This window comes from Candoia aspera, chromosome 8 (genome assembly GCF_035149785.1).
Source record: "Candoia aspera isolate rCanAsp1 chromosome 8, rCanAsp1.hap2, whole genome shotgun sequence".
Taxonomy (NCBI): domain Eukaryota; kingdom Metazoa; phylum Chordata; class Lepidosauria; order Squamata; family Boidae; genus Candoia; species Candoia aspera.
Genome location: NC_086160.1, coordinates 42079602 through 42223780, shown reverse-complemented (window position 1 = coordinate 42223780; position 144179 = coordinate 42079602). Strand labels below are relative to the sequence as shown.

Genomic DNA, 144179 nt, shown 5'->3' with positions numbered 1-144179 from the left:
TCCTTGCTGATAAAATATTGTACAATATGATTTTCGAAGATCATTCCTTGCTAACAATGAAACCGATTCCTCCAGCTGTCTGTGAGCCATGTCCTTTACCAAGTCTTACTGTGCTTCCATCTTTCCAGATTGCTTCTCTTTCCTCTGTCGCATTTCACAAAAGCCAAGGATGTCACACCTCAATTTGGCTTTTTCTTCCATGAGATGGTTTAAATGATCATCTCTCACTAATGTTTGACAGTTGTAGGTACATAGCAAAAGGGCCATGGTCAACTGGGATGGTGGCCAGCCTCCCGAGATTCTTACCAGCCTCTGGTTGATCGAGCTCTGCACCACCATCTTAGCATGGTTCAAGGGACCTGAGGGGAATTGAGGCCCATTTTCATGAGTTGTTTTAGCCACAGATTTGAGTAATCCACTGGCTAGGCTGTCAGTGACCTGTGTTCCTCCTCAGCTTAGCTAGCCATGACCTAAAGGGTAAACCCTTTGGCCAACAGCCTGACACCTTCACAGCTTGGTAGAACTTGCTGGAGAATACATTCCACCATACTTCACCATCAGACAGGGTCCCTGCTGCACCACTATGAGGTGATGAGGTAGGACTTCGCAGCAGCCAGATTAGAACACGAAGTGGAATAAATGATGCCATCGCTGAATATCAAAAACTAAAGCTATGCTGGACAGGACATGTTGCACACATGTTGGATGGCTATTGGACAACAGCAGTTGCTTAATGGTATCCAAGAGAAGTAAAAAGACCTATCAGCTGAACTCCAAAGAGATTGGAAGATGCAATAGTCAAGGACTTTGGCCAAACCTGGAGAAGAAAAGCCAGGATTTGAGATGAATGGAAAGCCAGTTGCGACCAGCAGGACTCTGTCCGGCGACAGTCTGGTCAATCAAGGTGATCAAGGTGGCATATAATACTCCTTCCTCCTCCTATTTTCCCCACAACAACAACCCTGTGAGGTGAGCTGGGTTGAGAGAGTGTGACTGGCTCAAGGTCACCCAGCTGGTTTTCATGCCTAAGGCAGGACTAGAACTCCCAGTCTCCTGGTTTCTAACCCATTGCCTTAACCACTAAACCAAACTGGCTTAGTGAATAATGATTAATTGCAGTAGAAGACTGCATGGCACAAAAAGCATTATTTGCCCAGTGACACCTTTCTTGATGTCTATTAGACTCCCTTTTCCACCATACAATAATTTTAGTGTCTTTTAAAAATACATACATAAATAGGAATATGGTATACTGCTAGCCTGTAACATCATCTTTATATGCCTCTGAGTCTCACAGAATTCTTAGAAAATATGGTCAGGGCATTGTGGTCAGATTGGAAGTGGGCTCACCAGCATGCATGCACACACACACAAAGTAAATATATTTTTTCTATATAAGTTTCACCAAAGATTTTTCACCCTAAAGGTAGTCTTGCTGCCCCAAAATAACCATTAGACTGCAGCCACTCTAAATTCATATATCACTTGGTTTGTATATTGTTTTATATAGTAAAATAGTTCTGTAAAGATTAAAAAAACATGCCAAATTGAATGATTTTTACAGATTTTTAGAAAAAAATGCATATCCTGCAATTATTTTCAACATGATTATTTTAATATAATTAAATTTTTAATTAATATTTAATTAATTAATTAATTTTTATTAATTTTTACCATAATGATTATGGAATTGATTCGATAGGATTGAAAGACCTTTGTGAGTAATTTTATTGAATTTTCTATGGCTGTGAACCTACCCAAACTACCCTACCCTACTCTGCCTGTGGAAAAAGTTTGCATTCAGGAAAGTTGTGACTGGAATTGATTTAGTGTATATAAACACAGAGATTAATACCCAAATATGCACACCATAATATAATATTCTTTTTTGATATCTACATAGTTCTAGAATAAAGGAACTAGCTCCAGATATATGTAATATGGGTTCATAGACCCATTTAACTACAATCTTCAGATGTAGGCCTTATGAAATAGAGAATCAAAGCTGAATTTCAGATAACTAGCTTTCTGAAAGATCGCACAATGCTTTCACTCTGAATTGATTGATTGACTGTTGATCGATTGCCCTGGACCAACCATTCTCCAGGAATCTTGTAATGGGGCAGGGATGGTTCCAGCATCATTTCCTGGGCTAAGCAAATGGGATGGGATAGTTCTACCTGAAGGGTTAATCCCTGAGATATCTGAAAACCGATATATACATTACAGGGCTTAATAGCTTAAAATCAGAATGTTCAATTGAACATGTTCAGAAGTGTATAAAAGACAGTGCAGTGCCCACAGGACTTGTGTTAAGTGGCAGTGGCAGTTCTTACGCGTAGATGAGTTGCTCCATTTTGCATTAATTGAAGGTTCTGAGTCACCTTTATAAAGCAGCCTCATGAAAAATGCATTTCAGTAGTCTAATTTCAAGGTAATGAGGGCAAGAGTTCTTGAATTTGGAGGAAAGCTTTGGATATTTTAAAGAGGTCACCTAATTTCCCACCCTTCCAAACTGAAATTACAGTGGAATATTTTAAATATTGCTACAATTAGAAAATGGCATTTGGAACTATCCTGCAGCAACCACAATTATTCCTTCTCACTTTCTGTATGTGATCATTTATTATCTGTACTAACCTGAATCTTTATAAATGGTTCAGAAGTTATTCATTGTAACTTTCTTTTGGCAGAATGGTATTTTTGGAAATGAAAGGACAAAAAACAAAAGAAAGCTCTCAGTAGCAGGAAAACCTTTCTGATATGCACAGAAGCACATCACTGCAAACAGTCACATTTCAACAACTTCACAAATTACATCTGAGAATGTGTTAAACTTAAGGACTTTACTGTTTAGCTGTAATCTTTCTTCAATTTGTAAGAGACAGAAACCAGTTTGTGTTGAAAGATCAAGATGTTTGGATAAATATAAACAGAGTTGTTGATGGTCACCGCATTAGTTGGCTTTAAAAGGGAAAATATTTTATTGGACAAATCATGGGAGATATGCCTATATAACTAGTGTGGATGGCTGTGTATTATTTCCAGAATCAGAGACAGAATGTCTCTGAATACCAGTACTTGGGAAAGGACAGTGGCTGAACTTATTGTCCTGGCATTCTGCTTCTGGCCTTTTTTTAAAGTAACTATTTACTCATCCTGGGATTTATATTAGATTACCCCAGCAGAGCTCAGTCTTAAATTCCTACACTATTCTGCTCACTAGAAGAACTACTGATATACTAAAATCAAGCGCGTTATGATAGCAATTATTCTATTTGCTAGAAACTCTGTACCTGACTTTTGCAGGGAAAAATTCCTAAATTTATTTCTACTAGTTCTCCTTCAGTTCCATGAAACAGAATTAGTTTTTAAGCAGGATATGGTTTTCTTGAATTTAATTAAAAGCTAGCCAAGGCTATGTGTGAATGTCCTATCTGTGTTATACAATCATTCAGACCAACAGTCTGCATCTTCCTTGCCTTCTACAATTCCATGAAATCTTAAGAGAAGCTATTATTAGTGAATTCTTGCAATCTGGATTTTTCAGACAAGAAAGTGTTGGTAGCCAAGTTGTATAATTCAGAGCAGCAATGTAAGCTTTTATCACTTATAAGATCTCAAATAGACTGAAGAACTTTGACAAATTTAAATACATGTTCAAGCAGAGAATAAAATAAGAGTCTAGTTCATATAAGAAGGGAGAAAATATTATAAATTGCAAAAACCAGAATTTCAATTTTCACATAGAATTACTCTGTACAGGAAATTGGAACATTTTTGGGTGCAAATGTAACATGACTCAAGCTACTTGAACCATTGCACTATTTCTTGATCAGAGCACATGGCATGAACAACACAAAACTTTGATTCCTATTATTTGTTTTTAAGAATAAAAGTAACAGCACAGCAAATGATACTACTCAAACTGTTTCAGGTCTTTTGAGGCCTTTGAATGGTGACTTAGCTTGCTGCCTTCCATTTAAAGTCTTTTTTCCCTTCAGACAGTATAGTATAATTCTCATGTGACAAAGATTAGTTATTATGAACAGCACATGTGCATGTCAATAAAATGCTGCATACAAGGATCCCCAATGTAATTAGATGCACAATCCTATCAAACCTTCATGTTCCAGTGTCTTTTCCAGTGTATTAATAGTTTAGAAGGGAGAAAATAGTACAAAATGGGGAAAAAAACTTATATAGGAATATATTTTCTACTTCTGAAAAAATATTTTTAAATGTTATTGTTGGATCAAGAATGCAGGCAAGAAAAAAGCAAAGGAACAATAAAGAATGCTGTGATTTGGATTGTTTCTGGTTCCTTTTAATTTTCCCTCTAGCCCAATTTGAGAAGAAATTCATTTGGTTCAAGAGATAATAAACATACTGCATAGATTTATAGTCAAAAGAAACTCCACAGTAACTAGGAAAAGGAATTTCCTCTTGCTCACTGAAAGGATGGATTGTAAAGGTCAGGGCAAAATAATACTTCTCTCCCACCTTTGCTGTGAGAACGTTTTGTGTGGCAAAGACTAAGACAAAGAAGTAGGCATCCACACTCATAGTTTTAGATGTATATCTCAACTGATGAATGCAGCAATAGGTATTTACTTCTGTAAATAGGATGAATTTAGCAATAGGTATTTAATTCCATAATTTCAAGAAATATTGCCTTTAAAAGTTCCTATAATACCAGAACACACTGTGCAATAAATCAGAACTGGAGAAGTTTATTACACCCTTCATAATGAGGTGCCTATGAAATGTGGAATGGCACTTGTGGATGATCTCAAGTCCTCTCCTTGTCCAGAGAAGTATTATGAAGAGCCAGTCTACTCAGAGGCTCTTCATTTCACTGTCGTCATCGGCTCTGCTTTTAGCAGAGTCATTTTCAGTTAGCCATTTCTTCCCCACAAATGGTTGACAGTCCTAGTACTGAGACATTCTGCTGTGCCCACAGTTACATTCATTATGAAACAATTATGTCTGTATGTATGAATATTATCTACCCACATCAGGAGACCTAAATTTATTACACAGCTACTTGAGCTACAAGTAGCTCTATTCACTTTAATATTAACAGTTTCAATGTGGTATACACAAGTTAAAAACACAATTTTGTACCCTATTGTACCATAATTGTGGACATGATATGAAAGCAAAAATTATATGTGGCATTGGAATTAATAGAAAGCTATCCTGTTTTAAGCCCAATTCAATGTTCCAGTACTTATTATTGAGGCCCTTACAATCCCAATATGTGAAGGAATGTTTCTACTGAAACCAATCTGCCGGTGTCTTGAGATATATATAGAAGCATAAATTAAATACTGTAATACCTATTGTTAGAAATAAAATCCTGAAACCAAGTACCATGGGGTGCCAATTAGAAAACACTAATATTTGGGGAACATTTCAAATATGAGCATAGAAGGATAATGGGAACAAATTGGTTTCACCTTTAATTTATTTCCATTGCAATCAATATGTAAACAATTCCAAAAACCATCCAAGTATAAAGCACTGTATAAAAATTATCAGAAAATATACTGGGAAGATATTACCAGATGTTCCACCAATTCCTTGTAATTCTATCATTCTCATGAAGGGAAAGATCTGACCACAAAGAAGTGACAACTGCATTGCATTACTAATATATCAGTATGCCTAGAAATATACAGATCTGTATTATTTTCTACTTTTGTTTAGATGAAGAGAAGAGAACAAGGATTTTTGCCAATTTTTCCCCCTTACGACTCATTTTCTTAGGCTTCAGTACAGCCACAGATTAGATAAGGTATCTCATGATCTATAATCTTGTCCAGTTTCCAAAATGCTCTAAAGAGTAATGATGAAATTCACAGAAATACTTTTGTTTCCATCCTATTAACAAGGAAAATCAGGAAAGAATTCCACCTAATTGTCTGTAGCACGTTTGATTAAACCCTTTGCTGAATGATGGGAGTCAGCTTCTGAGGTCCATCTGAGGAGATTTCAAAACCTCAATGCCCAGACTGATAGTTGCTTTACTTTAGCAGCCAGATCTCAATAATTGTTCTGCTTCCTAGGCCAATTTAAAATGGTTGGTGAAGAACTTATGTGGGCATGCAGAAGTTTTACAAGCCCTGTGTGGAAATGGGGCATTAGGTTTATTTGGAAACAAGTTTAAGGTTAATCATTTTTGAAACAAAATATGTGAGGGCAAGTTAAGAGACAAGGGAATTCTAAAGTCTAGGTTAAAGGAAATTGAAGCACTGATGAGAATTTCAGGAGAAATTAAATAATCACAACTGTCTCTGCAGCCAGAGGTTATGATGTACAGTGAAGTAGACATGAGAAATGTAATATTTCTACTATGTTCCAGACAGAACAGCTGTTTTTTTACTTTCTTTATAATGCTGTTACATTGTCCTTGATTTGGCATGCAGTAAATGCAGATATAATACAGCAGCCAGCTTTCTATTTCATAATTATGTTTAGTAAAACTTATTTTTATGTTGAAAATAAATCTTATACTGTGCCTGATAACAAAAAGTCATAGCATACTCCTCTGGGACAATATCCATCCAGAGTAACAGTTATGTGTCATACATTTTAGTGGCATATTTTGAGTTACATGGCAGGGAGGGAAGGAGGGAAAGAAATTGTCCTAATATGGATTTTTCCATTAGAGACTAAAGGAGTTCTCTATGCTTTTTACAAGTGTCCATGCTTTGCTGAAAAGAATTCTTTCTTGTTAGCCCAACTAATCGAAACTATTGTTCTGATTTATTTTATCTCTTGAATATCGTTTCCCCTTCTCAACAAAGTTCTCCTCAATGTGACCTTGACAGAATCTTCATGGCCAATCAGTCCACAACACCTCTGTGCAAATTATCCACAACAATTGCCAATTAGGAATAGGTGCCGCAGTGGTTTAACGTGGGCTTCTATACAACAACTCCTCAAATGACCTTCTCCAAGTGCATTTCTTCTTTTGACCACAGAACAGCTATTACATACTAACACTCACTGAATGGACTAAGCTGAAGTGACAGGAAAGTGAGGAGGTAGTGACATATTGGAAGACAATTCTCTTGTATGTGCCAGAATAAATTAAGCAGCCATTCCAGTTTCAATATGCAAACAAACACAACAAAAACAACTAATTAGTACTTGGTGTTTGATATGTATATAGTCAACAAATGCATTGATTTCAAACATAAAATATATTTTGCTATAATTAATATAGTCAATTAATAGAAAGTAGCACTGCCATCCCTAAAATTTCATTTAGAATAGAAGACAAGCATATATTTTCTTAAGGATAAAAGAATATATGTTTTATTCACAGAGTATAACATTTGTTAACCAGATTTAATTAAAATGCATTTTGAAATTTGAGATAAAAAAATACTGTCAGACTTCAATCTGTTCCTTCATTACACAAAAATTACTTCTATTTCTACCTCCATCGTATCCTCACATAGGTTTGTACATTCACACAGTACACAATTTTCTGTTTACATGCATTTATATCTTCTCTTTTAAACTATAATTATTATTATTTGCATAATAATACATCTATCTGGAATAGTTAGACTAGATATTAATCACTACTGCAGTGCATGTAGTAAGTAGTTTGACAACACCTTAACTTGCAGTTGGGTATTAATTTTCATACCACTGAAAACTGATATCTTATCCATGTCATCTCATAAAAAGGAAGAGGAAAATCACTGTGGCAGCATTAATATTCATTACATGAAACTGGTACCAACTATACATAAAGTGTCTCAGTACAAAATACAGTTGTACTCTAACCTTATATCTATGCACAATTGCATGACAAAATAAATCTCAATTACCTGCTTAGTGGTTCCCATAAGTAAACATATGCATAGATGCAAGATGTTTGTCTCACATTAACAGAGTATTTATATAGCTATCCTGATTCTGTATTGAATCAGACAATTATCTTGATGTTATGACAAAGTATATAGTAGTCTTTTTCTGTACATGTGAATCTTCTGACCACATATTGTTGCCCTGTTCAATCAATTGTAGTCCTACTGAAGTCATAATGCAAAACTCTGCCAAAATCTGTAACAAGACTGTACTTGTTCAGAAATACCATTGAATAATATTCCATGTCAACTGGACTAACTAAACAAGTTTATTATTTTAATTATAACCAAAGAATAGAGCAAGCAGCCTTTGGTGGCACAAATAATAATAAAAGACTCCTTGCGTAACCTTTCTAAAATACACTGGAAGTAGAAACAACACACTATGCTATCCATTTGCCATTAGATTAAATTTGAATTCCCAGAGCCTTTGAGTAGGATTACTTCATTAATGCTAATGAGGCAATTGTTTGGTATTATTTTCACTGAGCTACAGAGGCACTATACAAAGCAAAAGCAACGATGTAATAGCAATATTTTGACAGATTAATATTTGGCAGTCCAGGGAGATACATAGTTTCATAGAAATGAATAAAAATCATTTGGCTTATACTACTGAGGAGTCATACGTCAGACTCAGCTCATCCTTTAGTGAATTAGGTCATTAAGTGCTATTGTGTCAGGCTTGGCCACCAGCTTTATGGACAAATGCCAGCCATCTTGACCTGATCTTGGTGATGAATTTTATTTTTTCCAAGGGCATTTCAGTGGCCTTCTTGGTCCTATCCATGCATCTTATTTGTTGCCTTTTCCTTCTACTGCCTTCGCATTTGCCAAGCATAGTAATTTTTCTAATTCACCATCCACTTGCATCACATATCAAAAATATAAGGCTTTGCTTGTTGATTATCACCTCAAAGGAGCAGTCAATTTTATTTGGTTGAGGACCAATTGATTCATCTTGAAGTTCCTCTTCAAATCTTTAATCTGAACATTTTTCTCTTTCTTTCTTAATGTCCAGCTTTTAAACCAGATATTACCATTGGAAAAACCATAGTTTTAACTATTCTGATCTCTGTTGTCATAGAAATATTCCTATCCTTCTTGATTTTATCTATATTAGTCACTGCCTTCCTCTCTAGAATTAATTTGTTCTTTACTTCTTCTGCAAATTTATCTATTCTTGAGCCTAAGAAAAATGCATTTTGAATGTATATTTCTAGTTGCTGGGATGAGGACAATAATATGTTCACTTTCAAGATAATCTCAAGATTAGAGATCTTAGCTTGCATAGAACAACATCAGCATGCTTGGGGGACACTGAGCTTTGGTTGTGCTTGTGGCATACTGGCCATAAGGTCCTATCTTTATCATTAGCTGGGAATCATTCATGCGACGTAGGTATGACCAAATCTGGTAATCTGGTCTTTATTTCTCTATATTACTAAAAAGCATTATGTGAACAATTTAGAAGATTGTTACTTAAGGAGCTACTTAGGAGCAGGGAGACCCAGGTTCTAGTTCTTCCTTGGGCCAATCACTCCATCTCAGCCTGAATCAGCATCAGGCTGTCTGACAAGCCAGTTGATAAACAAAACCCCTGCACAGCACGTACTGATAGTTTCAGTATAAGAACTAGATGTGTGCAGTGCAAAAACAAATAGACTCTGCAAACCTGTGGGACAAAAGTCAGATAAAAGCAGCAACCAAGCTGTGTTGTATGTGACTTCAACAAAAAGGAAAAGCATGCAATAGATCTGAATGAAGGTGGTATGATCTTATGGAGTGGAGTTCATGAATGCATACAAAGAAGTGAAGGTGTAGGCTCAATTATGAATGAAAGGTCTGTTTGTTTCAAATACATGATTTAAACATAAACCATTCATACACATATAAGCATTATATACAATATATATACTGTATATACTGTATATACTGTATATACTGTATATACTGTATATACTATACACACACACACAGAGTGTATGTGTTCTGTATGTTAGAATGAATGAATGAAAATCTGAAAGCATGACTGATTTGACTTTTATAACAAAGGATTAAGAAAATTAGTGATGAGAGGTTCTCAAAGTCATTTCAACAATTTCTTGGTAATGTCAAGATTGGATGTTGGGAAAAAATTGTCATGGCAAAAAGAAAAGAAGTAAAATAATTTCAAATGACACAAAATTGGATGGGATGACTAATAACCTAGAAGATAAAAACAAATTTCAAAATCATTTGGAGAAATGAACTATAAAACAACAGAATGAAATTTAGCAGAGATAAATGCAAAATTATTTACCTGGGGATCAAAAATCAAGCAAGAAGAGAATACCTACTTTTGTAATAATACTTATGAAAAAAAAATGACAGTATGATAATTGATGGCAAACAGAATATAAGCCAGTAGTCTAATGTAGCTGCAAAAGAAGTTAAATGTAATTTTAAGCTGCTTCTGCAGAAGTATATTTTCCAAATAATGGGAAGTAATTGTCCCATTTTATTCTGCTTTGATTGAATCCCAGCCTTGAGAACCATATCCAGTTCTGGGCATCATGCTTTAAGAAGAATTAATATAACCTGAAACAGGTTCAGAGAAAGGGTGAGGATCAGAGGATAAGTTCAGGGGATGATCAGAATACTAGAAGCTAAGTCCTAGGAAGGGCATGAAGAAGATATTTTTAGGTGTAGGGATTAGGTATGATAATCTAAAGGATATACCAGAAAGGATATCACATAGAAGGCTAAAGAACTCTTATGTCTCATCACAGTGTGCAGGACATACAATAATGGCTTTAAGTTACAGGAAGCAGATTCCAATTAAATGTTAGAAGGAACTTCTGAACAGTAAGAATAGTTTAACAGTGAAACATTTACTCAGAAAGATGGGGAGTCCCATTTGTTGGAGTCAAGCAGAGGTGAGGCAGCCATCTGTCTGGGATACTTTAATTTGAATTCCTCTTTTGAACAGGGTGGTAAATGGCCCAGTCTAACTTTATAATTTATGATCTACCTGCAGCTTCTAATAGTTCAGTGTGTAATCTCATCTGCACCTGGTGCTTTTCTACTTGACAGATGCTCTACCAATGGCAGATGGTCTACCATCTGATCCCAGTACCATTTCTAGTGAGATCAGTTCCTGAATACATTCTCTTCAACAAATGCTTCTGCCATTCTACAATTCCATTTCTAAAGGGGTTTGGTATAATCTTTTAATTTCATTTGCTTATTCCAGATTTCTTCCATAATTACTCCTCATAATATATGACTATATCTACCTTAGCTGTAAATTTTCCTACTACTGCTCTATTTTTCTTAAAACCACATTTTTTGTGTTATTATCTTCCATCTATTGTCATTCTTGATTGACATATCTTTATTTCTTGCCTGACACTGAAAGTCTGCATTTAGTTATTGTATGGCTTTCTTGTGGCCCAAGATATTCATCTTCCATCTTTCCTTGGCTATCGTGAGAGCTTGTTCAAGATCTCTTAGGATCTTTTCCTCTTTGAATGGTGGGAATTTGTTTTCTGCTTCAGTTTTCACAATGCCTCTTATTTCTTCTGATAGTTCCTGAGGTTCTTTTTTACATAAATTAACTGTAATGAATGTATTTTTTATGTTGAATTTATATTTTCACTGTGTATGCCAACTCACAGCTTGCTGAAACACGTATTTGCAGTTGGTGTTCTTTGGAGTATTGAACTAGAAATTGCAGTTATTCAATACTGCCAAAATGTTATCAGTGTATTAAAATAATTTATACTTGGAATCCACAAGTACAATAATATCCAGGATTTCTTGATACAAATTGTTAATGGTTCAAGAATTAACTCAAAAAGCAACAGAGAAAATGGACAACCCTGACAGGTACCACAGAACAACCCAAATTAACCAAGTTGTTGTCACTCTTGCTGTTGGTGGCAAATAATAAATTGCAGTCCATTTAATAAAAGAAGGCAAGATTTCATATCTACCCTTAACTTACTTTATAAAATTGATCTGAACCACATCAAAAGCTTTTTCAGCATCTAGAGACATTAATACAGCAGAATGCCATCTATCTTGAAGTATATCCAAAATATCTATTAATAAACATAAATTATCCTATGCTTGTCTGTTTTTAATAAATCCAGACTAAAATGGATGAATTATGTATAATATCACTCTCTGCAACTGCCTAAACAAAATAGTTAATATCTTACTGTCTATAAAGGCAGTTACCAGGTTTAAATGATATATTATAGACTTCTAATAATATTGGGACCAACAATCTATAAACCTACAAATTTATATGGTGGCCCACAGTCATGTATTTGAGATGGGCAGCCAGATAAATCAATTAAATTGATTTATAAATAAATATTTATACCTTTCAACAAGAAAGTCATCTGGGCTAGGAGCTTTCCCATTTCTCATCGAGTGAATTGTGTCTAATATCTCTTGAGGCTTCAAAGATGCTTCCAAAATACCCATCCTGAAATAATGGTTGAATATCAAGCACTCAAAAAATTACTTACTTTCTGCTGATATACAAATTGTATAATTTGTTATAGAATTGGAAAAAAATATATTATCAGTGATTCTCAGCCCACCATTTGTTAAAATTTCAGAGATAATATTTTGTTTCACTTGTTTTAAATCACGTGCTAGTAATTTACCAGCTTTTTCAACAGATTCCCAATATTTTAATTCTAATTTCTTCAAAGGAAATTCAACTTGGTGACCATAAAAGTTACTCATCTCCAATTTCCCTGACTTAAATATATTATATGTCTGCATAGTGGGCTTCCTTGCATATGCCAGTAAATATTATTTAACCAAATTTTCCATATGTTTGTAGCTAAGATTTCTGTTTTTCTTTATTGCAAAGGCATAAACAATAATATACCCACATATACAAAACTTACATACATCCTATAACATTTACAGCAATCTGTAAAATGGTAGTCTTAATTAAATTCAAAGAGTTATGTTTGTTGTTTAAATAATCAGAAAAAAAATTATCATCCCATGTCAAATATGTGTTTAAATATCACCTACCATTAACTTACTGAACATCTTTGAAATGAAATGTTAATGTAAGTGAAGTATGATCTGAAAGCATGATAGGGTTAATTCTTGAATATAAAGTATCCAATAAAGAGCAGGATATAATCAGAAAATAATTTCTGTAAACATAAGACATAAAAGTATGCTCCCACTTCCAATTCATTGGGCAGAAAATCAGTAGCAAACTTGGAAAGATAAGGGAGAACCTTTGAAGCCAGAAAATGGCAGACTGTTTTTATATAATGTATATTATATAAAATATATACAGTATATGTGTACGTATAAGTATACATATGATATACATATAATATATATATATATGTATAGAGTACATATAAATATACAAATGACAATGAACAATGTGCTGAATAAGCATACAGCTTAGCAGTCAATGTGCACATATTATTCTGGTACTAAATGTAATGTATGGATGGACATAGAGTCAGCTCATTCTTATCACAGCTTTCACTGTTGTTGTGCTGACTACTCTTGCATATATTTCATCAGAGTCACTTCATGTGAGATGGGCAGTCATATACATTTAACAAATAAATTAATAAATAAAATGTTAACCTTGTACGATTGGATTTTATGTAAATTTTGAAAAATACATTTAGAAGATTTTAGTTGATGATATCAACTAGTAAATGTGTTGTGGTGGGGTAACTGATTCCTCTATGATTCCTTTACTCTCTAAAGAGTAAAGACTTTAGGAGTAAGTTGAGATATCTTGATTTATGTACTGTTTGCAGATAGCTACTTTTGATATTGTCCTTTGAGTTGATTTGGGGTTTTAGAATATTGTGTAACTTATTAATTCTTTTAATTAATTTTGGAAAGGGGAGGGCATTTTGCTGGCTGGCTGGCTGGATTTAATACCTATGCAGTAATGCTTGTAGCTGGGATACCTGAGGAACCATATCTATCTCTATTTAATTAGGTGAGCATTCTTGTGTTGGGACAAAAAATTAAAAAAGAGATACATTTTTTTTCCAAAAAGAGAACTCATTATAAATCTTTATGTTTCATTCCACAAGAAGCCTTACTAGCAATTCCAACCTAAAACACCATGTCTAATAAATTTAGTTATAGTTATGCAATGCACAGTGCTTCTGCAGTTGTTAGGAAGGCTCAGTTTTTATCAGATTACTTAGTTGAGTACCTATTTTAAACATTTTAAGCATTTAAGCAACCATTATGGAAACATGGTTAAATCTGACAGTACTGTAACTGCATCACTTGCTACTAGAGTTTATCAATTATTACAATCCCCTAGGCTAACAGATTGTGGAGAAGTGTGCCTTTGATTTTAAACTAGGTCTGCAAAATTTGTCCTCTGGGGCTTCTCCTTTAGCAAGATTCATCTGAATCCCTGATTACTGAATTAATGTTTTATTAAGTTCTCTTCACAGTCATCTACTGGGCACTAATAATCAGTTTGCTGAGGAATTTACCTTTTTGTTATCAACATTAACTTCGACCTGTGCTCTTGGGAGATTTGAACATCTCAGATAAATCTTCTCTTTTTGCTGAAGTATATTCCTTATTGTATTCTCATGACTTAGCAGTATTAGAGACTGCTTATACTTATTACCAGTGCAATATTCTAGATGTAGTCTGGGCTAAGGATGTGCCTGTGATCTTAGTGACATTTTCACAAAACTCAGTATGACCTTTTATTGTTAATTTCGCTATTCATGGTAAACTAAGTCCTTCTACAACTTCTCAGAATGTTAATATCAGGCCAGTTCAGAAGATGTCCATGACAGCATTCCAACAATTTCTTTGGTACTTTTTTTTAACAGTTCAAATTTTTATGCACCAGAATCACTGAAGGTATAGACAATAGTTTATGGTTCATCAGTCTAAACAATATTAACTATGTTAGCCTCAATAGTAGAAAAAAGAACTCTTAGTAGAAATCTCCATCCTTAATTAACTCCAGTGTTATGCAAAATTCATATTCAAGTTCAAGATTTTAGGAAACAGTCTTCCAGTTATATGTGAGAATTATTGTAACATTTCCTCTCAGAGTAGTCTAGTCTATTGGAGTAGGAAAAACAATGTTACTATAAATAATTAGAACCCATGATGACATGATGTGGTGTATCCCTGAGGATCTGGAGGAAACATCCTGAGGAATAGTCTTTGCCTGATGACAGTGGAAGACTCCAGTAAGGTCCTGCATTGTGATTGACTAGACCAGCAGGAAGATTAAATCTTCAATCACTGGGACTCCAAGGCCAGCAAAGGCTACTTTTGTACTGTAAAGAATCCAGGAGATGGCCTTGAGGGAAATATGCAAAAACTTTTTATAGGCAAAGGGGGCTGAAACATTACTTAAATACTGGGAAAGAAGATAATATTTGGAAGAGATTTGGGCAGGCTCACTGGGATATAAGAGAGAGGGGAAGTAGAGCACAATCTCATTTGCCAGTTTTTGTTGTTAATAAAGTATACTTCTCGCCTTCCTCTGAAATCTGTTTCCTCATCTGGTCTATCCTGAAGGGCTGACGGGTACCTCTTATTTGAAAATGATACTGTATAAATGATTCCAAACCAGAATAGACAAGTTCTACCCATCCCTTTGGAGGACTGGAAATTTTCCTTTAAATCAGGTCACTGCATTCTCTCTGACACACCCTCTTTTCTTTCTCTCTTGCATAAATACAAACCCACACCTACCCAGAAAATTTCTGGGTTGTTATTTGTAAGCCACCTTTAACAACAAACATATTGATGGGGCTGTCAGCTGTGTTTTCAACAAATTTTGTTAAGCTGCAAATCAAAAGGCTTGCAATAGGATTTTCAACATATATGGCAGTAACTGAAAAAGTAAGCATGATTGTGTCCGACATTTTCTTATGGAGATTAAAATTCAGAATTCTTAAGCCATCACTGTTTAGACACAGAGGTATTTACATCAACATTGCCACCGGCAGATTCTCACATACAACTACATAAGCCACACTGAGTTTACTTTATATAGTTTCTCCAGTGGGATAACATCACAAGACGTAAACAACTACAGGAGATTTTTGTGAAGATCCCAGGGGGCAAAGTTGTCATATAATATTACTGGAATGTTCTTTGTTATTAAATATGCAGTACAGAGCAGTGCATATCTTCTAAAGTGGCAGACACTGAAAATAATTGTTCCAGGTTTCTGATTTTTAACACTGAGCAACAACACCTTCAAATTCTGAAAAAGTTGCCATGTTGTAAAAATATACAAAATACAGAAGAAAAATTTTCTTGATGTTGTTGAAAAGGACATATGGTACTCATGCTAATTGTTCTTCCTACTGCAAAGATTAGGAAGCAATGGCTCTCCAGGTCTTTTTGTACCACAGGTTCAAGCAGCTCCAGTCAACATGGCCAATGAGGAATACAATATTTGGAGGGCTACAGGTTCCCTGCTCCACGTCTATGGGTAGTTCTTTGGGCAATATCATTGATTTTAAGGATTAAATGAGGTATTGCCAAATTTTCATGAACTTTAGATGGAAAAACTGTATTTTGAGAAACAAACACATACATCTAGACAAAGAAATGGGAAAGTCAGAGCAGTTTCACCTTATGAGTAGACCATTCTTCAAATATAGGTAGGTTAGCATGATGCCTCTTCAAATCCTGCTATGCTTCCTCATCATGGTTGGGGGGTGAGGGGTGGTGAGGGTGTTCCTGGGAGGGATGAGCAAAGAATTCCAGATGTATATGCCAAGACTATACACTCCCAGCAGGATCACCCAATATATGAAGATCATCCCAGCTGCCCAGCTAAAGCAAGCAGATACCTACATTGAATAGTAGTGATAGAAAGATGCTAAAGGCAGATGATCAGATCAGTGGCAATGACAAAGGCATCATTTTGTACTGCATAGGAGAAGACACTAGTAAACCTTTCCTGTATTTTGCTTTTAAAATTGGATAGTTTTCATAGATAGACAAGATAAAGTGATTGACATAGCACTAGATAACGGACCACTCAGATCAGATGGCACTCAACATGCTACTAATGGTATTTATGATGTGGCTAAATTAAAATCTTTGGGATGTATAGTTGCTAGGTGGCCATGCAGGAAAAGTAAATCCAAACCTGCAAAAACAGAATTACAGTGGGAATATGGAATGCAAAAAGCATGACCATGGAAAAGCTCAACACAGTCAAAAATGAAATGAGTCAACTACATATTAATACCTTAGACATAAGAAAACTAAAAGGGATTAGAACTGAATACTTTCAGCCATAAGATCATACTCTTTACTACTTAGGATATGAAAAACAAAGAAAAATTGTGTTACTTTCATATTTAGGAAGCATATAGCAAAGATGGTATTTGTTACAATTAGTGATTGAATAATATCAATTAGACCTTTAATATGACGATTATCAAATTTATGCTTCAACCACTGATACAGAAGAACAGGAAGCTGACAAGTTTTATGGTCAATTTCAATCTGTAATTGCTAACATAATATTTTTTTTCTTTAAATTTTAATTTTGTTAATTAAATATTTTACACACAGTAGTAAAAGCAAATACAAATTAAATTCAGAAAAAGAAAAAAGAGAAAGAGAAGAAGAAGTGCAAAGAAAGAAAAAGAAGTTGAATATGAAAAGAAGCTGTTAAAGACCAAGACACAGAAGAAACCAAATGGATGTCAGAACAAATAGTGGAAAATACCAGAAAGAGAAGCCAAAAAACAAAAACAAAGATTTTAGGAAGAAACTTAACAAAGAATTTCAGAGAGTTCTTAGAAGACAAAGAAAAAGAAGGAGCATTGAATGACATTCCTAAAGAAATCAAGAATGGAAACAGACACAGAAAAACAAAGGAAGTCTTCCAAAAGATTTCCAAACTCAGAAGGAGGTTCCAACCTCTAGTAGATGCCAATAGACATATCAAAGAAAGATGGAAAGAGTACTGAAATTCTGAACAATAAATTTCAACATCCAAGGTTATATTCCCTATTTACAAGAACCTGTAGTACTAGATGATAGTTAGATAAACATGCCAGTCATTACCAAGTCAGAAGTTTACAGAATATCTGTAGATATCTATAGAAATATAACAAGCAACAGAAGAATCAGTTCTAACCAAACTATGCCAGAAAATATGTAGAATAATACAGAGGCCAAGGGATTGGAAGAGGTTAGTCTACATACCAATACCAAAAAAGGAGACTTTACAATGTATGCAAACTATTATACAATATCCTTAATCTCAGATAGTGGCAAAATAATGCTCAAGTTCATCCAATGCAGATTAGAGATGTACATGGAAAGAGAGATGCCAGATGTTCACACTAAGTTTAGAAAAGGCTGGGGAACCAGAGACATTATTACTGATGCATGCTGGATAACTGAGCAAGCCAAAGAGTACAAACAAGAAGTCAATGTGTGCTTCATTGATTAGATAAAGCCTTAGTGTCAACCATATCAAGCTTTGGAATGTGCTTAAAAATGGGAATCCCAGAACATCCCCATTGTCCTTATGAGAAATATACTTTAAATAGAGGTCAAGAAGCCACTGTCCAAATAAAACAAGACAAAACAAATACATCCAGGTAGGCAAAAGAGCGAGACAAGACTAGATTCTTACTCAACTTATATGCCTAATATAGTATTGGAAGGTGAGTATGGTTTTAAAACTGGAAGAAGAAACATCAATGATCTTTGCTATGCTGATGACACTACTCTGGTAGCTGAATAAAAATTATCTGGAAGCCCAGTAAGGAAAGTCAAAGAGCACATTTTTAAAAAATGGAACTAAGATTAAATATAAATAAAATCAAGCTAATGAGAACAGGTACAGCAACCAGTCTTAGAATTAACAATGGAGATATTGAAGTGGTGCATAGTTTATGCCTTTAGTATTGACTATCAACACTAAAGGAATCAGCATTGAAAAGATATGTCATAGACTAGCCCTTGGTAGGGTAGCAATGAAGGCTTTTGAAAAGATATTCAGATATGTGACATATCTATACCTACAGAGATCAGAATGATTCAGGAAATGGTTTTCCCTGTGACACTCTATGGAAGTGAATGCTGGACTTTGAAGAAGTAGAATAGAAGGAGTATTGATGCTTTTAAACTTTGGTGTTAGAGAAGACTCCTAAGAATACCTTGGATAGCCTAGAAAGCAAACAAATGGATCCAGAGTTCTTATTCACAACATACTGTAAATGAGCAGGCTCTGATTATCATACTTTGGGCATATAATGCAATAACGCATAAAAGTGAGGGACAACTTCCCTCACTATTGTCTGAATCAAAGTATTATTCTGTTATAGCAGCAAATGTGTGCTTGAGAAATTCATAAATCACTGGATTGATTAAAGTCCCATTCTACATGAAATTAGGAACCTATGTTCCTTAGAGGCTCAAGGGTATTTATTATATACATACACACACATACATGTATGCATAAAAGGACCATATAAGATATCATACAGAAAAACAGCCTTTCCTATAGGAACCTTTGTTAAATTTGAGGTTCAATCAATCTAAGGAGATTCATAGATGATGCCCTATATTGTCTAAGTCTTCTAATTTAACATTTGAGTAGCCTGCTTTAACTATCACAGTTACCAGGATACTATAATTACTTCTGTGCTATAAGTCTGTAGTATTTAAAAAGTACCAACAGCCATTCAGAATGTATCCTATTTGAACAATAGATGAGCAGAGATATGTCAGTCAATCAGAGCTTTGCTATTAGCTAGTAACTGTGATGAAAGCAAAACTCACTTCTTCTGCAGTGATACTTACTGTTTGCATGTTAGCGTTTCTTCTTTGCAAAAACCCTTGCCACAATATGGTGTGACTACACTAGAGTGGGAGTGCAGAGCAGTTCATTCTACAAGTGGATGTGATTTCTCATCTGAAACACCATATGGAGCAAACACTTTATATTTTCCAAATCACAGTATTTGTCCAAACTAGGCAGTTTTGTTGCAGTTTCTAGCCATGTTCTGCTGTTGGATTTACTATTAACTCTCTCATTTAATCAACCCCACCACTCATGCCTAACACATCAAACAAATTTATAAGGCCTATGAGTCCCTTCACTTCATTTTTACAACTATGAAATGTCTTTACCTCTTCACTTTAATCTTGGGAGCTGTTGTAGTGAAATAGTGTCCACATGAAAAACTGGCAAATTATTGCATCAGAAGAAACACTTGAAACCAAGTTTTAAAAGAAGAAAATAAATTGGGAAGCTATTTGGTCTTTTAACAAATACAACAATGCAATTTGGTCTTGTAATAAAACAGCTGAGGTAGGACATGTTCTTTGGAAAAGATCTTACTTCAGTCTCCCTTCCACTCCACCCCACCACCCTGAGCCAAAAGTAACTTGTAAAGAGGGACAGACTGAGCAAATCTGGTATCTTGTGCAAGAACTACATCCATCTTTTCAGGTGGTACTTGAAGCTGTCACTGTGGATACCACGAGATAAGCCTTTTCAGCCCAAATGTTCCATTCCTTACCCCGTGCCCTTTGATGCAGCTATCTTTCATATAAATCTGCAGCTGTAACTTTTGTCTATGAAAATTGTGTAGCTCTTCCAAGCTGAACTGAACAGGTGATCAGCCAGAGATTTCAGGTCTGAGGATTCCAAGAAGGATCAAAGGAAAGTGAATGGAACCTTGCCAGAGATTAATTATTAATTCCAGGATCTCAATTGCTGGCTCAGTGGTAGAAGAGCACTGCTGAATGATGCAGTTATGAAATATACAAGAGAACCCCATGCATCCAGCCATTGCTGTACATTCTTCTGTGAGAAACTGTGGGAGAAGAGTGGCCACTTCTTCAAACCCATTCCCAAGGAAACACATAATCAAAAACAGAGAACATCTAGCATGTGGAAACATAACTTTATACATACAGTATATACAGCTTTGGGAAGAGAAATGCATCAGTCTCATCATAATGGTTAAGAATATGATCCAGTATCTATCTTATATATTTGCTTCAATAAACTTTTTGTTCTTTCTTACAGTAGTGTTAAATGGGAATCAACATGGACAACTATCTTTTGGTTACACCCAAATATACTAAAATGATGTTGCTTTATAGCACAACAGAAATATGAACAAAATATTTTTGTCATTGTGCCTTATATAGTATTCTCTTACTACTGCACTATCTCTGTTGCTGACCTAAAGTTTCAGAAACTGTGGTAACAGCAATGCCCAAACTTAAGCTAACCCCATTGTGAAATCACTTCAAGGAAGGAAGAACACTTTGGGAATTTCTCACAAACCTATGTTACAGTTCACCTTCCCCAAACCTACATCTTGTGTGGATCCTAACCCTTTCCATGGCCATTGTTTATCATTCTGGGACTTGACCAGACATCTGGAAGGTGCCCAAGTTGGGGGAGACTGCTATCCTGAACATCTTACTGTGGCTCATATAGGTTGTTTACAAAGACTAGTCTTAAGGGGTAATACTGAATTGGCTGTCATACAGTAGCAAGTGTTGGAGATGTTGCTCCAAAAAGATTGACCCTTTACATCCATTACCCTATTAATGATGTGGTGCTTTAGGAGCTAAGACAGCAACAAAAGGACTCCTTTGTTCTTTTCTTTGTCTTCGTTCTGTTTTCCCCTAGTCAGAAGACTGGTATTCTTAGGCTGTCTTCTTTAATTGGCTTCTTACAGGAAATCCTTCCATCCTTCTTTTCCTTCCCTGAACTATGAAGGACAGAAAATTCAGAGATGCAAGCTTTCTGTTGGAACATGCAACTTTCTTAATAAACTTTACTTATCCCTTTGGACCCTAAACATCGGTCTCTAGATACCTTTAATGAGTTTAATTCTATTCACATATGTATGCTCTGCTAAATGCAGATTCTAGTGAATAAACTAAAGGATTCCAAGGGTTACTTCAAAATAGGAAGATTGAATGAAGTGAAGTGTGCCTCCCTTTTGATCAAGAAATTCTGTCTGTTCAAAGACCTGAAATATAACCTACCCTTTCATTTTGGAATGGTTGATCCACAACATCTGCAAAATATAAGCAACAAAATAACCTGGACTGGGAAATATTTCTGAGCTAAGAACATCCTGCTGTTAATTGCTCACATAAGAAGAATAAACCAGTAGTGCAGTAATTGAATTTTTATGGAAATAAACAGGTGGCAGATTTACTATAATTGTGGGAGATAGCAGGGGGCAAACAGCTGTAGCCATATTAACCTGTTTAATTGAATAGTCTCTGCATTTCCAACACAAATAAATAAATAAACACCATGACACTACATGGTGATCTGTGTGCCAAATCAAAAAAGCTACAATCGTCCTTGTATGCCAATGTGCTGAATAAGATAAAGCACTGTGCCAGGTTCCGGCTTGTTGACATGTTTTTTAATTATGCTGCAGGAAGCTGCAGAAACAAAAGTTGAAATCCAACAGAAGAGACACAAAACATTATGTTACTTAGATGCAGGAGGCAAATGGCAAGCCTCCCTGCAAATTCAAGGTTTTGCTAATGGAAAATCTCACTGCAGCTTTAGCATTGCAGCTTTAGAATGAATATTTTTGCATCATGCTACCCCCAAGTGGAGCAGTATAGTCAAGACAACTGCAATGAATGTTTTGCACTACAGCTTTTAATATTTTAGTAACCAGTCAGTTTTTCAATTGTAGTTGATCACATACCTATCCGGCTAGAAGAATGTCTCTTATCAAATAAGTCATTTCTCTCTCACTGCTGAAACAGAAAGAAAGTGTGTGTGGTTTTTTTTCCTTGTAAGAATAATATGCACCTGGGTTACAATCTTTGCCAATCTTGGGTTTTTCCATACTATATGCATGGATAAAAAAGGTTAAAAGTTCAACTTTGCCCAGCCTAGGATAAAGTATAGTTTTGTGCAGGGGAAATCCTATATGTACTAACCACTCTTTATGAGGCTTTCTAAATAAACTGAAACCCTGATTGGACAGAGTTCTGTCTCAAGTAAAAAACGTATGCCTACAGAACTTGCTTGGATATAGCCTCATGGATTGAAAGTCATGGCCATGGAACAACAGTCCTTGGGTTTACATGTGTATTAATGCATTCTTCCCCAATATTATAGCTATACATCCAGACAAAGCTCTCCAGTCTTCTGTTTGTTCATTCATTTATTCATTCATCCATTTGGAAGTCTGTGATGCATAGAGAACCTCTGCAATTAAAGGAGACTGGGAGGATAAAGAAGAGTGAACAACAGACTCTTCACCAGAGTTTATGTGCAGATAAAAAAAGGGAATGATTGGTTATCAGGAAAAGCAGGAGGTGCTTGGAAATTGGTTCCTAAATAGTATTGGTGGTAGTAGCAGTGGCCGTGGTAGAGGCGTAACACTGACAAATATTGGAGGCTGGGTAGATTGACAGAACTGAGGGAAGTGAAACCTGAAAACACTACCTTGAACCACTAACTCTACCATCCTTTACAAGTCCTAATCCCCCTGCTGGAAAACTAGTAAGCTCTACATTTGGCAACCACTGCCTTACACCCACTACCACAGTATAAGCCACCTGAGGAAGCTGATGTTTAAAGACCGCTGATCAATATATTGAATGAATTCATTAAACTACCCATAAGCCCTGCTGAAACCATAACGCACATTCAGACTCATTAATGAATTCCAGATCTGCAATGTCTGTTGCCAGGCATATTTTAACTTTTAGTTATCAAGGCTGGAGATGAAAAAGATAGGGCTGTACAATCCCAAAGAAATTGCTGTCAACCAACTATATAATGGCTGAGTTAAAAGGGAGTTTATTAATCCTCTGATTTGCTACCTGCCTGGAACTTAATACATAGTTAGGCAGCTCTGTTTTGGACTATAAATAAGTTTCTTCATACTAGTTCTAATTAGGTTAAGCTGATCCTCTGAAGATTTATTTAGTGCTGTTGAGACGCCAGAATTATATCCATGCATATCCTTTTCTGGGAAATGTTCTATTTGACCAAGATAATATATGGTATTAATTTCATTTATGGGTGAATGGTATTGTGAAGATATAACACATATTGTCAGAACTGATTAATAAGGATTTGCCACATTTTTATTGTGAACCGCCCAGAGTCCCCCGTATGAGGCAGATGGGCAGTGATAAAAAAAATGATAAATAAATAAATAAATTCAAGAAATCTAAAAAATAAAGAGATGGGAGAAGGAAAAAATGCATAATATTTACAAAACTGCTTTTATTTCATTCAGGCCGAGCCCAAATATGTGGCATTGTGGGCAGTTCAACACAGGTTTTTACTCATCCTGCAGGACAAGCAATTCTAATCAAACATATTCAATACCTCTGCAAAACTCTGGTCCCAATTTAAAGTTCTAGGGTTTTACCACACAGCAAATGGTACTATTATGCCATGGTGGAGGTTAGCGGGGGCACAATGGCACCCATCTCTCTTTTAACTGGTAAGAGGTTTTTGTTTATTGCTGTTGTTTGGCAGGGAGAATTTTGTAGCTAAGTGAGGATGAATAAAAAGGAAGAAGCTGCCCTGGGTTTTGAGAAGATAAGTGGTAGGTAAACTGGTGAATCAATGATTCAGTAAAGGGGTATGTCAGGGTATGTCTGAATAACACAGTGAAGGTGTAAGTTCGTGTTCAGACCTGTAATGGATAGAAACAATCTTGATCACTCTAAAAGATTACCTTTATTGGAATCTGAATAGGGAGAGAGTGTCCCTACCAGTCTTTTTAGTCCTCTTGGGGACATTCAATACCATTGATTATGATATCATTCATCTAAAAGGGACAGGAGCTGGATGCAGTTGTATGGTAGATCCACTCCTACTTAAGTGGGAAATTTCATTCTATAGTTGTGGGGGAAGAGTAATCAAGTCTTTGGTTGCTCCACTGTGGAGTGCCTCAGGGCTTGCTCCTTCCCCATAGTTATTTAATATCTATATGAAACTGTAGGGACAGATCATCTGTCAGTCTGGGGTGAAGTGTCATCAATATTAAATGGTACTCAATTATACATCACAATCCCAGGTTGGGCTTGAGATGCTGTGGAAATCCTGAACTGAACCAAGCTCAGACTAAACCTAAGCAATATAAAGGTAGGTGCTGTTCATCTGTAAATATCTTGTTCATTCAGTAATATTGGTCCTGGTGGTTGCACTTGATAGGGTCGTGCTCTCCCTAAGAGGTTGTCTATGACCTGGGGTCTTCCGGGAACTTCAATTCCTGCTCAAGCAGCAGATGAAGGCTATGACCATGGGGTGCTCCATCCAGCTTTCTCTGATGTGCCATTATGGCCTTACCTAGATCACAAAATCTTGACAATGGTCTTCATTCCCTGATCCCTCACAACTGAATTACTGCTCTGTGGGGGAATATCTTTGAAGATAATTCAGAAGCTGAAACGGATCCAGTATATAGTAGACAGACTACTGGCTAGGGAAACTCACAATTTGTAATGTTATGTGGGAATGACCTTGGGAGACAGTAGTAAGAGCCACAGACTAGACAACCAGCATGAAAAGGGTATCTCAGCTCACAGAAGTAGTGGGAAGCCTTTCACAAGGGACTCTCCCTAGTTTTACAGAGAGTAAAAGGAAAGGAGGGAAGGAATACTTTCAGACTTGCAAGATTCTGTTAATGTAACCTTACAGTAAAGATAGAGTTAGTATTCATAGTTGCACTTCTTGTCTGGACTTTCTTGAAGGGTTGCTGGCTACCAGTAGGCTTGAGGTTGCTGGTTACCAGTAGGCTTCCAGACCCAATCCAAAGTGCTGATAATGAGGTTGCTGGTTACCAGTAGGCTTCCAGACCCAATCCAAAGTGCTGATAATGACCTATAAAGCCTGTACTGCATGATACCTGGGTATATCAAGAACTCCCTCACCAAATATTATTCTGCCTGTCTGATCCAAATAGCTGTGGAGGGTCTGCTGAGGGTCCTGTGCCCACAAGAAAGAAAAGGGGTGTGTGGCCACAAGGAATAACTCTTCTATGGTAACTCCCAAACTGTAGTATGTTTTACCCCTGGAAGTATGCATGGTTCCAGCCCTTCTGGAAAGTTGGAAGGCCCTCAAAACCATTCTTTCTCAATGGGCCTTCAGCCAATAATGAGTTGTAGTGCACAATTATCCAGTTATTATTGTTGTAATTTGATTTATTTATTGAATTATTGGAGTTTCTCTGTACACTATCCAGAGTCTATATTGATTGCAAAAGTATATAAATACTGTTAAACAAACAAACAAAGCTGCAGCAAAACCAAAGGGAAATCTAATCTTTGCTGCTGCTAGCAGAAATACCATTGTAGAGAGGGAAGGAAGAAGAGCATTGGTGACAGCTATCAACAGTTCTGTGTTTAACTTAGAATATGATCAGACATAAGTACACCTAGTCAAAGTTTTTGGGCTGGGTGAGTAGACTGTAGAAACAGGGCCTCTTGAGCACTGACTAGGCAACACAAGGATCCCCCAAGAGAGGCCATGGATAGGCAGGATAGGAAGAGATGTCACTCAAATTGGACTCATGTGCTATTCCTGGAAGCTTTGGGAACACTGGAGAAGTGCTATGATTGAAAGGCAAAAAAAAGCCATGGCAGGTAATGCCCAGAAATACCCCATAGAGTATACCAAATGGTGCCATCACCCCTGATTAATAATAACAATAGAAAGCATAGTCACACAAAATAAAAAGCATAGTTGACAGAAGCAGTGGAAAATCTGTAATGTACTTTTTTGGGCAAAACCAGCAACACCAGCTAAGAGAACCCAGTTCTCTTTCCTGCCTTAAATAGGTCTTCTAATATGGAGAGTACTTAACTTGTTTTTTAAACATGGGACTACCACTCTTTTAAGAACCAGTTTGGTGTGGTGGTTAAGGCATCAGGCTAGAAACTGGGAGACCATGAGTTTTAGTCCCACCTTAGGCACAAAGTCAGCTGGGTGACCTTGGCCCAGTCACTTTCTCTCAGATCTAGGAAGGAGGCAATGACAAACCACTTCTGAAAAACCTTGCCAAGAAAACTGCAGGGACTTGTCCAGGCTGTCTCTGAGAATCAGACACGATTGAACAGATTAAAAAACAACAACACTGTTTTGGAAGACCACTAAAGAGATGTTAAAAACAGTGGTCTTTCTGAAGAACACTAAAACTATCTATATAAAGAGTTCATATAATGCCTGAAGGGCACTTTGTTCATTACATAGTCAGATGTCCTATGGCCAGTGGAAGTGGGTAGATCCAGCCGCTGGTCATGTTATCACGAGCATTTACCCTGTCATGGAATATTCATAGTGCATGCTTGGTGAAAAGGAAAAAAAACCTTTAAAACCAGAACAGCTAAAGAAAAGTCTAAGACTCCTTCATGATGACCTGGGGATAAGATGGAGACTGTGCCATTAGGGCATTTAAAAAACTGTTCTCAGGATGTCTTCATAGCGCAGTTAGATATGAGAATGAGTTCTATAGTATATAACAATTATCCAAGGGAAAAGCAAAGGTCTATTATCCCAAATTATACTCAAGAACCAGGAATGGGTCAAACCAGATTATACCAATACCAGTCTACTCTTGGAACTTTGATCCAGCTGTCAAAATTGTTGGGTTATTTTTGCATAGTCGTCATCATAATATAAGAAATTATCAATAAGACATTCCTGTGTAAGCATTGTTCACAGAAGGGATATACTATTAGAAGTTAAATTAGAAATGACAACTACCAGAGAAAAAGTTACATTTATTCCAGACTTTGGTTCCCAGATCCAAGTTTCATAAAATACAAGAAACCAAATTCGAAAAATAAAAAGGTAATTAAAAGATATGAGCTCTGGAGGAGAAGAAAGAAAATAATAGTAGAATGTTCTATATAAATAATTAGTAATAATGTCATTAGAAAATATGAGTGGGACATACAGTAGTATTAGAAGCCTTGATGTGCTTCTGGTTGAAATCTAGTACTCATAAGATCACCTCATAAAATTTGATTTTCTGCACCAAAAGTATTTAGAAGAAAGCCTCTTGATGAACATGTTGGTACTATAAAAATAGCAAGAGTATGTCATTACTAATTGCTAGAGAACATGTAAGAGGGTGCTCTTGTCAGTTTTCCATAGTAATGGGTTGACTACAGTGAGAACATAATGCTGGACAAGATTGCTTTTTGATCTACACCCACTCTTCATTTAGCAGTTGCATTCTGTTCTGTTGAACAAAATGGTCACTAAGTGAACATGTGACTGAGAGACAGAAAGATCACTGGCTGTTGCCATCTCATTCATATAAAGTTCTTTCATACCATATCCTGTGCCTCACCCTTTTTACCTCTCTTTTTGCCCCCTTGCAAGGTAGAAAAATTGCTTAAACATGCTGTCTTTTCCTGAGCTGCTTTTCTCTGCAGTGCAGTGCTTCCCTAACAAGTGCTAACCGTAAGTTAACAAGCTTAGCTCTTTGACCTTAATTAGTTGATTAGAACCTTCCAGCCAGCACTGTAAATGCAGATTTTTATTACCGTTTATTACTATTGCATTTGCAAATGGTCACTAACAAGGAGTGGCTGTACTTCGGAAATGTTGAAGTAGATCAAGTTTAAAGTCCAAAAGAATAAAATCAGAAGGAGAGGGTTAGGGTTGGAGTTGGGGTTAGGTTATGACATTTTTTAGGAAACCAATTTTTTAATTTGGAAATTAAAACTCTTCTACATGTGCACTACCCTTTCCCTAAATCGTGGAGACAGGCGAACTGACAAAAATACAGAGATTAGGGTTAGGGTCATGATTATGTTTTGCTACTGGTGTCAAGATCAGAATGCTTGGTGCCTCAACCGACTCTTCCCATTCTTTTTCTGATAAAGATTCACATGCCAGGACACTTAAGTATATATAGATGCTAGGAACAGTAAAGTTTTGTCTAAAGTTCTCACAGTCAAAATGGTTAAGGAAGTTATTAGGGACACATTCATTGTCTGTCACCAATGTTTCTCCTATATCCTGTTAGTGTTCAAAAAACCACTCCTATTTAAATGTCAGAATCTCTGTGATTTTTAGTGCAACTAGAAAATCTTTATCCATAGGTGTCAATTCCAGTTAAACTATCAAAAGAAGAAATCAAAAAGAGTTCAAAATAAATCAGTCACTGAACATTGGATAGTCCATGAAGCAGCAATTTTCAGTCACCGTCACCTGCAACAACTTTCTGACCAGGAGAGAATATGCAGAGGCTCTTAATGCCAATACCTTTTCAATTATTCTGGGAAGGGCAGTACTACTCTTTAAATTTGTTTTTCTAAGCCTTAGAAATTACAGCTGTATCAATGATGCCCCCTTGTGGTTAACAGTACCATAAAACATTTATCAGAGGAAAATGTCTGTGTCTTTAATAAAGAAATAATATATGAAGGTATAAGAATTTGGAGCAACATTTTAACTAAGTGTCATCTAAGAAGGCACAATAAAGGATTATTGAAAAGTATCTTTCCTCATGCCTGGTTTCTGAGAATACTGGTCTATGGGGGATATGAAATATCAAAGCATGCTTATAATCAGTATATAATAAAAAAGTCAGACTTTAATATCACCAATTCAAATGCAGCTCTAATTAATCCAAGTACACTAATAAATAATTCACATTTTCATTCACATCCTTCCAGAATATATAGTCAAAAATAAAAATATCAACATAATTAATAATTAATTAGGTTAAAAATATTCCACAGAAACTATTTTGTTCCGGTTCTTTTTTTTTCCTACTGAGATTTCAAGATTAAAAAATGATTCTTACAGGAGAAAAAAAAAACATTTGAGAGGGCAAGAGAAGAGTTGAGTTCTACCTGCTCATGCTGAGACTTTAAAAAAAAAGCTAAATACTGTGCCAGATTATTTGCAGTCCTATAGATATAAGCAGTAATCTTTTTTCAAATACAGAATTATGCATTTTATAAACCTTAGTAAAATAAACCAAACAACCCACTTTTGTGAATATCATGTATCAGTCTTTAAGTATTTCAATCCATCCACTTAGACATTAATCTACCATGATCAAGTTGGATTGTGATACCATAATTAGTATGCATCTAGCCTAATTTTACATATTTAATGTAGTTCTTATTTCAGTATTACTTATTTAGAAGTTTCTCTCTCACAAAATGAGGTAACGAAATGAAAGTATCATGGCAGTTTATCATAGTTCACCATATTATCATCCAATGCATTAATCTAGTCTCAGAATTTCTTTCTACACTAATATGAGAGGAACTATAATCTAGGAAGCAATTAGTAAAGATGAGATCTGAGCCAGGTACTGCCATAAAGGCAGAGGTGTTCCTGAAAATATATTTCAATATTATACCCCCTAGGTGACCAAATGCTGTATATCCCATTGCAGCAACTATGGACATTATTCTGTTGCTTGTTGTGTTTTGTATTATTTTATATTATATTACAGTATTATATTCTGGCATTAAAGGACAGCTAAGAAATTTGTGAGATTCTGTAAAATGTGCCAAATTTAGCCAGGTGAAATGACTATTTCTATATGTGCGATGTGTTGTCTCTAGGATCCTTGCAATGATCGACCTATCATAATGCTGAATCTTTTGCTAATCTAGCCTCCCTTGGCTGGATGTCCTCTAGATGACCTGCTTGGAAGTTTGAGGTTCAAGTAGCCCCATTCATTTATTTTAAAGTTTTGTATGGCCATCCATATTATATAAAATAACTCTGGGCAGCTAACAACAAATAGACAGATAACAAAAGACAAAAAATTAAAAATCCTCTCATATCACCAACTGCTATAACAATCCCATCACAAAACCACAAATGCTAGGCTCACCTCCTGAGGGAAAAGCAGGTCTTTACAGGAAGGCAAGGAGGATAGGTGCCCTCCATATCTCAGAGCGGAGGTTGTTCTACAAGGTAGGCACAGCTATGGGTACCAGAGGACACCAACTTCGGAAGGCAGAGCTAGCCCTACCATATCTGGACTGCACCCAGAGAATCACTAGTTGGTAGCAAAGAGATATAGAGAGCTCTAAATTTTGTTGTCATCTAATGGTTGCCTTTATTTTTGCAGCCAATTAGGCAGCTCTTGCATATGAGTTCCTTAGTCTGCCTTTTTCAAAAATCATGGCTGGTGCCCATTGAATGTTTGGATCAATTTTGTTCAAGCTCTAAATAACACATTTATCAGAAAAAAGATGACTCTGAATTTAAGAGGAACCTCCTTCCCTCCACCCTCCAGAAAAGAGCAAGAAATCAAAGAATTATAATAAATATGGACAAATGCACTGTTCAGTTTCCCTATCTTGTCAATCTATGGTTACTAATGTCAGCTGAATCCAGTCCTGGAGATTTTACCTTCCACAATAGATATGTGCATAGGTCCTTCTTGTGTGTACATAAATGTTTGCATATTGATATACATGCACCTACCAGAAGTCACACTCCAAAAAAGAGTATGTTATTATCATTAATAATGTTAATTATGTGCAAAATAATATGTTGATTTATCAAATTAATTGATGATGCACCTTATGAACCATTCTATTTCTCACACATATACAGATAACCATGCAAACACACACACACACACACCATTCTTCCAGCAGAAACAGCTACAATGAAAAGAAAAAAGGATCAAGATAAGCTGAGAGAAAGGAATAGTTGGGAAGGAAAAAGAAAGGGAATAATAGAATTTGATGGAGAAAAGATGAGAAGTATACAGAGAAGGAAAGAAAAAACTGAGAGACCCTGCTTAGGCATTTCAAAAAGAATGAAATTAACTTGGCGAACTGCCCCTCGCAAGCACTGGCTAATCTTCAAATAAATCTTGAAAGGCTTCCAGTTTTTCAGGCAGTGATGTCTGCAATCATTTGCATATCCTGCCCATTTGTTTACTTCAAAAATTTCTTCTATTCATACCAGAGATGGTAAGATGACTCTTTAAATAAATAGGTGATTATTTGGGAGGAGGGGTGTCTTTCTATTTGCATGGTATAAAATAAAATGCGAATAAAGTAATCCTGGAAAAAATACCAAGTTAAAAAAGTGGCCAGTAGAGTGAGAAAAGTCTCAAAATAACTAATTCTCTGCCTTAAACCAAAATCAGTTTATCTCCTTTTATGCATTAAAGTGACACATGGAATGTCAAAAATATTGCTTTCTTTACCCTATCCATGATATAATGAATAAGGGGAGCATCCTATTCCTGCTGTTAGCCTAGACATTCACATATTCAGATATATATGCATACGGAAGGTTTCCTTAGGTGAACTATCAACACCAATACATCCCCATCTCTGGTAGACCCAATGATACACCTAATGCCAAGAGCAGGCCAAAAATACAATTACCTAGGGTCTCTATAACCATGTGATGGAGAATTCTATTGTATTCATGTCCTGCTTGTAGGCTTACCTAAGGGAATTTTTTAATGACTGGACATAATGTTTTAAATTTATTCAGCAAAAATTAGTTGACATAGAAATTGGATGAATAATTTCTCCCAAAGATGGAAAATATCTGTGACAATTTATCAAGGGCAGGATTATTTTTTAGGGTGAAAATAGCACTGCCACTAAAAAGCACAGTGTCTTCCCTTGAGAATTCATGGAACTTGGGGAAGTTAGAAAGGATGATACTGGTGAAGAAAAGATTTTGCACTGGAAGATAGGAATTCACACAAAACTCTTGCTTATATCATAACTAAATTCAAGCAAAACCATAAGCCATGAGAAATTTCTATGAAATTCTCTTTTAATTAATTTCTAAAGCAACATTTTTTCACCAAATGGAATGAGAATTGGTAGAAAAAATGCAGGAGGATTTCTCTGCCTACTGCTAGACTGGAAACAGATTCCTAGTTTAAATGGATCTTTAATCTACTTCAGCTCTTATGTTAGTATAAATCACGAGATTAACAACAATAACAAAAATGCACTAAATATGCTTTTTACTTACTGTTCTATTTTTCCTTCTTTTCCCTTTTGTATTTGCATCCCACATCCTTGTTATTTTAAGGACATGCTGTGCAGTGTTAGATTCAGGAGGGATTACTTAGCAAGTGGTACATCTACATACCAGTTCTAGGGCAACATATAAGTCGCATTGTCTTTCCTCTCACTTATGCTGCTACCGAACAAATAGCATACAATCCATTCAATATACCATTGGGGAGTAACAAAAGAATCTGATCAGCCTTCTGTTATTTTTCTTTTACAGAAAAAAATACCATGCTCCTTCCTTTAAAAGACACTTCATTCAAAATGAGAAAAGGTGTAGCATAATGGCTTATGAAAACAGCTGTGAAGTCCTCTTTTCCATTTCAGTTACACCTCTTTTTTGTTGAAGTTTTTGTTGAAATTTCATAAGGAAGATATTCCTTTTAAAAATTAAGTCCTAAACACACATAGACTAACACACCTTCCCCAAAATGATGCCATGCATATGTGTTGCAGTTTATGTCTAGAATTTATGTCTAGGAGATTTGGCATGCTGGCTATACATTCTGGGAGATGAAGTTCTAAATATCTGATTGATATCAGAATGCACTAGGGATTAAATGAAATCAAATCTTTATTATGGTTACAGACCAGCATAAAAAAACCATTTTCTGTGTATGACTACAGGGGAAGATAAATTAAATAGTGACTCCCCTTCCAAATTTTGTAGAAATTACAAAATTCTAACACTATTCTGATCTTATTTCAGGTTTCTGCCACCCCAGTCTGATGCAATCTGAATGTAAAAGCAAATATATCTTTTCCTAGATCAGGAGGCACTACTCATGGTTATTCATGCCTTAGTCACCTCCCAGTTGGATTCTTGCAATGTGCTCTACATGGGACTGCCTTTTAGTAGTATTTGGAAGCTTCATCTGGTCCAGAATACAGAAGCATGGGCAACAGTGGGTTTATCATGGTACACCCATATAACACCATTGCTTTATGAGGTGCACTGGCTCCTGGTAGTGTTCTGAATGCAATTCAAGGTGCTACTTGTCACATACACCTATATGACATGGGATGAGGTTACTTGCAGGGTGACCTGTCCCCACTCTGGAGGGTGGTTATGCTCTGGATTCCCTCACTGAAATAGTGTTGTGGCCATAATACATTTAATAAAATAATGAATAATTACACTGAATGAAATTGCACCATGCTTTAGAATTGGTATGACATAAACATATATTATGTCGATGTCATTGCTGCTATTATTATTTTTATTATTATATTATTATCATCATCATCATCTCCCTGGAGATCAGATTGGCCCCAACCCTGCTGGCTTTTCACAAGGCCCTGAAGACATGGTTCTGCCAAGAGGCATGGGGACCCAGAGTCTTGGGGTATATCCAGAATTGTTCCAAAAATTAAATTCACAACAGATTCCTTTAAGATAGAATTATAAAGTAAAGTAATCTGAATGGTAGAGACTTAACGCTAACAAGCATTTTCAGTTTTAAACATATTTTCCACTTCCTTTCAAGGTTTTAAGATTTTCTCTCCATTCTTATTCTGACCCTTAATAGAACTAACTCACGCTACATCATTCAGCTTCTTTCATCCAAAGCAGCTGTAAAAGCAAGTTCAAAGCTGCAAAATTCAGGCTATAAACACAACGAATTATCAGCAGCAATTGAAATAAAACTCTAAACTTAAAATAGCCTTCACCAAAAGGTTAAAAAAACAGGTCCAGACTCAAATAATATGAGCATGATAAATTAAAAAATAAAAGGACTATAGCAAGGAAGATACATAGCCTTCCTTGTTGCCACCTAAGTGATACTTAAAAGAAATCGGATTACCACTCTGAATGGCACAACATGCGTACTTTCACATGCATGAGATCAGAAGTATCCATTCCCCTATCAGTTGATGATGATCTGTTAAATTTATATCTTGCCTTTGCTCCAGGAGATCAAGGTGGCATCTCCTTTCATTTTATTGCAAGAACAGACCTGCAAAGTAGATTGGACTGAGAAAAGGCCATTGGGCCAAAGTGCCTCAATGAATTCCTATGGACTAAATATTGGGTTTCCTAAGACATCTGAAGTCTGATTTTCATTGCACAATATACTAAATAAAATCCTTACTGTAGAGCAAACTAAAATGATGTATCTGCCACAGGATTTAAATCTTTGGGAAACTCTCTATCTGAAAAGTACAGATCTGAAGAACACAGCAGAGCAAGCATGCCGTTATAAAAGTAGACAAAGAGGTAAGCCATGCACCTGCAACTATAGGAGAGGTGATCTCTTACGACACTGGCTAATAAAAAGGGAAATTCAATTGAAACAGGTGTATCGGCCACATATTCCCATTGTAGGAAGAAATTACAGATTTAAGGCTTCTATCTCCATCAGCCCATCCTCTGTGAGAAAGATACAATTTTGCAGCCAAGGCAGCCTTCATGCTTCACTCCTCTTGTTACTCCTCAAATAAATGTATTTGGTGGATCAAGGCAATATACCTCCATCACAGCTTTTAACCCTGACAGTTCAGCCTTAGCCTACAGCAAACTGGCATACAGTTTACACAATGACAAGTTTCACCAGAATTTTAACAATTGTAGCCATTTGCAGGATAACGTCTTGAATTGCAATAGCATGGCACATGAGCAACTAAGGTGTTTAACCTGCAACAGTCACTGAAAGGGCAATTCAACACAACAGCACAAGGTTTGGTTTTAAAATCAACATTAACCCTGACCTTAAATGTTGTTCTGCCTACTACTTAAAATTTGTGGCAGCAAAATGAAAAATGGTCCTTATCCTGAATCAGCAAAATGTGCTTGTACTGTGGGCAGAAGAGTACTTTGGCTATTCCTGAAAGAAGAGCTTGTCATCTCCATTAATGCAATCAAATTGCCTCATAGATCATTTCTACAGCTTTGTTGTGCTGTGCTATAGAAAAGACCAGAGTTCAATGCTTTGCTCATCTTAATAGATGTACTACCTGTTCATCTAGCATGGAACTTCAATCATTTTTAAGTTAAGCTATAATGTGAGTCAGATGAATGCTTTGCTTGAAGAGCACCATACCCTGGCCAACACGCCAGCTAGAAAACTGAGGAAACCCTTCCAAGAAGACTGCTTAATGCAAAATGGAATTCAGGCTGTATAGAACCAAGGCAAACAAGCCACTACCAACTTTACTAGCAAGAATGTTCCAAATTCTATGTTACTAAAAGAAGCATAACAAGTGGTAACATTAATCATATCCAAGGGAAATATCATCAAGCTTCATATTGCATAGAAGTAAAAATATTTATAGTCAAAGCAAAGGAAAAGGTCTCACCTGCTTTATAAAAGCATATCATCCAAGCAGCTGTGTCTATTATTAAACCTGCATGTTGTACAAGAGGCCAGAACTCCCAATGAAATATACAGAAGAGTAAGAAGAACTGGAAACCCAACCTATAAAGTCAGTGTTTCTTTGAATTGTGGAACACCTGGCGATAAACTAGTTAACTGACAAACCAGTTTTACTCTAGAGATAGCAAAATGGGAAGCTATTGATACTTAATGACTTGATCAGGAAAGCTAGCACTGGTATACAGTATTGGAATTGACAGGTAGGAGCAGTCTCCATTACTAGGAATACTTTTATAGTTCTAGGACAATCCATTTCCATTTGTGATGCTAGCACAAGTTAGAAGCCTGATGATGATGATAATCACTGTATGTTTGTATCATCTAGTAACAAAAGCATTCTGTGCAATGTGCAATCAGTTAAAACACATAAAATAATAAAACTGAAAAGAAACAGCATATGACAATGTCAGATACACAGTAAGGTAAAATTTAATTTATCCAGATTGATTCATCTTGAATACATCCATGCAGTTTTCTTGGTAAAAGAATGGTAGTGTCAGATTCCACAATCAGATGAGTGAATCGTTTGATCGTGTTCATCTGCCATAATGAATCAACGTGTGTCAAGAACCAGATGGGAGGGGAAACATCTAGGAGAGTGAAACTATCCTGTTTGGGCTAAGGGAGAGAAGTCAAGGTCGTACCAGCAGAGACATCTGTGCTTGGCATGCCAAACAGTTGGAATTAGGTAGGAAGAGTTGTAAGGGGGGGAGCGGGGTATCTGCTCACTTTTAATTAGGTAGGTTAGGTATTTTCAACTGCAACTTTTTTTCTGATCTGTACACTTCTCTCAATAAATCTGAATTCTGCATATTTCAATTGTGCATGAGTCAGGTCATTATTGGGACTCAAGGTGTCAGTTCTTACAGGTAGTCTTCTTTGGGGATGTTCTTTTGACTTCCCAGTCTAATCTATAAAGCTACTATTTGCTTCTAGTTTCCCATCCAAATAGTAAGCAAGACAGATCCTCCTTAACTTCTGAATTCAGACATCAGCCAGGTGCCATGTCTAAGGCTTAAAAAGAACAAAAATGATGTAAGAATCTACACAGAGAACAGAATCCTGCCCTAAAGTGATAGAAGGTCCTCCAAGCTACTGAGGTTGTTTGAGGCTCCAGTAACAGTACCAGATCCAAAAGAACCCCTAGTCTATACATCTGATCATTTTGGGGTACTGCAGCCCCTTTCAGAACAGCATGAACACCATTTAATTAGTATTTAATTAGACAAATGTATCATTTGCAAGCAGCATATCTAGACACTTCCATACCACTAGTATTTCCACCACCCAGTCCTACACAACTAGTTAAAGCCAACCCATCATCATCAACAACAACAACACTATTTGCAGACATCTTGACTTCAGAATGCAGAGAACACCCTTTCTCTGACCAGTTGACCAACAGAAGAGCTCAATTTCATCCAATGATGACCTCTCCTCCAAGTTATCAAAAATAATGTTCTCTTACCTCCATTCTACACAAAATTAAATTCAATAAATTAATAACAATTTCCATGTAGTTTGGTACATATACATATTTATATGCATATATCAGGCTTGCAAAAAAAAAATACTTGAGTTATTACTATGAGGAAAAGCTACTAGACAGTTTTAAAAATGTAGACAAAAGCACTGAAATTCCCAAAAATTTTCCAGTTGCCATGCTTCTGTTGCACTAAAAGCTCTAGCGGCTTTTAAAGTTAAAATGATAGCATATAATCAATTTTGCACTAGACATTTTTCCCAATAGCATGACTATGGTTTTGTGTTGCTACAGCATATGGATTGGCATGGAGATAAAGAACAGGATGCTGAAGGCATATAATAGCTGGTATGAACCCAGAGGCAGGAATTCTCACCAATGGAAGAAGAGAACAGCTCTAAGGACTGCAGAATTGTAATGATTTTAAAGCATAGCTGCCATTTCAAAAAACTGAAATCTGCTGAATCACTTTTGCCAGATCTAATCCATCAATATCATATCTGATCAGCAAGAACTAAACAATGACTAATCAGCAGCAATGAGATACAGAACTTTACATTACTAGTAATCTAGTGGTTATCTGGATATTTGAAACCCAGATATGATCGGCCCAAGAAGTTTCAAGTGCCTGAACTGGGATCTTTGGAGAAGAGAGGGCATGAGTGCTACATGCACATACAGTTGTGTTTTGAAGGAGAAGGAGAGAAGTGGTAGACACAGATACTTTAGGTGACTGAGGAGCTTTAGGGAGCTTTCAAGGCTCAAGCCTGCTACTGTAACCCTCCTTTTTCCTTTCTCCTGTTTGCTTTCAGTTGTGCAGCTGGTAGGTAGAGCTCAGTTTTTCACCTCTGTTATCACTGAAGGACCCCATCTGAGAGATTTGTCTTAGGACTTAAAGACCTCTACTTATTACTCTGCATCACACTGTCATGCCTTTTTTTTTTCATCTATGCATCTTATACTTCATTTAGAACAAATTATGTTAAGTTTTGTTTGCTGAAAGGATTGTTTAGAAAGAAAGGACCTAAAGATCCAAAAATTTCCTAACAACTGTTTCTGCTCCATGAGGTGAAAGTCTGCTTTTAAAAAAAAATAATCAAGAGTAGAGAACAGGATAGTTGACAGCCAGTTTGGTGGTTAAGGCACCAGGCTAGAAACAAAGAGACTGTGAGTTTTAGTTCCATCTTAGGCATGAAGCCAGCTGGGTGATCTTGGGCCAGTCACTCTTTCTCAGTCCTAGGAAGAAGGCAATGGCAAACCACTTCTGAAATCTTGCCCAGAAAACTGCAAGGACTTGTCCAGGCAGTTGCCAGGAGTCAACACAGACTGGAAGGAAGGAAAGAAGGAAGGAAGGAAGGAAGGAAGGAAGGAAGGAAGGAAGGAAGGAAGGAAGGAAGGAAGGAAGGAAGGAAGGAAGGAAGGAAGGGAGAGCGAGCGAGCAGGAAAATAAGCCTCTTTAGCAGGAAAATAAGCCTCTTTAGCAGGAAAATTAAAATGGTATTGAGATTATTTGGCAGGGAATAAAAATCCTGGAAACTATTCTCAATAATTTATACAGTATTTGCCAGTAAATATGGATATGCCGAAAACAAAGGGAGAAAAGGAGTAAATATTACTAAGTTTCTGACCTTTATCAGATTAACATGAATTCCTTTTGAAAACCTACTAAATGTGACACATGGTTATTTATAGCGAAATCATCTGGAATAGAGTTGCTGTAATCAATTCCTACAATAACAATCTCATAAATCAAAACAGCAGCAAATCAGGGCTATGTTTTGTTAATGAAGAGAATGAAGTTTCTACAGAATAGGATGTTAATGTAAAATCCATAATCAAGTTTACTTCACAAGCCACTATTACAGGAATAGAATCTGTTGATATTATGCGGGAAAAATGGGAAATACAACTTATCTTTACAATAGAATCTGTTACTGAAAACACTGCCAGCTGATTATAGTTCTTGTTCCAGTATTTTGTTCCTCACTATCACAATCAGTATTTTGACTATATATGTCTCAGTAAAGGAAGATTTTAGAATATATTTCCTATAATCTTTTTTAGCCAAAGCATAGCAATAAAATAGGACAGATTATGAGGTTTAGTCAGGCAGACTATCTTGTCTGCCATTTGCCCACAGATATGGATTACCAGATCCCATAGAAGAGATAGGATTCTTGGCAACCTTGCCAGAGTCAAAAAGATAATACCAAATTCTCTTACCTGGTCCTATCCAACGATTGCAATAAAAGAAAAGATCATGAAAGGAACTGCACAAGATTTCATTTGGCTGAAACACTAATTTACAATCATATTACCCAATTTATAAAAAATGAATATACATAGGCTAGCACTTTCCCTTATGTAAGAAAGCAAGTATATACTTGCTGAAATTTGTGAATTTTATTTCATAAAAATACATATTTCTTTCTCTTTCACAATTGCAGTTTGTGATTTCTATGTGGAAGTTTTGACTAAGAATTTAAATGCTTTTTATACTATTTTTTTAAAGAATAAAAGAACAAAAAAATAATTTAGTAGGGTTTAACATGTTGTTCTTTCTGTTTTTCCCTATACTCCTCACATAGTGGACTTATGAAAGTGGAAAGAACATATGCATGAAAATGTTACATGCCAGACAGGTTTCATATGTGTTTGATGTGAGAAGCATAAAGAAATGACATAATCACAAGCTTAAAGGAATCAAAAGTAGCCATTAATTTTGCAAGCTGAATCAAAACTTCTCACCAGGAACTTGCAGCATCTTCACAACATCACCTCTTCATTATTAAAGCAACATAAAACTTGTCCTCATTACTGTTATATCAGCACAATGATGATTAGATGATGGTAAAAGACAGTATAAATCACTGGTGAAGAAATGACTAAGGAAAACCTAGATAAAATCAGCCTTCTAAGGGACATTTGCATAGGAAGTTTCAAGAATAGGCTCCTTCCATAGAGAATATAGTTATGAATACCTAGCAGCACAGACTTAGCAGTATGGAGATACCAAGTCATCTTTTCTGCCTCCTGAAGAATCTGTATAACGGCCAAGTAGCAAAAGTAAGAACAGACCACGGAACAACGGACTGGTTTAAGATTGGGAAAGGAGTACGGCAGGGCTGTATACTCTCACCCTACCTATTCAACTTGTACACAGAACACATCATGCGACAAGCTGGGCTTGAGGAATCCAAGGCTGGAGTTAAAATTGCTGGAAGAAACATTAACAATCTCAGATATGCAGATGATACCACTTTGATGGCTGAAAGCGAAGAAGAACTGAGGAGCCTTATGATGAAGGTGAAAGAAGAAGGTGCAAAAGCTGGCTTGCAGCTAAACCTTAAAAAAACCAAGATTATGGCAACCAGCTTGATTGATAACTGGCAAATAGAGGGAGAAAATGTAGAGGCAATGAAAGACTTTGTATTTCTAGGTGCGAAGATTACTGCAGATGCTGACTGCAGTCAGGAAATCAGAAGACGCTTAATCCTTGGGAGAAGAGCAATGACAAATCTCAATAAAATAGTTAAGAGCAGAGACATCACACTGACAACAAAGGTCTGCATAGTTAAAGCAATGGTATTCCCAGTAGTAACATATGGCTGCGAGAGCTGGACCATGAGGAAGGCTGAGAGAAGGAAGATAGATGCTTTGGAACTGTGGTGTTGGAGGAAAATTCTGAGAGTGCCTTGGACTGCAAGAAGATCAAACCAGTCCATCCTCCAGGAAATAAAGCCAGACTGCTCACTTGAAGGAATGATATTAAAGGCAAAACTGAAATACTTTGGCCACACAATGAGAAGACAGGACATCCTGGAGAAGATGCTGATGCTAGGGAGAGTGGAAGGCAAAAGGAAGATGGCCGACCAAGGGCAAGATGGATGGATGATATTCTAGAGATGACAGACTTGTCCCTGGGGGAGCTGGGAGTGTTGACAACCAACAGGAAGCTCTGGCATGGGCTGGTCCATGAAGTCATGAAGAGTCGGAAGCAACTAAATGAATAAACAACGAAGCAGCACATATGAATCAGCTGCTAGCATCAGACTCCCATCCAGACTGGCTAACACAAGGAAGGACAGTGCTGATCATGAAAGACCCCCACAAGGGAACAGCACTGTTCAACTACCAGCCAATAACCTGCCTCCTCACAGCATGGAAAGTCCCCTCAGGCATCATAGCCACCAAGCTACGGGACCATATCGGCCAGTACATGAGCACAGCTCAGAAGGGCATTAGGAACAAACACCAGTTGCTCATGGTCACACAAGACTCAAGGTCTAGACCAATCTGAGCACAGCCTGGATGACTAGAGGAAAGTCTATGACTCAATGCCACACACATGGATCTGTGAATGCCTGGCGCTATACAAAGTCAACAGGACCCTAAGGACCTTCCTCAAGAACTCAATGGGACTGTAGAAGACAACACTGCATGACAACTCAAGGCAGCTCGTACAAGTGGCCATCAAGTGTGGCATATATCAAAGTGATGTATTGCCCCCACTGCTGTTCTACATAGGCTTGAACCCCCTTAGCCAGATCATCACAAGGACTGGATATGGATACAAGTCCAAGAATGGAACTACCATCAGCCACCTCCTCTACATGGATGACATCAAGCTGTATGCTAAGAGTGAACTAGACATCGACTCGCTGATCCACCTGACATGGATCTACAGTGAAGACATTGAGATGTCATTCAGACTGGAGAAGTACAGCTGGATGGTAGTAAAGAGAGGGAAGGTAGTCAAGACTGATGAGGTGGAACTACCAGCAGGCCACATAGCAGACATACAGACCAGCTACAAGTACCTTGGTATCCCACAGTCACATCGGAACCATGATGCGGAGGCAAGAAAGACAGCAACATCCAAGCACCACCAAAGGATAAGACTGGTCCTGAAGAGCTCAATGGGAAGAACAATTGTACATTTTTATTGCACATTATTGAAGAAAAGAAATAAAACAAACTTATTATCAACATACGCAAAACTGATACAGAATAGGAAAAGACTGGTCCATTATATCTATTGTTACTGAATTTTCCATGTGAAAAATGATATAAGCATTTTTTTGTCAAAAAAAAAGTTAATAATTCCTATCTAGTATCTACAGAGTGAATATCTAGAACATTTCAGAGAAAAAATATTTGTCCATTAGGCAAAAAATAATCAAAAGTAACAGGGTATTATTTACCAGAATAAATTTAAATAAAATTATTCCAGTTCAAAATAAGTGTAATATTCTGACTTGGTCATCTTATCCAGCATTTCATTTACTCCTTGCTTTTTTTCATTTTTGCTTACTTTCAAGCCTGATGAAGTATGTTGATGAACTCCAAAGCTTGCTAACTTCTTTATGAACTTTTACTTAGTGTACAGATCTAGTTTCACCCAAGAGTTCAAGAACTCATGTTTTAATTTTCCCACCAGAAAGAATAACTGACTTCAGCAGTGCCATCTCAGAAACCACTGAAGAATCTCAGAAGCAAATTCATTGATAATAGAGCTTTCACATGAAAGTTAGATGGTGCAGTTCTCTAGTGGGATGCCATTATTCATTCCCCTTAGAGAATAGCTTTCAGACTGGAATTAGTGTATGCAGTGTTATTCATTGTACATTTACCTCACCAGAGAACTATTTTCTCCTGTCTATATATTCTATTCTGCTAGAGAAAGACGTTTTATAACACATTGGAGAGTTCTGTTTTATTTTTGAATGTTGGCAGCCCTGCTTCGAAAATATCCATATAATCTAGAAAAAGAGACATTTTAATGCAAAAGCATATTTCAGCTTCCCAAATAACATTTCTCCTTTCCCTGCAGAAATTGTTTTTATTGATTCTGAATCTCAGTGAGCTTAGTATTCATAAAAGAGGCCAAGCAGCTACTTGAGAGGACTGCAGGCCTGCACTTAAGTATATAACATATTTAGGGAAGGCTGGACAAAGTAATAATTCCCAATGCTGTCCATTCTCCATATATGCCTCCTATATCTTTTCTTTTACAGTCTGGTAAGAGGCAAAATCCTCCAAATACTGTTTTGACAATGAGTTTGGTCCTCTTCAATAGCTTCAATCATCCCTGGAAAAAGGAAGATCTTCAAGATTATGAATATTTGTTTCTTATGAAAAAAAGCCCCTGTACAATTTTATGTCTATTGTAGTTTACACACACTTCTCAGTCAGACAGCCATTTTGTGCATTCAGTGCTAGGATAAGCAGCAGACTCCCATTGTCCCCCTAAGGACTTTAATTAATCTTTTATAAGATTATGAACAAACTCAGTACAATGTAAATTGTTGTACGTATGGAACACATCTTTTTCAGGCATGTGTTGGATGTGCCTAGAAGAAAGAATAAGACTCTTTTCTATCCATTGTATGAATTTATTAAACATTCAAGCTAGATTCTTCAGTGAAGATACAGCCAAGATTTGTACTGCCACTGATTATCCCCAAAGAGAAAATTCCTATACCACAAAGCTTTTAGTCAAACTACATGAGATATGGATGACAAATCAACAGCACTTCCACTGTAGTTTAGTGCTTAAAGTCTTGACTGCCACTGGAATGACCCTGGTTCAAGTCCACTCTCAGCCATGGAAGCTTACAGATAACTTACAGATAACAATTATGCTTTCTCAGCCCGAACTACAATACCTCACAGAGTGGTTATGGGGCAAAACAGATGGTGGGAATGCTATGCATTCCACTATGAGATCCTGAATGAAAAATGGGAAGCAAATATAATAAACAAATATATAAATTTTATTTATTTAAACATTTATAGAGTCACCCATTTATAAAACAATATAAAACAGTATAAAACCAAAAACAATAAAAATAGAAATAGAAAACCTGGCACCACAACCACTCTTCTCTAATGCACCCACATTTTCATCCTACCCTTGATCTCATCCATTCCAAATGCCTGGGATATATGTATAAATTTGTATAGCAGGAAAAAGGCCATTCTGATTGTTCTGGCTCTTCTGCTCAATAAAACACAGCACGTACTATTTTATAAAGGCTATATTTTAAAATATGGACATTGGATAATTGTATTTATTTGTTTTAATTTTTTTAATAATATAAATGCATGTTATGTAACTAGTTTGGTAACTAGTATGGTATACCTGCATACAGGGATGTCTGCAGGGAAAGGGCCCAAAACATGAAGATGGTGGCCACAACTATGCAGTCAAAGTCCCATCCTTTTTTAGGTGTCATGGCTGTGGCCACCATTTTGACTTTTTTTAATCCTCCTGTAAGGGCACTTGCCTGCATATATACTTCAAATGATATTAACAATACAAATACAAGTATTACAAGAATTCTATTTTTAAAGACTTTTAAGGCCACAATCCATTGAGCTGCATTAGGTGCATCTCTCTGTGGATACTTTGAATGCCAGTTCCATGCCTGTGTGTCTTATTAGAATTACAAATTTTCCCACTTAAAAAGCATGTTTAAACAAATACGTATTTCTCATACTATTTCCTTTCACAGTAAGCAACATTACTCAGAGTACAAAAAAGGAGTAAGAAATAGGAAGCCAAAGAAATGAAAGGCATGAGATAAAATAAACGGAAGTATAATTAAAACTACATTATACAAATGCCCTTTACTGCCCCCTCCATATCATTTGATCTTGGCAAGTCAGCCTTGCTTCCACAACATCCATTCACCACTTCATACACTGCACCTTGTTGTTTAAACTTCTCGTCTCTCTCTGACTGAAGATCTCATCAACTCCCATCCAACCCTGAATTTCTCAGTCTTTCCCTTCTTCTTGACTTATTCACTCTTCCTTCATATACTTCTTTTGTAATTCTATTGTCTTTCTCCTTATTAATTCATAACCAAATCACCTCAGCATACTTTGTTTGTACTAGTCACTCATTTTTATATTCAATCCACAGTTCCCATTTATTCTTAAGTATCCCAGTCTCATTGCATTCAAATTACTTTTATGTTTTTTCTGACTTTGCAGTTTTCAGTTTCATAACAAAGTAGGCAGAAGTCTGCTGTTATACACAGCTTTTTTATGTCTTCTGACAAACATTCATTGTTCTAAACTGACTATATTATTACCCCTATTTTTCTACCAGGATCTGCTCATCTAATAATTTCTCCATCCATTTCTCATCTTTACTAAACATTCTAATTTGTTGTTTATTCGTTTAGTCGCTTCCGACTCTTCGTGACTTCATGGACCAGCCCACGCCAGAGCTTCCTGTCGGTCGTCAACACCCCCAGCTCCCCCAGGAACGAGTCCGTCACCTCTAGAATATCATCCATCCATCTTGCCCTTGGTCGGCCCCTCTTCCTTTTGCCTTCCACTCTCCCTAGCATCAGCATCTTCTCCAGGGTGTCCTGTCTTCTCATTATGTGGCCAAAGTATTTCAGTTTTGCCTTTAATATCATTCCCTCAAGTGAGCAGTCTGGCTTTATTTCCTGGAGGATGGACTGGTTGGATCTTCTTGCAGTCCAAGGCACTCTCAGAATTTTCCTCCAACACCACAGTTCAAAAGCATCGATCTTCCTTCGCTCAGCCTTCCTTATGGTCCAGCTCTCGCAGCCATATGTTACTACAGGGAACACCATTGCTTTAACTATGCAGGCCTTTGTTGTCAGTGTGATGTCTCTGCTCTTAACTATTTTATCGAGATTTGTCATTGCTCTTCTTCCAAGGATTAAGCGTCTTCTGATTTCCTGACTGCAGTCAGCATCTGCAGTAATCTTTGCACCTAGGAATACAAAGTCTTTCACTGCTTCTACATTTTCTCCCTCTATTTGCCAGTTATCAATCAAGCTGGTTGCCATAATCTTGGTTTTTTTGAGGTTTAGCTGCAAGCCAGCTTTTGCACTTTCTTCTTTCACCTTCATCATAAGGCTCCTCAGTTCCTCTTCACTTTCAGCCATCAAAGTGGTATCATCTGCATATCTGAGATTGTTAATGTTTCTTCCAGAGATTTTAACTCCAGCCTTGGATTCCTCAAGCCCAGCTTGTCGCATGATGTGTTCTGCATACAAGTTGAATAGGTAGGGTGAGAGTATACAGCCCTGCCGTACTCCTTTCCCAATCTTAAACCAGTCTGTTGTTCCGTGGTCTGTTCTTACTGTTGCTACTTGGTCGTTATACAGATTCTTCAGGAGGCAGACAAGATGACTTGGTATCCCCATACCACTAAGAACGTGCCACAATTTGTTATGGTCCACACAGTCAAAGGCTTTAGAATAGTCAATAAAACAGAAATAGATGTTTTTCTGAAACTCCCTGGCTTTTTCCATTATCCAGCGGATATTGGCAATTTGGTCTCTAGTTCCTCTGCCTTTTCTAAACCCAGCTTGTACGTCTGGCAATTCTCGCTCCATGAACTGCTGAAGTCTACCTTGCAGGATCTTGAGCATTACCTTACTGGCATGTGAAATGAGTGCCACTGTTCGATAGTTTGAACATTCTTTAGTGTTTCCCTTTTTTGGTATGGGGATATAAGTTGATTTTTTCCAGTCTGATGGCCATTCTTGTGTTTTCCAAATTTGCTGGCATATAGCATGCATTACCTTGACAGCATCATCTTGCAAGATTTTGAACAGTTCAGCTGGGATGCCGTCGTCTCCTGTTGCCTTGTTATTAGCAATGCTTCTTAAGGCCCACTCAACCTCACTCTTCAGGATGTCTGGCTCTAGCTCACCGACCACACTGTCAAAGCTATCCCCGATATTGTTATCCTTCCTATACAGGTCTTCTGTATATTCTTGCCACCTTTTCTTGATCTCTTCTTCTTCTGTTAGGTCCTTGCCATCTTTGTTTTTGATCATACCCATTTTTGCCTGGAATTTACTTCCAATGTTTCTAATTTTCTGGAAGAGGTCTCTTGTCCTTCCTATTCTATTGTCTTCTTCCACTTCCGCGCATTGCTTGTTTAAAAATAATTCCTTATCTCTTCTGGCTAACCTCTGGAATTTTGCATTTAATTGGGCATATCTCCCCCTATCGCTGTTGCCTTTTGCTTTCCTTCTTTCTTGGGCTACTTCTAGTGTCTCAGCAGACAGCTATTTTGCCTTCTTGGTTTTCTCTTTCTTTGGGATGTATTTTGTTGCCGCCTCCTGAACAATGCTGCCAACTTCTGTCCAGAGTTCTTCCGGGACCCTATCTACTAAGTCCAGTCCCTTAAATCTATTCTTCACCTCCACTGCATATTCCTTAGGAATATTAGTGAGCTCATATCTAGCTGATCTGTGGGTCTTCCCTAATCTCTTTAGTCTGATCCTAAATTGTGCAAGAAGAAGTTCGTGATCTGAACTACAGTCAGCTCCAGGCCTTGTTTTTACCGACTGTACAGATGTCCGCCACCTTTGGCTGCAAAGGATGTAATCAATCTGATTTCAGTGTTGTCCATCTGGTGAAGTCCATGTATAAAGCCGTCTCTTAGGTTGTTGGAAGAGAGTGTTTGTTATGCAGAGTGAATTGTCTTGGCAAAATTCTATCAGCCTGTGTCCTGCTTCGTTTTGTTCTCCCAGGCCATGCTTACCTGTAATTCGAGGTGTCATTTGACTGCCCACCTTAGCATTCCAGTCTCCTGTGATGAAAATAACATCTCTTTTAGGCGTGTTGTCCAGTAGGTGCTGCAGATCCTCATAGAACTGCTCTACTTCAGCTTCTTCAGCATTTGTGGTTGGGGCGTATATTTGGATCACTGTGATGTTAGATGGCTTGCCCTGAATTCGAATTGAGATCATTCTGTCGTTTTTTGGGTTGTATCCAAGCACTGCTTTAGCCACTTTACTATTAATTATGAAGGCTACTCCATTTCTTCTGTGGTCCTCTTGTCCGCAGTAGTAGATCTGGTGGTCATTTGATGTGAAGTGGCCCATTCCAGTCCATTTCAGTTCACTGACGCCCAGAATGTCTATCTTTAATCTTGACATCTCACCAATAACCACATCCAATTTGCCCTGGCTCATAGATCTTACATTCCAGGTTCCGATGGTGTGTTGATCCTTAGAACATCGGATTCGCCGTTCACCACCAGCACCGTCGGCCGCTAGCCGTCCTTTCGGCTTTGAGCTAGCTGCGTCATCACGTCTGGGGCTAGTTGAGCTCATCCTCTGTTCCTCCCCAGTAGCATTTTGACCATCTTCCGACCTGGGGGTCTCATCTTCCGATGGTATACCGACATATCTCTGGTTGTACTGATCCATTTAGTTTTCACGGCAAGAATACTGAGGTGGGTTGCCATTACCTTCCCCAGGGATCGCATTTAGTCTGACCTCTCTGTCATGACCTTCCCGTCTTGGGTGGCCCTTCACGGTTTAGCTCATGGCATCATTGAGGTGCTCAAGCTCCAGCACCACGACAAGGTAACGATCCTTTGCTGAAGAAACATTCTAATAAGGTACACAAATCTATTTTCCTTACCTTTTTGCCAGGCATGTACAACTTGCTATATTTACTCCATTTCTCCTGTCAAACACAACTTATTCTTCCATATCTTAAATTTTTGGATCCATAATCCTTGTTGCATCTACCAAAACCAATCTCCATTTTCTATTACTCTCTTAACTTTAATCATTTTTTCACTTTTTTGTTAAAGCATTTTTATGTGTTTTTCCCTTTGACAGTATATGTATTTCTGTCATAATTATCTTTGTGTTTTGCTTCTTTTCTTTTTCTTTTTTTGTTATTATTTTAAAAGCAATAAACAGTTAATTTTAAAAAATTAATCATTCATTGCTTTATTTGACTAAATTATTTGCAACTACCTTTTTCTCTCTTACACATTACCCATGTTCTTTTTCTTTCTTTCTTTCTTTCTTTCTTTTGCCACAGTTTTTCTTTATATACCTTTTTTCCTCATCTACAGCATCTTTCACTTTATCATTTCACAAAGCATCCATCTCCATACTCCCCATTAGGATAACTCCACATACTTCTGTGGCACTTTACAACTTAATTAATTTCATTTTGTTGAAGCAGCTTCCACATTATTTTTCTTTACATCCAGGTTTCATTCATTCTACTGAGGGATTAATCTATCTAAGCAGATACACAATAGACAGTGACCATTCTCATTCATTCTTCGCTCTCCAAATGGTCCAGTCTCTTTTGCTGTATTCTGTCATCTTGTTCTCACACATCTAGTTATGTCACCTAGCAGAATAATCTTTACCCTGATCACATTCATTCAAAATGTTGTACATTTTTTCCAAAAATGCATATCTGCATTTTCTGTTATCATTCACTGGCATGTGACATGCAATTATCACCAACCTATGGATTCCTACTTACATATGCAGCCACACCAGCCTAAATCACAGCAATTCATTATTTCTGACATGCATTTTTATTTTTATATACATTAGTTGTTTAAAAAATTCTGCCGCAACAAGACTCTCAGTGACATATGAGGGAAGTTGGTATCTGCTAGAAACTGAACTCACCCATGTAATAGGGAGTAACAGTACGTTCCTTGCAATGCTCCTTTTTCATCCAGATCAGAGCTGAATCCAATAGGATCAGTAAATTTGCGTCGATTATTGCATCTTCATAAATGAACACAGTATACAGCACAATTAAGGTTAGGGTCTTGGGTAAGCTCAGACATGAACTCGTTCTTCTGTTACTCAGGTTCACTTCTGGTTGTTCTCCATTGTTGTTGTATGCATAGCTTATATTGCTCATTCTGTAAAGTTTCTTGGTAAATCAAGGAGTCAAGTGGAACCAGCAAACAGAGAAAGGCCATTTAGGAAAAATCACTTCAAAAGCTCAGGTTGCCTCCTGTTCCCAGTGGCACATTAGGCCAACAACAGGACTGGCTACCAGATCATTGGGAAATTCCCCAAATGCTCACCAAAATCCCACCTGATCCATAGGATGCTTAAGGGAGACTACCATAATTGACCTGTTCACCCCACAGAGGGGCCAAGCAACAGTTAATCTAATTATCTTACCATACAAAGAACTGAGTGTGATAACCCCCCACAATTATTCTGGACAAAAACAAGGTCTATGTATGACTGACTGCATGTATTAGGCCATGAACTCCTGAGCTTTCCAAGGGCCTCAGAGATTAGGAGGTTCAAATTCCCCAGTGCCAACTGATGAAGGAACTCTAATACCAATCCCAAGATTATATATTTATCTGTTCAATTTCCAGGCCACTCAACTCCAAAAATTAAAAACAGATAAAAACAACATATTAAAAAGCACAATTAACCCAAGGTAATAATAAAAAAGAAACAATCTTGCACAACACCCCCAGCTTAGAGGAGTCCATCGGGGACCCTAATCCAAGGTGTGAGAGAAGAGCCATGTTTTGGAGGGTCTCTTGAAGGTGTGTAGGGTGGGACTCAAGCAAATCTCTGGGGGGGGTCTTGCTCCAGAGGGCAGGACCTGAAACAAGGGATATCTACAAAAGACACTATTTGCCACTCTTAGCCAGGTTTCAGTAATACCTGACTAAAGTAAGCCAGGTCTGTGTGGTCATCAATCACCAACTTAGGTACTAGCAAGGTCTTATTACAAACAGACCTGGCAACAACCTGAGACCAAGGTCACCAATGTACCCAGTACATCATTTGAGGTCAGGGCTGTCCTCTGGCTCCCTGCTTCACAGTCATGTGAGCTAGCAAGCCATAGCTGGCACTTTCTGGAGATATAAGATATACCTGGACTTACAGTGTAGATCTCATCCTAAGGACATTAATATGATAGTGTTATAGCAACTCCAGGCATTCAAACCAGAACCAGTTTTATTCAAGCTTACTCACACTATTCTATGCATGCTAGCATCAGTAATTTGGAGATTGTCTTGCAAGCCAACATGCTGCTGCCTGCATCCCACCAACTATGATATATATACAGTGTACTGACTACCTTAAGGGTGAACATTTAAAAATAAATGTTTTTCATTTATTTTATGTATAGTGTGTATTTATAGCAATAGCAAAGACATTTTCTTTTTCAGAAACATGTCAAAAGCCCTTTTGAAGGAATTCCCCATAATGTTATTCTTATAAAGGCTTTTATTTTGCCTTCTCTACTTCATTTTAACCAATGCACTGTTGTGACTCTGATAACCCCTTCTTTCATCTGCACATCAGATTTACTGGAGTATTCCTGTATAAGTACTGTCTGGTGTGGGTTTTTTAAAAATCATAGCCTATATTTGGTTACTGTGTATTGGACTGACTTTTCCTTTGTGCTTAAGCATTCATTTATTTCTTTCAATACTGTTGTGAAGCACTTGCTATAATTGAACAAATCTTCAAAAATTAAGATACAGAAAATATTTGAAACTATAATTTCTCTTCTAGCCATTCCATCAGGGAGCAAAATGCTGCTGAATGTTTTAAGTGCTTAATTCTGGAGCAGGCATCAATGCTAGCAATCAAACAGCAATACAATAAAACCTAATTGCATATTTATTGCACAGTTACAGGCAGAAAAATTGATCCCATCAGGATTAGGAAGAATGTTTCATCCATCTGTTGAACCACAGAATTAGGCTGTTCCATCCTTAAATTAGAAATTCCAGAGACAATTACCTGAATATTTCATTACACTTTATATATTTACTTTACTTTACTTTTCATTTCCTCTTGCTTGTATATTGAGATATTTACCAAGTTCTTAGTTAAATTAGGGTTTAAAGGAAAGAAATGGGGTGAATGATTTCCTTGTGTAGTGTAATTATCATGAGAAGTTTCTAAAACTGATGCACAGTACTTATGTACTGCTCAAGTGAACAACTTGTCCCAGTAGAAAATGAAAAAATGCAATCATTTGTGATAATGGATAGGGAATTATTCCACCAATAAAAGTTTGTATTGCTTTAAGAACCTGCAGGAATCAGTATCCATTCTATAGTTTAAAAAATGCATATACTGCTGCAGCTGTTACAGCATTGACATGAAAATCTGATGGATTTTAATCTTTGTGCAATATTTCCCTAACCATGTATCTCCTAAATGTGTTGCTACCTCATGTGTGGGAGCTGAAATCTAACATACCTGGATGTTATCAGATTTAGAAAGTTTCCTATAGGTTACAACTGTATGCATCATAGCTGTTCCATAGCCAGACTGATGTCTATTGTTCAACGACCTTGTTGAAATCAGAAATTGGATTTTTGGCAGAAAAACATATCATTGCAAAGTTGTTAATCCCCAATGTTTATGCATTCTGATTTCAATAAAAGGCAGAAGACCATAAATAAGGAGAGTTAAATTTGGGTAAAAACAAAACATGTTTTATACATTACTGAATTATTCTTCATTTCACATTTCACATATTTGGTGCATATATACACAACAGAGCTATTAAACACTTAAGAGCATTTTGAAGGTACATTTTTGCTGTACTTGCAGAACTTGGCAGTTTCAAAAGTCTGTACACAGAGCATTCTAAAACCTTTGGACTCATTCAGCCTCTAGAGGAGAACACATGATAACAGCATTTAATGCAGTACAAGCTGTATTTGGCAAAGGAAAAAGTCAACTTTTCTTTCTATCTTTTGTATTTGAAAAAAAAGCTCTTTAGATCTTGACTGCAGCACTTGATTACTGCAGTATCATCAGCCATTTTTCTTCTTCATTTTTCCTTCTGCTTGCTTTTTATAATATCTTGCATTATGAGGAGAGCTAAAGTTCTTGAATATTTGCCCAAAACATTGTGAATTCTGACTAATCCCAATAAAGATATAGCAGGATGGTGGATTTTGAAATCAAAGTTCAATAGTCTGTTCTCAGATATGGTCAAGTCCTTATACAGACTATGTTCTAATATCAATGGCCAGAAAATAAATTCCATGCTGTTGTAAGCATATTTTTCAAAATAGTTTTACATGCATGGTCAAAGTCTGAAGATGGTATAGAAGAAGCTACTTTTAATAAAACAATTACCACCTCTATTTGCATTTTATTTGTTCTGGTGTCATTATTTATCATTCTTCCCAAATACAGGTGCAAATATATTCCCAGTATCACATTTTATGCATCTAATTAAACAGATGTAACCTGTGAAAGTGTATGTTATAATAAATGTTAGCCTTAAAGGTTCCAAAAACTCTGAAGGTGTTTCCAATGCCTGACTCCAAAACTACTATTCAAATAGCACCTTACAACTATTCCATTGTTTTCCCCTTATTTTCTTGACAAAAAAATTAAAAGAGATAAAAAGTGATAGAAAAAGTATTACAAATAGCAAACAATGTCATCCTGACCTTGGGTAATTAATAACTAATAGTGATGGTTTTAAAATGGATTACACTCAGCTAAATACAGGGATTACTCCCAAAAGATAGCACTGGTGTCCCCCTTTCGCTGTCCAATTCCCCTCCTTTGAATTTTTAAAAAAAATATAAAAAAACAGAATATATTCCTGCCACTCAAATTATTTTTAAAGGTATATATTTTTTGTTTTTTTTTGTTTTTTTAAGTACCATAAAACAAGCAGGAGAAGATTCTCCAGTGTTCCTGACGTATGTTTGTAGTAGGGTGGTAAAACAATGTCCAAGAGGTTCATGATCATCTCCCCTGCAGACTGACCAGATACTAACCTCTCTCTCCCTCTGTGTTTCTGCCACATGGCCTTGGAGAAGAGGATATAACCAGCATGGAAATCAAGTTGGAATGCTTGGCCAAATCCTCCCACCTCCCTAAAAAGCAGTATTTCCTATCTTTTTTTCTTTAAAAAGTGTGGAAAATCAAGCAAGCAATCACATATGGTCACAAAGGTTTATATGGAAGAAAAATGAAAGCAGATATTCCAACATTCAAGAAAAAAATACCATCCAGGAAACAGTTGTGTGATAGAGAATACTCTGCTAGAACCTCAGTAACTAAAATGATTGGTTAAGGGACTTGGTTTCACATGAATGTAGTTGTCAATATCTCTTGATCAGAATAAAGTTCAATTTCATTAGTAATATAAATAAACTAACAATATTATTTACCTCATATATATACTCTGTGTGTGTGTGTGTGTGTAATCAATAGTTCTTAACAGCCCAATTATTGTCTTTGCTATTCTTTTCTTTGACTCGAGCTAATTCTTCCTGAATGGCCACTTGGCAGGTATAACGCAGCACCTAATCTGCTGCATTATACCTATGATCTTTCTCCATTCCATTTTAAGGGTTAACTACTGTATGTAGATTTCACCATGAAGTCAGACATTTTTGCTTTTGCCCTAAGGCAATGCATTACTTCAGCACAGTTTCCATTGAAACCGACCAGATCAAAAAAATGCTTGTTGAAACACAAGTACCTTGAGAAATACACAGTTCTTTCAATAATACCATTTAATTTTAAAAATATATAGTTGATACTAGTGAGCTACACAAGACCCACAAAAATATAAAATTTTAATGATACAATATGTATTATATCATATGAATATAACATATACTATACACACACACACACACACACACACACACACTGAACATACATAATGAACATATTAGTTTTAGCTTAATTTGCACAAATGCCCAAATTAAGTTTTTGAAGTTAGGAAGAATTGCTTTGGACCACACAAAAGCATACTATTTCTGTACTATTCGTTAGAGCAACCCCTTCTATTTCATGCTTCTTCACCATTCTGATACAGTTTTAAGGGTCACATTAACTTTAATGAATTGAGACCTGAAAGTAGTTATACCTTCTAGCAGCCATCCAGGCTGGCTCAGAAACCTGAAAAAAATATGGGTTGCTTTAATGAAAAGAGGTGGCTACTTGTGCAAAGTCTAAATTACAGACATTTTCTAAATAATTTTCAAAGCACAGCAAATGACAGCTGGAGTGGTTTAATGTTTAAGGTGCTACACTAGAAATAAGGAATAAGGATAACCAGCTTGTAATCTTACCTTATGCATGGAACCTGGCTAGGTGGCTTTGGAACAGTCACTCACTCTGAGCCCTATGCAGGAAGGAATAACAACTTCTATCTACCAAAGCACACTGGTCCAGTGTGATAGATGATAGTCCATAACCTTCAGCGAGGCCTCCCTCCTGCAGTGTATGAATTCATGCTGAATACAGCATAAGTAAATACACACATAGACACACATACATCATTATATTAAGAGGGGTTAATTTCTCAGTAAATGCCTTTTGAATCAAAACATAAACTGATTAATAGTTTATTCATTCTGTATAATGTCCGTATACTGTAAGGACCTGATACCATATAACTGTCCTATAACTAAAATCCATTGCATATCTTCTGTGGGAAAAAACTCCATTGAACTCAGCAGGGTTTATATCTGTCCTTAGTTCCACTTAAATCCCATTAATAGCAGCCATTTAGCCATTAATACTAGTAGCTAATATTCACAATCTAACACTTATAGTTATGTAACCCTGAGCAGTGTTAGTTCTGCACCAATGCTTTATATAATTTTTGAAAAGAAGCAAGTTTGCAGAGTTTGCATCAACTCTTCCAAATGTGACTGAATTATAACCGGGTAAGCAAAAGAGAACACATTTTTCAGTTTTGTTAAATAGCTACAGAGAATTAGTCAAAGAAGTTGTTGAGAATTCATCTTGATAGCAGAGGATAATTCCAGTGGTGGTTTAGTTAAACAACATACATGCTATATAGCACAAAGTACATAGAAGAGAATTAGTAATAGAGAGTCACGTACAACTTTGCATCAGTTCTTACCAGCCTTATTCATAAAACAATTTCTAGCAGATTGGGCTCTAAGGTCATGTTAATACAAAGCTTCTTGTAGCTTCTGTATCAATATTTATTTAGTCCTAAGTACATGTGACCTGTGATATAAAATGAATGAACAGCAGATGGAAGTGCAAATAATTGATTGTCTTCCTCCCCTCCAGCTCCTTAGAAAAGGCAGCAGTCCCACTGAATGTATTTCTCCTAACCAAGACTGATCAGCTGGAAGGAACAGGAAAGGGCACTGAAGGTGCTGCTCGATACTGTACTCCATCATACCATGCTTCCCTCTTAAATCACATCTTTTGTATCTTCACTCTGTTATGGCAGTAGCACAGTAATCCATGTTCTATTGTATTGCAATAGTTCTGGAAGATTTGGAACTTTTATCTTTACCCAGCGGTCATCACTTTATTTCCCAGACAATGCTGTTTATCCCCTGGGTTTCATTCGGCTATACATACCTTTACAAACTATTCTCCTTCGGTACCTCATTAATACAGTTTTGTATTATTATAATGATTATAAATATTCATGTGATGGAATTATTAATTAGAATAATAAGCCTCCTGTGTGCTTTTCTAAAAGTCACACTATTACTTTACAAATAATTCACTGTGCACAGAATATAAAACTGCACAATTAATGAAGAAGGCAGTATCTCTAAGGACACAGAGCCTGTTTTGGGGCCACTAATCCTACAAAAAAGTGATGCCTGAAACTATTTTACTTAATGTTGTGTGGCTAAATGCAAAAAAACAACAGGAAGACATTGAACAGAATGCTGTCAACATCAATAAATTTGCTTTGAGCAACTTCTTGTTTCAAGTTTACACTTAAAGATTCTATATATTAAAGCAAAGAAAGAAAAAGACAAAGGAGTTTCTGATGAAACAAGAAAAATGGAATAACTTCTCATTTATAAATGGATTTCCTAAATATGATAGTATGAGGAATTTCCTTTCAAGATCTATATGTTACAACTAATTAAATATGGTACCAACTGTTCAGGAATTATGACAGAAATTATGACTATCAATAAAGTTAATTGTTATGGCCAACAATGGAGGATAGTAAGATACCATTTTATTTCTGTTTCTTATCATGAGATAACTATGATATTATTATACAGCAAAACTGAGTGAAAAGTGACCAGATTTACACATCATGTCAAGCTATTGTTTGCTTAATCATGATTTGTTAAATAATCACAATTGATGGGCTCAAAAAAACACTAAGCTGTAAGTTAATTTACCAACAAAGGTAGATTTGCACAATATTTTAAGCCAAAATACACCAAACCAGGATGGTTTAGTGGGTTGAAAGAACAAGGCTGTTATCTCTATGTCACATTAAAAATAGTATAGCCCTGTGACATTGCAAACTTATTTTCAGCTCTTTCCCATTCTTAAAAAAAGGATTGGCTTTGAAGACAGTATTCTAAGACTGCTTCAGATGCCCATAATTAAGAGCATGGTCCTTTGGATTCTGGAAACAATTCCAGGTTCCTAGAATTTTAAATAACTAAAGCTTTGGCAGAAAATATACTGAATAGCACTAGATAGACATGATGAATGAATATTTAACAATAATTTGGTATTAAGATGTATTATTAAGCTTTTACCATACATACACATCCATACAACACATAGAGGAAAGACGGAAACCTCCCTTATGATCTTCATAAATTTCTATATATTTTAATTAATTAATAGTTCTGTTAGAGTATCACAATCCTTGATACTCTTCTGAGATGTAAGAAACTATTACCAAAAGAGGTAAAGGTGCAGTCAGAATGAGTCAAAAGTAAAAACCATCATTTTCAGATTGCCACAGCTACTGCATTCAAGCATCCCATTGGTTTTATATTAGTGATTTGAAATGGGCTACTCTGTGGATAGGATCAGAGATGGTTTTATATCGAATAACCTTCATCTCTACACAGCAAGCCATTTGTGCACTTATTTCATAGCTTTATGCTTAATTTCAAAGGATCTGCTGAGAATAATATCTCCCTTCCCCCATAGCTTGTTTCTTAGTACAGAGGAAAAGTAGGGGGGAAAATGAGAGTACATTAGAGAGAAAATTGGTATTCCCACTAATTTTTGATCCAGGACTTATTCACTGCTTGCTTCAGCCCTGCTCAGAATAAAGGTCCCAGCAAATTACTCTGGAAGAAATGAAACCTTCTTCTGCAGAAAAAGAGGCTGCCCATATCTGCTAGTAGATTTAAAAGTATCACCAACAATTCAAAATGCTTCTAGAAATACAGTTCTCAGGGCTACCAGTTAGAAGATACTGTGGAACTATTCCATCTCAAATATTTTGGTGGGAAAAAAATGGAAAAGCAGAGGAAAACACACAAGACTTAAACTGATTAAAATAAATATAGTACATAAGTAGAAGATAATGGTGTCTGTCTGCCCACATATGCAAGCAGGGTAATTGCATCATAAAAGCTGGGATAGACAATGTAGTGTCCTCCAGAATTTTTTTAAATAAAACTCCTATAAGCCCTTGTCATTTTCCAGAGTGGTTGATGGGAATTCTACTACAAAACTCCTGGCACAAACTAGGTTGCTTTTCCTCAATCAAATGCTGATCTGGAAGCACCTCAGATGAATAGTGGATTTATGCTGATTTGCAATAAAGAGACAGTGAAATGGAGCAAATCTGCCTAAATCACCTCAAATAGAAGTTACTTTTGTTGTGTATGCCTCTCTACCCATCATATGCTATGTTCCTCTAAAGCAGGAGTGCCAAAACAATTCAGCAGTCCTAACCAGAACTGGTTAGGGGGAAATAGAGTTGTTGTTTTAATGCAATGGTGTTCTCAATGAAACAGAAAAGTGTGATTTAAAAAAAAAACAAATAATGGAATAATTTTGTATTAATAGAACTCTTTTACTCTTGTCTTATTTCAAGTCCAGCACACAGAAATCACATATAATCCATTCTATTATTTCTAGTTATCATGAACATTTTTAAAACAAATGTTCATAGTAAATACCAGTATGAAAAACTGGATCTCTTATATTTAAAATATAGCAAATACCACATCAACTCCATTTGCAAAACAGAAGATGAGCACTGTCAGGGCCGCAACTAGGGGGGGCAAGCGGGGCATGTGCCCCAGGTGCCGCACTGGGGGGGGGGGGTGCCAAAATGAGCTTGGGGGTGCCAAAATGGGCGTGGAATCCATGTTTGCCCTGGGTGACACAAACCCTAGTCGCGGGCCTGGGCACTGTTTCACAATAGTTTTAAAACAGTTGCCTACAAAACTGTTGATACAGTATCAGATAACTTTTTTGTATGTGTACACACATACATCCATAACAATTCCATTTAAAGTTCTCATGAAGTATCAGGTTAAAACTCATGCCCCAATATAATTTCTCCAAGTTTTCCAATAAAAGTTTTTTTTTTAAAAAAGCCTTTTGGTGAAAATATTCTTCATTCAATTGTTGAAGAATTTGGATTCTTGACTAACAAAGCAGATTCTTCTAGCTGAAGATCACAAACTTGAATTCTCTTCTGTTGGAACAACTTCTAAGATTATTTGCAATGTTGATGTCATTTTGTCTGTGAAGAAAAAAATATAGGAGAGTCTATTCATGTTTACTCAGATGTAAGTTCAAAGTCAGTAGAACTTTTTTCAGATCAATGTGAATAGGACTATAAGATAGATAGATGGTAGGTAGGTAGGTAGGTAGGTAGGTAGGTAGGTAGGTAGATAGATAGATAGATAGATAGATAGATAGATAGATAATTCAAAATTCAAACAAAGCAACTGACAGTTTAATTCAAACCCAAAGTATTTGTTGCAGTAAATGTATATAAAAACAGTCTGGTGATTCATTTTGTTAAATGTCTTACTTTTTAAAGGCTATCTCCTAAAAGCAGATTTTTAAATGTATACTAAAAATCCTGTGAGAACACACCATTTGAGTGTGCCAAGATGTTTCAACATGTTTCAGTCCTCACATGTTCATTTGGCACTGCTAAAAGGTGTTGGCTTGAATCTTGAAATAAATTAATTTATACTGAAATTTGTATCTTAGAATAAGTCTTACTGAACTAGTTTCCTATGCCCTCTTCCTTACATAAAACCATTTAATGTTTCCTGAAAACTCTTTTTAGAAAACCAGGGAACATTTTTGACCAAATTAAGACAGCATGCAGAAGGGGTTGATGACTATCCATATTTAAGTAACTTGTCTTAGGATCAAAATCACTGTTGCCTTAGGAAGGAACAGAGGTCTATGGTTACCTTCCTATAGGATTATCGATATCCATGAAAAAAAAGAGCTTTACAGACTATTGTCTTTTTAAGTATTGTTGTCTTCTTAACAAAATAATTACCATTAGATTGCCAATAGATATTATCCATGAGATTGAAGCATAGCATTTTAATTAACAAACTATTTTGTATACCAAATTTAAACTGAGTTTGCAGGGTCTGTCTGTTTCACTAATGGGTATTTATATTTTCCCCTGCCAGGAAACAATAATATTCACAGGGCTCAAAAATTCACTGCATTGTTACTAACAGCAGAAATCTCAAAAATATTATGCTTTTTACCTAAATGAAATGGTTCAACACTGGCATCCTGTGGCCATACTGATTTATGAAACTACAGTCCAAAAGCTTGGGAAACTGTTAACTATCTGATGAAAGAATAACTCTCTCCCACTGATTCTTCTGAGGCAAAGAGAAATAGCTACAGAATCCTATAGACACAATGTTTGATAAGTGGCAGTGATCCCATCACACAAATCTGTTTTATATTCCTTTTGTTTATATCAATTCTTTAAAGAAAACAATACTTGTAAAGCCATATAAGTAAATAAATAAAGCTGTGAGGACGTTTTTGCTAGCAAGCAATAGTTTTGTTTATTGTGGATACTGAAAATATTAAAAACAACAATGCCATTGTAACTTTATATATTAACATTAATTAGCAACCATCTTTTAATACCATTTTTGGATATCTGGTAAGTATTCAGTTTCACACTCTTAAAAACAGCCTGTTAGCATGTACACACCTATACACACACATGCACACACAGACACACCACTACACAAACAGACTGTAGATTCTTCCTTCTGCAGCAGCAGCAGCAGCAACTCTGTGGGTCAAAGTATACCTAATTAAAATTAATTGCAGCTACATTAAGGAAATTCTTTTTAGAAGAATCACAGGTACTGATATTTTCATCAGGACTGCAATACATAGAAAGTGATGGTTTATATGTTCCTATCCCATCATTACCCTGACAATGCCCCCCAAGCCAAAATTAGCTTTGTGGTATAAGAGACTCCTAATGGTCTAGACTGAAAAAGTTTCCTAAAATTCACTGAATTGCTAGGGGTTGAGATTTTCACAGGGATTTCTATTGAAAAGATAAGGCCACTAGGCCTTCAAGCCCAACATTCTCTTCTTCACAGGAGTGCAAAGTAAAGGATCCTTGACAGGAGACTAGCTGGCTTCTTTCTAATATTCAGCTGGCATCTGAGCTCCCTTCAACTTAAACCCATTATGCCAAGTCCTGCCAAGTCTTTTGAAACAAAAGAGGTCTTGACTTAAGAGTAGCTAGAGGGTTTTGAACCACTTAAGAACTATTACTAACTTAACTGGCTGCATGTACCTGCTAAGTCTCAGTAAAGAGAAAAGTGGTCATACATTGCCTTCTGGTGGTCAGTAATATAAAAACAACAGAAATATACAGTATACTGAAATAGTCTCCCCTCTCTGGTGGTATAATCATGGAACTGACAGTCCAGAATAATGAAAATATATACTACTCACAGACTGTCTATATCCTTCCTGCCAATCTTTGACAACCAAGGCCATTATTGCTTATTAAACAAGGTGCACTGCATAAAAGCACATTGACCCAATTCCCAATAGAGGGTTTTGTACTCCATATGATCTGATACTAACTATAATGGTTGTCTGTAGCTGATGAGTCCCCATAAGACTAAAACCATTTGCACACTGCTTCCTGGTGGCCAGGATATATAAAACCACTGAAATAAAACATGAATTCAAAAAATCAATTATTGTATTAACCAGCAGAAAAGGGATTGTAGCTTTGGTGAGATAAAGTTGTAAATGTGAGAAAATGTCTACTGGTTTCTTCTATGCAATTCATATAAAAAATAATATAGTGCTGCACATTCAGAGATGTTTCCTAACAATTATTCAGTTATTGTCATACTATAATCTCTAATATATTGCAAGAGATTTCCCCTTGTCTTTTGGAAGAAGACATTATATTTGAGAGACTTCATGGGAGAATGCTCCACTGCATACATACAGGAATATATACCTAGCCAAATGAGTTGTCTTCTTTTTTAACAGACATTAGGAATCACCAGCCAGCTCTTGCATTTCATATGACAGACAGACACACAGCTGGTTCTGTAGTCATAGGACAATTAGAGAGCCATTGTCTCTTGGATGTAAAATAGGATTAGAAATGGGAACGCAACTGTGTTCCAAATTATGAATTGTGTGATATAAGTTCTACTGTATTACTAAAATTAATCTCTTATTAAACTAATACAACAATTTATACAGTACATCAAATTAAGTACGAAGATGCCATACTATGACAATGAGAATACTAAAGATAGGAGGAAAAATTAAGATTCTCTGCTGTAAAGTTATTCTGTTTTATAGAAATAAAAATACAAAAAGGAAACAACTTTGCTCAATATTCACTCACCTAAAAACCATCTAAACCATGTTGGCTTCTTGTCCCATATGATAAAGAGGTAGTAGGCAGGTACACCTGTCAGTGTAATTGCAAAGCCAATACCAGTATTGACTGGATCAGCATAAAGTGACAGTGCAACCATGAAGAGGCAGGTGAAGGAAAACAGAGCAGGAATAAAGAGCGGCACCTGGAAAACACTCCGAAAAATTACTATTGTAGCCTAATTGTGGCTACTAAACGACAGTAGTATTTAATATTTTATTTATTTATTTATTTATATTTCAAATTTCTATCACCGCCCATCTCTCCTGGAAAGGGGACTCTGGGCGGCATATTCCATGACAATTAAAATATAGTAGTACTCTACAACTTTGAAAATTCAGATATTCAGGAAGACCAATGCAAATGCAAGTGGCTATTAAAAGAAAAAGAAACTAAATGTACTTTTATTCAACATGCATCCCAGTGGTGACTTAATTAACAACACATGCTATACTATGGTCAGTTTTCTCAGTGGAAAAAAGCAAGAAATGGAATGCCTCAAGAATCTGTGTTGGGACTGATGCTTTTTAACTTGTTCACAAATTATCTGACTTAGTGGAGAGCAGCGAACTGGCCACATTCACATATGATACTAAAGTGTTTGGTGTGGCTAAAAACCAAAAGGATCTCTTTAAACTGGTGAATGGAATGCCCATGTAACACAAATTCTTTGCAAGCTGCTCTGGCTATCAGTGAACTTCTGAATGCAATTCAAGGTACTGGTGGTCATCTGTAAACCCTTTCATGGCATATGGCCTGGTTATCTGCAGGACCATCTCTTTCCAATTGTCCATTTAAGATCTGACTGAGTTGGCATCCCATATATAAAGCAGCAGCATCTCATGAGACCCAGAAAGCCTTCTTTATAGCTACATCTGCCTTTTGGAACAGCATCTCCCTGAAATCCATATGGCTTGACCCTGCTGTCTTTCGGGAAGGCATTTCAGACCAAGGTCTTCCCAGAGGGACTGGGCTGGGCAGTGTGTGGCACCACTCATTGCTGTACAATTGTCTTATAACTGTCTATCTGTTGTATAATTGGTTTGGCTTTTTTCTCCCTGATACCGTTCTCTTTTACTGTCATTTTTTACTGATCTTTGTAAGTTGCCCACATTCATTTATGGGTGTTTTATTTTCTATTCCACCTTCATTATTGTTATAAATAACACAAGGCAGAGAACATACCAAATACTCCTTTCTCCTATTTTCCCCACAACAACAACAACCCTGTGAGGTGAGTTGGGCTGAAAGAGAGCGACTGGCCCAAGTTCACCCAGCTGGTTTTCATGCCTAAGGAGGGACTACAACTCACAGACTCCTGGTTTCTAGCCTGTTGCCTTAACCACTAGACCAAACTGATATGGTGGAATAACAGAGGGAGAGAGGTATGCATCCGTGTCCTGCTTGCAAATACCCCAAAGGCATCTGCTCTGTGAAACGTAAAATGCCTTGGTCTCATACAGTAAAGCTATTCTTATGTTCTCAGAAATCTGTGCAGACTGTACCTTGAAATGTTTCTATATGACTTTTTTTTCCTTAGCACTTTGTCCCTTTGCTAGTCTACCATTATTTTAAATGATAAGAGACAAGCAATGGCAATCAGAATGTAATATCTTAAAATTGCCTATTGGCATCAGTCTTATAATTAAACAAGATTTCTAGGATATGATCTACCATTTAAACCTCTTCACTACATATTGATTAACTTCCCAGCTCCCCAAGATCAATAAATAATCTGGCAAAAGACTGCCAAGTTAAATAGTGTTTTAGAAATGAATAACCACTTCTGATAGCATTATGTACTTATAAGATTCTATATTTTTTCTTCACAGAAGTACAAAATATATGTTGGAAATGTAGTCAGTGTGAAGGTACTTTCTACCATCTTTGGTGGACATTTAAGAAAGCTAAGAAGTATTTGGATCAGACATGTACTTTAATTCAGAGAATTCTCAAAATAAATGTACAATTGAAACCAGAGGTATTCCTTTTAGGTTTGATGAATAAACAAATTGAAATAAAACACGGGAGTTTGTTTTTATATATGATAACAGCAGGAAGGAGTTACAAATACCTACAATGGAAGAATGGATGATGAAGTTAATGGAATCGGCCGAGATGGCAAAACTGACTACTTTGATTAAAGAAAACACTTTGTCTAGCTATGTTTCTACCTGGAAACCTCTTTTGGACTTTTTGCTTGAAACTGAAAGATTTAACAATTAGAACTGTTTATGATTATAGAAATATTGTGTACTTTTGTTAATTTTAGAGTAAGAGGTTAATGTATTTTATATTTGTATCTGTACCCAAGAAAGTTGGAAGCTATTCTTTTTCTATTCTTTTCTTTTTTTTCTTTTTCTTTTCTGCACTCTTAATTCTGCTATTTTTCTGATCTTTCCTTCTTAATTCTTTTTTTTTCTGTTTCTTTATATTTTATCTTTTGTTGAAACTTAAAAGTTTTATGGGAAAAAAACCTTGGAGCTGTTTTATAATCAACAGTGAAATCATTTAATTTGTAGTTGTGATACCTAATCTCTAAAAACAGGAGCTGAGAGCCAATTCAGGCAACTGCCACATGCAGCAAAGACTGAAGCAGTATTGATAATTTTGAGCAATTCCTCGTGGGTTTCTCAGTTTGCTATTGAAGGATGTAGCTACATTTGCCACAAAGCCTGTTGGGCATCTCCTGAACTTGCTTACCACCATGGTTGTGATGGGTACCATGGAAGATAAGAATCTAGCCTGCTGTTGGACTTAGACTGGTAAAGGAATGCCATCTTGTTTGGGGCTGTTCTGAGCAAGGCCTCAGGAGATATTCTCAGAGACAGATAAATTCATATGAATATGTGAGCAACCAGAAAAGAAGATATTTTCATTTAGGAAAGGCTAAAAGTGATCTCCTTTGAAAGAAGGGCTGGTGCAAGTTTGGGAGAAACTTATTTATGGAAAACAGTCATGTTATTGAGGTTACCTTGAAAGGACGAGGCATATCAGGATGTTTATATCTGAGATAGATCATCCCTGCAACTGCCAATCCTATAAAAAGCCATCTTGCAAAACTGAGGAAGTTCAAGAGACTGTAGAGATCACTGGTGAAGAGCATGATTATAGTGAAAGGGTACTGGAAAATACAATAAAAATTAAGAAATATTTCATTGGTGCACAAGTTGTTGCTTCTCACATTGTATTAGATGTACCATAACAGCCAAGTTGAATATTTTTCGCCCTTACTGAAAAAAAAATTACTTAATCCACTTCCTTGAAGCACTCTGTAGTTGGAGTTCTAACATTTTCTCCAAAACCTTTGCCACAGAGGAAAATTGTAGACTGAACAATTGGTATCCAACATGGCTGGATCTAGAGATGGCTTCTTCAAGAGGAGGGCTGTTGTCAAGTACTGATGGTCGGCAGGAGGGGGCCTCTATCCAGGGGGGAAAACACATGCGTAGTACTGAGGAGTTAAGCAGCCATTCAAAGAGACACAGATCAGACCCGCCTTAATAGATAGATAATGTTGTTTCTCTATCACTGCTGTTTGCATTTTCTTCAAAACATCTAGAATGTACTTCAGATCTCCAAAACAGCACATTTGCATTTGGGCTTCCTGTAGAATTCCCTGGTCTGCCTTCCTATCTAAGAAGAGTCATTCCAATGAGAGTTTAACTAATCACTCTCATTCAACCTTCAAATAAAATATAGCAAGGTCTGATTTAGGTGCCAGAATGTGAGAGTTAAATGCAAGTAGCAGAAAGTTCTTGAATATATCACCCCATTATTTACTTTCTATCCCTCCAAACATAAATGGAAATAAATAACCAAGTTTCAAGTAGTATTTAAGTTACATCTGAACGCTTCAGAGCAGGACCATGTTATACAGTCTTGATAAAGAGTCCATTTGTTTATATGATTTACCAAAACAATGACAGCTGGTAGAGGAGTATGCTTGCGAACATGAATCATGGAGAGGATTTCTGGAAGGTGACCCTCACGGGATGCAACGTAGAACATCCTGGTGGGAAAATAAATTTGGACAGCTTTTAAAGATGCTCATTACCAAGATTAATTGAAGCAGCTCACCAGAAATGCAGAATACATTCAAAGTTATCCTTGATAGTACTATTTCTTTCTGTGTAAGTATCAGAAAAGAATTTGAGAAAACAAATTCAGAAGCCCATGAAAGTATTACCAGGCATTGGGAACAATAATAAAAAAATCTATTTGTGCAATATTATAAATTGTTCTATTGCCTTCATTCATTTTACTATTTGACTGTGCTCAGTGGTAGTTAAACCAGAAGGAAAAGGTATAATATTCCCTCTGTGTTTATTCTATCATTAGACTGTCAGTGATATTTACATATGAAGAAATAAGTCTAGTATTTATTCATGTGTGTACACATATATACATTTCTATATTTCATTCATTTTTCTTCTCCCTATAATTAGCAAAAGAATAACTCACCTAGAAACTGCAAATATACCACCATTCATAGATCCAAAGCAAGAAAGTGCAACAAAAATAGGAACAGCTAAGGAAAAACTTCCCAGTAGACGTTCAGCAAAAGTCTTAACAAAAAACATAAAAATTAATCAATATATATTCTTAAATATTAAAATATAGATCCTAGAAATTCAGTTCTTCCCATATACTCAAAGGATTTATTTTCAATATATTATAATGCTCCCTAGTTTTATTTTATGTATTTCACCATGACTTACCACTGCTACTGCCTTGGAGATTAGCATATCCTCAGGGCTGAGAGTTGTAAAATAGGCCACGTTAGTTAAGACGTAGCCAAATGTGACAATAACCATTGATGTGCAAATGGCAAGTGGCACATTTCTGAAAAACAGCAAGAAATTTAGCATTATCCATCTGCACATAAAACTAAAGCAATTTGGTTAGGAAATATATTTGATTCATGTTACATCATTTTCATTGTGACTACTGGTTTTATACATAAGATAAATCTTGTTACATGACACCTGATTGTTTATAATATTATACCGCAGGTCAAATTAACTTATTTCTGTGTTATAAATAATTGCTAACTGGATAAATTGCAAACAGGAGACAAATTCTGCCCCAACTCTGTTTGCAAAGTCAGAACATGATGCTTCTGTTGCTTACCCTAAGGCAGGATAATGTTTAGGGCAAACATTTTAAGCTAGCTTTATTAGCCAAGGCATTTACTATACAAAAAAAAGTTGCATTTATCCTCACCTCTTTCTAATTTATAGGTAGCATAGAATTGGTTTGAGCCAGTGGGATACACTATGTTCTGAGCCATTCTGGTGAATTATCCTCGAATTGTAACTTAATTTATATTTTGAGATCAAAATGGACCACTGAGTTGCCTTAGGCAAATCACTAGCATGAAAAACAGTGGATGGATAGAATCTAGATAATCCAAGATTGACTCTCACCACTGATCTGAATACAAACTGTCCAAACAAGGAACTACAATTTGACAAGTTCTTTTGTGGCCATTAGTACAGTGATCCATTTCACAAGTGGACCTCACAGGACACTATTGTCATAAGAGGCAACAGAAAATGTAATCGGGAATATTTCCAGACAAGTGGATCCCTAGCATCTTATTCTTGAAATGTATGAATAAATTAATTTCATATATGGTATTTTTGAAAGAAGGTTAAATGATATATTTGAAGAAACATATTTAGGCAGAACTCAACATGCCCCATTTGAATGGGTCAAGAGAGTGACAGTGCCATTTTAGAAACAGGCTGAAATCAACCATTAGATCTTTTCTTTAGGCTCATCCTGCAATTCACCAAATTCTCAGTCAGTGTTGTCTTACCTTATTGGACATTTTGAGAATTATAATTCAAACACACCTGATTGGAGAGAGTTACCCTACAGAAATCCTGTGATTAAAACGTGATGATTATGATTTATGCCACAAGAGCCAGCCTTGAATAATGGCATAACTACACATATTAGAGAAGGGATGCAGAGGCGCTGTGGGTTAAACCGCTGAGCTTGCCGATTGGAAGGTCGGCGGTTCAAATCCACATGACGGGGTGAGCTCCCGTTGCTAATCCCAGCTCCTGCCAACCTAGCAGTTCGAAAACATGCAAATGTGAGTAGATTAATAGGTACCGCTTCGGTGGGCAGGTAACAGTGTTCCGTGTAGTCATGCTGGCCACATGACCACGGAAGTATCTACGGACAAACGCCGGCTCTTCAGCTTTGAAATGGAGATGAGCACCACCCCTTAGAGTTGGACACGACTGGACTTAATGTCAAGGGAAACCTTTACCTTTACCTTTACACATATTAGAACTGTTGAATTATAGTCTGATTGAGAGAGCAAAAGACACAAATGCTGCGCTACCTAACTTGTCATAACTGTGGTCTTTTTTTTTTCCTTCTTCACTCAACTTGTTATAATAAAACTCTAGTTAAACCCAACAGCAGCTGAATGAGGATAGTGAGAGAGAAGAGACTGATAGATAGGATAGCCTTTCTGGGAATGTCTCAGAGCAGTTTCCTCAGGATATAGAACAATAATAACAAGATTATTCAACCATTTTAAGGTGTAGGCTTTTTGAGTGAGTGATAAATATTCATTTGCCATGGAAAATACTCTTTAGAAATCTCACAACAAATCTGATACAATATTACATCTTGAAACATTTCACTTGAAAAAGGCAGGAGACAAATGGCTACGAAATGTCTTTTCTAACATTTTTCCTCCATTAACTATAGAATTAGAGTCCCAGAGTCAAGAGAGTCCAGATTCAAGAAGCACCTTGTTCCTGGATATTGGGCATGCAGTAGCAGGAACAAGGAGAAAGGGATGTTGCTGCTACCATCCAGCTTAGTACTTACAGTAATAACATTGCTATTTATCATCACTCTCATCCAGTAGATTTACTAAGGCTTTGGAACTGGGTGGCACCCTGCCCACCTTTAAAGGTCCTAGCTCTATAGAGATATGTGACAGCATCAACCTTGTCACATATATCTTGATTCCAAAGGAACACTGCAGATGGATGTTACACTGAGATAGAGCCCAAAGGCATTTGAGGGAAAACAGGGCTTCAGCTTTCGCTGGATACTTTTTCTGTCAGTTTCCTACCCCTAAATTTGTCCAAGGCATTTTAAGATTCCAATAGACACTGGTAGGAATAGCCACCTAAAGTTCACTCAGGCCATCGCTTTAGCTCCTTGATCAAAGGTCCTATGCGCTGCCTTGATAGTATTAAAAAAAAAAATTACAGGGCATGTCTAGTATATAAATTAATATGCTCTTTTGTAAAACCAAATATGAATGTACAAGCCAATCATGAGAAAGCACTCTTAAGCCTGTATCTGGCATGTGAAACCCTGTCTCATTATGCTGAGCTGCACTAGCCTCTGCTGACAGTAAAAATAATAATAATTTTAAAAAACTAGCTAGCAAGTGCCATTTATTACCCTGTTGAAAGCCTGGGACTCTCCATGTTCTTAGCAGCCTGCAGCAGAATAAGAGGTTTTATGACCTCTGAGTTTGGAATGCTTTAATGTAAAAGCAGTGTTTTTCTATCTTCTCTCATCCTCCCAGTACAATTGGCCCCTCAGGGAACTGCAATCCATTAGCATGTAACACCAGCAAGTGTTACTTGTTAGTTGATGGCTTGCAGTGACAAATGTTCATACAAAGAAAAACTCATCTGAAATATCTGGTTTAATGATTCCAGCAATGAGCTATCCAACCCATATCCATTTTTAACTGAAAAGTTCCTCCTATCACTGTGCAATGCATAAGCCACAGTTCAGTTCTTGTGCTACATTGCCATCCGACACCTTGAAACACTGACACCCAGTTTCTTTCTTTGAGGCAGTAAATTAGGTATTCTGCAATAAATTAGTTGGGCACATATAAACTTCATGATATGGCCACTGAAATTGAAAAACCCTTTTCTGAGTGATTTTTAAATTAATTAATGACTGATAAAGTCTTGTCTGTAAATGGAAAAGCCAGAGAGATAGAGGGGGGGGGGTGTCTATATTTTCCTAACATGAAAGATTGGATATCTTTTCTAAGCTGGGAAAAAAGAAAGGTGATGGTAGAAAAATGATAGAGTTGAAGCAGTATATAGAGAATTCTCTTTATACAAGGCAGAAAGATCGAAACATTAGGATTATCAAACAAACTGAAAGTCCAAGTCAAGAAAAGGTGTGATTTAGCCCACTGATTTCAGTGGGGTTTGTAATTATTTGTCTACTTAAGTACATTGAAGTTTCCAAAAGTCTTAAGGTGTTCCTCTTTTCCTGAATGATTTCCCCTTTTGCTCATTATTTACTTATTATTTAATTCTATATGCCGCCATTATGTTCATATAAACATTACAAGTATCTTTTTCATATGATACTTATTCACTGAGAAATCATCACAGCCCTATATACAGTATAGCCCATATAGCCCTATTTTTTCATGAATAGGACTCCTAGCCCCATTCTATATGTCATATATAGTACCATTTCCTGACGTCCATTCTAAATATCTGCCAGGGATTCCCTACAGAAGAGCAAATATTCACACATAAGGACTCCACACAATCAAGAAACTCATTTGTGTGGTATTCTTATCTTATGAAGATAAAGAGGTGTTGCTCATGTGTAGGAGTTCCTATAAAGTATTGAAGACTGAAGACTGAACTAGCCTGGGTTTTGTAAGATTAAGTTGCTCCTCCTAAAATTTGTGATTCACATATGATGACTCAACTGTGACTTAGATAGCCAAATGAGAAATAAACACAAGGCAATGGTATTGTTTCAAAGCATTGTAAGAGAAAATCGGAAATTTCAACTGGAGGATAACTAATACATTAATAATAATACAGTACAATACAATAATACTAAATTTCCCAAAATCTGTTAACTTGCATAAACTACTGTTGCTTGTCATTAGGAGGTAACACTTCAGGAGTTATCAAAAATCACCTCTCATCAGGAGTCACCAAATATCACCACTCAATGTTTGCAACATATTCTGCATTTTGACATAGTTGAAACATGGAAAAATATGCAAACAATATGTACTACTTTTGCACTAATTACAACTGCAGAAGCAGTAAAGTTGACAAGAAGATGAAGAGATGAAGAAAAACAATAACTGTTCTGTTGTCTGCAAGAACAATGACAAGTTGTTGCAGATAATAACCCAATACAGATATTACAGCACAGAAGTTTGAAGCAGAGGCTAGTGATGAGAGGAAATGCTGATATATTATTAAAACTATTTTTGATTGAAGAAATGACAAGGTACTTAAAATATAATATAAAACAAAAGGTAATGAGTAAAGCATTATTTTATCTTATATACTAGAATCATATGATTCACTTGACAGTAGTCCTAGCTTGCAGTCTGTTTCCACATGCATATAAAAGTATTGATGATGGCCTTAAAATCTTTAAAGTTTGAAACCAAGGTATCAGAAAAGACAGAGTGAGTCACCGGCCTGCTCATCACCTCTCACTTTGCCTATTCTTAAGTAGAGCCATAATTGACTCTGGAAGCTGCAATAACATCAGCACTTAAGATTTTAATGAGCAGGTGGCTCTTCACATACCTTGGTTCCAAACTATTAAAAATGTAAAGGCCATCATCTATACTTTGTTAAACTCTGCTTCCAAGGACTGTTTACTGCTATTTTGTATTTTGTTATTAGCTGTGTTCATGTGTTTTGTATGATGTTGTTTTGATCCATATCAACTGCAAAACTGCCAAACTGTAATATGATAAAAGTGGGTTGAATTATGAGTCAACAGAAGAGACTGAAATATTTCAGCATGCAAAGCACATGCTGATTTGCTCACAATTATTTTCAATTATTTCAAAATAAAAGCATTATTTATTTTCAATATTCCAGTTGCAATGTTGCCTTTCCTCATATATGCATATGTATACAGTATGTATATGTATATGTACATTCAGGATACATTATATATATTCAAGATACATTCATTGATTGAAACCAGTCAGAAGCAGAGATTAAAGCCAACAATATCCTATGAAGAAATAAAAAATATTAAACAAAAATAAAAGGAAAATTATTATTATATACTTAACAACTTTTATGAAAACATGTTCCATTCTTGTAACCTAATATATCTGAATATGTAATATATATGAAGGAGCCTAATCAGTTGTAAAAATAAAATGGCAGGAATTACAGCTGCAGAAGGTAAAACAGTTCATTTCCAAACTGTACAATTATTAGCCATTATCCCATGACAACACCATCTGACACAAGCTTTGCTTGAACCACAGGTAGGGCTTCTTTTTGTTGCACTTCCATAGTCTCAGATAATGATGAGTAAGTACATCATTTAAGTAAGTGTCTATCCCAGGTTTGTGTCACAGTTTGGGTATAGTTCAGCAGTTTCTGACACCCATGATCAAGCAGAGAATAAAATGGACTTGCTGGTCTTCTGGTCACCTGATCTGCTCTTTCTAATGACAATAGTGAGCAAACAGAACAGCTGCCAAAAGGTGCTGAACAATTGTTCAAATTGCATTCAAAGGAGAAGAAAAAAAATAGGCAGCCATAGTAAGGAGACAGTGAGCGTAGTGACATAACAATCTATGAAACAGCAGAAAACTGTTGGAGTGGATGGAGTTCCGGGTGAATGGTACAGAGCTTTTTGGCACCTGTATTGTTGGAGGTCTATAATTCTTATATATTATTATTATTAAAATTTGTTGAGGTTATACAGTAAAACCATTTATACTCTATTACCATTAACTGGAACAAGACTAATTTGTTGCCTTTGGGGTCTATTATAATACTTAGATTACTCTAAGATATTAGGATTTACAATTTATACAGACTCTATAAAATACTTGGGTTTATATCTTTCTTGAATATATCACAGTATGTTGAATTAAATATGTTTAAACACATAGGTGCAATTTCAGTACGTATAACTCAATGTCTAAAATTTCCATTAAGTATTTGGGGCACAATTAAAGTTTTCAAAATGAACATTTCTTCAAATTATTCAGATTAATGGCATATTATAACAGGAAATCCAATGGAAATTCCTATTAGATACTTTACACAGATAGGTAAGTTAATGAGAAAATTTTTATAGCAGGCTAAAGCCCCTAGAATATCTTTGTCCAAATTGAGGTTATTTTACAATGAAGATGTTTTCAGCTACAGATTTTCAGCTATATCACTGGACTTCTATTTTAACATTTTTTAATTAGATTCTTTATTATTATTCCTCCCTCTGGGCCAATTTCGACAGCAAGTGTATAACACTTCTGAACCTTGGCAAATGTTAGGGTCCAGGTATACTAATCAGCTATTTTCATTTCCAGCTTTGAAAGCTGCAAGGCACATTTGGTTATTAATAGGTGAACAGTTATGTTTTGATCCCATATCACCTGATAAACTGATGCTGAAGAATAACCCAAATGTGAAAATAGTGGAGAAGATGTGTTATTGGAATGTTTGGACTACACAAGGAATCAACAATTTAAATCTGTTGATTTTTAATAGCTTTAAAGATTTTGAAAGACTGAATGTTGAATATTTATTTTTTTAACTTTATTTATTTTCTATCCCGCCTTTCTTATTTTAATAAATAACTCAAGGCGGCAAACATACCTAATACTCCTTCCTCCTCCTATTTTCCCCACAACAGCCACCCTGTGAGGTGAGTTGGGCTGAGAGAGAGTGACTGGCCCAAGGTCACCCAGCCAGCTTTTATGCCTAAGGCAGGACTAGAACTCACTTTATTATAAGTAAATATGATTTACTTACAATATCAGCTTTGCAATATATTTAATTGAAACATGCAGTATGGCCCAGATCTAGCAACCTCCAAAGTACCTGCAGTTTAGGGTCCTTAACAAATGCAATTCTTAAATGGAAATCAACAATTCAATTTTATAAGGAAGTAAAAAGTAAAATGACATTATTAGCTATATAGTATATCTGAATAGTGGAAAGAAGAATTGGAATATTTGTTTATATTTTGAATTTCATCCCTGCCCATCTCACTCAAAGAGCGACTCTAGGTGGTTTATAATAAAATATCCAGTTTTGGAAATCAGTGGATCCAGGTATTAAGGAATATGAAATAGAAATGAAATTAATTAATCAGATAATATTATTTTGGGTTTATTGAACCCCCTCAGATAATGTTTAAAAATTAATGGACATATTTTTTATGCTTGTATTGTAAGTAATTTGAAGGTTCTTTAACTTGTCCAGTTATAGCCTTGTTTTGGTTTCAAATCACTACATAAGTCAATAGAATTCTGGGAAGAAATATTATAGTTAATATTTAATGTGAGTTTGAATGATATTGCTAAAACATGGAAGTTGTCATCTCATGAAGTACTTTTCCTCCATCAAACCTGGCGTATGGCAAACAGGATAAATGTACAGTGTGTAATTGGAAATACATTAACTTTAAGTAATGGATCTAGGATATGAGTCTGTTACCTGTTTTTGAAATCTCTGTGCCTAAAAATGAAAAGATGATGCAGTATGTTTCTATATGGCCTAGATTTAATGTTAAGCTTGAATTAACATTATGTTGTTATCTATAGTTATTATATGGATCTTTTTCTGTTAATTAGACATTTTTCTCATGTTTAGTTTATTTTAACCACTATTATATAGCTAGGTATTCTTTCATCACTGTATAATCACTGTCCAACTTTCGGTTGGTCTTGAAGGTCTTTTTTGTTTGTTTAAGAAAAATAAAATTTAAAAAAAGTTAGGAGAAGTGAAAATGCTAATAAATGTTAATGTTATTTAAAAGAGAGATTAGCACATTTTAAATATGTTCTGGAACACTTCATAATAGAAACAATCAAAAAATTCCTTAATGGCTGTTCATTAAGAGAGATCTCATTAGCCTCCAGTTGTACGTTTGTATTGTTGTGTGGCAGCTGCATGTATAAAGTCCCTGAATAATGTGCAACCTCAGATATTGCACAGGATGCAAAATGATGTCCATGGTTGCCAGTGTATCTGCCTTTATTAATTTCTTTAGCAGCACTCCTAAATAAATAAATAAATGTCTGCCAATTCATCTATTATACTATAGCAACAGCTAATGGTCAACATTTGCGAGGATGTCCTCTTCAGGGGGAAAAATGATAAAATTCAGTTTCTCCATCCCCCAAATTCTAAATCCATAAATAGGATGAGAATTTTGAGAAGCTGACCAACAACCAGCACACTGAGAACCACCCATATTGCTAATTATCACAACATTTAGCTCTCCCCACTGTGTATTCTTGCCTACAGATGATAACAAAAAAGGTAGTAGCTTTTTAACCATTAAGTACCATGGTTTTATTTCCTAATTTTAAATTAAGCCAGTTTTGCCTGATTACCCATTAAAAATAACTAAAATAATCTAGCAAATTTAAATAAAACAAATCCAAAATAAATTGAAACAATATCATTTGAATTTTCCAGCAATGGCCAGAAGTTAATGTCACAGCTGATCAAACTTTATCAGCTGGTAACTTTCTAATGCTCACTTCCTACAATTAAGGTACAATGACAAAGAAGCAAATCACATTTCCATTATTCTATGATTCCACCAGCAAAAAAACTACCAACAGAGAAATTTCAAGTTGTATCTACATATTGTCCTACAAGAAATTACCTAAAACTTGTATAATCCTTTTAAATAATCAAGCAATCATTTCCATAAGCACAACTAAGAAGAAGAAAATCCATGTGTTTTTAAAATTTAAACAGGACCCCCAAATGTTCAAAAATATATGACTTGCACATCCATGTTCATTGCACAAAGTGTGCACAAAGTATTATCACTTAGGGATATATATGAGGTAAAGACACATCAGTCTTTATGTGCATCTTGTTAGAATGACAGCAGTGTGTTCCTTTTGGATGTTACCTAATTGCTTCCAAATTACACTTTTACTAGGGCTGCCAAGTCAAATGACCATAGTAATTTAGCTGATTGATTATTCAATCAGTTAAATTTGCATTTGGTTAAAATATTTCTGATTCAATTAAACTAGTTTTGATGGAGCACATATACTGTAATAAGTATAATCTTAAAAGATGCATTCCATTTTTGGACTTACATCATCTTGAATGCATCTTCTTCAATAGCTGCTAACTGCAGTTTTTAGATTATAGTTGCCACCTGATTATTCAATTAAATGATTAAATGTGTAATGTTGTTTTTGAGGGGTGGAGGGAACATTTCCCTCTGAAACTCCTGTTACACCACTGTAGCTAAGAATATATTTATGAAAAGAATATATGTATAAGGAAAACCTTGTCAATGCCTGCTGTTTTGCCAACAAAAAAACATTTTAGTCTGCAACTGTTCAGATAATTACAGAATATTATATTTAACATTAAACAGTGTCCTTCTCCTTTCACCTTTTGCAAACAAAATTAAATGGAATATGAGCACTCATTTATTTATTAGATTTACACTATATCCCATCTTTTGTACAGTAACTATACATGCTGCCACCCTCCATTTATTGTGCACTTTTAAAGTTATTTTCTAATGCTTCTGACCCTTCTTGTGCACATTTGAAATTCTGTAATACATATACATATACAGTTCCTGTAATTTTCAGTTAGAAATGTTAAGCAGTAAGTTATTATTATGGTTCATTTTACAGTCTTGTGAAAAGGAAAAATATTTCTCATCTTCTTTAGCATCAATGACTTTTTAACTACAATATATGTTTATGGCCTTGTCGCACTAGAGTATTGTCAATTCAAGAGACAAACAATCCTCACCAAACATGAGGTATACTGTGGAAAGGTGTGAAGTAGGAGTATATAAGTCAATCCCATTTCTGACTTTCGGTTGGAAGGAGCTTGCATGATTTGTGGTTAAATTTTACAGAATTATTTGAGCCTCGTTAAAAAAATGTTTGATAAAAAGTTGAACAGATTGTTTTAACTTTGGAGGATGACAGCTGAAAGTTTTCTCAAAAGTTGTCATATTGGCTTTTCTTAGCAGTCCCTAAAGATTGTGCCAAAAGGAAAAGGTTAACTCCACCTCTCCTAGTTACAAGGCAAGACTTAAGATTCACAAAGACGGAAATCCCGCCTTTCTTTCTTTCTTTCTTTCTTTCTTTCTTTCTTTCTTTCTTTCTTTCTTTCTTTCTTTCTATCTATCTATCTATCTGTCATATTTTTATCACCGCCCATCTCCCTCATACCGGGGACTCTGGGCGGTTCATAATAAAAGAGTTTAAAATTAATGAAATCATAATAATATCATTAATCTACAAATATCTATATCAATAAATTAACATAAAATGTAATGAAATCCAAGTAATGGGAGATCTAATACCACCCAGAGGGGAGCAAGACCGGCCTCGGCAGGACTAGGGAGCCAACCAACCCCAAGAGTGGCTCTTCCTCTCCCCACTCCAGGCATGGTGACAAAGCCAGGTCTTCAATTGTTTCCTGAAGTCCAAAAGAGAGGAGGCCAGCCTCACTTCTGGGGGAAGGGTGTTCCAAAGGGCAGGAGCTGCTGCAGAGAAGGCCCAGCCGCTGGACTCCGCCAGATGGAATTCTAGTGCAGACAAGGTCCATAGCATGCCCTCTCTGCATGACTGGGTGGGACAGGTTGATGTAATGGGGATGAGACAGTCCCTTAGGTAACCTAGACCTATGCCATGTATTAGCTCTGCCTTCTAGAAGAAGCGGTGGCTTTGCCCTTGGCTCCATTCTGTAGTCTGAGAATCCTCCTCCCAAAAAGGAGAGTGGAAACAAAAGAAAAGGAGATTTGGGATGGCAGTGCTGCCTGTATTTGACTTATGCCATCACCACAATTAAAGGTTGCAAACAAAGGAGGCATCCCCAGACAACAAATGCCATATACAGTAGCCTCTGTAGCAAGTGGTAAGCAGCATATCAGCAGCTCTAGTGGAGCTTTAACCACTGAATCTGATGGTCCAGGAGATCCAGGGATACATAAAAGGGCTCTTCTTACTTGTATCCAGGAAACTCTACCAGCAGATACTTTTAGAGGCATAGGTTCTGAGCAGCCATTCAGATGAACACCATTTGCTTACAGTGAAGAGTCATATTCTTTTGCCTTTTACTTGTAAGGGTTGTACAGATTGCTTATTAGCAGCTCTTGGGGCTTATCTATTCACTTGTACTTCCCTTTTACATTCTACCCTCACAGTCACCCTTACACTAAGCATATACACACTTTACTCCCACCCATTCACAAAGATATTTTCCACCCCCTTCCTGGACTCATGCAGAGACAGAGGCTTGTTGAAAAGAAGAGGAACCTCCTTTCCTCCACTAATAATGCTCAGGCTCACTGAGTTACTTCAAGGAAGTGGAAAGCATTGTGATTCAGGTGCTTTCTGTAGGATCCTGGAAAACTACTGAGAATCAGAGTAAACAATAGAGACAGACTTAGGTGGCTGACTCTGGATTATAAAATTTCATCCAAAACATTCCTTCCAATTACTGATCCTCTTGTTAACGTTCCAATAAATGTCATGGAATTCTGCATTGGTATAAAACCTCTGCATATGCAGACTGGAGCAGTTTGAGTCCTAAGGCTATATCCATCATTGGTCCAATATCAAAACCCCTAAGTAAGACATCAGATTGGGCTTCTAATAAAAGCCTTGGGAGAATTAAAAATGACAAAATGAGGAGGGAAAGGTATCAGTAAGAGAAAAAAAAAAGCAAGTGAGAGAAAGAATGGGTGTCCCCCCCCCCCAAACTTCTCACTTTGGCTCAACCAGTGTTTGCTTCAGCAATGTCCATCATATGGTCCTCAAAGACTATCCTTGAAAGAATGGAGTCCTTGACAGAAAAATATTTTCCCCTAAGTTATTTTTGTTCTTTAAGATTATCTGGGCAGACTTTTGTGAGCAAGTGTTTCTGTAATTAATATTGCATCCTGATTTTCTGATTGACTATGATTATATTCTGCTTTTCACAGACAGAGCACTGGCAGAGTAGTTCACAGAGAAACAAAAGCACATCTTTCAGTTTCAGTCTTACAATATGAAAAACACATCATCAAAGCAAAAATTCTGGTACCAGTTTCTAAGGTAATATTTCTTCTTAACAAAGACCAGCAATGCAGCCAGAACTATTGGTCTTTGTAATCATAAGCTGGGAGCAAATTCCAATATAAGATGACCCTCAAATTCCTGATCTTTAACTATGGTAATACTTAGCTTAATGATATGCAGTATAGATACATAGTCCAAGATTGGAGTATCCTGAATTTATCTGAATTATAGTACTTCACACCTTGATGGCAAGACAATAAACATTAAAATAGATGACATTAGAATAAAATTTTGTCTTTTCAATATTTTTTGTTGTTTATTCATTCAGTCGCTTCCAACTCTTCATGACTTCATGGACCAGCCCACGCCAGAGCTTCCTGTCAGTTGTCAACACCCCCAGCTCCCCCAAGGATGAGTCCGTCACCTCTAGAATATCATCCATCCATCTTGCCCTTGGTCAGCCCCTCTTCCTTTTGCCTTCCACTCTCCCTAGCATCACCATATTCTCCAGGGTGTCCTGTCTTTTCATTAGTAAAGGTAAAGGTTTCCCTTGACGTAAAGTCCAGTCGTGTCCGACTCTAGGGGGCGGTGCTCATCTCCGTTTCAAAGCCTTGGAGCCGGCGTTGTCCATAGGACACTTCCGGGTCATGTGGCCAGCATGACTCACGGAACGCCGTTACCTTCCCGCCGAAGCGGTATCAATTAATCTACTCACATTTGCATGTTTTCGAACTGCTTGGTGTGCAGGAGCTGGGACGAGCAACGGGAGCTCACCCCGCCGCGCGGTTTCGAACCGCCGACCTTCCGATCGACAGCTCAGCGGTTTAACCCGCAGCGCCACCGCGTCCCCATAAACTGAATGGCAGTGGTGGGATTTTCATTATGTGGCCAAAATATTTCAGTTTTGCCTTTAATATCATTCTTTCAAGTGAGCAGTCTGGCTTTATTTCCTGGAGTACTTTGCAATAAAACAATGGCATTTTCATGCTATTTTTCCTAGTCAAGAACAGAATGAAATATCACTAACAAATTCCATAGAAACAGACACTTACAAAATCAAGATTTTGGCTTTGGTGGCTGCATTATGACAGGAGACTGAAATAAATTCATATTGAGGGAACCATAATGACAGCTTTCCAAGTCATTTGTTTAAAAAGCATGAAAAAATCATAAAATTAATCAAACTGTAATTATCAGTTCTAGTTTTTATACAGTGAACATCCTAAGATATGTTTTCAAACAATTCTTTTCCAATTCTTAAAGATAAATCAACCTGAACTGGCACAGTCACAAAAAGAATGGAGGGAAAAGTAAAGTGATCTAAATTCTCATGTGAATTTAGAATGATTAAATTATGATGTATCTGATATATGAGCAAGAATTAACAATTTTCTCAGCCAAAATGCTTTTAGTAGAGATGTACTGCAGAAACAGAAACTTACCAAAGTTTAATATCATACTGATAGCCTCTTATCATTAGAACTAAGTAATGAACTTACAGCCACTCTTGCGGATCTTAGGAGAGGTAGTAAGGGTATATAAACTAGGAGAAATACAGGTTGAATCTCACAGCACAAGAAACTTTGGTGTCATAGAAAAAAACTGAGCAATGTACAGCAGACAGAGGATAATCTCACTTTGAAGCAAAGTAATCTGTCAGTACCAAGGGACGCGGTGGCGCTGCGGGTTAAACCGCTGTCGATCGGAAGGTCGGCGGTTCGAAACCGCGCGGCGGGGTGAGCTCCCGTTGCTCGTCCCAGCTTCTGCACACCAAGCAGTTCGAAAACATGCAAATGTGAGTAGATTAATTGGTACCGCTTCGGCGGGAAGGTAACGGCGTTCCGTGAGTCATGCTGGCCACATGACCCGGAAGTGTCCTATGGACAACGCCGGCTCCAAGGCTTTGAAACGGAGATGAGCACCGCCCCCTAGAGTCGGACACGACTGGACTTTACGTCAAGGGAAACCTTTACCTTTACCTTAATCTGTCAGTAAGTTTTGAAACCCTTTGACTGTAGATAGATTTGTGATGTAAACTTTTTTTCAGGGTGGTTTTACCAGGAAATGTGCTTCAAATACACTCAGTAATCCAGAAATGGATTGGAAGAGGTTGACTAGACTTCTTCTGAAAATGAACTGTTCAATTCACTGAAGTATTTTTTTTACTAGTAATGCAAAAATAGTATTCAAATCAAATGTATTAAGCAGTTTATTGTAGTTAATGGCCAAGAAATCTGTGGCTGGTCTTCCAGATGTGAACTTACCTAGACCAGGATATAATTAAGAGAGTGGCTCATGCTCTTGTCATATCTTAGTGCACTATTGCAGTTCACTGTACGTGGGGCTGCCATTGAAGATGACCAGGAAGCTACAGGTGACATGAAATGTAGCTGTCCACTTGCTGATTGTACTCTGAGTTTAGCAGAGTAACACCTAAGTTATAGGAATGGCACGGGACTTCTGGGCCCAGTGCAAGGGAGTGGTTATTACCTTTAAAGTGCCTTATGGCTTGGGTCCTTGCTATTTTTGAGACAATCCATTACAGACAGAATATGCCAATCCAACATACAGTATTTATTTATTTGTTTGTTTAACAGATTTATCTTCAGCAAAGGATCGTTACCTTGTCATGGTGCTGGAGCTTGAGCACCTCAATGATGCCATGACCTAAACCACGAAGGGCCACCCAAGACGGGAAGGTCATGACAGAGAGGTCAGACTAAATGAGATCCCTGGGGAAGGTAATGGCAACCCACCCCAGTATTCTTGCCATGAAAACTAAATGGATCAGTACAACCAGAGATATGTCGGTATACCATCAGAAGATGAGACCCCCAGGTCGGAAGATGGTCAAAATGCTACTGGGGAGGAATGGAGGATGAGCTCAACTAGCCCCAGATGTGATGACGCAGCTAGCTCAAAGCCGAAAGGACGGCTAGCGACCGACGGTGCTGGTGGTGAACGGCAAATCCGATGTTCTAAGGATCAACACACCATTGGAACCTGGAATGTAAGAATGAGCCAGGGCAAATTGGATGTGGTTATTGGTGAGATGTCAAGATTAAAGATAGACATCCTCGGCGTCAGTGAACTGAAATGGACTGGAATGGGCCACTTCACATCAAATGACCACCAGATCTACTACTGTGGACAAGAGGACCACAGAAGAAATGGAGTAGCCTTCATAATTAATCGTAAAGTGGCTAAAGCAGTGCTTGGATACAATCCAAAAAATGACAGAATGATCTCAATTCGAATTCAGGGCAAGCCATCTAACATCACAGTGATCCAAATATACGCCCCAACCACAAATGCTGAAGAAGCTGAAGTAGAGCAGTTCTATGAGGATCTGCAGCACCTACTGGACAACACGCCTAAAAGAGATGTTATTTTCATCACAGGAGACTGGAATGCTAAGGTGGGCAGTCAAATGACACCTCGAATTACAGGTAAGTATGGCCTGGGAGAACAAAATGAAGCAGGACATAGGCTGATAGAATTTTGCCAAGACAATTCACTCTGCATAACAAACACTCTCTTCCAACAACCTAAGAGACGGCTTTATACATGGACTTCACCAGATGGACAACACCGAAATCAGATTTATTACATCCTTTGCAGCCAAAGGTGGCGGACATCTGTACAGTCGGTAAAAACAAGACCCGGAGCTGACTGTAGTTCAGATCACGAACTTCTTCTTGCACAATTTAGGATCAGACTAAAGAGATTAGGGAAGACCCACAGATCAGCTAGATATGAGCTCACTAATATTCCTAAGGAATATGCAGTGGAGGTGAAGAGTAGATTTAAGGGACTGGACTTAGTAGATAGGGTCCCAGAAGAACTCTGGACAGAAGTTGGCAGCATTGTTCAGGAGGCGGCAACAAAATACATCCCAAAGAAAGAGAAAACCAAGAAGGCAAACTGGCTGTCTGCTGAGACACTAGAAGTAGCCCAAGAAAGAAGGAAAGCAAAAGGCAACAGTGATAGGGGGAGATATGCCCAATTAAATGCAAAATTCCAGAGGTTAGCCAGAAGAGATAAGGAATTATTTTTAAACAAGCAATGCACGGAAGTGGAAGAAGACAATAGAATAGAAAGGACAAGAGACCTCTTCCAGAAAATTAGAAACATTGGAGGTAAATTCCAGGCAAAAATGGGCATGATCAAAAACAAAGATGGCAAGGACCTAACAGAAGAAGAAGAGATCAAGAAAAGGTGGCAAGAATATACAGAAGACCTGTATAGGAAGGATAACAATATCGGGGATAGCTTTGACGGTGTGGTCAGTGAGCTAGAACCAGACATCCTGAAGAGTGAGGTTGAGTGGGCCTTAAGAAGCATTGCTAATAACAAGGCAGCAGGAGACGACGGCATCCCAGCTGAACTGTTCAAAATCTTGCGAGATGATGCTGTCAAGGTAATGCATGCTATATGCCAGCAAATTTGGAAAACACAAGAATGGCCATCAGATTGGAAAAAATCAACTTATATCCCCATAACAAAAAAGGGAAACACTAAAGAATGTTCAAACTATCGAACAGTGGCACTCATTTCACACGCCAGTAAGGTAATGCTCAAGATCCTGCAAGGTAGACTTCAGCAGTTCATGGAGCGAGAATTGCCAGATGTACAAGCTGGGTTTAGAAAAGGCAGAGGAACTAGAGACCAAATTGCCAATATCCGCTGGATAATGGAAAAAGCCAGGGAGTTTCAGAAAAACATCTATTTCTGTTTTATTGACTATTCTAAAGCCTTTGACTGTGTGGACCATAACAAATTGTGGCAAGTTCTTAGTGGTATGGGGATACCAAGTCATCTTGTCTGCCTCCTGAAGAATCTGTATAACGACCAAGTAGCAACAGTAAGAACAGACCACGGAACAACGGACTGGTTTAAGATTGGGAAAGGAGTACGGCAGGGCTGTATACTCTCACCCTACGTATTCAACTTGTATGCAGAACACATCATGCGACAAGCCTTGAGGAATCCAAGGCTGGAGTTAAAATCTCTGGAAGAAACATTAACAATCTCAGATATGCAGATGATACCACTTTGATGGCTGAAAGCGAAGAGGAACTGAGGAGCCTTATGATGAAGGTGAAAGAAGAAAGTGCAAAAGCTGGCTTGCAGCTAAACCTCAAAAAAACCAAGATTATGGCAACCAGCTTGATTGATAACTGGCAAATAGAGGGAGAAAATGTAGAAGCAGTGAAAGACTTTGTATTCCTAGGTGCAAAGATTACTGCAGGTGCTGACTTCAGTCAGGAAATCAGAAGATGCTTAATCCTTGGAAGAAGAGCAATGACAAATCTCGATAAAATTGTTAAGAGCAGAGACATCACACTGACAACAAAGGCCCGCATAGTTACAGCAATGGTGTTCCCTATAGTAACATATGGCTGCGAGAGCTGGACCATAGGGAAGGCTGAGCGAAGGAAGATCGATGCTTTTGAACTGTGGTGTTGGAGGAAAATTCTGAGAGTGCCTTGGACTGCAAGAAGATCAAACCAGTCCATCCTCCAGGAAATAAAGCCAGACTGCTCACTTGAGGGAATGATATTAAAGGCCAAACTGAAATACTTTGGCCACATAATGAGAAGACAGGACAGCCTGGAGAAGATGTTGATGCTAGGGAGAGTGGAAGGCAAAAGGAAGAGGGGCCGACCAAGGGCAAGATGGATGGATGATATTCTAGAGGTGATGGACTCGTCCCTGGGGGAGCTGGGGGTGTTGACGACCAACAGGAAGCTCTGGCGTGGGCTGGTCCATGAAGTCACGAAGAGTCGGAAGCGACTAAACGAATAAACAACAAAAACAGATTTATAATGTTAAACAGGACAGAGCTATGCATATTCCCACTCCCTGAGAGTTTAGGGATGAAGGCTTAGAAGATGGCCTCCTTTGTAGCAAGCCTCTCAATCTGGAACAGCTTCTGTCCTCAAGTTAGAGAGGCCCTCACCCTATTAATGTTCAGGAAGGCTCTGTGCTCTTCCACAGAGACTTTGGTGAAGACAGCTCAGTTAGGTGGACAGCAGTATGATGGTTTTCTGAAATATTTTTCTGTGTTTAACTGATTATTATTGAGTTTTTACAATTGTAAATTTCCTTGAGTTCAAATTATAGCAGCCTTCAAATCGTTGCATAAATAAATAGTCACTCTACTGTAGAAGGCGGATTGAAAGAGTTGTCAACAAGTCCCTCTGCTTTTGATGCTTTGCATAGCCAGTAAAAGTTCCTATTTCAGCTCAGTTATATTTGTACAATCATTGTCATGACCAGCAGCATAGATTGTTGGAAAGAAATGTGGTCCTTTATTTCAAAACTATGGAACTTAAATGTTCTCAAATATATCAGTCCAAATATATGCCTCCAAATATATCAGTCTGAACAGAGTAATAGAAGCATTTTATTACAAGCAGAGAGGTGTTCCAGATGACCAGACTCTTTGGCTTTGACTACCCGCCAACCTAGGATTTGTCTAGACAGTGTTGACTATTTGCAGATCTGTTCTGCCATCAAGATAATATCTACATGTTTGCAAGTTTACAGCTCAGAGAATTACCAGCCATCAGCTATTGTTCTTTTTGGCTAACAGATGAGCATAGAGAAATGTCAGCCAGTCAGCATTTCCTTGCTGTGCTTTCAAGCTGGCCAAATTACATGAGTATCTTGCATGCCTACTAAGGTTCCACCATGAATTTTAAAAAATCCCTCCCCTTCCCAACCCACAAGGCCCCATATTTTAACTATCTCTTTAAATAGTGGAAGTTTGTCTACAGTACTGTTTTTCAATGATAGTTTGAACTGAAGCAGTGCAAGAGCAGATCAATTCCTATAATGATAAATACATGCACTGAAACCCTGTCACCATGGCAGCAAACCTCCCTTACCTTCCTCATCCCTGCATCTAGTAACCCTGGCATGCCAGCAATTCTGCAATCATTCCAAGCCAGCATAATTGGGTTAATTCTTGCTGTCATTACACAGGAGTACAGAGAACCCTCTGAAGCACAAGCCAGCAATATGTTGCCATTTCTGAAACTGCATTCCCTGGGCTGTAATTGGATTTCTGCAATCACAGATGCAGTGGCATTGGCACACAAAGTTACACTATCGCTGTGTGTCTGGCTATGACCCTCTGTATTCATCAGAGGGTTTGTGCCATACATTATTGAGGCTGCACCTTTTCTTGAAAGCCTTAGAAGGAACAAAGTACTGAAAACAAGAGGTAGGAGCTAAGTTTAATACAACTATTTCTCTTAGACCACCTGATGTGGGACCATGGATTTTAAGGCATGCTGAACTTTGCCCTCTCAGGAGCTACTCTATCCTGAACCGTTGCACAGAAAAGGGATTTCTTTTTTGCAGCTGCAGACTCTTCCCTCTCTGACAACTTATGCTTGGAAAATATCTATACATCTCCTAGAAATAAAAAGGGAAGACTTCCTTTGCACCTTATAAGCCTAGTAGGAGCATTTAAGGTTCTTTTTTTATGAAGCAGTTCCAAGATGACCATCAATAATAAACCAACCTAGGCTGTCACAGTGAACCTAACTGAACATTTCATATTTTTAAAAGAATGCTTATTTTCTTTGCAAATAAAATACAGTCATCTGAGAAAAGACTGTTTTGCACTTACTTTGATCTAAGGAAGACAAAATATACTGGATGTTCTTATATTTTGCTCTTATTTGGTTTATTTGCTATTATTTGGATACATGAATATTGTATAATTATGAATAATAATTATTTTTTTCCTGAATGTACACTCTATATTATTATGCTCAAAAATGTCTGCTCTGCTCCTAACATAACAGCTAAAATAAATACACCTGGAGTGAAATTCAGATATAGTGCTCAGTTTACACTCAGGTTGGGCTTGAGACCTGCAGAATAATATTGCAAACTTAGATAGGTTATCTCCTCCACTTTTGTCATAGATAGCTGTGTACAGGCAAACTATCCATTCCAGAAAGCCTACACCCTAATTAAAATACAGAGACAATCTGTTGTAGCTGGAAACAGAAGGTTAAGAAGCCATTTAATTTTAAAGTGCTTTGGGGGTCTTTTCTCAAAAACCAATTTTGAAAAAAGCAGATAGCTTCTTTGGCAATACCCTCCAGTGGCTGAGATTACTAACATTTTAAACCTGTGGCTGGACATAATTTCTGTTTCTCATGGTATGATATTAGAGCAATGGCTGTCTGCACAGGCATGCTTCCCAACGAGTCCAGAAAAAAAAAACCGAGATGAGATGAGAAGAACAAAAACTAACCCAACATGAATAAAAAATTATTAATGTCATAAATACTTTGCAATTATTGCCATGAGGCTGCCCTGTGAACCATGAGGCCCAATGCATACCCATAAACTATATATTGTGCCTTTCTATCAGATGTTCAACGCACACCTCCTTTCGCAACAGCAGATGGTTATTAACCATATGGGCAACTGGCATGGTGGATGGACTGTAATACAAACAGTGAAACAGTGAAAGTACAATTCTAAGGTGACTTTTCTTTTTGAATACATCTATCTTCCAACACATATGCAGTTATATCTAACTAAGGTCTGTTTGTGAATGACCTGATCATGAGGGAGACCACATCGTATGTTGCAAGGCTAATGAGACACAGCCACTGGACAGCATCCAACATCCACTCTGGACATTGGTGAAAGCTATTAGCTCTTCAATAGGTGCCTGCCCTGCATGAGACAAGGTCACTTATTCTGCAGGAGTCTGATGTGACTTGGATGGATATCTTCTCTCCCAGATAGGAGACTTCCCAAACAGGAACACTTCAACATACACTATCTAGTTAAGTGAGCAAAATTTTTGTCACATAAAGACACACTACTGTGCACATCCACTGCTTTTTCATGTCAATGTCAATGTCAATCCCTTACAATATTAATTGTCCTGTATGCCTTGCCTATGGTTTACACAATCTGCCATTAGCACTAAGTTGTGCCACCTCCACTTGCACTCTAGTGTAAACTGCCACCTTACATCAGCACAAGCATACCTGCACAGCTTGCACTATGTGAGGCCGGGATGGGACCAGACTAATACATCTGGATGGGGTATTGCAAATCATTTAGTCCAACCCTGGAAAATCCCTAGAGCATCTGTAACAGCTGGCAGTCATGACATTACTTGATTACCCCTGAGAGACTACCACACCACAGTCCTAAATAACTGGTCCCATTGTCTAACAAAGTTGTGACGAATTTCTTCCCAAATTCACCTGAAATTTATCCTCATATAGCTTAAACATAATGGTTAAATTAACTTCAGAGCCTGATTTGTTGCAAGCTATTTTTCTGTCTCTATAGTCAGTAACCCCAAAAATCTGCAGCATGTTCAATCATACCTAGCAATGTCCAAAACAACACCAACACTACAACATGCCAGAGCCCTAAACAAGTGCAATGATTGTTTCCAGAGCAGTTGCATTGCAACACTACATTGCTGTGCTGTCTTACACATATACAGTTTATACAGAACTGTATTCTGAGAGGTAGTCTCTCTGAGACTTGTGGTTAACAAGGTTGCCTCAAGATATTTTGATACCTGCAGGGAAGAACAAGGTGATGTTTCCTTCTTTCCCCATGTACAAAAGCCAAATGGAGTTGCATCTGAATCTGTCTTCAAGAGCAATGTTGTATCAACTAAGGAGACCATATATTAGCTTAGGGAGCACACGTAGGTTTCCTGGCATTCAGCTTTCCCCTCTGGCACTCAGCATTCAGCCTCAGATCTGTTGCCTGAAACAACCACCTCATTTTGCTTAATAGTAAGGCCAGCACTAATGATTAGTTCCTGTTGCCCCCAAAGCTATACAATTCTGACATTTTGCCTGACATTTCCTGCTTCCTCTTATCTTTTGTTTCTCCAAAGAAAATAAAGATAATATCTGGAGAATTTCTTTCCTGTTTATTTCCCAGTGCCCTCTCCATATCCTAGATAGCTTTCCTGGTCTTCTAACTTTGCTTTAGTCCCAACAATTTTTCTTTTGACAGTTTCATCCTTAGAACTACTAATTTATGGCTTATATAGAAAGATTCCTTGATTACAAACAATTCAATCTGGATCTTATTTATGCCTATTCCATAAATTATATATGGCTGATTACTAATTACATGAATGAAATTATACTATGCTATTCTTATACCAACTAAAAATATTTATGAAGCAATTCATCCTAAACAATTGAGATTACATTGCCTATTCTAAATGATTTGTTAAATGATGTTGAAAATTACAAAATTCTGAAAAGAATACTATAGTTAATTTTTAAATAATCATCTCAAAGCCTGAGATTGAGGATTTGAACATTTAAATTGGCAATGTAATCTCAATTACATTGCCTATTCTAAATGTTATGTTAAATGATGTTGGAAAATATGAAATTCTGAAAAGAAACGATGAATTAACCATCGTTAATTTTTAAATAATCATTTCAAATCTTGAAATTTGATCTGAGATCAGGTTTAATCTGGATTAAAACTCAGATACTAACCTGCAGATGGAGTTTACTGGTAAATGATAACATTCCAAAGATAAAGGTCTCTAACTAAAACTAAAGCACAAACAGACCATTAATATAGGTTGTGACCAGCCACATTTCCTTGGCAAAAACATTCTTGAATTTTCCTGTTGAAGTTTTATTTTCATTCCATAAGACACACACTGAAACTACAACATATATGAATGTGAAATGGTTAATAAAATGGCCATGTAATTTAGATAGGAAATGCACTTGCCAGGATAATCTGCTTTGTCTATTAAACTGGACAAGGAAAACTTGGTTAAGATATTACAGGTACATGAAGAAACTGATGGTGAAATTTCATAAAAACCTCCTTGATGAAGACTACATTAGTCACACCTATATTGTACAGAAATTACAATATAATTATTTCACTGGGAATAAAAGACAATTAATTTAATCTGGACCCAACCCTTTGTCACCAGAATCATTATGTTTAGTATGATGTATACTAACTTTTCAATTAAATTTCCATTCTAGCAGGAGAATGAGACTATGCCATCTACTCCATATAAGGCTACAGTGACTTGTATTGGATTACAATATATAGAATAAACTAAGATGTTTAAGAATTGCTGAGTTACTATGACAAATGGCAGACTTCTCAAACTGAGAAATCAATGTTAAAGTAGGGTTACTGATCATTCTCTCTCTCTCTCTCATGTGTTAAAAAAAATCTAGTCATATGGAACTTGAGCTCACTATTTCAAAATCATACTTTATACTGAATAGAAGTGAAAGGAAATAGTGACAGACATGCCCTTCAAAAAGATTATAAGGTACATAGGCACCTTTTACATTTACATGAACATATGAGCTTTAGGAAGCCTTTGCAGGATTAAGATATGTCACTGCTGATTACATCAAGATAAAAGATTACAATATAAGCCTATTACATCTGCACCACTTATTTTGCACAGTGGCCTCAGAAAATACAATCTGTCTTTGAGCCAAATGCATTTTTTTTAATATGTGAAGCTGAATAATACAAAAAAAACCCAAGGTAGTCAAAGTGTTCCTTAAGGCAGGATGTTTCAGTCTCGCTAAGGAATAAAATGACAAAAATATAATTTTACAACAATTCATGGATAGTTGGGCAGTGCTGAGCTTCAGGGTTTAGTGACTGTGGTCTAGGAAGCAGATTTCCTGATGTTTCACCAGCAACTGTGGCTGGCATCTTCAGACAGTTGCTGGTGAAACGTCAGGAAATATGCTTTCTAGACCACAGCCACTAAACCCTGAAGCTCAGCACTGCCCAAGAGATACTGGCATTGAAAGCTTACACCAGTAATTCATGGTTAGCATTAATATATACCACATTAAGCAAGGGAATGTCCTTTTATTAAACTTGTCCTTTTAGTCAAACAGTCACGTGTTTGGAAATAATACATAATCCTGCTTAATCCTGCTTCCTAAGTAGTAGTTATTCTGTGTGGTCAAGGTTTAAAGATGTGTTTAAAATTTGGGCTAAATGAGTTTTCTTTATATAACACATTTTTGTTGCTTTCCTTTTTCCTGCTTGTTTTGTGTGTCTGTGTGTGTGTCTGTGTGTGTGTTAGTTTTGTTGCTCTTTTTCCCTCTCCTTTTTGGATTTTACAATTTTAAAAACTACATTAACTATCTTTAGGCTGAAGAAATTGTTATTGCTCCCAGTGGTTAGCTTTAATGAATGACCTTGGATTATGACAAAGAAGTAAAACTTCTCTTATACACCTACTCAGTACAAGGTGTCAAAACCTTCTGTGCTAGAAACAAGTTATAGATCTAATTCACATTTCAGAATTGTCATTCTGTGGGTTTCTGTTTGGGCACAAATGTGTGTGTTAAGCAGTGACTTGGCTAACCATGCACTAAGGTAGTACATTCTTAATACTACTATTTACAATACTGAGTAGGTATATTTTGCCATCTGAAATATTTCCCTTCTTACTACCACCAACTCATAGTTCCAATGTTTTCAAAAACCTTGTTGAACTATTAGCGACATCACCTATTTCTCCTCATGGTGCTGCCAAAAGCAAACCATTTTATCTTGTCACAGATAAGGGTTGATACTCTGTGTTTGTGAGGGAACATCTCTTCACAGCAGGCCTTACTTTCCAAAGAAGCTACAGTCACACAATTCATATTCCAAAACAAGCAAACCAAGAAATAAAGAACAACCATAAAAGTGAACCAACTTTCTCAAGGCCAACTGTTATAATTCATAGTACAAAGTAAATGTTGTCACATAAAGCACTGAACACCCCAAAACTTTCTATTTGTCAGTACAAACATATGGCAAGAAGCTTCAATACAAGTGAACAAAATTAGAACAAAAGCAACAATACTTTTCTGCCCTTATTGTTTCCACGGATTGCCACCCAGCAACATTGTTCCAGGTGACCCAAGCCCTTTTGGGTTTGGGGGGGGACCTGGAGATTCACCTACAAGGCCACACAGAGGAATTTTCAGAGCAACTGTTGAACAAAATTGCTCAAATTCACTCCTAGTTAGATGCCGCCTTGGTCCAGGTCCTATGGAGATGCCTGAGGCAAAATCTTGTCCTGTTATCTGGGGACAGGTTGAACCTGTTGGCCCTGAGGAAGAGGACATGGTCTTTATTACTGTGAGCTCAGCTACCTGCTCTTTAGACCTATCCCATTCTGGTTGGCCAAGGTTGCTTGGCAGATGACATGTGGGTGGGTTCTAGTGGTGTTGAATTCATCCTTGAGAGAGCGGGTTTTCCCTTCACCTCTTAAGGAGACATTGGTTTGCCCCCTCCTCAAGAAGACATCACTGGATCCCACCATCTGGACAACTTTCATCCAGTGTCCGTCCTCCCACTTTTAGAGAAAGTGGTGGAGAAGGTGGCCATGCAGCAGCTTCAGCAGACCCTGGATGAAGCAGATTATCTGGATCCCTTTCAGTCAGGATTCAGGTCTGGACATGGGACAGAAAAAACATTGCTCACACTTTTGGATGATCTCTGGCAGGAGCGAGATGGGGAAAGTGCATCTATCTTGGCTCTCCTTGACCTCTCAGTGGCTTTTGATACCATCTCCCATGGTATCCCTCTGGTTCAGCTTCAGTTGGTGCAAAATGTAGTGGCATGGGCAGTTATGTGTGTCCCTAGAAGGACACACATTCCACTTCTGCTCTAAGAGCTGCATTTGGTTGCTAGTTTGCTTCTGGGTGCAATTTAAGATGCTGGTTTTGACCTTTAAAGCCCTACATGGCAAGGGATCAGATTATCTACCCATCTCATCATGTCCAGCACAAGAGGCATGTTGTGGGTTCTGTCTGCTAATGAGTTCCATCTGACAGGACCCATCTGACAGGAGATGAGCCTTTTCTGCTATAGCACTCGCCTTCTGGAACATCATCCCCCCAAGGTAAAGTTAGCCCCAACCCTTATGGCCTTTTGAAAAGCCCTCAAAACATGGTTTTTTCATCAGGCCTGGAGATCCCCTGGCAGCAGAGAGCCCACATATTTGTTGCACCACATATAACATCTTTATTTAGCCCTCTTGAAATCTTGTTTTTACTCATGTTATTATTTAATTGTTTTAACTGGTTTTTATATTCTGTTTTAATTGTTGGTATTATTGTACACTACCCAGAGTCACCTTGTGTGAGATGGGTAGCCATATAGATCTGATAAATAAATAATAAATAAATAAAATTAGGTCTATCCAGATTGCTATTTAAAGAATCATGAGAGCTAGGGATTTAACTAGGAGTTATGTTGCATTAGAATATGGCGTTCCAAAATTCTGATAGGGCTGGAATTTACTATGGGTTGAGAACTCTAAGTTGTTCATTTCTCATATATCTTTCAACATTCTTAACAGTGGAAATATATTCACTATTTTGGTTTGTATTTCCATTTCTCATTGGCTCAAGATGTTGAGACTTTCAGCCATTAATTAATATAAATTGGAAGCAGACAGTGTATTAATTAACTATGACAGTCAGATTATTTAAACCTGATCTTTAAAAAAGACAAAAGATTATGGGGGGCATTCTGATATTCTGCTTTTCCAAGATGACTGACGATATGAAATCCTGGCAACAAATCTGCTGCATCCTGGCTTTCAAGAACAGAAGGAATAAATGAAGTGAGAAGTACACTGCAGTAAGTCTAATAGACAAACTGACTAATCTAAGACCCCTCAAGGTCATAACAAAGCAATTCATTCTCTAGATTTCTACAGGCACTAGACATGATTTATCAACCCAAGAGTAGGCTTACAAATACTATACATCTCAATAATACATTATTTTCACAGTGTAATTTTTTAAACAATGATAAATGGATAGAACAGCCTCAGACTTATTTAACAAGCAGAAACAGAACATGTGCAAACTTTTGAAAGGTCCATTTCATACATAAATAAAGAATTCTGCTCTACTGTATTTTTTTTTACCAGAGTTACTAGCAAAGCAATGTCTGAGTCTATGTTTCTGGCCATGCAAAAATCTAAGTACATTTTTTACATCTTTCTTCTAAGATGAAGATACTTGGTATGTACAGATAATTCATAAAACTATAGAATTGTGAATTTGGAGGGGACTATCAGCATCATCTAGTCCAATTCTCTGCATTGTGCAGGAAAATCAGCTCAACCATCCTCAAAAATGATTGTCTGGCTTCCTCTTCAAGGCTTCCAGAAATGGAGCACCCATAAACTCACTAGCTAATCTATTCCACTATTGTACAGATCTTACTATCAGGATATTTTTCCTTGTATTTAAATGAAATTGAATTAGCTGCAAGTTTTATCTGCTAATTCTGGTCCTAGTTTCTGTGGCAAGGGAAAATAGCTCCTGACCATCCTCCCTTTGGCACCCTTTTATGGACTTGAACACTTATATCATTTCTTCCTTCAAGTTTTCTTTTCTCAGACTTTTGCAAGTATTCGTTTTTCCAAACAAAAGAGCTGGAAAGAAGGATGAGGCTTCCCCACCTTCTATATAGAAGTCTATATCTGTATTGAGCCACCATGCACATATGATAGAGTAAATAAAATCTGGAAATGGTACAGGAGAATATACAAATAACCTACTGTTTAGGCCTGAGACAACCAAGTAGGTTTTTGATACATTCTTTAGAACCAATTTAAATGAGCTTGAAAATTACATATCTGTGCAAAACGGATGGCAACAACATTCCCAAAGTAAGAAAAATAAGTTAGATGCAACCTGACATCATTTCTGTGTCTAATAGGACAATTTTGCATGTCTACATACTTCTTCCATGATCCATTCCAGTATACTAGCTGATATGGATCTCACTTATACATACTGGCCACATTTTACCCACCCTTCTCCTTATTTCAGGCTTTTTCAACATCTAGCAAAATTAAGAGTTATAGAATTCTGGGGTGAGGCTCAGTTCTCTGCTCTTGACTGTCAACTCGGGCATCAAGCTAGCCATCTCCTCAAGTCCCCCGGTCGTGAGCTTGGACTCAGCCATCGTTAACTATTTTCCCTAACAAGAAACTAATCTTGGTAGGAGCTAACGGTACAACTTTGGTGATTCTCAGTTTTATGTAATGAATGCCTATTCTAAAACACTATTAGACTCGTGAGCAGGAATTCAAAGATATATGATTTATTAAAGAATAGTATGCAGGATCACAGAGAAAGCTGAGAATGATAAAAGTGCGCCAAATGCAAACTAAAAACCCTCGGTGCAAATGAGATCCCTCCCTCCGTAGAATCTTCCCAAGTTCACATCCTAGGTGCTCCTAACAGTTTCTGATGGTCTGCGGGAAAAGTCCTTGAACAGAGAACATAACCCAAACACATTCCATTGTAATGAACACAGATACAGAGCTTGGTACAAGATTTCACAGCGGCTCCCTCCCAAACAGAAACACACATCAGCGCCATGGCATGTGAAACATTACGATGTATACTGTACATTGAAACAGTGAACATGACACTAGTTTTGGAAACTATACTGTATATAGTTCTATAGTCTTTTGTAAACCTTAAGTTTGCCTGACAAAAGTATTGCCAAGTGCTCTTGGATATCCATGCAACCATATAATATCTCAACCTACATCAAGAGAATTCAACTTTCTGGTGATCAGGCACACACTTAATATTTTGATGAATGAGCAAATAATTAAAATTGGAGTGTGGGTGGGAGTAAATTTTTATATTTCTTTTCCAGTTTTGAGGTAATGGAGAAAGATTTTGCTTCATTTCTGAACCATGTAAAATACATTTTAGGGGTTATCCTAAATAATCCACCTCAAAATTGTAGGAAGCCACTTTGCTAATTTTCAACCATCACACCAATGTGTTTTGGATAGAACTTCAAGGGTTGCCAGAAGGGGGAAAGGACAGCCTGTAGTTCTGTGGCCAAACGTGGACTTATGCCCATATCAGAATACATAACAACACTATCACATTGCACTGGTATTAAAGTCTCACCAGAATTCCAAAATCCTTAGATGATCCCCCAATTAGATTTAAACATGACATCCATTGGGGGTGGCGAAGGCCTATAAGTATCCCATATAATAGCCCTCTTATTTAAAGATCCTTGTGTATCCACTGGATAATTTACAAACAATGCTAAAACTCTAGTAAAACATCCTCCTAGGACACAGATTATTAACATTTTAAGTCTGCACATAAATGATCTAATTGTATGCTGCCATTTAAAGCATCAGCTTTTTACATGAATGTCGTCCACAGGGTCCTGCCTTATTTAAATTGGGTCTTAGGATGAAATCACAAAACAACTTGGCTGACTTATATCCAAGATATAACATCTGTTACAAAATCTACATTAAGAGTCTTAACTCTTCCTTAGGGCCTTGCCAGTGATATCCATTGAAATGATCTCATATTACTGAAAGGAAGATTAGAGATCTACTTGCTTATTAACTCAGGACAAGTCAAGTCAAAAATAGCAAAGCTTGAAGCAACAACACATTCAGAGTCTGCAAAACAAGAACAACCTGACCATCATGCAAGATCATCTTAAACAAAATGTAGGATTTAGATATCAACCTTTTTCAACTTTTTACCAGCAATATAAAGTTAAAAAGTTTTAAGGATTTTGATAAAAGTTGAGGTAGGTACATGCCTTTCAGGGTTTTCCACTTCTTCAGTAACAAAATTGAGATAAAACCTATAAAAACAAAGTTGTTGTTAACATCATCACTTATAACCATTTCTGTATATTTATTTACTTGAATAGCTTTTCTTATTATACACTTGGAATAAATGTGATATAGGAGATGAGGCTTAGCAAGATTATGGTATATGAACAACTTTACAAAATTGGAAAAAAGGCTCAAACTATTGTCCCATATTATTAGGTGATGCAGGCCCCCACTCTCCCAGCCTTCTGGAAAGGGGTGAAGACCTGGTTCTGCCATCTTGCTCAGGGCATGAGGAGGGGTACCAATCCTGGTGGTGGCTAGCACCTTGAAAAGGCTCCCATGAATTAAATTAAGAACTTTTTACATCTCTATCTCGGAATGTGTATTTTTACTTAATAATATTGTTTGTATTGTATTTTAATCTTTATTTATTCTACTTTTATTGTAAACCACCCAGAGTTGCTCTTTGAGTGAGATGGGTGGTGATTAAATTTGAAATACAAATAAATAAATCGTAAGTATTAGTAAAACTGATTGACAGAACCCTGTGTTTTAAAGAGCCAGACTGTGCAATCATTAGTGTGTTGAACTGGTGCTGGTGTGACTCAGATTCTAGCCCACCTTCAGCCATGGAAGCTCATTGGGGACTTTAGGCAGGTCATCCTCTCAAAATACCTCACAAGGTTCTTGTTGTGGGGAAAAATAGGAGGAGGGAGCTCCTGAACCAAAGGTGGAATATAAATGTAGCAAACAAACAAAAACCTGCCACCAGCCTTTGAGATAGCAGGAATGACTGAGCTTTAATCTGCTATATCACAAGAATCCTACTGCATTCCATTTTAAACTTTGGATGGGCTTATACTTCAAACTAAACTATGGTTTGCTTTAGCCATGTTTTGTTGCCTGAATCAAAGAACTTGGTTTATAAGTAAACTAATGCATTTACAAACCACAGTGGCAGGATTCTCACAGCACTCTAAACTCAAACCAGAGAAGCTACCTTATGACCCAGTATGCTTTGAATCCAGAATAGCAAGACTAATCTAAATGGAATCAGTATAATCTTATATATCATACTTAAACCCCAATAGCTCTGATTAGTGAGGGTTAAAGATGAGGAGCACCTCTTCCCTTGTTCCCTCACATGGTTTCTGTGGAAAGGAAATTAAACAGTGGCATAGATGATGGCAATTTTACTGGAACTTTGCTTGCACACCCTGAAATTCCAAGTAACCCTTGTACCTGTCTCTGAAACTCCCTGTTTTGGGGCTCACCATCAAAACTTTCACTAGGACAGGGACTCTTCCCATCCCATATTTAGCATCAAAGAGGCACTAAAGAAAAACTACAGGCAGTGTCTCTGTGGGTTAGAATTTATTTCACAAGAAGCTTCTTAATCAAAAGCCATTCAGTAAATCAGCAGTATAACTTACCATCCAGAGTAAGCATACATTCCAGAATAAAAAGCTAGAGGCAATCCTTTGACACTGGTTGAATTTCCAAAAAATGCATCTTTAAAGTGCTCAGTTTCTCCTGGGGAGAGAAAAATATTACCAAGGTTGATTTCAATTTTATTAAGGTTAAAATATTACCAACATAAACATCCCAGAGATAAATCTATATACAGTAACTTTTCCAATTCAGCTTATTTATCTGCCCCCATTCTTTAGATAAAACAAAAATAGTTTCTTTGTCCCTGAATGCCAGCTGTAATACACTGATAACATCTCCCATTATGAATGCATTCAGAGTGCAATCTGCATCGTGAGACGGATTTAAACTTCAGAACTCATAATTGAAACACTAGCCTATATCTTGCATATATTTTTTTATTTCTCCATGCCATTTTTTGTAACATCTTGTCTGGAGAACTTATTGCAATGTGTAGTCCAAGAATTGCAGCCCAATTTTTATATTAACATCTTGGGGTGTTCTTGAATGATGGAGTAAAATATTAACTTTTTTCCAATGACATATTCACCAGTTAGGAAGTTCCCCTTAATCGTATCCCTTTAGGGTTTTCCTGTTTTACTGTGGGGCCATCCTTGAAAAACTCAAGAAAAGCCCAATCAGACACAGTAGGAAACGGTCACTGCCTGTTATAAAGTGTATATGTGTATGCACATACATATAATGTATACACCATGCTATAATATTGTGGCACTCATTTCCTTGCTTTTTTGTCTTTTTTTTTAATCCAGGGCAAGTAAATTTAAATATTTTGTTCACAGTTAGCTTTCCACTACATATGAGTATGAAAAAGATGGTTTGAACCGTTGTCAGCATGTGATTTCAGATCCTGCTTCATTAATCAGCTGTGGCTTGGACAAATCACAGTCCTTTATGTTGGAGTCTAACAGAAACTGTGATTTAATCCAAACTGTGCATCTCTTCCCTTCACACATACAGAAGGAAGGGAAAAAGAAAAGAAAGGCAAGAACCAAAATCTTGGTTACTACAATCTCATATAGGTGAATTAGATCATGGTGAAATAAAATGTTTTCACAGTGAAGAAATAGTGTTTGAATAATGGCTAATAAAAATGTAGTTTTTTATAGTAAAGTAAGTGATATTAATCCACACCAATAGAGACTTTACATTATGACTAGCATCTGTTTAATGAGGCACTAACATTGATGCAAAACCTGGAAGTAAAGCCCAACAAGAAACATACCACGATAAAAGCAGTTGGTACAAGCATAATGTTATTGTAGCCAACGGCAGTTGAAAGGAATGGAACTCATTTATCCACTTAAAGGACTATAAAAACTCTACTTAGAAAACATTTTAAGAGTGAACGCCAATTAGTGGGAGTGCTGCTTTATAGAGGAATGCTTCCAAAAAAGAGAAAGGCTATAAAGTTGTATTGCATATATATTACAATCTTCTATATAAACCATACAGTACATATGCTTGAGTCTTCCATCATTACAAGGGTCTTTGAGACCCTGTTTGTTTGTTTTTTGGTTTTACTGCAAGAAACAATCTTCTGGTCCTTCATTTAAAAAATTATAGATGGAGCCTCAATATGATCTCATAGCCAGATGCTGTAATGTAAGTTTTACTTCCAGTTATTTACATGACAGTACAGAACTTAAATTGAACAAGCAGAGACTAATTAAAAGATTTTTGCTGGCATAAGCACTCTTTGGTAGGGGCAAGGATGGGAAGGAGGGAGATGAAAGCAGATAAAATAGCATTTACTCTTCAGTTCATACCTCTAATTAGCTGCATAACTCCAGGGACTATAATTATCAAAATTGCTACAAGCTTGCAAAAGGTTAGGAAAATCTGAAGGCGGGCACTCCAGCTGACACTCATACTATTCAGGACCATTACAATCGCTGCAGAGAAAGACAAAGAACTGTTACAAGGAAGCGTTTCCCATCCATCCAAAAGCACCATAACAGCTCCGTTAGGCAGAACTCTCCCAATATGCATTCCAGGCATTAACAGAACAATTCAAATTATCCTTATGAACCTTTACTCACCAACCTTCTTACGGCTTATTTTTAAAAACTTTCCAAAGTCTCCTCTGCTCAAAGTTTCCCACATCTCCCAAGGCACCAGCCATAATGCTCTGAGCCTTCCAGCAAACAACAGTAAAGCTTGCCCTTTACTGTAGAGCTAGAGTTGATAATGGATGGATTGCTATAACTCAAACTTTAAACCAAATTTAATTTTACTTTCCGTTTCAGGTACAATTCCTGTTTGATTTAATGGTACTTTAGTATGTGATTTAAACAAAAAAGTAAAGAGGGATTACTATATTCAATAGTTCTTCAGTCGTGGACTCTTCAGAATGATAAGTTCGTGCTACATCTCTGCCCACTCCTAAATATTGTTTGCAGTTTCTTGTGAAGAAGTGTAAAATGGATGGATGTAAGAAATCTCCTAACTCTCTCAGGGAGGACCAGTTATTTGGATTATACTGCTACAATTACAGCAGCATGTCTGGCCTCTCTGTAGCAAACAGGTGAAAAAGAGTTATCGGTGCTACAAAGTTTTATACCAAATTCACTGAAATAGCATCTCAACAACAACAAAAAGAGTGAGTATGCTAAGAATTCCTCATTAAAATTTCTCAGAGACAGGGACTCAGTGAAAAACAAAGAAAACCAGCAGTGAGTATAACACTAGGCAACTTCCTAGTCTTTGAACTTATAATCAAATATTATTTGCCCAGATATGCACACATTTTATGTAGTAACTTTTTTTAGCTCACTTTTTAATTCCCATGTATAACTAATCCAAAGGTAAGGGATTATTGAATACACATACTAAAATATAAACAATGCAGCAATCAGGAAACCCTGAATCACAAACCATTTGTAAACTGATATACAACAAAATAATCTTGTTGGGTTTTTTGCCCATTAAAAAGTGTTTGCCTATCCATGAGTTTCAGTCCCCAGTTTTCCGCTTATTTCAGTTGTCTCATACCTTTTTCCCCTAAAATGGGTTATGTTTAGGGTTATCAATGCTTGACAGTGAACTCTGTGAATTTATGTACCCACTACATAATTACAAGGATATTTCACCAATCAGTTACATCCATGGTGGGAAAAAACTTTTTGGACATCAGATTTTAACACTAGTGGCAGTCACAAAGGAATAAGACCCAATAAAAACATATTCAGGTTGTTCTTGTTTACCTACTGCCTTGTACAGTGACCATTCAGTTACGACGGTACCTTTTCGTGGGGTTCAAGAGGTGCTTAAAATGTAATGAGAAGAATACAACTTTATTGAGTATATTTATACAAAGCTAGTTCCTTGAATAACTTTAGAGTGGCATGATCTTACTAAATTTGCTAGAATCAATCAGAAATAGTTGCTCAAAATAATTCCTAAATCACCAAGTGAAAAAGTGATTGGAGTTGTGTCTTTTATTATCATTATAAAGTTTTCAATATATACCAACGGGGGCTTAACAAGTAGTAAGTATGTGTCACATTTACCATTTGGTGACCCTGGTATCTGTATCAGTTTTTGGTGACAAGAAAGATACCTTACTGAGCCATGGAATCATTTTTGTCCCCTTTTCTATTCTTCTATCTCAATCCATTTATTTATTGTGCCTTCCCTTTCATTCTTCCTACATGTGACTAACTGGATGGAAACTGAAAAAAAGTAGAATCTTAGTCTAGCCCATAATAGCAAGATATTTAAAATATAACTGGGTTATTACGATAGCTAATAGCTATAGCTATTATGATAGCAGTAACATCATCATCACATTATATAGTTCTGAAGTTACAGATGTGTGTGTGGTGTGAAGGCAAAGTTAGATGAAATGGATGGATTTAGAAATTCAGGTATGAAATTGCACACAATAATACAAAGGCTTTTTAAAGCTTTTTTTAACAAGAGAAAAGAACAACCCCATGGAAGAGATTTGACTGACCTCTCTGAAACACCAATATTATCAATACAAGTGAGAACAGATTAGGTATCTACTTCCCTAAACAAATAAATCAGCAGTGACAAATCACAACTACAGAAGACAGACACATCTTCCCTCTACATTAATTAGCAACTCAATAACTATAATTGAGCAACAGTTCTCTTTTTTAAATACATTTTATTAAAAGTATTACAAAGAACATAAAAACTAACAGAAACTAATACTGTAAAGAATAAGAGGGAGGGAGGGAGGAGGGCAGAAAAAGAGGACAAAAAGAAATAGAAAGAAGCAGCTCCCTGTTTCTTCTGCAGCAAATTTAAGTACAATTACAAAATTCTTACTCTGGTTATAAAAAATGTCTCACTTTTTTCTATTATGCAGTTCTTTTCTAATCATCAGAAATCATGAATGCATTTTTTTGCATGCAAAATGTCTATAAGGGGTTTCCAGTCAGCCATAAATGTAGATACTGTTTTTTTCTCTAATCAAAGAAGTTAACTTTGCCATCTCTGCAAGTTCCATCATCTTCACTAGCCAGACTGAGTTCTCATAGCATAAGACAAGACCAGCCACAGGCACACCTATTTCACATTATCATTAGTGTTCTTGTTGTTATTATTTTCACCACACTTTAGCTCATATTTAAAAGCAAGCAACTTTCTAAATAATAACAATTTGGTTACTAGGTTGTCTTCAAAACCTAGTATCTGAAACAATGAGCTGTTAGCATAGATAGTCTTGGGATGCAACATCTTTCACACTGGGTTTCACTTAGTTGCTCACTACAGTAAAAAAGGAGATGCCTGGAGCATTGCTGGAGAAAGAGCTGTCTTGAATCTGACCAGATAGTGGTATGAGCCTAGGCTTAAGCTTACACAGTGGTGATTAGAGTGCCAAAAAAAGAAATATTTTGACACCTGTACTACATATGCCAAATGATGCCCAGTGGCCCTTTTAAGGTGACTCATTCCCTTTTAAGGAAGGTTGTTCATCAAGCCCATCTGATCAGCTGCTACGAAGAATTTTTGCAGTATTTAGAGGACAAAACCACTCAGACCCAAGATTAGCTGAAGTTCCAGTGCCAGTAGAGTGACGGTAGCCTTATACTGCAAAATAATCTAGTATCATGTGTGAGTCATGAAGAAGTGGATAAAGCACTCTGCAGTGTTAGATCTGCCACTTTTGAGTTGGATCACTGCCCCTCATGCTGGGTTAGGGTTGGGATTGGGGTTGGGGTGGAAGAAAGTTGGATCCAAGCAATAGATCAACCCTGCTTTCAGTCCAGAATATTTCCTCTGAAAGAGGCTGTCCTCCTGCTCAAGAACCCTTTGCTTGATCCAACTGTCTTAATTATAATTATCTTGAAAAGGTTGCAGAGAAAATGGTAGCTCTATAAGGACTTAGAAAAAGCAGATTATTTGGGCCTTTGGGAGGCAGGGATGAAGCTGGGATACAGCGTGGAAACTGCACTGGCCATGTTTGTGTATTCACCTCTAAAAGACTGAAGTCAGGAGTACTTCTTTGCAGTTGTCATTCCTGAAGGGTTGGTTCCAGTTAGTGGTGGTGGGAGAGGAGACCTCTACCTGGAGACCTCTATATTGTGGAATGCCTTAAGGATCTCTTCTCCATCTACTCCTTTTTAACATTTATATGAAGCTGCGGAGGAGGTATTTCTGGCATGGGGTTTGGTATCATCAGTCGGCTGATGATACCTAATTATGCATCTTGTCTCTGGGCAAAACAGGTGATGTGCTGGAAGTGCTGCCCAGTGCCTGGAGGCTGTAACGATCTGGATGAAGAAGAACAGATTTCAAGTGAATCCATCCAAGGCAGAATGGCTTTTGTTTGTGGCTGGAATGATTCCAGGGAAGTTCCATTTTTCACTCTGAATGGGGTTCCACTTCCCTACTCAATAGAGATTCATAATTTGGGAGTTTCCAAGACTCACAGCTCCTGCTTGAAGAGCAGATGACAACTATGGCTAGAAGGCTTTTTCACAGTTTCATCTTGTGCACCAGTTGCAAACATTCCTCAATCAGTATGGCCTGCTCATGGTCATTCATGTCCTAGCCACCTCCTATTTGAATTACTATAACACATTTTACATTAGGTTGCCCTTGAAGAACATCCAGAAGCTACTGTTGGTGCAGAAGGAGTCTGTGAAAGAATGTACACCTGGTCTTAGGAAGCCAGCAAAGAAGCATTAAGGAAGTAGAAAAGATTATTCAGTCCCAAGAAAGAGGAATGCATGAGAAGGAAACTCAAACTAACACTACTTGTTTGGCATAAGATGTGGTTAGGAAAAACTCTGACTGGTTTTAAAAAATCTGTTATTCTACCTTACAACAGTAAAGAATGTTCCTGAAACTCCTGTTGCTTCTGTTTTCTGACCTTGCCTACCTCAAAGGGCTAACATCAATCTGTTTTCTTCCTCCTTCCCAAGGTCCAGTCTACATTCATTCACACCAGTGGCTGAGGCAATGATGGGTGTATGCCCATGTAATTGGGCTGTCCCACTATTTTGGGAGCTGCATTGGTTACCAGTTGGCTTCCAGGCATGATTCAAGGTGCTGATGTCATGTTTAAGGCCCTATATGGGTCCAGACCTTGTTATCTGAGGGGCCACCTTCCCCTACATTCATGTCTCCATTTCACCAGATTAAATAGGGTCACCTCCCTCCAGATCCTGCCCTATGGGATTGTCACCTGATACGGTCTTAGAGACAGACATTCTCAGTGGTAGACCCCACTCTTTGGAACTTCCTTCCAGTGGGAATTTAATCAACCTCATTCCACAATAGTATTCAGGAAGGATTTGAAGACCCACTTGTTCCATCTTGCAGAGGAGAAAGGTTTGACTTGAACGTGGTGTTGTCAACACAAGTTATTTCTAGTTGTTGCTGCTTTTTAAAATTTTTATACTCATATGTATATGGAGCTTCTTAGGATATTGTTAGCCACCCAGAAGGAAAGGAATGCAAAAATGGGCAGCATACAAGCAATATAAATAAATAAATAAGCTTTATAATTGTTTCATTTATTTACCTATCCTCAATCTTTAACCTGCATGCTCCTGGCAAGCCAGCCTATGGCACTTTACAGTATAGTCATAGATAATAGTTTCATCCCAATTCTGTAACAACATGAAGGAAGCAGTGGTGGAAGGTGTTAAGCAGTTGCAGAAAATGTGTATGTATCTTTTAATGCATTCTATTCATATATTAGTTTTAATGTATACTAGGAGTGAGGAGGCCCATGTCCTCAGGTCATGGAAGTTCACTGGGTGACTCTGGGCCAGTCACTTTGTCCCAGTCCAACCTACCTCACAGGGCTGCTCTTGTGAAGACAAAACAGGTTGAGGGAGCACTATATATGCTCCCTTAAGCTCCTATACAAAAGGTAGGATACACATCTAATAAATAAATAAATTGTTTGGGCACAACAGAGGATGAGTTCAACTAGCCCCAGATGTGATGACGCAGCTATCTCAAAGCCGAAAGGACAGCTAGCAGCTGACAGTGCTGGTGGTGAACGGCAAATCCGATGTTCTAAGGATCAACACACCAATGGAACCTGGAATGTAAGATCTATGAGCCAGGGCAAATTGGATGTGGTTATTGGTGAGATATCAAGATTAAAGATAGACATTTTGGGCATCAGTGAACTGAAATGGACTGGAATGGGCCACTTCACATCAAATGACCACCAGATCTACTACTGTGGACAAGAGGACCACAGAAGAAATGGAGTAGCCTTCATAATTAATAGTAAAGTGGCTAAAGCAGTGCTTGGATACAATCCAAAAAATGATAGAATGATCTCAATTTGAATTCAAGGCAAGCCATCTAACATCACAGTGATCCAAATATACACCCCAACCACAGATGCTGAAGAAGCTGAAGTAGAGCAGTTCTATGAGGATCTGCAGCACCTACTGGACAACACGCCTAAAAGAGACATTATTTTCATCACAGGAGACTGGAATGCTAAGGTGGGGAGTCAAATGACACCTGGAATTACAGGTAAGCATGGCCTGGGAGAACAAAACGAAGCAGGACATAGGCTGATAGAATTTTGCCAAGACAACTCACTCTGCATAACAAACACTCTCTTCCAACAACCTAAGAGATGGCTTTATACATGGACTTCACCAGATGGACAACACTGAAATCAGATTGACTACATCCTATGCAGCCAAATGTGGCGGACATCTATACAGTCGGTAAAAACAAGACCCAGAGCTGACTGTAGTTCAGATCATGAACTTCTTATTGCACAATTTAGGATCAGACTAAAGAGATTAGGGAAGATCAGCTAGATATGAGCTCACTAATATTCCTAAGGAATATGCAGTGGAGGTGAAGAATCGATTTAAGGGACTGGACTTAGTAGATAGGGTCCCGGAAGAAGTATGGACAGAAGTCTGCAACATTGTTCAGGAGGTGGCAACAAAATACATCCCAAAGAAAGAGAAAACCAAGAAGACAAAATGGCTGTCTGCTGAGACACTAGAAGTAGCCCAAGAAAGAAGGAAAGCAAAAGGCAACAGTGATAGGGGGAGATATGCCCAATTAAATGCAAAATTACAGAGGTTAGCCAGAAGAGATAAGGAATTATTTTTAAACAAGCAATGTGAGGAACTGGAAGAAGACAATAGAATAGGAAGGACAAGAGACCTCTTCCAGAAAATTAGAAACATCGGAGGTAAATTCCAGGCCAAAATGGGTATGATCAAAAACAAAGATGGCAAGGACCTAACAGGTGAAGAACAGATCAAGAAAAGGTGGCAAGAATATACAGAAGACCTGTATAGGAAGGATAACAATATCAGGGATAGCTTTGACGGTGTGGTCAGTGAGCTAGAGCCAGACATCCTGAAGAGTGAGGTTGAATGGGCCTTAAGAAGCATTCCTAATAACAAGGCAGCAGGAGACAATGGCATCCCAGCTGAACTGTTCAAAATCTTGCGAGATGATGCTGTCAAGGTAATACATGCTATATGCCAGCAAATTTGGAAAACACAAGAATGGCCATCTGATTTGGAAAAAATCAACTTATATCCCCATACCAAAAAAGGGAAACATTAAAGAATGTTCAAACTATCGAACAGTGGCACTCATTTCACACGCCAGTAAGGTAATGCTCAAGATCCTGCAAGGTAGACTTCAGCAGTTCATGGAGCGAGAATTGCCAGATGCACAAGCTGGGTTCAGAAAAGGCAGAGGAACTAGAGACCAAATTGCCAATATCCGCTGGATAATGGAAAAAGCCAGGGAGTTTCAGAAAAACATCTATTTCTGTTTTATTGACTATTCTAAAGCCTTTGACTGTGTGGACCATAACAAATTGTGGCAAGTTCTTAGTGGTATGGGGATACCAAGTCATCTTGTATGCCTCCTGAAGAATCTGTATAACGACCAAGTAGCAACAGTAAGGACAGACCACGGAACAACGGACTGGTTTAAGATTGGGAAAGGAGTACGGCAGGGCTGTATACTCTCACCCTACCTATTCAACTTGTATGCAGAACACATCATGCGACAAGCTGGGCTTGAGGAATGCAAGGCTGGAGTTAAAATCTCTGGAAGAAACATTAACAATCTCAGATATGCAGACGATACCACTTTGATGGCTGAAAGTGAAGAGGAACTGAGGAGCCTTATGATGAAGGTGAAAGAAGAAAGTGCAAAAGCTGGCTTGCAGCTAAACCTCAAAAAAACCAAGATTATGGCAACCAGCTTGATTGATAACTGGCAAATAGAGGGAGAAAATGTAGAGGCAGTGAAAGACTTTGTATTTCTAGGTGCAAAGATTACTGCAGATGCTGACTGCAGTCAGGAAATCAGAACACGCTTAATCCTTGGGAGAAGAGCAATGACAAATCTCAATAAAATAGTTAAGAGCAGAGACATCACACTGACAACAAAGGTCTGCATTGTTAAAGCAATGGGTTTCCCAGTAGTAACATATGGCTGCGAGAGCTGGACCATAAGGAAGGTTGAGAGAAGGAAGATCGATGCTTTGGAACTGTGGTGTTGGAGGAAAATTCTGAGAGTGCCTGAGAGTGCATTTTGGGGTACCAAAGACCAAAGGGAATTTGATTGGATGGTTTCATAAGCCCTTAGGTTTGTGTATGGGCCAAGTTGTATCCCGTATAGTAGTTGGGCAACTATTTTAGCCATAAACAGTTTAATTGCTGCTGGGATATAATTTGCCCCCTGCTGCCTGTAAAATTTTATTATTGCCTGTGAGCTCTTCTGCACAGTAGAAGTAGCATAGTTTACCTGGGCTGTTACTTTCCTAGAGGCTTGAAATACTATGCCCAAGTATTTGAAACATTTAACTTGTTCTAGTTCATGGGAGTCGATTCTCCACTTTTACTTTTGTCTTTTATTAGAGAAAACTAGGACTTTAGATTTGTCATAATTGATTATTAATTGCTCCTCATTACAGTAGGATGCCAGGGTTCTTAGTGCCACTTCATGCCTATGGGAGACAAGGAGAGAAGAACTGCATCATCTGCATAGAGGAGAATTGGGAGATGTCTATCAGCCAATTTAGGTGCATGGATATCAACTCTCTCTCTATAACCATAGAGTTGATATGTTAAAAAGCAATGGTGCTAAAATGCATCCTTGTTTCACCCCCTTAACAGTCTGTATAAAATCAGAAATGTCCCCTCCCTGGTTGCATCTTACTCTAAGACTGGTTTTGTCATATAGCTTATGAATTAGGAGCAAGAGTCTTTTGTCTATAGACGATCTGTTCAGAATGTCCCAGAGTCTGACCCTTGAGATATTATCAAAAGCTGCCTTGAAATCAATAAAGGCTGCATATACTGCAGATTCAGACCAGAGTGGTTTGTGTATTTGTCTGCCAGGTGTTGAAGCACAAACAATGGTCTATAGTAGATCATCCCAGTTGGAACCCTGCTTGCTCAGGGTTGATTATTACCTCATCTGTTACCCAGGTTTGGAATTTGGTGAATAGGTACCTGGGATATAATTTGCTAATCATAAAATTTTGTTTTGTCTTTATTAGAATCTTCAAGGAATGGTTTTAGGAAGCTTGAATATCAGATTTCTTGTTCTGATACGGTATGAAATTTGAGGGCTCCCTGACTCATATTATTTGGTCACATTCAGTCATGGCTTCTTTCTGATTTCAAGTTATTATGTATGTTCAAACATATGGTAGATAAAGTACTGTTGAATTGTACTGCCAAAATATGGAATTTAACATCTTTGAGGAACTCTGCTTATTAATCCTGGGTTTGGCAAAGAATATTATTTTAATGTAGCTGGAAAGAAATTTAATTCCAATACAATTAAATAATGTATTCAGAATATGTGTTCTTTATCCATTTTTGAAAAAAAAATTATTCTAAAAATGAGAAAATGGAGCAATATGTTTCTAGCTTCTTTCTAGTTTTGTTTCCTTTTGTTTTAGTTTATTTAATCATAAGTATTATTTTCTATTACTATCACTGATGTATTTTTTTAATATTGCACTAATGAAAATAATTAAAATAAACTTTAGTTCTCCTGGATTGATATAATTTAATATTACAGCACAAAGATTCTCTTTTGTAACTATGATCAGACACCCTGGTAGTTTGCACCATCTGCATAACTTTAATGGTAGCTTTCAAAGCTGAAACTCAAAAGCAAAGATCGAAGGACAACTTTAGTAGGAAAAGTTGTCACTGCAGAGTTATATAGCAAATTGCTTCAGAAGATGAAAAGACTAGGGTGACTGTTCTCATATCATAGATTTATTTGTTAGATAAATATTAGAATTAAGCACCAAAATAAAATTGTTAACAAATGTATTCTTGATGGTATTTAGCACTCCCTCAAATTTACTAGGAAAATTTGAATGAGTGCTAGAAATGTGATAAAGGAGAGATTACCAGACACAGAATATATGCACCATGGCTATGCTGTATATAGCTTGTCTCCTATTCCTCAAGGACTTTTGCACAACTTCAAGCCCACTTCTCAACTGCCAATTTTTTGGGGTGGGTGCTAAGAAACACAAAATTAAATTTAGTAGTTTCAAGGAAGTAGAATGGGTGACTGGAAATAGAAAACCAAACTTAAGGAAAAGTGAATGAGTTAATGAGGCTAACACTCTAGCAAGAAATGTTTTTGTTCTCCCAGGCTACTTGGCCCTGTCTACAATATTGTTCCTTAGCCTCACATCTGTATCTTCCTGTTCACCTTTTTGTAACTATTACCTCATTTATCTTTTTGTGCTTCCCTTGATAGCAGTATGGCTTGCATTCAAAGGACTTGCCAAAAGAGACTCCAACTGAAACAGCAATTTATCCACATTGTTGGCACAGCATCTAATTTGGTCCCCATGATAACAGTTTCTAGTAATTTCTATCTCCTGTTGCATATGTCATGATTTCAGGAGAACTTCAGCCTCTTGCCACGGACTTTTATGTTTAATTACAATATAATGATTGTCACCAGCACTACCTCCATTCCAGCTTATATCAAATATTTTTATGTTAAATTAATCATAACGAAATCTCAGTCTAAATAATGTAGTTGTTATACTAGAATCAAATATTTCTAATAGAATTTCCTTCTGCTACCATATCATCAAAACTTTTGGAAGAATGTCTTCATTGTTCTGCTATCTTTCTATGATTTAATTCCATTAATAAGAACTTTAGATTTTAACAGAATTAAATGTTTTTGTTTGATGGAAAAAAAATACAGATTATTCATGTTGTTCAAACAAACATTCATTATGTTTGTGTGCTGAAATTCAAGGACAACAAAATGCATGCTGAACACATTTCCATGGGTAATTAGAATTATCCTGCCTTACTTCCTAATTTTTGATGCCATTAAATTCCTTTCTAATACCTGGCCACAATTACAGTATTTTTGCATTTTATTAACATTACATTTATGTCACTTCTGTCAGGATGAAATTGGTTAATTTCTCCTGTTCACAACTTTTTTATATTAATATTTTATATTATGCTAATTTTTTATTGTAAACTGCCCAGAGTCCTCCATCAGGGGAGATGGACGGTAATATAAATTTAATAAATAAATAAATATTAAGCTTGGTGCTGCCACACCTTTTCTATAATCTCTCAAAAGTCATTTCCCACAATATAATCCTTTTAAAAGGGATTTTTAAAAAATGGGTGATAAGTTTACATATACTGTATGTGTGCAGTAGATCCACTTAGTCAAGACAAATTAGGTATCTGGCAATGCCACATAGGGAATAATGAAGTTACTGAGATATGCTGAGACCCAACTCATTTAGGATTTTATATAAGAAGAGAAAATCAAAGCTTTTTGGAGCATCTTCAACAGTTTCTATAAAGTGATCGAGCCCTTCAGTGGCAAACATCTACAGCCTCATCATTGACACAAGACCTGGACACATTAATATTTCTGTAGTCACTCAGTTCAGTTACAGACAACTATCCAGTTCCATGATTACATGATGTTTCCATGTATTACTACACTGTGGTTAGTTATTTTTCTCAATTTATATCCTGTTTTCCTGTGGAACACTCAAGGCAAACTAAAATATTCAGTCATTAACATTTAGTGATCTGCCAAATTGATTCATCTTATCTGTCTTCTAAGGTGGAAATACAGCCTCTGAAGGAGTACATTCCATAGCCTGGAGCAAGGCACGAAAAATCTGTCTCCCAAATGCCCAATAAATGGGCCTCTGAAAGCAGAGATACCTCAGTATGCAGAATGGCAGAGATTGTCTATCTGATAGTCAAGTCCTAAAACACTTAAAGATCAAAAGTTAAATTCCAATGCTTAAAATTGGGACAGAGAACAATAGGCAACCTGTGCAGATTTTTTTTAACAGAGGCATTATGGTGATCCTGATATCAAGCACTATAAAGCTTAGTTTATATATTTTGCAACTCTGCAACTTCCGACATCTTAAAATTTCCAGAATTCTATTACCAGATCCCAGCCATTACTTTTTCCTCATATTGTAACCTCAGTTTGTTACTCTTTGTCTTCTTTAAGTTGTTGTCTGAGATATCTGATTAGATAACTAACTGAAATAGCCTAATCCAGTGCTTTCCAAACCTGGTTAAATTACCCAAAATTGGGTAAAAGTTTTTCTTTGGGTAACAACACATGCACCCATTACCAAATCACAATGGGGACGTTTAAATTGACTTAAAGTGTTTTACCTACATTGGGTAAAATGGACTTTCTGATAAGCAGTTTTGGGTAATGAAGGAAAAATTTGGGAAGCACTGGTATAATCCAATGGGTATGAGTGTTTTACTTCTGCAAAACTGCATCTGAACTTTTGCAAAGGGGATGTGGCTTTCACATCTCTCCTTAACTCAGAGTGTAGTTGGGTATAATTTTATAACAGCTTTCTTTTCCTTTGAACATACACCCACATAGAGTGACTCATATATTGCATAATTTAAAAAAAAACAGTTTGTTCTTCCAAATCATTTATAATGATTTAGTCTGAGAACATTAATATTCCATTCCATTAAAGTTCACATTTTAATTTGCCTCTAATTAAATGTCAGTCATAGTAACTCTCACAGTTTGAAATGTGAGTCCATTGACTAGAGTTGTATAAAGCTTTGCTTCAGATATTTGATTCCAAGGTGATTTGATTGAATTAACTTTATGAATCAAATTGCAAATTCAAAACAAATAATGGTGTTGAATGAATCAAATGATTTGGACTCTTCTGAGCATGTACTGAAACACTTTTTCCTAATCAATTTGGATATCCAAGCCAATTTTTCAAATGGATTCAAATTGTCAAGTTGAATGGATTCTCTGAAAAACTCTGATTTGCATAGCCCACCATTAAATAAAGAATTGGTTTTAACAATCTGCTACTTATCACCTGCCTCACCCCGGTGGCGCTGCGGGTTAAACCGCTGAGCTGTCGATCGGAAGGTCGGCGGTTCGAAACCGCGCGGCGGGGTGAGCTCCCGTTGCTCGTCCCAGCTCCTGCACACCAAGCAGTTCGAAAACATGCAAATGTGAGTAGATTAATTGGTACCGCTTCGGCGGGAAGGTAACGGCGTTCCGTGAGTCATGCTGGCCACATGACCCGGAAGTGTCCTATGGACAACGCCGGCTCCAAGGCTTTGAAACGGAGATGAGCACCGCCCCCTAGAGTCGGACACGACTGGACTTTACGTCAAGGGAAACCTTTACCTTTACCTTTTTACTTATCACCTGCCTCACCCCATTCCTACCAAAATTCAGTACTTACTGATTCCCACAGCTGTGATGAGTTTAACAGCAAGGTCAGGGATTTCACACTGTATAAAAAATGGTTCCAATATGTAGCGTCCAAATGCCAGAGAGATTACAGCTGTAGCCGCAGGGCTGGAAGAAGAGAGAAAGAGATCATTTTTCTAAGGAATGCAAAGACTACTGATTTTGTGCCTATATCAAGTACAAAGATAAATCAAACAAATTACATGAATATCAAATTGCTAATATGCATTTACATCCACAGCAGAGGCTGAAAAATAACTTGATAGCTCAACCATCAACACAAGTAAAATTGCAATTTTAAGAGCAGAATTAAATCTTGTACACCACTCCTTTTTAAAACTTTTTTTTTAGTGAAATATATCTAAACAGCAAGTCAGGATAGAACAATTAGAAGTTAATTCACACTGATCAGATTTGTTGTCAAAGAGAATTATTAGTACTGAATAGTGTGAATTGTCTTTGATTTTACAACATCTGAATCTCACTACTGATTACCAGGTACTGTGGTTTGGCCTTTATAAAATTAAGATGAACCGTTCTCTTAAAATTTAGCATTGTAGGAACAGTACTAACTGATTTATAACAGAAGTTAGAAACCTATTTTATGTGTACTGTAATTTTGGCAGTGGAGAAAATTCTCTCATGACTGTTATTGGTTTGAACAAGCATTTTTCTTCAGTCACACTAACTGTAATAATTTAAAATGATTTTCCTTTATTTGTCTTAAGTGCCAGATTTGGGTCAGCAAGTGCTGATTCATTCAGTACTCTCAGCAGTTGCCAGGAGAGTGAAGAAATCAAACACTCATGGTGACTTAGCGTTTTTAAATGACAGTTGTCATTTTTAAAAATCAAATTTTTGTTACTTGCTATGCTTGCTATGTTGGGTATATGTTGCAATAAGATAAACTGAAGTGAGGTTTCTAGAATGGGGAATGAACAAGGAAGTGAGAAAGCATGTTAGTTTCACAGAAATGAAACCTTTTCAGAAGTGAACATGTCCACTGTAGACTAGGTGAATGAATCAAGGGACTAAACTTTCTACACATTAGCTGATTAGCAATCCTCCTTCCATCTGTACACTACAATATGAACAGGTTTTTAAAAAAAAACAAAACAGCAACATAGTAAACAATGAGTATTTCAGACAACTGGCTGTTTATTATTATAGTAGGCCATGAGTTCTAATTTTAGTTTTACATTGTTGTAAATAGGCAACTAAGGCTCTAATGCAATATTTCTGAAGTGGTTGTGGGATTACTCAATACTAAACAAGGTGAATCTGATCTCCTCCTCATGCCCTAGTCACCTCCCAATTAGACTACAGTAATGTGCTCTACACAGGGCTGCCCTTGAAGACTATCCGGAAACTTCAGGTAGTGCAAAATGCAGCAGTGCAGGCAGTTCTGTGTGTCTCTAGAACAGGGTTTCTCAACCAGGGTTCTGTGGAACCCTAGGGTTTCATGAGAGGTCATTAGAGTTTCCTGGGAGATCACAATATGTTTAAAACATTATTTCAAATTCAGGCAACTTCACATTAAAGAGGATAAAGAGGATACAGTAAATACATTTCATTCTTCATTTTTAGTTTAAGAACACTGTTAATGTATACTGTATATACACCGGCCTACGCATGAAACAAATGTAATAATTTTGTAACTTCTGGCCTGTACTTGAGCCTGAATGTGCAGGGGTTCCCCAAGACCTGAAAAATATTTCAAGGTTTCCTCTAGGGTCAAAAAGTTGAAAAAGGCTGCTGTAGAACAACACACGTTACACTTCTGCTCCATGAGTTGCATTGGTTACCAATTTGTTTCCTGGTCCAGTTCAAGGTGCTGGTTTTGACCTTTAAAGCCCTACATGGCATATAGCCATGTTATTTGAGGGACCACCTCTCCCTGCTTATATCTGCCTGCCTTCTCTGCTGTGGTGCCTGCTTTATGGAATATCCTCCCCCCTGGTTCCATCCCTGTTGATTTTCCAGAAATCCTGGTTATGCCATCAGGCCTGGGGACTCCAGGGGACTGGTGAGATATTGAGGTGACTCCATTGTTATTAACATATGTTCTTTCTGAGCCTTGTGCTTTTTAAGTTTTAGTTATAATTGCTTTTTAATCCTATTATACACTGCCAGAGTCACTTTCTTGTAAGGTGGGCAGCCATATAAATTTGATGAATAAACAAACAAACAAACAAATAAAGTACATAAAAATCCATACTTCATGTGTGTTTGCTCTTTTGGAATGGCAGACTGAATCTGTACAACACATCCTCCTATATTGTATATTTTATAATTCTGTAGGCACTCTTATTACCCTACTTCACAGGGTCATCAATATACTGTATAATCCTTTTTTTTTTTTTTGCTTTCCACAAGAAAACCTGTATCTGTATCTGTATCTGTATCTGTATCTGTATCTCACCAGATGTTGTGTAATAGCTCATAGGGCAAACAACATAAGTTGTCTTTACTTACCATATGATAAGGAGAGGACAAATATATTGCTGTCCCTTGATACAAAGCAGCTTCCCTAATTTCTTTTAAGTATACTACAGTTTGTGAGTTTAGGCTGGAACTTTATTTTATGTGAATATTTATCACTTATATATACATGTATATATGTCTGTGTGGATGTGGGTGGGTGTACAATCTGGTAACTGACCATAATAAACTAACTTTGCTATAAGCTTATCTGTGTTTATAAAAGTACATCAAATACTCAGTCAATATATAAAACCTTGGGAAGCATGCAAGAGAAAGAAATATTAAGGAAGAAAAGCCAGTAGATTGTGTCAACCCATATCATATTTACAAATGTTCTTTGATACTCAAAGCTCATAAGGAGTAGAACGACAGCAACAAAATAAGTTGTGTTTACTTACCGTATGATAAGGAGTTCTACCCAGACTCTTACAAAGGCAGGCAGTGGGCCAAAGGCTTCAAGGATATATGTGTAATGCCCACCAGATTTCTTAATAGTTGTGCCTAGTTCTGCATAGCAGAGAGCACCTATAAAAATATAGTTAATTTTAAACTACATTTTTGGCAAGGTTTATCAAAAATTTTCATAATCAGAGGACATATATTAATTTGTTATCAATAAGCAGATTTACATTCCACTGGTTTCAGGAATACTTATGCAATAAAATGACATTTATTTGCATTTCTTTTGTTCCCAGAAAACTATCAGTCATTAACACAAGGCCAATTCAGGTGAGTATATATGAAAATATTTTTAAAATGTGTTAACTTATCTGCTACCAATACAGAAAAACTGTAGTGTTACAAATGGAAGTGTAGAAAATAGGGATTAAAACAGAATCTCATCATGGATCCTATTGGGAGTCAGTTTGGGAATGTACAGTAATTGTAGCGTGGTTCCATGGTGAGACAAATGCAAGTTGGAATGACGTTGAGCTACTGTTTGTCCTTTTCTGAAAAAGAAGAAATACATGGGGATACAGTACATGGGGTTGCAACCAAGTTCTTCCCCAAGAATTTCAGAATTGGGAAGCATCAGGACAGAATCCTCTATATTTCAAAGAACCCAGAATTGCTTGGGGCAGGCACCTGACCTTTTTATTATAATAATAATTATTATTATACCTGGGATGGCTAGCGCCATGAAGTGATCCGGAGGGACCTACCACACTGAAGGTCTGATTAAGATCTCTTCGCCATGCAGATTTTATTATATTTATATTTTTATTGTATTTTTAATTGTAATGGTTTTATATTTTAATTTTGTTTTATTGTAAGCTGCCCAGAGTCCCCCTGTTGGGGAGAGATGGGCGGGGAATAAATTTATAAATAAATAAAAATAAATATATAATTACTGTTGTTGTTATTATCTCTATGCCACCCAACTTTCTCATAAAAATTATCCACAACTTCTGGATACCACCATACAATCTGATGAGTTTTACAATGAAATTTTAGTTAAACAGTCAAATGTCCATTTGATGCATTAGAAATCTATCCCCAAACAGTACAGAATTAGCCCTGTCCATTGGTCCCTAGTGTAAAAATTCCATTGTTACCTGGGATAGAAAGTTACATTCTTTACACAACAAATTATAGATGTTCTGAATGCTAAACTCTACATTTCAAACTGTACTTCAAAAAAGTTTAGTTATCCTTCATTTATTTTTAACAGAGGGTACAAAACATATTTGCATAGAAGGAACAGTATGAAAATTCTTGTAATAAGTACTTGTCATTTTACAATGGATAGGGTATCAATAAACATTATCTGCAGTTCTCTAGAATTATTGCAGAATTTCCCTGGATATTCTCATGGACACATTTGAGTGTTTTAGGCTTCTCCCATTTTTATTTATCTATTCTAACATCATTCTATCATAGCTCACTTTGGGACAGTCATTTTCTCTCAGCCCATCCTATCTTGCAGAAGTTTTGTTGTGGAAATAAAAGAGAGGAGTCCTGCATGTGTGCCATCTTTATATCTCTCCCAGAAAAGGTAGGATATAAATGAATAAAGTCCAAACTAAATGTTTCATTACATTTAATCAAGTCTTGGCCTCTTCTCTAAATCATTCTCAGTAGAAATTACAAGACAAACATAGTGATAGGTATCAATAAATGGAAATAAACATTTCCAGTCCTGATTCCTAAGAAAATGTGCAATTCTCTAAAATAAGCATCTTTAGAATTATCTTCATAATTTTATATTTCAACATGGCTGGCCAAATGGATTAAGTTGGTTTAATTTAATAATTCAACTCTTAAAATCTCCACAAGGAACAAAAATGGAAAATGGAATAGTTTGGAGGCAATGTTAATCATACTGAGCACGGAGAATATTAAGAGGGATTTTACTACTAAACAAATTCTCAGTGAATTTATCAGAAAATATTTTTTGTTGCAAATTTCAGAAGATAAATTATTTCTGTTCCTTCAGTCATTCCACAATAAAAAGCATAAATGAATACATTATCATTATAAGTAGTTCAGAAGATGGATTTATTTTATGGATAATCATTAGAACATCCACGTTGGTTACCCAATATAGGCATTGCAAAAATTTTGGACTATGCTATTTCCATTGATCCTAGCTGAAGTAGTCATACTACCTGGCAATGATGATAATTATAGCATAAGCATATAGAGCCAGTTTGGTCTAGTGGTTAAGGTGCTGGGCTGGTTAAGGTGCTGGGTTAGAAACCAGGAGGCTATGAGTTCTAGTCCTGCCTTAGGCATAAAAGCTGGCTGGGTGACCTTGGGCCAGTCACTCTCTCTCAGCCCAACTCACCTCACAGGGTTGTTGTTGTGGGGAAAATAGGAAGAGAAAGGAGTATTGGGCATGTTTACCGCCTTCAGTTATTTATAAAAATAATAAAAGCAGGATAAAAATTAAATAAATAAATAAGAAAGAAAGAAAGACAACTGGAGTCTATAAGGCTGGGCAAATATCAGCTTATATATCAGCTTCTTCAGCCTAGCTACTTTCCACATCTTCAACTCCTAGAATTTTTGATGACCACATCTGAGAATACTGGAAGGCTGAAATCCAGATATCCAGAAAGCAGTAGATTGGAGGAAGCAACCATAGATTATCCTTGGTGTGACAATTCTATATCCTACTTAAATCAAAATCCAATTTGTTTTTGTAAAACAACCTGTTTATCAAGGGTGGATTCAACCTCACCTCTGTTCTTTAAAGTGCCGAATAAACTGACAGAGAGCAACATTCATTCCACTTCTTGTGTGAATATTTGACATTCACCCTAGTTTATTCACTGTTCCTAGTGCTACAGAAACAGTAGTAAGGGCTAATAATAATAACTCTAGTCATGTGGGCTATTCCACTCCTTAACTGATTCAGGCAGTCAATGAATTCATTGTTTGGTCAGTTTAAGGAGGAGAGATAAGCCTAATATCAATGATTCTTTGTGTTCTCGATGTAATTATTAAAATTTAGAGAAACCCAAAACCTTTTTAAGCAATGCCATTCTGTAAATTGTAAAATTGTCAGATTATTAATGCTGCCTCTCAATATACATACCTCCTCAGAAGGAACTTACATTGTTCAATAATAAAAATGCATAGGATTGCTACTAAAGTTTTAATTTAAAAGCTCTAGAACCTTCCTTTAAGCCACAGCAGTTGCTAACATTACAAGTATCATGATCAAGATAAGAGTACTTCTGAGCATGCAGTGGGGATTTTATTTTTCCCAAATAATCTTCCCTATTAGTTAGGGTTAGAAGTAAGAAACTCCAGATCAGCATCTACAAAAGTTCCAGGAAGACCTCAGTCTCACAATATTGCTTTTTTTTTAAAAGCAATTTAAGTCTATTTTACTATATTTTGGAGGGCAGCAAATAATTCAGCTAAACTTTACTCCATTAAGAATTATCTTTATTCAACACTGAGCTAGGTATATTTTTTTTTTCCTAGATGTTCTTGAGACTGAAAAGTTCATCTCCCAGTTGGAACACTCTGCAAGCCTGTGCAACTTGTTTTTAAAGTTCAGACAGAAACAACACAAATAGCAAATTTTATGATCATAGAAGCTTCTTTCTCCATCTATTTTGGGGAGACCCGTCTACTTTGAAAAGCAGCAACTTAAATCTGTTCAATACAGAAGCCACATTAATTGTGACTCTCCAACCAAACTTTTGATCTTCAGGCTTTTTGTGTGTGTTTCTGTGTCTGTGTGGATAGATGGATAGACAGACAGACAGACATTACCATCACCACCACAGCTCACCATCCCAAGGATCAATTAAAAACTTTCAAAAACTTACCGAAGAGTGAAAGAATGCCACAGACAGTCCACACAATCAAGGACATTCCCACACTGCCTGTGTTCTGGAGGATTCCTTTTGGAGAGATGAAGATTCCTGCTCCAATTATAGTACCTATTATAATGGATACTCCTCTCAGAAAAGTTATTTTCTTCTTCAGCACTACTTTGTCTCCTGGATCTCCCTTGATGTCATATGTTGAAGGAAACTTAGATTGTCCCTGCGGGTAACTTCCATTAGAAAGTGACGAGACTGGAGACTTCCTATACATGCTTCAGAGCAGCTCACACAACCAACAAAGAATATGTTTTTTAAAAAACCCTTCTCTGTCCTTTCTTTCTCTCGCTGTCTTTTCCTAGCTAATTGTTATTGCACCCACTCCCTTCCTGCCTCTAGCCTTTAAACCTGCTTGTGCCGACAGGTATAAAGCTCCTCAGGTGTCTTTTGACTTTTCACTGATATCAAAATGCTACTGAAAAACACCTGCCTTTTGTCTCAGCCACTTTGGTGCTGTTCTGTCATTGTAAGCCAGATCCACTTCCGTATGGTATTGTATTTAAGCTTCCCTGTCATACCAAGTTAGCTTTGCTGAATGGTGATGCAAATTCCCTAGGTTTGCATCAGCCATAGGAGCTAGTTCCAGCATTACTCAGCACTTTTTCTGCTTTTTTTTCAGTGTAGCAGGATGTTGCACAACTAACTCAGACCTTTGTAGAAAATACACACACAAACATACACTCCCAAATGCTAACAATCCTTAGTTAAAAGATTACGCTACTGGCATATTTCCAAATATTTAAACAGACTCCTAATGTGAAACACATCTGTTTCCAAGCACAAAGCCCTGTATCTAACAAATGGGAAAAAGCAAATCAAATATAAGGTGTGACTTCTTATTACTAACCAGTTTTTCCTACATTATAAAAAAGAAGAATCCACATATCTGTTTTTATACAGTTTATATAGAGTTAATGAAGTTTTTCCTTAAAGATTTTATACATTTACAGAAAAGAATGCATGTCCACCTCTTTACTTCTTTGGGTTGCCTATCAACTCAGACAATCCAGACTGTATTCTGATTGTTGCTGTTTACTTGACCCCTCCATGATAAAAACATTCCTTCAGGCAGATGAGTTTATTGGAAGCTAGATCCTTGTTTTCCAAAGATACTGTACATGTTACTGAATGCCCAACAAAGGTATATCTCATTGTCATGTTGTTGCCATGCCCTTTTAAACAAATTAAATTTGCTTTGGTTTCCTGCCATGTATGACTTAAATAGTGTCTTTCATGCACCTCATAAATCTTATGTACGTTGAAAGGGGATGGGATCATGCTGGATGTTCCTGACTCTGATTTATGTGACTGTAGTAGATATTGTAAAAGAAGTGCTACAAGTTTTTCTACATGATCAGGAATTCTGTATAGTCTGAGTTTCTGATCAAGTGAAAAAATCTGTAGTGATTTCATAATCCAGTACTTAAAGGGTAGGGAACTGTGGCCTCTAGTTGTTTTCAAACTATATAAATTGCTCACCATCAACCATGGTGGGAGTTGCAACTCATTGACATCAGAAGGGCCATAGATTTCCCATCCCTTAGTTCTGAATTATGCAGTGCAGTCTTTCACAAGTGAATGCCCTTCTGTCATGTTTGGACTCTAACAGTCAAATTCCCAGGTTATCTAAGATAAGCTCTGTTGGAGCATTCTGGAAATTGTCTCAGCATATCAGCATATGGGAAAGACTGTCACAGAGTTTGGTATCAGGCAATAAATGAATGCGTTAAACTCGCACTGAAGTATTTATTGAAATTACTATGTAAATTCTTTTATGGAGAATAAACATACTCTCCTTCAAGTCTAGATTGATTCCTAGTGACTAAGGTTTCTTTCCCACCCCACAAGTTGCAAGTTACCTATCTCTAGCCTAGAATTTTTTTAAAAAAACAATGCACATTGCATTTAGAAATCAGGGAGCAGGACATCCAATTTTAGATTAGCATAATTTAATTTCCTACTCTTATGTTGCGTCATTTGCAGGAAGAATCCTCTTCTAAGCCATTTGGGAACTCTATGAGTCATATATTTTCACAAGCAGGAAATCTACCCATTGCCATAGTTAAAAGTGTTCCTTAACTATTTATATTGATGCAACAGTAGCATGGAAAAGCTAGGTAAATGAACCCTTCAAGAGATATTGTATGGAAAACAGTCATTCCCATAAAATGTTCATCTAGAGCATAAAAGACTACGGTGGGGTGCTCTGAGGGATAAAGGAATTATAATTTCTTTTCCACTGTTATCCTAAATCAAAAGCAAGTGGAATGAAATCAGATATCACAGATATGCAGTGGTTTGGGATGGTGCTGCCCATGCTAATCCTGTTTAGGAACATTCACTGCTTCTTCCTTGTAAGTACTTAACTTGCTTGTCAGGATAGTCCTGGGACATTATGTACTAATCATTAAAGAAAAGGTAACTGCTCTTCCTACTGACTGTTGGCAAAAATTCTTTCTCAATACTTGACTTTTTGTAAAATTATCTTAATACTACCAATAAAATGACAGGCTTGAAATAATTATTATAAGACTACTGATTAAGCAAATTATTTAATTAGTTTCAGTAATCAGCTATAAGGAAATGTGTTTTTCTTTGATAGGACATACACTGAGTGAGAAAGAAAGAAAGAACATTCCACTGAGAGAGAAAACTGGGTGGAAAAGAAATGAGGATTTATATATAACACCATACTGCTAAAGGTTTGGCTCACCCTGATTCTGCTCACCTTTTGGAAAGCGTTGAAGATCTGGATGTTTTCACAGGCATGCGGATGGTGTTAACTTTAACTGTATCATACCATAGAAAACCATGCCATCCAAACCACACCCTTCTAATTCTAAAATTTTCTTATTTCTCAGCAGAACCCACTCTTTCATCCAGACTAAGCAGCAGGCTGCAAAAATACAATCCCAAATCAGGCATTCCCAATTCTCCTCATTCCTTTGCATCATGAAATATTTTATATTTAACTCTTGCTTTTTCCCTTGCCATACAAACTTTGATATATCTTTCTGCCATAGTTTAAATGGTACAGTTGGCATAATATGTATTGTTTGAAACAAAAACATTATTCTTGGCAAAACATTCATTTTTTATCACACAAATTCTCCCTAACAATGAAAATTACAATGAAAATTGTAATTTCTCCCATCTTAACATATCCTTCTTGATTTCATTCCATGTCTTAACATAATTATTCTGCTATAACATACAATTCATGTTAGTCATAGTGATACCCAAGCATTTCACTTTTGTCAATCTTAAAATCAGTTTTTCCATCAATTCCATTTGTTTTTCCATTTTAATATTCCTTGTCAACATCTTTGTCTTTTGTTTATTAATTTTAAAATCAGCTAACACTCCAAAATCCTTTAGCTTTTCCATTAATATTTCTATTTCTTCCAGAGGATCTTCTAAAATTATAACTAGGTCATCAGCAAACACCCATAATTTATATCTTTCTCTTTTAATCTTCAGCAATTTTCTCATCTCACTTATATCTCTGTTCAATACTTTGAAAGCTAAAATAAATAGCAGTGATGACAAAGGGCATCCTTCTCTAGTCCCTTTCTGTATCTCAAAGGGTTTTGTTAACTCTCCATATCTATGCCTTTTGTGAGATATAAATCAATTTTACCCATTTCTCACCAAAGTCCATATCCTTCAAAATTTTAAACAAGAAAGTCCAATTCAAAATGTCAAAGGCCTTTTCTGCATCAAGAAAAATCAATGTTGCTTGCTTTTCATTATTCTAAGTATTCCAAAATATCCAATACATTTCTAATATTGTCCCTCAGCTGTCTTTTAGGTAAAAAACAACACTGATTTTCATGAATAAAGTCCTGTAAAACAATCTTCATTCTCTCAGCTAAAATCATTGTGAATAGCTTATCATCATTATTCAGTAATGATATTGGGCAATGATTTTTTGGTGAAGTCTTGACTTTTTTTAAGTATTCATGCCTTCATCCAACTATCCAATATCTTTCCAGTCTGTAGAATTCATCATGTTCTTCAAAGGTTGTAATTAACTATCTTTAAAACCTTTATCATTAGAGGCTAGTAAACCATCTAATCCAGGCACTCTCCCTATTTTGACCTTTTTATAGTTTCACAAACTCTCCTTATGGTAATGGGTCCATTCATTAATTGTTTCAGCTTTTCTGTGATATTCGGTAAATTTTGTTTCTTTAAATATTCATCAATCTTTGCCAGGAGAATTTCTTCTCCTTTATATAATTTAGAATAGTATTGATGAAATGTTTTTTTGTGTCTTTGGATTATCTGTTATTATAGTATTTCCATCTTGTAATTTTAATATCATTTTTTTTCTTTCCTCAAGTTATATGCCAACCATTTCCTTGGCTTATTTGCAACTTCAAAATTCTTTTGAATTTTGCAATTCTTTTGTTTTGCATAATTCATTTTTGCTTCCATTTTTCTTACTGTTAACAAAGACAGCTGCCATTCTAAAAGTTTAATTTGTTGTGAAATAATTTTCTTTTTTGGGAATTTATTTAATTCTTCTTCTTTCATTTTTATCTGTTCTAAAATTGCCTGTGTTTTCTCTTGTCTCCTTTTTTAGTTTACTATTATGCTGTATAAAATTCCCTTCATACATAAAAGCTTTACTTGTGTTCCAAACCATTCTTATGTCTGTACCTTTATTAAGATTATTATCAAAAAGTTCTTTTAACTTCTTTTTACAAACTTCCATTACTTTTCCTTTCTGCAACAATGTGTCATTTAACCTCCATCTGAAAGAACTGGTTTTCCTTTTAGATACTAAAGTCATTGGATTGTGCTCTGAAAAAGTCTTTGGCAGTATCTCCACTTTATGAACACTAGTAGCCAAATTCTTATCGTAGTCTGTCCATAAGTCCTTTGTAAAAAGTTACTTTATCCTCATTTGGAGCATAAATTCCCCTTATCAAAGTCTTGGCCCCATACAAAGTAGCTTCCACCCCCACATTTCTACCATAATCATAGGTCAGTATCAGTTCTGGTTACAATTGTGGGTTCATATACAAAACAACTCCATTTCTCTTTTTAACTCCCACTTCTATAACCACTGTCAAAAAGATCAGAAGCTGCTGATTTATAATCTTTTTTCTTTCTATTTCCATTTTCTTTCTTAATATTTGTATTGTTTTTAACTTGTTAACATTTCTTCAATAAAATTATATTTAAAAAATGACTCCAAGAATACCTGCAACCTGTCAGTAACAGTGTCAATTGTTCATTTTTACAGATGTACACTTCAGAGAGTGCTATATAACTTCATTTCTGCCAGGTTGTGATTTCAGTCTGTTAGGTAAATATATGTTTAAATATTCTACCTACTTCTCTCCCTCACTGTACTGCTGGTTTTCTAAGTTTTTTTTTTCTTCATTGCACCCCTACACAGAGAATAGTATACCTTTTAATGAGGAAAACATACTCATACAAACAATTTAAATTATAAAATGTGTTAGTTTATTATTCCCAGTTCTTTTGTTTCAATATAAATCTAAAATAATTTTGGAAATGATATTTTATCACTAAATGTTTTAAATGTGTGTTTTAATTCCATTAATTACGCAAGTCAAAATAATAGCAATACAATATTTAAACGGGACCTAGGAGACAATTTTAATGGTCAACTATCATTACTATAGGATACTGCTGTCATATTGGAAATATAACTCAGTTAAATGAGATCCAAGGGTCTAAACATCATGCCAGGAAGTTTCTGTCATATTTACAGCCATTTCACAATATGTTTTTAAAAAAAGCTTTTACTCACTTCATTAATTAAACCTAGAATGACACTAATCAGAAAAGGGAAGACAGTGATTGAATGTGGCTGAAGTACCTCATAAAAGTCCTTCACCTCAGTCACACAGCTACTACTACCTCCTCCAGTAAACTTCTCTATAACTACAACCTGCTGAGATAAATTGACAAACTCTCTAAATTCAAGTTATTATTTTTCTATTTTTCTTCATGAAAAGAAACTTCTCAGGTCATTGATCCTCTCATTTGCCCACTCTCTTTCATACCCTGAGGTCAGAAAACAGAAAGATCAACAAACAAATATTACAAGGACTACTGGAAGTATATTGTAATAGAGTATAAGAACAGAATCTTGAAAGCCTGGTGAAGTTTCCCTAGGCTCCCTCTTATACCAAATGGATTAAAGGCAGGGTTATCTTCATTTTCTTTCTCACTCCTTCTTCATTCCTGGGGCTAAGCTGATGTTTACCTAACTATTCATGAATTCCTTCTTCAAGGTTAGCTTCACACTTCTCTACACTAATTCATTTCTGAGGAGGAAACAGAATTTTCTGTTATATGCAACATGACTTCTGTTATTTTAGTAACTGCAGAAAATTATCATTCCATTTATTGCTAAATCTTTCTTTACAGTACTATGTGACGGCATGAAGAATACTATGCAGTTACTGTCATTTTCTTTAAAGGGATGAAGAGATTATTTTTAATCTAGCGTGTCAAACCCAAAAGGAAGAACAAATACAGGAATTCTTATGGAATATGAATATTGTGCCATCCAAATATCTTGATGGAAATGAACCGCAAATATATATGGCTTTAAAGTTTTGAGGCTCACAGTGAAATTCATATCTTCTCTTTTCTACTTATCATCTGACTTTTCATAGATTTAAGTAGGGTTACATGAGGGAATGTAACCACTTATTTTGGAGCTTGGTAGCAATCACATGGCTTAGACCTATCACCAACAAAATGGCAATGTCCTGACTCAGCTACAAAGCCAGCAGAATGAACTCCTCAGTCAAACTGCTGCATTCTGGAAGCATCAGAGTGTATTGATCAAGATCCAGAATGTTTCACTTCAGTGGGATGGAATTGAAAAAGTAAGATCTTAATTGAGAAACCCAAAGTTTTCCCAATATAGCACAAAGTTACTCCTCTATCAAGAAGTATGTCTTTATGCCCATAGAAACACCCCTTCCTGATAACCATGGCAGAAGACAGGTATGAGACAGTCAATTTTTATTTTTCAGAATTGTGAGGTGGCAGGTCAGCCACTAATCTTTGCTCTGTTCTGGAAAGCTACATGTTCCATTCAAGCTTAGCAATGCATCGTAAAGGGTCAGCATCCGTATTTCTGGGAAAATACTGTATGTAAATGTATGGTGGAGAGAGCTTTTTAGTATATGGATATAGGTTTATAAATTTAGATTTACCCTTTTCTTAATTGAATATTTTACAATGTGATCTGGTGGAGAAGTACTCAGATACAAATGCTACTGATTTCAGTGAAACTTACATCCAGTTTACAGAATGACTGCTATATATTGATTTCTAAAATGTTTCCTACTGTAGCATTGAGAATAAATGAAAACATTTTTTCCTGATCTAGTGTTTCCTGTGACTTAGGGAAACCATCTGTCATGTTCACTGTTTCAATGTGCACTGTACATCGTAACGTTTCACATGCCATGGCGCTGACGCACGTTTCTGTTTGGGAGGGAACTGCTGTGAAACCTTATGCCAAGCTCTGTATCTATGTTCATTTCAATGGAATGTGTTTGGGTTATGTGCTCTGCTCAAGGACTTTTCCTGCAGACCATCAGAAGCCATTAGGAGCACCTGGGATTGTGAGCTTGGGAAGATTCTACGGGAGGAGGGATTTCACTTGCACCAAGGGTTTTTAGTTTGCATTTGGCGCGCTTTTATCATTCTCAGCTTTCTCTGTGATCCTGCATACTATTCTTGAATAAATCAGATATCTTTGCATTCCTGCTCATGAGTCTGATGGTGTTTTAGAATAGGCAATCCTTACACCATCTTTTATGTCCCCAAAGAAATGGCACATTAACAACACTGTTTTCAACACTGTTATTTAAGAACAGTAAGATTCTTCTGCTGCCTAAGCAATCATGCCTATTCTGACCATCCCCTTTCTAGAGCTCCCATATATGAGCTTCAAAATTCCAGATACAGAAAATTCTCTTACAAAAAACCCCATATTTTTTCAAGCCTGATATGGTACCTATTTCCCCTATTAATTTTTTCTTCACTCAAGGGTTGGTTGGTTTGCTTGCTGGGGGGTGGGGGTGTTGCTTCAAGTCAATTTTGACTACTGGCAACTGCCTGGACTAGTCCCTGCAGTTCTCTTGGCAAGGTTTTTTGGAAGTGACTTGTTATTGCCTGCTTCCTAGGGCTGACAGAAAGTTACTGGCCCAAATCATTGGTTAAATGTGCCCTCTTGTATGCTTGTATTACCTGGGTTTTAACCAAAGCACATTCTTTATCAAACCATGATTTAGACCTCCTAACTGATTGATTCGTAGACAATGGAGCTATAGGTTGGATATAATTCTGAGCAACATTAGTAAGACTTTGAAAAACAGAAACTGTTTCATTATAACTACTCATGGAGAGAAGCCAAGATGGCAAAAAACTAGCAGCTCTTGAAATAAGCTCCTGGCTTGTGACTGGCCTCACCCCTTTTGGCTTAGCCCTATGGTTCAAAAATGCCATCCAGATGCAAGAAAAGAACATGGATGAGCCCAGCAATGATACTGGGGCCCATAAATCCAATAAAGCAGAGAAACAGATGAGGATTGATTCCCCACCACAGAGACAAAAAAAATGGATCTCCTTCACCCCCAAAGAATATGACAACACAGAAGCCAGTAACAAGACAGGCCTCATCCCCGACCATCCAGAGCTTCAGCATAAGTCACTCTCTGGAGCAGGGAGGTAGCAAAGATAGCCTCCTGAACCATACTCCTGCACCCCTCACAACTACATATTCAACCTTTCCATGAGATCTGTGTTTTGTCCGCAGAAACTCTAATATTTATACTTCAACGGCTAAATGACATTACATTTCAATCAAGGTGGACAGTTTTCAACAAGCCCTTGATCTGAAATTTTTATTTATTTATTTATTTATTAAACAAATTTATATGGTTGCCCAACTCACACACGGTGACTCCAGGTGGCTTACAGAATTAAAATCCACAATACAAAATCCCATCAACCCCCCACCCCCCATAGTGCCACAAACACAATCAAATCGGCCAGTTGATTGGCTCCTCCATGCCACCATGGAGTTAAAATGGCAGCAGAAGCTGGCCATGTTGGCATTCCAGCAGCCTGTCCCACACTGGAATACGTTGATACTGCCAACTACCACCATGTGCTACAGAAAAAGCAACTCCTCCTAGAAATCCACCAGAATTCCCACAGATGGAACTGCCACAAGTTTATTGTGACCTTCCTATCTCAGTTCCTAAACTGCCAAAATAGAATGATTGATTTGAAAGATTTTCATTACTTACCCAACCCAAGAAATGTTAAATGCATATTCCTGAGTTTCAACCAGCCATCTCTCCCCACCATATTAACACAAATGAGCAAATTCCTATGGCACACTCACCACATTCAGAATGACAGAGTTTTTAAGGATGAATTAGTTCCCGACCTCATCACTGTGAAAGTGACAAATAGTCATGACCCTGCAGGTAAGAGTAATAAAATCTTATGCTCCAAATGTAAATCTGCCAGCCATGCCAAGAGAGAAGAGCCTAAGCACATTTCAAGGGAAGAAGTTAAAACTATGAACACAGAACTCAAAGTCAGTTAAGACTGCTATAAGAGGACAGTCTAAGATTCTGGGCAAAACATATCATTTGGGAACCTCACTGGTACATCTCATTCTATATGATATACACCAATCTACTCTGAAAAAACAAATTGACCAAGATCTGAGACAGTGTGGACTGTCAATACCAGCCTTACTTGCTTTAGGCCTAGAAAAAAACCTGGTAGAACTTAAGCAGAGGGTATGGGACTTAGATATTCAGGCTGACAAATCCAAACTTTCTCCTCTGTCATATAGTCTAATTTGCCTTTCCCCCTCTATTTCTTGTCTTGTTTGTCCTTCTGACCTTTTTGCTCACTTTTTTTTACACACCTCCCCATATTCCTTCTGGGCTCTAAAACTCTCTAACAAGAAAAAAGAATGGAGTTCCTTTGCTTAGCAAGACTCACACAATCATACTTCAAGAACAGCCAGATGGAGAGTCAAAAGGCCATTGTAAGATATTGATTATTTTTTAGCACAATCTTTCTAGCACAGTTCAAATGCCAGGATATATTCTGCCAGGTCTAATTAACTGGCTTGTTGCAATTTCCTCAGAATGACTAGGAATACTAGTATTACTGGTATAAAAAGGGGGGGAAATGGACCAGTTGGCCAGCTCTTAGAAAAATGTACTTTTTTTTCATTTAAATAGTAATATTTAAAACAGTTATCTCCTCAACAGCATTATCTCTCCAATATCAGAAATAATCAAAATTTTGATTTGCTTTCTTGTATCTTTTTCCATAGCTGAAAAGTAACCTACACTCTAAAGCCAAAACAACTGGTGCATATGTTGTGTAACTAAAATCCTGGAGTATCCACAAGATCATTTCAAAGGAATATATTTAGAGCTGACATATATGCAAACCAACTGTTGCAATGGAGTTGCAAAATAAGAAAATCTGGTGCGAACTGCCAGAAGTTGCCAAGAGAAGTTGCTATCTTGGTGCTAATAATCTGGTTTCATAGGTCCCTAACTGAAAGAAGTCTGAAGCAGAAGAAATCAGATGCTCAGAGATGCTAAAAGAAGTGGAGGTGGAGATAAAAAATGGAAGTGGAGCTAAGAGAGTGATAAGTTTATTTGTTAGGCTGCTTGGAGTCAACAAGAAAATTAGAATTGGAGACCTCTAGAAGGGAGGTCTGCCCAAAAATGTAGAAAAGCAAGAAATGAAACTTGAAGTTAGAAAAGGTATAAAAAGTGTGGAACTTTGGATGCACAGTCACACAGAAACAGAAAACACATGTGTGCACACACACAGGGAAAAAAAGGAGTGGAGAAAAACAAGGTTAGCCTTCAGAACAATGGTAAGGAAAAACAGGAATGAGGAAAAGCTTGGCCTAGAAATGCAAGGAAAAGATATTCATTCATTCATTCATTCAACAGGAGAAAAGCTTGAGGCTTTTCTCCTTCCATCATTTTGCTCAGCTGAGATTTCACTCCTTGTAGCTAACAAAGGCAGAAGGGCAGCTGGGGAAGTGCAAAGGCTCAGGAGGTTGATTGACATGCTTGGCCAAGACATGGAGAAAAAGATGCTGGCATATTTTATCAACTAGAAAATCCGTCAGTGGATAGTTGGGAACATTAGGCTTAGAGAACTGAGAAGATAGAAAGCTGATGGAGACCTGATCCAGAAGGAGGGATCAAGTAGCCAGAAAACTGACTACATGAGATTTTTTGCAGAGGCAGTTATGCCAATGATATTGTCATGGGAGGGAGGTGAAAGAATTTGTCTAAATATGGTTTTTGTTTTGTTTTGTTTTGGTGCCTTCAAGCCAGTTTTTGGCTCCTGATGACTGACTTGATAGGTCCCAGGAGTTTTCTTGGCAAGATTTCAGAAGTGGTTTGCCATGGCCTCCTTCCTAGGGCTGAGAGAGAGAGTGAGCAACTCAAGGTCACCCCGCTGGCTTTGTGCCTAAGGCAGGACTAGAACTCACCGTTTCTAGCCTGGTGCCTTAACAATTACAACAAATGAGCTCTTTTGTTTAAATCTGTACTACACTTTTCAAATATACTCCACTTTTAAGGGGTGTTGTTTGCACAGGACAGAGATAACCCTGGGCAAGCCTGTCAGGATTTATCCATTGAGTTCAATAACTTACTGTTGTTTAAAGTTATTCCTTTACCTGTGTGATAGTGCTAGTATAGTGTTAGTGGATCTGCATTGCTTTTGCTTTTCTAATACAAATAATGAAGTAAATATGTTCTTGTTTGATAATAACTAGAGATTAGATATTTTAAAATTTTGTGGTAATATTCTTTTTTAATGATCATTTTATCTTTTTATAATGATTGCTTTTATTTACACTGTTTCTATCTCATTGTTGCATGTCACCAGAGTCGCCTTGTATGAGATGGACAGCCATATAAATGTGAGCAATAAATAAATAATAAATTTTCATATCAGTTTTGTGGTGGGAGAATCACCCGTTAAAGCCTATTCCCCATTGGTTGAAGATTTGACAATTTAAAGTGAACTGGATGGGAGCTAGATGGATCCTCTTGTAGATTTCATGGGGAATCAGCTCAAGACCTGCTTCTATTTTTAAAACAGAATTATTGGGTTGGCACTGAACCTGAGTGAACTGATGGGAAGATTATTCAGATCTATGTCGGTGATAGTTGTCAAGGTAGTTGACTTTTTTTTTAGAATATCAGGTGTGTTAGAAACAGTACTAAAAGACTAAGTGGAATTATATTTTTAAATGTGCCTGTTAATGTTTATTCAAATACACGTTTTGCAATTACTAATATTGTAATATTTTGATTGCCATACTATGTCATTAAAATGGTATCAAAGCAAGCTCCCACAGACATGTCTGGTATAGAGGTTTAAGTGTCATACATATAGTGTGAGCTTCCACATAAGATTTTTCACCTAGCAATTTTAGGCAAGTTCAAGCTTCATGAGTCATGTCCAGATCTAAGCTACTAATAGGCGATCCATGACTCATAGATCATATGTGATTCCACAAGTCTGGTTTTAATAGTCCCTTAGCTTTCCAAGGTTGCTGTTGAATTAAATGGTACAAACTGCCAAAGATGGCATAATGTCTACAAATTTTTAATGGACAAAAAAAAAGGAAACAGATACATTAAGATCCTACAAAACACCTTTTGACATCATAAATAGTTACCCACAACCAAAACATTATGGTTATTTTATAGGGCCACCAAGTATCACGTTGGCTGAGCTGGACAGCCCCTATAAATCCATTAAATAAAATAAATAACATAAAATGAAATGAAAATGGGCCAAAAACTGACCCCATTCTGTTTGATGATATCATGTCATTGCCTGTTTTAGTTTTTATGGTGAAATACAAAAAAAAAAAAAAAACCCAAACTCTACAACACTAACAGAATAAAAAGATTGTGCTTAAACAATGAAGATGCAAAATCTATGATAGAACTTAGATATAGTGATTAAAATAAATTAAACATGGCAAAAGAAAAAGAAAGCTAATAGAAAAAAGATCCATAAAATAACTACAGATAATGATACAGAGTTAATTCAATCCTTATTGTAAGCTTATCATTAAATTTAGACTTTACAGAAACATATTGCATCATCTTCTCATTTTGAGAACACAGAGACTTTTCAAGAACAGATAATAAACTCATATCCTGGATCCATTCCTTATATTTATTCCTTTTACATAAAATTATCCTCCTTGCCATATCCCAGACTCAATGGAGCCAAAGTTCTTCATAAGATGACAAATTTCATGTTCAGAGAATATTGTTCAACATCAAGTCCTTGTTTTCACCAAATTGTATTAACATATGAATTGATTTCAAATCAAATCGAGGCTATAGCTGAACAAGATCATTAACTCTTTTGAGTTAAAGAACTTAAATTCTTACACTGTCAACATTAAAAAATCTGATATCCATCCCTTTTTAAACCTCATATGAGAAATTCAGAAAACACAAAATCATATTTTCTGATGAATTAATTGCATTTATAAATAATAATAAAAAGTATATTTCATGTTTCTTAATACCTAGATCCATTGATCTCCAAAACTAGATATTCTAGTTCTTCATTCTGCAATTCATATATATAACTAATAATAACTGTCATTCTACTTTATAATTTCTTACAAAACTGAATTTTTAGTTTACCTTCCAGTCCTACAACTACAGGTACTCAGAAAGTGCTAGAGCATCTGAGCCATATGGTTTAATTGATATATGTTTCAACTGTATATATTACCAAGCAGATATGGTAGGTAAGTCATACTCAACATGAAAAGTCTCAAAATCTTTTTAAAAAAACCTATTAAAAATGTCCTGATTTAAAGTGTTGATCCCTTATTAGCCCAAGCATTCCAATAAAACATCTACTCTATATTCAAACTTGGGATATTGTACAGTGTCAATCTTTCATGTGATCCAGGATCAAAACATCATTGCTTTCCTATTAATAACAAAATGTCCCTGGAAGTTTTCAAGGCTGGAAATTAAGATCACTGTTTAGTATAGCTGGACCATAAAACTTGCCAAGATTTCAGAGGTATTATACACTTACTTTCCAAGCGGGCCCAAAGAGCAGATAATGAACACCATGTCATTACCATTGTTTCTGCATACCTCAGTCAGTAAAAATATAAATGTAGCCCCCAGCCACTGAAAGATGAACTTTTTTTCCATTATATCCATCCAATTCATTTTAATGCTATTTTAAATTCAGACCTCTACATTTGAGGTATTCTTTGTACATTGTGTCTTTTCTTTTTCTGTACACATTGAGGTTTGGAATGAAAAAGAGGTTATCTCATGTTGGTAAATGCTCCAAAAGTGGAGGAGAGAAAAATCAGGATGGAACCAGATTTAACAACTGAAGGATAAAATAAATAGCTTGGCTCTATTTTCGGTAGCTCCAACCTTTCCCCAGCACTAGTCAACAATTTTCACAGGAAATCAATTCCTTATATCTAAGAAAAGGAGGTATGACAACTCCCTAGTTTTGGTATGGCACCACAGCACCATATAAAGCATCTGATAAATTGATTAAATGATGAGATGCCAGAAAAGAGGACATTCAGATTTCATTGTCCAGAAGAGCTTCATTCATATAATCCCTTTTATTCAAAGGGAGAACTGGTAAAAACTAGACTGTACATATCTAATGCCTTCAAGGGTTGTTAGGAAGGCAAGTTTAACTCCTAAATAATTTCTGATTTCCTATTTAAAACAAAAGTGTGCTGGGAAGGTCAAGTAGAGCAGGAAGTGATCTTGCTCATCAGTGAAACAGAGAAATGCATCCAGCCAAAAAGACAGAATGGATGGTAGATTTTTCAGAACTTCTTTCAATTAATCTATATACCACTAAAACTCTCATGTCTGTTTGTTTGTAACCTTTAACTGGGCAAAACAGTGCATTGTAGGGCAAAACTTTTTCAACCAAGGTACCTCAAATGGGCTAACTTACAGAATGCACCCAAAATCTGGGACTCATGACTCCTGTGGAATAGGAATTTTGCAAATTTTATAAAACATTTTATGACATTAAAATTATCATAAAATATTTTATGACATAATGCAAAATGTCATAAAACATTTCCTGTAGTCAACTCCTGATGTTTGACTATATTATACGGTTCAATATGAATGACAGGAGCTATTTTCAAGACAGATACTGTACATCTCTGAATATCTCCCTGAATTTTTAAGAACTTTTCCAGTGAAGGCAGTACATTAGAAGGTCTGCCATTGTTGAAAGCATTGAGGAACCTGGTAAGGAAATATCTCTGAAACAATGACCCAACAGGTCATGGGTTGTCTAGTACAAAATATAAGTGTGTGATCTTCAAAATACTTCCACCAATTTATAGTCCTAAGTATTGGAAAATTGATGCTATGTAAAGGTAATACTTCTCCCTAGCATTTCCTAGTATTAAATTAGTGCTTCCCAAGGGGAATGAACACCAGTGTATAAGGTTAATTTAAATTTTCATGCCTTTATATAAACCATTGTATGTCAGATAGTTAAAGAACCTTGGGAATCTGGAGGAAAGAGATGAAGTCCCATCATAGGTTTAAAAGAAGAAGAGGCCAATTTGAAGCAAAGATAATACTAAACAGTAATTCTTCCCAAGGGAGATATAACATAAGCAGCATAGTTCACTCACTTGAATAATGATTTAAGAAAAGGACCCTCTTATTCAAATTCCACTAGCATAATTTGCTTGTTTCCAAAAACTAGTGTGGTTTATAAGAAAATCCCTATGGAACTATGAACCCACAAAAAAGGAGATAAAAATATGGGCTGTATAAAAAGTCTGTATAAGCAAAATTAAGTGGGAAAGGGCAGCAGTTGTAAACTATACAAGTAATTTGTCATGATCTTCCTCAGTATAAACTATAAATTGCAATGGGGTAGAATATATCACATGTATAAATTGAATTTTGAACCCAGACAGCCAGGGTCTTCCTCCTAATTCTCACTAGCTACAGCCCAAATTGCAGTTCTGGCAGATCCCATTACAGCAATGAGATGCAGCCTCTCTAAGAAGACAAGCCCATGACTGTGTAATAATTCTTATAATGCTCATTACCACATAAGGGTAAGCAACATGTTCATGGATGTTTGTGACACAGCAGAGTGGGTGTCTGTGCAAATGTGAAGAAAGTTAAACAAAAAAGGTGTTGAGGCAGTATTTAATCCCAGTTTTTAATTTCCTAGGTGTGGGCATACACTGCCAGAGAAAGAGAGCAAGCTTATTCAATAAATGTTGAGCTGACAATCAAATACTTAGATATTTCAGAATGATCAGCTCAATTACACACTATGTGCAGGTAAGTAAGAGGGGGACTCTGGCTAGAGATGCCAGGTGGAGAGCAGACGCAGACAGCAAGAAAATAAGCCCTTCTTGGGGCAATGGGTTTTATTACTTATATCAGAAGCAGCTCCTCCCATTCCCACTTATTTAGTCCAACCTGGAATTCATGAGGAATATGCTAGGACTTTTAGTAGAATTCTTCTGGTAGTCTAGTTTTGACTATGCCTTTTTTTTTTAATTAATGAGCCATTATCTCAGGATGAGTACTGTTGGGAGTCTGAATTCAATTCTCCTTTTTCTAATATGCCCAAGTCTCCGTGTCCATTTTAAGAATCTTTTAACTGGGTATCCAAATACACACAATCACATGTCCATATGAATTATCCCATTTTTCATTATCTATATATAATTTGATAATTATATCAAATTATATATCAGTGTGAAGAGAACACCAATGGTAGCATCAGTTCCCACCAAGATACAACATAGCCAAAGAAGAGGTGCATAATTATCCTACATTCCACCTGCAATTCTATTGGCACTTATTTAAAAATAAAATCTTTTGAACAGTTACTTCTCAACAACAATTCAGAGAAATCCATTGTGATCCTGCAATTTCTCATTTCTTTCTTGAACAGACAACTCTTGCGGCAAAGTAGTATAAATGCTGGTGTGCCATCCTTTTGACTAGGAAGTACTTTGCATCCTTTCCTTGCTAGCATCTGATCTCAGATCACTACTGAATATATTTCATAGCTCTAAGAAATTCCACACTGAATATGTAATGCATACATTACACAGACAACTGACGCCAGCACAATTTCATCAAAGCTAATTAATTATACCTAGCTTTCTAAATTCAGTGCATGTTTCACAAAGGCATGAACTGAGCCCTAGAATACAAAAATGTATTCTGAATCTACAGACTAGTTTAAAAGTAGACACACTTTCAGCCAATTATATCAATTGTTTAAGAGAATCTAATTTTATGTTTGATTTATGCTCACAAAATTGAACAAGACTACTTACAAATAAAGAGCTACAACATAATATCAAGACAGAAAACAGCGAAGAAAAATTATTTTAACCTGTCCAGCTCAAACGATTTTGTTAGAAATCGTATCAATTTTTAACCAAAACATTTAAAAGTCCAGATAAAACCTAACCTCCAATAAAGCCATAATAAATTCTAAAAGAAATAAACACGATCCACTGACTTTTTTCCATTTTAATTTCATTTTAACAACAATTCTTTGTGCTTTGAATTTTTATTTGAAGGACATTAGCTGAATTATGAGCAAATTCCTGATATGCAAATTGTGTGTCATTCTGCTACAATTTGTGAATTTATATAGTATTGAAGCTTGATCAAGTGGTGAGGACAAAAGTTCATTATTATTTCTGACAAATTTGAGGTCCTTAGTGTTAATACAGAGTAATTTGATTTCTTTATGTTATCATAACATTTTCACCTATACTTCTGAATTTGCTGGTAGTTAAAATTCTTCCATTTATTTTTTGGGGGGTGGGGGAAGATTTAGTTTATAACAACATACAATAGGAATTTCACTGCTTATGTCAAAATATTCAAATTAAGAAGAAGATACCAGCTAGTTGCACAGTATATTTAAGTCCAACTAGAGTAGACAACCCAATCCATCTAGGAATCAGTAAATCAGGGTAGTTAAGTAGTCTGCCTAAGACCTCACAAGCACTCTGGAAATGCAGGCAAATGTCTCTGTAAAAATGTCCAGTCTTTGCTGCAAAGCAAGACAGCATAACCAGAGAGAAGGGAGATGGACACAGCAGCCTAAAGTGGCCAATAGGGGATGGGCAGATCTTATCCTGGAATATCAGTAAGCACATCTTTGATGAGGCCTGCTAGAGTTAACCATGGCCAAAATGTGTTAGAAGGGAAAACACTGTGTTAAAACTGGAACAGATAAGAAATATTTTAGGCTGCCTCAGTTATCAGGTTGGATGAAACAAAGAAAACATGTTGAAGGTATGACCAAAAAAAACATACCCTGTTACTGGGCATTTTCATACTACACATGAGAATGAGCTCTTAGTTCCTCCTAGTATTCATCTTATTCATTGGGAATTCATTGGGAATGGAGCCCTCAAATTTATGTACTTCCAACAAGGTCTGTGGCAGAATTGTTCTGATACCTTTTTCCAACTAAGGATTAATTATTATTAAGTAAAATTAAATATCAATAAGACTCTAATCTTTATGTTTGAAGAGATGCTAATGGGTTTTATTAATGAATTTTGCTTTAAATTTAGCTGGATGTGACTTCTTCAAAATCTAAATAAATCAAGGAGGAAATCATTTAAGGTTTTCAAACTAATTTTAGGGGGAAAACAATGTCTTGGAACAGTTTTCACATAAGCTTAATACCCCAGGCAGCATGAAATTGCCACCAGCATATAGCCATGTGACTGGAGAATGAATTACTGAACACAGAATGAAGGCATAATTTTAGCCAGCAAACCTTAAAAGAAAATGAATGTGCTGTAAATGCCTATTGGTGCTTTGCTTCCAGGAATTTACAGGATTTGGATTACAGTATAATTGTCTCAACATGCTTTATTGACCTATTTTAGACCTTTCCTTAAGCGAGCCTTGGGACATAGTGATCTCTTTTGTATGTTTTAACATTAATTCATCTTGGCAAGCCCACAACAAGAAAGAAAAAGTATGAAAGTCATTCCATGGACATATTTTTAAAACTATTTAATTTTTTTTTTAGGATAGGAAAACTGAAAGCCTCATTATAGTAATGAGACCAAACTGGCAGAAAAGCTTTTTGTTTCTCTACTATGTAAAGTTTGGTAAATGCTAGTTTTATATAAGTATTCTAAAAACCTGGTAAACTGAGACTTGTTTTGGTGATATGAAGTTGGTCTGACCTAACTTTTACATTTTTAATGTGGTAAACTGGAAAGACCAATTTTTATGCTTACAAACCACCTGGAACCTTGGGATAGCAGTGGCAAAAAAGTAAATAGTTACATGCCAAGTCTCACGTGCAAGCCTCCCATTAGCCATGATTATGGTTAACCCAGAATTCAGAGAGTGATGGATAATGCACATCCCAGAAATGCAGATTCAGCCAAGAGAATAGCACAATCAGTATTCTTCCAGAATGAACAATGAACTCTCTACTGGCCCTTGGCAAGTGTTGCTGTCTTCAGTGTTAACTATTGATGTGTACTGGGTACAGAAAAATGCATGACAGCATAATAAAGCTTCTCTGTTTGTTATGTAACATGAAGAAAAGAATCTAGCAAAAGAATGTTATTTTCAGTTGTTGTTTTCCATTATATGAAGCACATTATTCCATTCCAGAAGCATGCTTTCAAGCTAGAAAGTTATGACATTCTGTTGTTCAAACTCATGCCAGTTAATCAGTTTTTAATTGCTATTTTTCATTTATTCAATAATTTCTGATTTTTAGTGACCTGATGGGTATTTTCATTAGGAAAGCAGTTGTCTGCTTCTTTGATTTCTTGTAAGCTCCTGTTTGTATCTTGCCACCTTGTCTTCAGTTCATCTCTTTTTCAATTACCTTCATTTTTCCAGAAATCCGGATCTTATGTGACTCAAATATTTAAGCTTTAGCTTCATTATTACTGCTTTCAGTGAACAGTCTGGTTTTACTTTATCTAATATTGAATTATTTATTATTTTTGTGATCCAAGATATTCTCAACTATTTTCTCCAGCACCAGAGTTCAAAGTCTATTATTATTATATTATTATTATTATTATTCAGCCTTTCTGATTATTTGACTTTCACAGATGTACATTATAAATGAGAAAACCTGGCCTTGACAATATGTATCTTTATTGTCAGCTTGATGTCTCTGCACTTTAATATTTCGTTTACATTTGTCATAGTCTTTATCAATTAAACCACATTTCATCAGCATATATTCTATTTGTCTATGAACTTTATTTATTTATTTGTGTATTTTATTTTCTATCCCGCCTTTATTATTTTTATAAATAACCCAAGTGGCAGACATACCTAACACTCCTTCCTCCTATTTTCCCCACAACAACAATCCTGTGAGGTGAGTTGGGCTGAGAGAGAGTGACTGGCCCAAGGTCACCCAGCCAGCTTTCATGCCTAAGGCAGGACTAGAACTCACAGACTCCTGGTTTCTAGCCCAGCACTTTAACCACTAGACCAAGGGGTTTTTTTCAAGATATTGATCCTAAAACAACAATGTTTAATGTATATTCCTGGTAATAACATGGATACAGTCATTTTGTTATTAACCCTTAGAAGTAAACTGAACATACATATTCAGTTTCTTTCCATGTAAATAAAAGTCCATGACAAAAGTTTTCTACATAAAGAATGAGTTTTACAAGTAGTTAGAAATCTTACAATGAATATTATAACAAAAAATAAGATCTTATTATAATTAAGCTTCCTATAATTTCATAGCTGTGTTTCAGATTTATTTTTAATTATTTTAAACATTTAGAGCAATATTTATAATTACATGATAGCCAAGAGTGTAAATTTGGCAGCACAAATATGTCAATTAAAAGTGGCTATGTCCACAATGTGACCAACAAAAAGTAACAAAAGTCTCAGCAGTGGGCAATAATAATATCTGTTATCTGTGCATAGTGCAAACTGCATCACTGTGTGATATGAATCCTTTGGACAATCCTTGAAGAAAGAATTTAAGTAGAGAGTAGACTTTGCAAGAGTTTCAGCTGAATTCTAAATCAGACTGTCTCTGTAGCTCCACTGGCAAAGGGGGATCCCTATAGAGTAAGACAATGTAATATGAGACTAAGAGATTATCTACACTCACTATTTAAACTGTTCCTGTTCAATTGGACTTCAGACTACCATATCATCCTATTGGACAATTCTCCTGTTAGCTAAATTTTTCCCTTTGGGGGAGAAGTGGGGATTTGGAGGTCTTCTTTGTTTTTAACAATTAATTTTATAATTGAGTTTGCACTGCAATTTTCATGAGTTTCCTGCTTCAAAATAGCAGAAATAGCCATTTTCAAGGAAGTGTAATCAGACAGGCTTACAGACCACAAAGAAGACATTGCCTGGAAGGTTACTATTATCCAAAGACGCAAGTAATTAACTGTCATGCTTAAGCATTTGAAGGTGTAAAAGCATAAAAGAATGTGAAATGAGGCAACAACATATGTGATTTGCTCCCTGTGATAATGGTGATCGTATGAATAACAAACATGCCTTCCTATATGTAGGAAGACATTCTGTCAAAGAGAAGACTGCACAAATCTCTTTTCACTGGTATCCCTGGTTTTATGTATGCAGAAGTTTTTTACATAGAGCAGTCAGATATGTGACATACTACTGATAGGTAATACAATCAAGAAAATACTATACTGTAGTGTTTCTTTACTAATAGCACTACCAAATCAGAATTAAAGAACATGGAAAAAGTGATAAGATCCTTTCGGGTAACACAGGCAATGAAAATGGGCCAGTGAAGTACTATTACGTCCAAAGCAATGCCAAGATATGGTCAAACATCTCCATTCCATGAATGTTCTTCATGTGATACTTAGATAGTAAAACCAAAGGTTGGTCGAGGCAAATTAAAGCCATTGAGAAATTTGGATTGGAACTCCGTATGCTATTGACAGAAAGAAGTGGGCAGTCAAAAGAAAATTGGAATGGGGTCTTGTCAATCAGGGAGCCAAAGAAGCATATAAGTGCTTATGCCTAAGGAAGTAATCATGCAGGTATGATTTTTACAATATTGTGACCTGGTTAATGTATGGAAATAACTATGGTCCAAACTTAAAATGAGCTCAAATGAAAATAAAGGCTTCAGGATTCTAGCTCCATTTGTTAGGCTGATTCATTTGTACTTCCTTTCATCCATAATGAAACATAACATTCAACATTTATGACTTTGGGGAGTGGGGAGCTAACAGCACAAATTCCTGAGGATGGGATATTTTCAGATCCTGACATGTAGAAATGTGTAAGTATAGTGTCACATTTGGTTGAAGGATTACTTGTACTGAAACATAAGTATCTATTTCAATGAGTTTTTTTCCAGCTAAGAAAAACTCATGAACGATTTCAGAATAGACTCAGGGGGATCATTGAGAAAAACAAGTCAATCAGAATTCTCAGATTATTATTCTGATGCTGTTTCCAGGCAAGCTGGCAAAAGTCTAAAAAAAAAATCCTTATCAATAATCAGGCTTTTTAAAGTCTATTAAGGAAAAAGTGCAAACATATAGAGTGCTATGAAGCACATACATAGCAGTTATCATATCAGAATTGTTTCCTGAAGGAAATAAAAATTAATAT

The 144179-nt window shown here is 36.7% G+C and overlaps 1 protein-coding gene across 1 annotated transcript; it reads right to left on the bottom strand.

Annotated features, from left to right (window-relative positions):
- Positions 1-59790: 59790 nt before the first annotated feature.
- SLC7A11 (solute carrier family 7 member 11) lies at positions 59791-122080 on the bottom strand. Its single transcript, XM_063310266.1, has 12 exons — positions 121378-122080; positions 117490-117616; positions 114600-114715; positions 101149-101274; positions 99364-99463; positions 97912-97956; positions 67952-68075; positions 67695-67798; positions 67146-67242; positions 66205-66354; positions 63198-63375; positions 59791-60047 (listed from the first exon to the last, which is right to left on the bottom strand). The coding sequence occupies exons 1-12, from the start codon at positions 121646-121648 to the stop codon at positions 59980-59982; spliced, it is 1506 nt and encodes a 501-aa protein (XP_063166336.1). The 5' UTR covers positions 121649-122080; the 3' UTR covers positions 59791-59979.
- Between the last annotated feature and the right edge of the window lie 22099 nt (positions 122081-144179).

Excerpts from the sequence above, each read along its gene's own strand:
- SLC7A11 (XM_063310266.1), bottom strand. The coding sequence starts at position 121,648 with ATGTATAGGAAGTCTCCAGTCTCGTCACTTTCTAATGGAAGTTACCCG. Across the intron at positions 67,243-67,694 it reads GGTATATTTGCAGTTTCTAG|GATGTTCTACGTTGCATCCC; the intron begins GTGAGTTATTCT and ends TTTTCCCACCAG. Across the intron at positions 66,355-67,145 it reads TACCAGCTGTCATTGTTTTG|TACCCTTTCACTATAATCAT; the intron begins GTAAATCATATA and ends TGTATTTTCCAG.